At 34.0% G+C, this 109838-nt stretch overlaps 9 protein-coding genes across 12 annotated transcripts; 2 read left to right on the top strand and 7 right to left on the bottom strand.

The window, feature by feature from the left end:
• The first annotated feature begins 13278 nt into the window (after nt 1-13278).
• On the top strand, nt 13279-17881 carry LOC112707448 (uncharacterized). Its single transcript, XM_025759188.3, has 7 exons — nt 13279-13813; nt 14092-14319; nt 15085-15158; nt 15269-15428; nt 16183-16302; nt 16410-16518; nt 17467-17881. The coding sequence occupies exons 1-7, from the start codon at nt 13592-13594 to the stop codon at nt 17646-17648; spliced, it is 1095 nt and encodes a 364-aa protein (XP_025614973.1). The 5' UTR covers nt 13279-13591; the 3' UTR covers nt 17649-17881.
• A 14034-nt stretch (nt 17882-31915) lies between these two features.
• LOC112707445 (uncharacterized) lies at nt 31916-35030 on the top strand. Its single transcript, XM_025759187.3, has one exon. It carries the CDS (start codon nt 32485-32487, stop codon nt 34816-34818), a length of 2334 nt encoding a protein of 777 aa, XP_025614972.1. The 5' UTR covers nt 31916-32484; the 3' UTR covers nt 34819-35030.
• Nucleotides 35031-44452: 9422 nt separating this feature from the next.
• Nucleotides 44453-48070, bottom strand: LOC112707444 (uncharacterized). Of its 2 annotated transcripts, XM_025759186.3 has the most exons (4): nt 47561-48070; nt 45961-46182; nt 45093-45118; nt 44453-44988 (listed from the first exon to the last, which is right to left on the bottom strand). In XM_025759186.3, the coding sequence occupies exons 1-4, from the start codon at nt 47957-47959 to the stop codon at nt 44739-44741; spliced, it is 897 nt and encodes a 298-aa protein (XP_025614971.1). In that variant the 5' UTR covers nt 47960-48070; the 3' UTR covers nt 44453-44738. The 2 variants fall into 2 exon arrangements, with proteins under 2 accessions (XP_025614971.1, XP_072057405.1); XM_072201304.1 differs by lacking the exon at nt 45093-45118 and having other exon boundaries at nt 44453-45018.
• Nucleotides 48071-48718: 648 nt separating this feature from the next.
• On the bottom strand, nt 48719-50634 carry LOC112707443 (uncharacterized). Its single transcript, XM_025759185.3, has 2 exons — nt 49931-50634; nt 48719-49279 (listed from the first exon to the last, which is right to left on the bottom strand). Exons 1-2 carry the CDS (start codon nt 50510-50512, stop codon nt 48863-48865), a joined length of 999 nt encoding a protein of 332 aa, XP_025614970.1. The 5' UTR covers nt 50513-50634; the 3' UTR covers nt 48719-48862.
• An 8726-nt stretch (nt 50635-59360) lies between these two features.
• Nucleotides 59361-66852, bottom strand: LOC112707442 (uncharacterized). The gene is made up of 6 exons (XM_025759184.2): nt 64909-66852; nt 64296-64436; nt 62407-64162; nt 61885-62108; nt 60671-61524; nt 59361-60585 (listed from the first exon to the last, which is right to left on the bottom strand). Exons 1-6 carry the CDS (start codon nt 66394-66396, stop codon nt 59466-59468), a joined length of 5583 nt encoding a protein of 1860 aa, XP_025614969.1. The 5' UTR covers nt 66397-66852; the 3' UTR covers nt 59361-59465.
• A 2100-nt stretch (nt 66853-68952) lies between these two features.
• On the bottom strand, nt 68953-73193 carry LOC112707441 (E3 SUMO-protein ligase MMS21). Of its 2 annotated transcripts, none has more exons than XM_025759182.3 (7): nt 72441-73193; nt 72140-72211; nt 71932-72045; nt 71701-71814; nt 70956-71095; nt 69379-69455; nt 68953-69281 (listed from the first exon to the last, which is right to left on the bottom strand). In XM_025759182.3, the coding sequence occupies exons 1-7, from the start codon at nt 72516-72518 to the stop codon at nt 69151-69153; spliced, it is 726 nt and encodes a 241-aa protein (XP_025614967.1). In that variant the 5' UTR covers nt 72519-73193; the 3' UTR covers nt 68953-69150. The 2 variants fall into 2 exon arrangements, with proteins under 2 accessions (XP_025614967.1, XP_025614968.1); XM_025759183.3 differs by having other exon boundaries at nt 72140-72253; nt 72441-72982.
• Nucleotides 73194-80644: 7451 nt separating this feature from the next.
• On the bottom strand, nt 80645-83194 carry LOC112707440 (PRA1 family protein H). Its single transcript, XM_025759181.3, has 4 exons — nt 82573-83194; nt 81951-82087; nt 81225-81296; nt 80645-81124 (listed from the first exon to the last, which is right to left on the bottom strand). Exons 1-4 carry the CDS (start codon nt 83004-83006, stop codon nt 81051-81053), a joined length of 717 nt encoding a protein of 238 aa, XP_025614966.1. The 5' UTR covers nt 83007-83194; the 3' UTR covers nt 80645-81050.
• Nucleotides 83195-85563: 2369 nt separating this feature from the next.
• On the bottom strand, nt 85564-88647 carry LOC112707439 (uncharacterized). Of its 2 annotated transcripts, XM_025759179.3 has the most exons (4): nt 88495-88647; nt 88249-88321; nt 86058-87878; nt 85564-85863 (listed from the first exon to the last, which is right to left on the bottom strand). In XM_025759179.3, exons 2-4 carry the CDS (start codon nt 88309-88311, stop codon nt 85798-85800), a joined length of 1950 nt encoding a protein of 649 aa, XP_025614964.1. In that variant the 5' UTR covers nt 88312-88321; nt 88495-88647; the 3' UTR covers nt 85564-85797. The 2 variants fall into 2 exon arrangements, with proteins under 2 accessions (XP_025614964.1, XP_072057403.1); XM_072201302.1 differs by having other exon boundaries at nt 88249-88636.
• A 7982-nt stretch (nt 88648-96629) lies between these two features.
• LOC112707438 (protein yippee-like At5g53940) lies at nt 96630-102314 on the bottom strand. The gene is made up of 5 exons (XM_025759178.3): nt 100523-102314; nt 99704-99747; nt 97747-97855; nt 97201-97256; nt 96630-97100 (listed from the first exon to the last, which is right to left on the bottom strand). The coding sequence occupies exons 1-5, from the start codon at nt 100616-100618 to the stop codon at nt 97019-97021; spliced, it is 387 nt and encodes a 128-aa protein (XP_025614963.1). The 5' UTR covers nt 100619-102314; the 3' UTR covers nt 96630-97018.
• Nucleotides 102315-109838: the final 7524 nt, after the last annotated feature.

Below are 109838 nucleotides of genomic sequence, written 5' to 3'. Positions count from 1 at the left end.
TTCAACAGGAGTACCATTTGTCTTGATAATATCAAATGCCTCTCTTTTTTTCCGAGAATTTTTATTTTTGGAACCAATTAGTCTACCACGCTTTCTAGTATGTACTTGTTTCATTAGCCATTTGTCCAACTAGAACATCAGAATATTTTCAGCTGGTATGCAGGATTTGATTATTCTCTTTGTATCAGAAAATGCATTAGATAATTCATTTGCTATTCTTTGCAAATATAAAATCTCTTGAATTTTTAGTTCACATCGTTCTGATCGTGGGTCTAAATGCATTAACAATGATGCATTCTAATTAAGTTCTTTCTCGAATAGCTTATTCACTATAGCGGGAGAATTATATCCCATATAAATCTCCAATTTTTTAGAGATCCCATTTTGGTGAGAGAAGGTGAGATAATTGAAACATATATTGCACACACAAATATTCTCAAATGGTAAATATTTGGCTATCGGCCAAAAGCTAATTGCAGGAGAGAGAATTAATGGTAACTTGTTGGCCTCAAATGAATAAGTGTTGCAGCATGTAAAATTGTATACCCCCAAACAAAAATAGAGAGATTTGTTCTCATGAGAAAGGGTCTAGTAGTTAATTGGAGACATTTAATAAGTGATTCTACTAACCTATTTTGTGTGTGAACATGAGCTACTGGATGTTCAACACTTATTCTGTTAATCATACAATAAGCATCAAAAGCTTGGATAGTGAATTCACTAATATTATTAAGGCGAATTATTTTGATTGGATTTTCTGAAAAATGTGTTTTTAATCGAATAATTTGAGCAAGTAATCTCGCAACTGCCAGGTTATGAGAAGATAATAAGTACACGTGTTACCATCTCAATGATGCGTCTATTAGGACCATAAAGTATCTAAAGGATCCATATGGTGGATGAATTGGTCCATACATATCTCATTGAATTCTTTCTAAGAATTTAGAGGACTCAAATCTAATCTTTACTGGTGATGTCTTTACAATTAACTTTCTCTGAGAACATGCAACACAACAAAATTCACTAGATTGAAGAATTCTCTAACTCTTCAGTGAATGTCCATGGGAGTTTTTAATAATTCTCCATATCATAATTTTTTCAAGATGACCCAATCGATCATGCCAAATTATTAATTCATTTGAGTTAGTAAATTTCTGGTTTACAATGACATGTAATTCAAATGCACTGATTTTAGTATACTAAAGAAAATCTCATGTTTTAAGCTATTCAAAATGTGATGTTAATGGTTTGATGAACCAAGAGAGAGAAAGAGTGAAATTTGAGAGAGAGAAAAATTGGTTCTTCTCATTTTAAAAATTTCAAATGAATGAAAATAGAAAATTTTAAAAAATATTTTGTGGTTAACCTTATATACTCCTTATGTACTCCTACTATAATTAATTACCATCAATATTAAACTAATAAAAAAATAATCTAGGTAACACCTTTCCACAAGCTATAATTGTATAAATCTAACAATCCTCGTTTGGAAACATTAATAAGAAAAGGACTTGATGGCAGAGCTTTGGTAAGAATACCAACAAGTTGGTCTCTGAAACAAACTAGCATAAGATGAATGAGATCAGACAAATATTTTTCACGAACAATGTGGCAGTCCACTTCAATGTGTTTAGTTCTTTCGTGAAATATGGAATTATTGGCAATATGAATGGCTGACTGGTCACAGAATAGAGTGATAGACTTTTGAAGCAACAAACCAATAAAATCCATTAAAAAAATAACCAACTAGCTTCACAAGTGGCAACAGAGACCTATATTCAGTTTCTGCAGAGGACTTGGCAAGGGTGGTTTGCTTCTTACTCTTTCAGCTAAGGAGAGAGTTCCCACGTATGAAGCAATAACCGAAAATGGAGTTATGAATATTGGCACAGGTAGCCTAGTCAACAAATCTGGTGAGATGCAGATCAGAAGTAGAGAAAAATATTAGACCAATTACAGGTCTGCGTTTTAAATATTGAAGTATGCGTAAAGCAGCCTGTAGGTGAGAAGTGGTTGCACAGTCCAAAAACAGGCTCCAACGTCCTACAACATAAGAGATATCGGGTTTAGTGTTTGTGAAGTAAAGGAGTCGGCTAATGAGATGTCTGTAAGTAGTGTTGTCTGTTAAAATAATACCTACTTCTTTGAGAGTTTCTGACTATAATCAAATAGAGTAGAGAGAGGCTTACAATCTAGATAACCAAGATTCTTGAGAAGGTCTATGGGATACTTTTGCTGATAAATGTGAATTCTAGAGATAGACCGTGCTACTTCCATTCCCAAGAAGTACTTAAGATCACTAAGATCCTTTATTTTAAATTTGTCATCCAAAATTTGCTTGATAGAATTGATTTCACTGATGTCATCCCCGATTAAAACTAAGTCATCCACATATACTAGGATGACAATGAAGCTTTTGGATTGTTTCTTGATGAAGAGGGAATGATCATAAAAAAAAATGCTTACGACCAATATCAACAAGAGTCTGAGTGAGCTTAATGTTCCATTGTCTGCTTGCTTGCTTAAGTCCATATAGAGACTTTTGTAATTTACAAACCAACCTAGTTGTGACACAGCCAAATCAGGTGGTATCCTCGTATAAACTTTCTTGTCCAAATCTCTGTGAAGGAAGATAGCATTGACGTCCAGCCTGTTTCAAATGGAATTTCTTTGCCGCTGCTAATGCTAACATTACTCGTAAAGTAGTCATTTTGACAACTGGACTAAAAGTATCACCAAAATATACTCCTTGTACTTGAGTGAATCTTTTTGCAACTAGCCTGGCTTTGTGCCTTTCTATGGTGTCATCGGGGTTAAATTTACCCAAAAAACCCATTTGCAACCTACAGTCTTCTTGCCTTTTTGTATTTCAGTGAGACACCGAGTTCTATTCTGTTTGTATTGCCTTTCTCCAACATTCATGTGTAGCTTCTTCCTCATAAGTGTTAGGTTTTAGATTTGAGGTGATGGCTAGAGAAAGGAACTTATATTTTGGGATTAGTTTATCATATGACAAGTGTTGTGAGATAGAATATAAAGAGTTAGAGTTGGCAAAGTTGCTAGAGTGAGTTGCATGGGTTATCATACAATGGTAGTCCTTCAAATAAGCAGGCAATTTTTTTACTCTTTTAGATTATCTAGTTATGCAGTCATGTGTGATGTCATAGTTTTGTGATGCAGGTGCATTGTTCGTGTGTGGTGTGGTAATGAGTGCAATGGTGGGTGAGAAAATTGGTGAGTATATTGAGTTTGAGAAATGTTCATTTGAATCTGTAAGTGTGGTATGTATGGATGATTGCAAATGATGTGTGGATGATGTATCATTGAAAAAGATCAATGCATTGTGGAGTGTGAGTGAGTGTCGTATAAATGTTAGTGCTAGTGGAATGTGAAAATGGAAAATGAGTTTTGTAGAAGGCCAGGTTACATTTCTAGATATGAATTCGTTTGATTTTAAATCAATAAGTCAAAAATCCTTTGTTCCAAATTTAAAATCGAGAAAAGTTATTTTCCGGACTCTTGGGTCTAATTTGTTCTTGAATTTGTTAATGTGGCGGCATATACAAGAGAACCAAATACTCTTAGATATGGAGGGTTAGGTAAGTTACCATACAAAAGTTTATAAGGACTAACATTATCTAGTTTAATGTTGGGCAGCCTATTAATGAGGTGAATAGCGTAAGCAACTGCGTATTGTCGAAAACAATGTGAAATTCCTAATTGAAATAACAGTGCTTTAGCAACACTTAAAATGTGCTGGTATTTTTGCTCTATAGTCCCATTTTGCTATGGTGTTTTTACACAAGAAATTTGGTATAAAATGCCAGTTGATGCAAAAAAAAATTTAGAGTGAATTCTGGCCCATTATTAGTCCTTATAAGCTTAACTTGTTTTCAAATTCTACTTTAACAAAATTCACAAAATTAATAACCAATTGTGATGCCTTAGATTTGGTTTTCATAAAAAAAATTCAAGTAAATCTGCTCTTATCATCCACCATAGTAAAAAAATACCTATGTCTTTTATTGAAAGGGACAGAAATAGGACCCCAGATATCAAAATAATCTTCTATTTCAGTTGTACTAATATCAAAAGATAATTTTTTTGTTTTACAAAATGACATAAGTCACAAGGAATTTTTGAAATAATACAATCTACAAAAGGATAATATTTCTTCAGTAAAATCAGTTTATGCATAGGAATGTGTCCTAATTTAAGATGCCAAATATTTTTGTGCTCAGTGTAAAAGTGTTGCGGGATGAATAGTAGTCGTAGTTATCGCCAATAAAGTTTGATTTGTTGGAGGAGGGAAAAGTGAGAGAATTATAATTCTCTACTCATTGTATATAACCCTTCTCTACGCTTAGCAATGTCAATCATCTTCGATGTGGATCGATCTTGTATCTCACAACATTTATCATCGATTAACAGTTGACAATGTAAGTTTGAGATTAATTTTAACACAGAGATCAATTTAAAATCGAAAGAGAAAATGTACAAAATATTTTTGAAAAAAAGCTTTTAGAGAACGTGATTATGCCAATGATGGTGCTGACAGTTTTGGTCTCATTTGGCAATATCACATTGATTTGAGCAATATTTTGAAAGCTTGCAAAATTTTTTAAGTCAAAAGTCACATGATCTATTGCATTGGAGTCAATGACCCACAGTGAAAATTTTGGAGTGATAATGCTCATAATTCTTGCATTAAAATGTAATGCATTGGTTATACCTGGAGTGAAGGTCTGAATGAAATTAGTCAAAATTTGGTTTGCATTATGAGATTGTTGCTACATACTTTCTTCTTTGATCAACTCTAACAAGGCAAATCTTTGTTCTGGAGTAAACTCAGATCTTGATATTTCAGTGTTCTCTTGGAGACAATTGAGCTGGGATTGTTTGTCACTGAGTATATCATCATACTCCTCAGTGATCACGTGATCGATTGTGGTGTTATGTTGCTGCTGTTGCTAAAATGGAAGGAGTACCTATGCTTCTTATAGCACACATTTTTTGTATGACCTTGCTTGTTGCAATGAGAGCATGCTATTGTAGCTCCACGACCTCTATTACTTGGACTTTTTTTAGGATGGAGAAAATAAGGGTTTGATTGATCTTAAATCAAACTTGTTGCTCTTTGAAATTTGAGATTGAAGATTCGTTAGTTGATGGAAGAAATTGGCATTGCTCTGGTTGTCAAAACTAACACCCAAGGATCTATTTACCATGTCCATCATTTTGAGAAATCAATGAATCACAAAGTAATAAGGATTCATATTTTCTTCTTCCTTCCAACTCGTTGATCGAAACAACTATGTTCACCAAGAAAGAATATTGCGAAATAGCCTTTCATCAAACTCTATTGGATGAGTTTGAAGGAAAAGGTAAAAAAGTGGAAAAGAAAATGTCGAAAAAAATCAGGGAAAGAGAGAAAACGACGTCATTGGCAACTGTTGGCAATTCATAACTTTTTAATTCGATATACAACTTGTTGCTATCTACGCTCACCGCACCAATAAAAAAACTCATGTCTTAATCTATTCAAGCTCTGATGTTAGGAGAAAGAGTGAAAGTTGAGAGAGAAAAAAATTGGTTCTTCTCATTTTGAAAATTTTAAATTAATAAAAATAGAAAACTAAAAATTATTTTTTGGTTAACTTTATGTACTCCTACTATAGTTAATTACCATCAACATTAAACTAATAAAAAAATAATCTAGGTAACATGGACTATAACCCAGAAGAAAGTGAGGATAACTTTTTTAATATAACTTTTTCATTTGAATAATGACTTGTGATATCTAAGTACTCATGATTTTTTTCATTCATTGTTTCAATTTAATATCTATTTTGGAAAATATCTTTAAAACTCAACAAGTTTCTTAGAGATTTAATAGATAATAGTGCACTATTTATTATGAATTTTATTCTTTCGAAAAATAAAATTATAGCTCTTTCCAAACCTTCTATCACATTGCCTAAGCAAATAATGGTATTAACCATTGTTCTGAAAATCGAACCAGACCGGTCGGTTCGATCGGATTAACCGAGAACCGGTCATCTGTCCGGGTCGATTGATGTGAAAAATTGTCCTGCAAAAAATCGGTCAAACCGGCGATTAACCGGTAAACCGCATAAACCGTTCGGTTTTTTCTGGTTCAGTACTATTACGGTAAACCGCATAAACCGTTCGGTTTTTTCTGGTTCAGTACTATTAATATATATATATATATGTAAAAAAAATCAAACGTCCAGAATCAGAACCCCTCACCCACCCCTGCCCCTTTCTCTTTCTCTCTCTCTGGGCAAACCCTAACGACGGTAGGAACCCAGCCCCATCCCATCGTCGAGCTCTTCTCTTCCGATAGAAGGTGTTGTCACCGCCGGCAGAGACAGATTTGGGTGCCATCGTCGCTCGTGGAAGGTCTACTCGCTTCTCGATCCTCTTCTCCTCGACGTCGAGTGCTTGCTCGGAACTGTTGGCGGCGGCGCTGCGAAGGGCTTCTCCGTTGTCGTCTCTACTCGAGTTGTTGGTGCCCATCTCTCTCTTCGAGTCATCTCTCTTCGAGTTCTCTCTATCCGAGGCTACGAGCTCTTTCTGTCTCTCTCTCTCTCTCTCTGCGATGTCTTTCTCTGATCGGTTGTGGAGTATTCGCCGCGCCGTCACCTTCCTCCCTCGCCGCCGATAAGCACTACTGCCTCAATTTATTTTGTTAATTTTATTTATTCTGATTTTTGAGTTGTTGGCTGTTGATTTTTCAGATTCTGCGTTGTTGATGAACATTGTTAATGCTAGAATTTTTTTCGATTCTGAGTTGTTTATGTTGGTTTTTCTGATTGAGTTGTTAATTTTGGTTGCTGATTTTGTCTGATTCTGAATTATTGATGGTGGTACAGTAAACTTGTTTTTCATCACTTCTCATCTTTCAGTAGCACAAATGTATTTCTTTCAGTAGCATAAATAATTGTTGTTTTTCATTGCTGTCTTCTGTATTTAATTTCTGTTGATTGCTGCTCTCTTTTGCTTTTTAGCTTTTAATTTTGTTAATTAAATGAATTAATCAAGTTTTTTTTTCTTTTTTGTAAGTTTTAAATTATGTTTTTGTTCTATTGTTAATTTGTTAATGTAATTCGATTTCGTAATCTGTTTGTTTGTTCAAATTATGATTATGTTTGTTCAAAATTTAAATTATGATTATGTTTGCAAATTCAATGGTTAGTGCTTATTAGTGATTTATTTCAATTGTTTGTTATTTTTTATTATTAGGTTATAGATTGAAATTTTAAATTTTAAATTTTATTAGGTTAAATTTTATTAAAATTTAAATATTTAAAATTATATATTAAATTTTTAATAATTTTATTTAATATTTAATTAAACCGGTTGAACTTCGGTTGAATTCCGGTCGAACCATTAAACCTGTGAACCAGTCGTCTCACCGGTTTATTGACCGGTCCGATTTTCGCAACCTTGGTATTAACACATTCTTCTTTTGGTATAAGATGAATAAAATATATATTACTTTTAATAATGGTAAGTAAACTTGCACTATCTGCAAGACAAATATCTTTATTATATGTCATTGCTATTTTTTTCAAAGACAAATAATAATAATAATAATAATAATAATAATAATAATAATAATAATAATAATAATAATAAGATCACAAAATAAATAAAGGTGTATGCACAGTAAAATTGTATTCTTGAATGGAACTGTTTGTTTAAGTAACACTATACAAAAGAATAGTATCATATACTAAAAATATTATTATTATTATTATTACTATTATTATTTTATAATTTGTGACATATTTAATGATTTTTTAAAATTTTTTAAACATAAATATTAATATTTTATTAAACATTATTTATATACATCATACTTGAAACTCAAATGCCTAAGAAAAAACTTAACAAGTTTTTTATATTATTTTATGACATAAGTACTTAACGAATTCAAATATTAAACTTTTTTATCATTGATGAAATGACCAATATTTTCTTCAACATTCTTAAAGAAATCATATACTTCATAATTTGTGGTATAATTTTGAGCAACATCCTTTAAAACAAAATTTGTCTCCTCTCATTTGTCATCTTTCTTTAAAGATTCTTGATAAAGATCAATTAAGTGTCTTGAGGTACGACAGGTACGTGACCAATGACATTTTTCACCGCAACGGAAACATTTATTCTCTATTGATTTATTTTACTCATTATTTTTTTCTTTATCCAAATTCTAGTGAGATCATTTCTTGTGAAAATAATTTTTCTTCCTCCCATCATTTTTCTTCTTACCAAAGTCTTATCATTTACCTCTTATGGGGTTATAATTTGCCGCATTTACTTCAGGAAATAGGCCGGCGCCAACTGTACGCCCATCATGATTTATTAAAAGTAATTCATTATTTCGTTTAGTAACAAGAGCACAAAAAATTATATCTGAATATTTTTTAAATTCTTTTTTTCAATACTGCAGCTGCCTGTTGCAAGAGCACTTTCGAGGCATAGAAAGTTAAGAAAGTTTTTTCTAACATGTCATTATCATATCTTTTTTCCACATAATTTCGTTCGTGAGATAATTCGGAACATGGTTGAATTGTATTCATTTATGAATTTAAAATTCTGTAGACACAAATGCATCCATTTATATCAAGTTTGAGGAAGTATCACTGACATTTGATGATTATACCTTTCTTCAAGATTCTTCCAAAGATCTGTAAAATCTTTTAATGTGAGATACTCATTTTTCAGACTTTCATCAAGATGACGACGAAGGAAGATCATGACTTTAACTTTATCTTTTGGAAAATTTTTATTATCATATTTAATGATATCTCCAAAATCTGTTGAATCAAAATGGATTTTAACATCTAATATTCATGATAAGTAGTTATCTCCAAATATATTATGACCATTAAGTTCAAGATGAAAGAGTTTTGATATATGTAAATTTATTACATGTGTCTTCCTAAATTTTTATCAAAGCATCGTGCTGATAACGTATATCCCCTACAAATATTCATTGGATCATTTAGATATCTTTAGTCCTTTAGAAACTTTTATATAGATATCACGATCTAGTGATCCGTATAAATAGGTTGTTACCACATCCATTAGATGTATATGTAGTTTATGGTATACGGATAAACTGATCAAATAATACAATATTATTGCATCTACTACAGGAGAATATGTTTCTTCATAATCTATACCGGGCCTTTGTGAAAAACTTTGCACCACAAGTCGAGTTTTGTAGCGTACAACTTCATTCTTCTCATTTTGTTTTCTCACAAATACCAATTTGTATCCAACAGGTTTTACATCTTCTCGTGTACGGACTATAGGTCAAAAGACTTCATGTTTTACAAGTGAGTCTAACTCAACTTTCATAGCTTCTTCCCATTTTGGCCAATCATTTTTTTGTCGATATTCTTTGACTGTTCTTGGCTCAAGATCCTTACTTTCATGAATGATATTTAATGCCACATTATATGCAAATATTTCATTGATAATTGTCTTATTTCGGTTCTATTTTTTCCCTACAAAGACATAATTTATCTAGATCTCATAATTTTCACAATTTTTCGTATTTTCAGGTACCTGAACGTCTTCTGGCGTCAAAACTATATCAAAGTTTTGAACAACTGTAGGTGTATTTACTATGTCTTTTTCTTTTTCAATTGGAATAGTATATACCTCTTTTCTTTTTCGAGAATTTTTGTCTTTAGAACCGACAGGCCTACCACGCTTCTGACGTAAATTTGTTTTTAGTGGCCATTTGTTTGACTGGAGATCAATTCGAATTGGAGCATTTTCAGCTGGTATATAGGATTTAGTTATCCTTTTCATATCAGAAAATGTATCAGGCAATTCATTTATTATTATTTACAAATGTATAATCTTTTGAACTTCTAGTTCACATTGCCCTAATCGAGGATCTAAATGCATCAAGGATGATGCATTCCAATTAAGTTCCTTTTCATAAAGCTTATTCTCTCCCTCTAATTTTGAAAATTTTGATAATCAAAATGATAATCCGCAACTCGGACTTTAAATACATCTTCAGTTTGTATCTCAAGATACCTCACTATAGAGGGAGAATCATATCCAACATATATCGCTAATTTTTTTTTAGAATTCCATTTTGGTGCGAAAAAGGTGGTGCAATGGAAACATATATCGCATACCCGAATATTCTTAAATGGAAAATATTTGGCTGCTGGCCAAAAGCTAATTGCATAGGAGAAAACTGATGATAACTTGTTGGCCTCAAACGAATAAGTATTGCGGCATGTAAAATAGCATGCCCCTAAATCGAGGTTGGGAGATTTGTTCTCATAAGTAAGGGTCTAGAAATTAACTGTAGGCGTTTAATAAATGATTATACTAACCCATTTTGTGTGTGAACATTAGCTACTGGATGTTCAATGCTTACTCCATTAGCCAAACAATAAGCATAAATGGTTTCGAAAGTAAATTCACCAGCATTATCAAGATGAATTGCTTTGATTGGATTTTTTGGAAACTGTGCTTTTAATCGAATCATTTGAGCAAGTAATCTCGTAAATGCTATGTTGTAAGAAGATAATAAGCACCTATGTGACCATCTCGAAGATGTGTCTATTAGGACGTTAAAATATCTAAAAGATCCGCACTGTAGATGAATAGGTCCACATATATCACTTTGAATCTTTTTTAGGAATTTAGGGAACTCAAATTCAATCTTTACTGGTGATGACCTTAAAATTAGTTTTTCTTGAAAACATGCAACACAACATATTCACTAGATTTAAGAATCTTCTGGTTCTTTAGTGAATGTCCATGGGTGTTTTCAATAATTCTCTGCATCATGGTTATTCTTGGATGACCCAATTGATCATGCCTATTTATAAATTCATTTGGGCTAGTAAACTTCGAGTTTACAATGACATGTGATTTAATTGTACTAATTTAAGTATAATATAATTCAGATGAAAATGAGGGTAACTTTTCTAATATAACTTTTTATTTTTGAATCATGAGTTGTGATACATAAGTACTCATGATTTTTCTCGTCCATTGTTTCAATATGATATTCATTCCGGCGAATATCTTTAAAACTCAACAAGTTTCTCAGATACTTGGTAGACAATAATGCATTATTTATTATGAATTTTGTTCCTCCGAAAAATAAAATTATAGCTCTTTTGGAGTCTTTTATCACATTGTTTGAGCCAATAATAATATTAACATATTCTTTTTTTGGTACAAGATGAATAAAATATATATTACTTTTGAGAATGGTATGCGAACTTGCACTATCCGCAAGGCAAACATCTTCATTATATATCCTTGTCATTTTCTTCAAAGACAAATAATAATAAAAAAATGAGTAGTAGTACATACATAGTAAAATTATATTTCTGATTGAAATTATTTTTCTAAAAAATACTGTACATAAAAATAGTGTCATATACTAACATTTTTATCATTATTACTATTATTATTATTATTATTTTAAATCTTAACACATTTAATAATTTTAAAATTCTTAAACATAAACATTAATATTTTATTAAACATTATTTATATACATCATACTTGAAATTTAAATAGTAAATACATTGAAAATAAAACTTAACAAGAAACTTTTTACATTATTTATTTACATGATTACTTTAACAAACCCACATATTAAATTTTTCCATCATTGATCAAATGGCTAATATTTCCTTTAGGATCCTCAAAAAAATCAGATACTTCATAATGAATAGTGTAATTTTCAGCAACATCCTTTGAAAATGCTTGATAAAGAACGAATAGGTGCTTCATAATGAGTGGTGTAATTTTCAACAACATCCTTTGAAAATGCTTGATAAAGAACGAATAGGTGCCTTGGGGTACGACAGGTACGCGACCAATGGACCTTTCCGCCACGATAGAAAATATTTATCCTCTATTGATTTATTTTGCCCATTGTTTGTTTCTTTATCCCACTTCTGACGAGATCCTTTCTTGTGAACATAATTTTTCTTCCTTCCATAATTTTTCTTGTTACCAAAACCTTGCCATTTACCTCTTTTGGGGTAATGATTTACCGCATTTACTTCAGGAAATGGGACGGCACCAGTTGTGCGTACTTCATGATTTTTTAAAACCAACTCATTGTTGCGTTCAACAACAAGAAGACAAGAAATTAGCTCAAAATATTTTTTAATTTTTTTCTCGATACTGCTGCTGTAGCCTGTAGGAGCACATTCGAGATGTGGAAGGTCGATAAATTTTTCTCTAACATGTCGTTATCAATTATCTTTTCTCCACATAATTTCATTCTTGAGGTAATTTGGAACGTTGCTGAATTGTATTCATTTATGGATTTAAAATCATGTAGACGTAAGTGCGTCCACTCATATCAGGCTTGAGAAAGTATCACTGTCTTTTGATGATTATACCTTTTTTCAAGATTTTTTCACAGATCTGCGAGATCTTTTAGTGTGAGATATTCATTTTTCAATCCTTCGTCAAAATGACGACGAAAGAAGATCATTGTTTTGACTTTATTCCTTTGGGATGCATTATTTTCAGCCTTAATGGTATTTCCAAGATCCATTAAATCAAGATAAATTTCATCATCTAGTATCCATGATAAGTAGTTGTTTTCAGATATATCAAGAGCATTAAATTCAAAATGAAAGAGTTTCGACATAATAAAAATTTATTACCTGAGTCTTCTTAATTTGATCGTGCTCATAACGTGTTGTGAAATAAATAAATAATAAAAAAAATAAATATAAAATAAAAAATATTAATAAAAAATTCTATTATTAATATTTACTATAATTAATATCTCAATATAAAAGAAATAATTTGTATATATATATTACTAATATATAATATATATAGTAACGTATACATAAAAAAAAAGAAAAATATTTTATATATAAACAATATAAAGAGAATGAAAATGATTATTGATGGTGTGTCATATCTTTTACACTACAGGACAAGGGTGAATGGCAGCGATTTATTTGCCGAATTGCGGCAGTTTATACTCGTGCAAATTTTTATTTTAAATTTTAGAAAAACAGTACCGTCTATATTAAAATTTTACACCATTCAAATAAACTTAATTAGAGGAATGGTTTGGTCATCATCTACATTATAACAAAATTGAGCCTTTTCAAACTTTATAAAAATAAAAAATTTAGCCATCTATATTAAAAAAAAAATCACGTATCATTAAAATTAAATGGGCATCCATATTAACACTAGATATTTTTCAATATTTAATGCATATGTAATAACATGACTATGAAGGATCAGGAGATGAATAACGATTCATCATTAACCGTTTAAACAGCAACAGCTACGTCAGCAAACCAAATCCACCACCCAACCTCCCTCTCTCTCTCTCTCTCTCTCTCTCTCTCTCTGCTTCTGTGTGATGCTGTGCGGAGCCTAACACGGACACGTTCCCCTCTTCTCTCTCATGCACATGCACACACCACACACACCAAATTTCAATTTCAATTCACTCGTTGTAATTCTTCTACAATCCCTAATTTCCCCAAACCCCTCCATAAACCCCACCAATTGAATCAACAAAATGAGGATCCCGACAAGAATTGCAATCACTCTCACACACTCTGCTAGCGCTGCTTCCAATCATAATCGCAGCTGCTACTCCACTTGCCGCGCCGTTCTTGTTCCCTCATTCGGCGGTCCCGAGGTTCTGCAACTGCACCCCAACGTCCAAGTCCCTCCCTTGAAGCCCAACGAAGTTCTCGTTCGCTCTCGCGCCGTTTCCATCAACCCCTTGGACACTCGCGTCAGTTATACTCACTCACTCACTCTCTCTCTCTCTCTATTTCTTAGAGTAGATGCCAATTTCAGATTCCTTTATTCCTCCATTTCTTCAATCATTCGTTTCTAAATTTGGATTTTACTCCATTCTTGTCTTGTATAGTTGCATCTCTAATTTGTGGAGATTCGATTCTTGCATTGACCCTGTTCCGGATTCATTGACTTTAATTTTCCAGCTCGTTTCTTTCTATTGAACAATGTGGATGTTTTGGAAAATGCTGAATCGAGTTTGTTTTGGCTCAGATGCGTTCTGGCTATGGGCGTTCCCTTTTTGAGCCGCTCTTGCCTATCATCTTGGGCCGCGACGTCAGCGGCGAGGTTGCAGCCGTTGGAGCTTCGGTGAGGTCGGTGAGCATCGGACAGGAGGTTTTTGGGGCTTTGCATCCAACTGCTGTGAGGGGTACTTATACTGATTATGCTATTCTACCTGAAGATGAGATTACTCCAAAGCCTAGTTCACTTTCGCATGTGGTAAGTGTCTTTAGCAGGGAATGTTGATTTTAAATGCAAGTTGTGATTTCATGTGCCATTGACAAAAATCAGAAATTGGTCTTGTTGAATGTGATATTTGGAGCTCTCTTGTTTCTGTTTTGGTCCCAAGCTTTATTTGGAAATTTTATTGTTCTTCCTTTTTCCATCAGCTATGTGTGGCCTATTGATTTGATGGATCTTGGGCCTAAATTAATTTGAAACACAATATTTGGTGAAGGGAATTTGATAGTAGAAGTGTGTTTGGAAAGACCGAGTGTAAATAATTTGGTCGCTTATTTAAAGAATGAATATTTGATGTGTAAGTGGCCAAATATGTTTTACTATAGAGCTGTCTATTAGTCAATTTGTACAATGGTTCGGCAACAGTGATTGGCTTATATTATGATCAAGACTTAATCATAACTGAATTTTGAATATGAAAATGGCAGTACATTGAAAAACATAATTATTTTAAGATCTGCAGCTAGAAGAAAACATTTGAAAATGTGCTGGCCTGTCCTATAGATTATGAAACATTTGCATGCTTTATAGGCTCAATTCACATCAAATTTAGTTTCTTTAGGACTTCTTGTAGACTATGTTAATCAGGAAACATATCCAACTTCTTTATCTGTCATGTTGATCTATTCAAAATGTGAGCCACATATCATCCAAAATGTTCTTATTTCTTGGAAACCCTTTTGTCCTTCCTAATCGAGAGATATAAAAATTGAAAGCATGTTTGCTGATATTTTTATCTTATAGGAAGCAAGTGCAATACCTTTTGCTGCACTAACGGCTTGGCGTGCTCTAAAAAGTACTGCCAGAATAACTGAAGGGTATGATTTCAATTGGATGAATTTAAGTTTTCATCTTATACCCTCTAAATTCATCTTGCTGAGACCTCTTTTTGTTTTACTTACTAATATCCTTTAGTTTACCTCAACAGACAAAGGATATTAGTAGTGGGAGGTGGAGGAGCAGTAGGTTTTGCTGCAATTCAGATTGCAGTAGCTACTGGTTGTCATGTTGCAACCACTTGTGGAGGTCAAAGCATTGAGCGACTATTAGCAGCTGGTGCTGAGCAGGCTGTTGACTATATTACTGAGGTGGTTATGAATCTTTTTTGGATCATATTACTTGCCATGTTCAGATATTTCAATTATGACAGAAAATGTTACTGAAATTCTTTGTTCTGATTTCTGGAAGCAAATTTCATGAATTGGAAAGTAAATTAAACTTGCCATACTGATTTACAGGAAAAATAAGGCAACAGTAAGAAAGGTAAAAACAATTGATATTGAGAGGCGATGCCTATCAAATGTGGCAAAAGAGTGATTATATTGTGTGTATGCACTGTGAATATCAACTATTTATTCTTATAATGTGAAATTATGATCAGTGGGAAAGTGAGGACATGAGAGAGATGGTGGTTCATCATTGAAATCAGCTAATTTATTTTAGTGCGATTGTTTAACTGCACTTTTAATGTAGCAACAATTATTTCTAATCCCTTATCCTGATGTAATACATCAAGTAAATGGAACAAAATCCTGAATCCTATAAGTATTTTAATACTGTTAGTCCATAAGGGAAACTCGCTGGATGAGTAAAACTTAGTAAGACGTGATTAACATAAACCCCAAACCCAAATACAACCCATACATACATGTAAAATAGGTGGACTATGTTATATAAGTAGCAGGTTAGTAAAGCTAATAACTATATAATATGATCATCCAGCAAGTTATGAAAATACAATCAACCCCAAATCAGATAATTTGATCTTTGAATGTATGCTTTCTTGATGCCAAACATCTTGTTTAAGACCTGGTTTGTCTTGAATCTCATCTTGAGTGACAGGATGTGGAAGTAGCTATAAAGGGGAAGTTCGATGCTGTTTTGGACACGATTGGTGTGCCAGAGACAGAAAGGATGGGCATTAATTTTCTGAAGCAAGGTGGGCACTACATGACACTTCAGGTAGGTGATTAAAGTTAATGATAAATGGTCACTCAAGAATAATCTTCTAGATTTTTTCCCTTTGAAAGCAATAGCTGTGCTTCAACCTTTCTTTTCTTTCCTTGAAGGGTGAGGCAGCATCTTTGGCTGATCGGTTTGGACTGGCAGTTGGGCTTCCTGCAGCTAAAGTTGCCGAGTTACAAAAACAGATTCGATACCGATACTCTCATGGAATAGGTAAAAAAATGCCCCTGGTGCATTTCGTTCTTTTGCTTTAACATCATGTATGCCACTTTTTTGCTATGCAATTTCTGTTTTCCCTTTAACAGTGTTAGATTGTCCTGAGAAATAGAGGAAAAGTGGAATCATGTATGTTGCTAAGTGTTCTTAGGTCAAGGTGGCTTGAGAACTAACATTAACAGATAATCGAGGGGAAATTTGAGCAGGGATGGGGGCCCATTATACTTGCCTCACCATTGGATAACTCACAAGTAGTGTTAAATAGGGGCCCATTATACTTGCCTCACCATTGGATAACTCACAAGTAGGGTTAAATGTGAGTGCTGCCCGAGCTTAGATTGTTGGAACTAAATTTAGTTTTATGGCTTGCTTTACAAACAATCCTTAAGGCTCAATCTCAACTGATTAAAAGTTTAAGAGCTTCTCTACTTAGACATAAATTGAGCCTCTTGTCTATAAGGAAACAATCTATTTGAAAATATAATTTACATATCAATACTATAACCGTACACTATCTTACTAAAGTTACATAATAACGAAAGAATATTAGAGTTTAGTACAATTATAGAAACCGACACACACTTGTTGAAAAATGGCTCAAGAGCTACTAACTCAAATATGATCAAGCTTAAACATGGCTGATTTTTCATTTAATAAATGAGCTTTACCCAAGAATCACTCTTTCGGAGGAGGTGCTCTCCCTACTATGGTGTCTGGTTTATCTAATTCTGGCAGTACATTTGGACTTCCCAGCTCTGCCGTTAATAGTTTAGTATTCATGCCGATATCCACTGATATGATATAATTAACTCTATTGATTCCGCTGGATGTTCGTAGTTAAGGTTAGGGTTTATTTCGATACTGTTTTTTAACCAATATTTACAAATGCTGTGAAGTATGAAGTTTATGTTTAATATGTAATTCCCCCCTTTTTTTATGGTGCAGATTACTCATGGACATACATGAGGGCTGACATAGAAGGTCTAATTGAGATTCGAAAGCTATGTGAAGCTGGAAAGTTGAAGATACCTGTTGATAAAACATATCCCATAACACAAGTAAGGGAGGCTCATGAGGCAAAAGACAAGAAGTTGATTCCAGGTAAAGTGGTGCTGGAACTTGATTAACATTCTCAACCTATCGGGAGTTTACTTAAACCAGATTTTTTCCTTCAATAGATTGTTCAACATAATTGAGAATTGGATAGTGCTCTCTCTCCCCCACCCCCACCCCCACCCCCACCCCCGCGTAAATCTCTTTTTTTCTTTGTTTCCCCTGTATGTAAGGGGAACCTTTTTATTTATTTGTAAATTTTGATTCATAATATCCAATAATAAAAATCTGTAAATTGGCTTGAGAATTTTGTGTGATGCTGAGGTTTACAACTGTTCACTTTTTTAGTTATGTTCACTAGTGAAAAGTGCTGGCATGATATAACAGCACTAGAAGTTTGATGTGTCAATTGCACTCCCCCGTCAGTACCAAATCCATGTTCTTTTGAATTGTGACATTGAAAGAGAACATTGCTCAATTATTAGCAGAAAAATTGCAAATTGTATCAAGATTTGGTGCTGGAGGGTAGAGAATTACGCATCTTTTGTTATCAACATTGTTAGGCAGCATTTGTCCTTTCGCTTTATTTTACCTTCTATGAACAAGCTATGTTCCCTTCTTTCTTGATCAAGTGTGGCACTCGTGTGGTCGTGATCCATATACGTTAACAAAGAAGTGTCTAGATTAAAGGTTGTAATGCCATTATTCGAAATGCAAATGTTCAATAATATATAGTCTTGTGGGGGCATAATCTAACATGGGTTGTATAGTGTGACACACTTTGACAAGGCACAGCGATGGTCACCAAAACCAGCTGGGAGAGAATGGACTACAATGGCATACGTAGTTACGTACGTAGAATGCAAATTAGGTTGTCCCTTTTTATTCGCTTATTATTATTATACTACACACTAATCAGCTTAATAATTATTGACGTCCTTTTTAAGCTATAAAGAAAGGTACCTCAAAAAAACTCACTGGCCCACCCTTTTGGTGTTGGCTTTATCCCAAAACAGGGCTCATGCAGAGAAGCCCAAGAAATTAGATACAAACTTATCCCAAATTGTTATGTAGCATTGTCTAGTGGTTATGATGTATACCTTACAACAAGTGCATCTAGGTTCGAGACTTGTTAGTAGATGAAACCTTAAGTATTGTGTACGAATGTGTTTTGTGGGTGAGTTTGTAATACTTAGAAGGTGAATGTTATGGTGCTTAAAAGATGTTGTCTATTTACTAAAAAAGTTAAAAAATAATATTTAATTTGAAAGATATAATAATAAATAATTTTTAAAAAATCAAAATTTACTACAAAAAATAAATTAGACAAAATTTAGGCACCAATTCATAGATACCATAGAATTGGCCTACTTAGAATTGGGACTTTCCAATCCATTTGAATAAAAATAATTGTTCGGTAGCATTAAGACAATCTGCTTTTCCTTCATTTGATTGATGTACGTGGCTTCCATAATGCCCTTTTAAGTTGCTGTTTTGTCTAGTTGTGGTGTTAATATTTGGTCAAACGCCTTCTTTTTAAGTAACTTTGACCCACTTAATTGTTTTCGTTATCATTCAACTTTGGAGTTAGGATCATAAAGTGTGTGTGCAACTCTCTTTATATGAGTGATCTTTTTTGTAGCAGGAGTGCAGGACGGCAGGACCACACTACTAGTACTACCCTCTAACCCATCCATATTAAATGCTTCCTTTTGTTGCATGTGGTGCGAATTGAAATGGTTAAGGAAGAGTAATTAGGTATCCTTTAAATTACTCTTTTATTCTGCTTTTTTTATTATGTTAATTAAAAAAATAAAACAAACATATCGAAATAAATTTATTGTTATTTTTTAAATTTAAATATAAATCTATAAAAATAAATTAATTAGAATTAACATTCAAAATTTTAAATTTAAATTTTATAAATCCTAACAAATCTCAAATAAAATATTAAATATTTCAAATCAGATTTTCACTAATGAAACTTTCCCTCCATAAAGATTTAAAGCTGCGGCGCTTCCTCCTCTTCGTCTTCTCCCTCCTCATCTGTTGTTGCTTTCATCTTCTCCTGCACTACGCACCTCTTTTGCGACGATCTCCTTCTTTGGCGACGCGCACCTCTCCTACGCCGCATACACCCTCACGCCTCCCTGTCCCTGGTCTCCTCTCTCGTGCTGTGCACAACCGCCTCCTCCTCCCACGTCTCTTCCGTCGATGCGCGCCTCCTCCTGTCTCCTCCCTAAGTCGCACTCCTTCTCTGTCGCTGGTATTTTTGCTTGTACAATTCTAAAAAATTTTGGTTGAGTTCATTCATGAAGATATGTTATTCCTTTTTTCGTTTAATAAAAGGTTCTATTTTTTATTTACGCATTATATTGGAAGTTTTTGTGTGTTTTTTTTAATGTGTCTGTGATTATAATTTTATTTTGCACTCATATATTTGATTTAGAAGTTGAAATGTTAACGTAATTTAGATGTGTCAATATCTAATTTTGAATGTTTATGTTGTTCATTATATTTCCCAAGTCTATATATAAGTTTTTTTATATGAATTTTAGATGTGTTGATAAAATATTTAAAGTGTATTCTTATAATTTTAAATGTGTATTTGAGTCTAGTTTTTCTATGTCTAATATATAATTTAGAGAACTACAATACCAGTAATTTAAATGTGTCAGTACATAATTTTGGATGTGTTATGTTGTTTATTTAATTTTAGATGTGTTATTGATATGAAATTTGAATATTTTGATTTTAAAAAAATAATTAAAGTAAATTTAATTTATTTTAAAAATTTCACTGATTTTTTAAAAATTAGGACACGAAAAATTGTTACAAATTTTATGATTTAGTTTAAAAAAATTAATATATTACAAGTAGTTATAAATTTTATGGTGACAAATATAATAATAAATTAAATAAAAATAAAAGTGATTCTTTAAAAATAAAAAATATAATTAATTAAAAAATTAAAATAATAAAATATTAAATGTAAAGAACAATATTTAAAAGATGAGTAGTATTTTTTTAATTTAACAATTCTATTAATTATTTATAATTATAATTTGGGCCTATAATGGCTTAATATAGATGCATTACATTTATTTGAGTGGTGAGTGATGACATAAATAAACTAGGTATGCAATTATAGATACCGCAGCTGATTTCTTGCAAAGGCAATCCTGTTTTTATGTCACGCGCCACATGTGCGGGGATTTCTATCATATGCGTGGGGAGCACAGTACTATGCAAAAGGGATCCATTAAGCATTGTTAGAATCTACTTCCACTCTCCTTTTGGTGCGCGTGCATGCCTTTCTTCTCACTCATGCCGTTACTACTAAAATTTCTTTTCTCTCTCCATCTTCTATTTCTTGTCCTTCTCAATGCCGTTATCAGTTATACACCCTCTTTTTCTCCTTTCCTCTTTGAATGTTAGGTCCATATCATAGAGTAATACTAGGGTCAGCAATATTTGTAATTGGTAGTCATTAATTAGTCATCAATGATAATTTGATGATGTGAGATTTGTGTGAAATTTCATCCAATATCTTACCTTTCTCTACTGGTTACATGCTGGCCAAAATATAATAAAATTGCTGATTCTCTAGACTTTTCCATATCATATAACATAAAAAAGAAGTCATTCCAATTAAAATATCGACGTATGTGTTTAATAAACTTACGAGTAAACAACTTTTTTGGCACAGCTTATGAAACGATTTTGATGAAAGAAAGATGATGGTATAAAGCACTATGATGATGATTATTGTGATTGGGATTTGGAAGAAATGGAAGAGGGTTCCATAAGTGCGGTCACGTGCCATGCATATTCCTTCGGTCCTTCCTCATTGTTTTGTTCGCCACCTTCGGCCTTCCTATGATGATAATCGATCCTATATCTTATCCTATGCCCGTATCACGTGCATCACATCTTCTCAAACTAACCTCTCATTTTCCACTTTATTTCCTAACGGCCATTCTATTATTTTTTTTTTTGGCAAGTGAAATTTATTTAAAGAGTAAATTATCAAAATACTATCTAAAAATTTACATCACTAATAAAACGAATTCTAAAAGACATTAATGGTAAATAAATTCTTGAGAGATATAAAATACGAAAAAAAATAAAAATTAAATATATATTATAAAAAACGATGTTAAAGATTAAATTTTAAAGTAAATTTTTACAATCATTATTAGAAAAATAAGATATTTTTATTGTTAAAATTTGTTAATTTTTGTCAATTGAGTTTCTTAAAAAATTATTGTGAATAATCATGTTTTTTTTTTAAAAAAAATAAAAAAAATTAGAGAGTAAATTTTGTTTCGATTTTTTTTTGCATCTTCTAAATATTTATTCAAATATTGCCACAAAAATTTAGATCTAATGGATAAGTCATTTGTTAAATATAAAAATTTTTTGTTACTTACAAAAAATATAATATTTATTAGTTCTTTTTGTTATATTTTCAAATTATTCAAAAACTGTTTTGTAGATAATATTTTTTATAGACCTTTTAGTCAACGGATGAATCTTTCGGGTACCAAATTAGTAATTAACCCTTATTTAAATTAGTATACCATATAACAAAAGATAATTTTCATGGAATATCTAAAAATTAATTTAGTTATGGTTAAATTTATTGCCTTATTTTTTTAATATAAAAAAATGTGAAATTTTTTTTTTTAAATGGGTTAATCAAGTGTAATTGCAGGTGTACGGAGGTGGCAAATATATAGGCCCAACACGCAGGTGGCAGTTGGATGTGAAGTCTGAGAAAGAGGCTAAGTATCATTGACAAGAGGAGCAGGGTGATATCCCAGCCAACTACAACGATTTGCCACATTCACCCCACTCCTACCATCACCTCCACCACCACTGGGGTCACACTTACAGGCAATTCGAGACGATTAAGATACTTTACCACCTGGCTGAGTGGATTTAAACACATATGCCAACTCCAAACCTATGCACCTCCCTAATGACATAAAATATACTGGTAGACATTTATAACAGATATAATCATGATAAATAAGAAATTATTCCCCGATTAAACTTGAACTCACCAATAACCGAGATTTTGTCAGAGAGCAACACAGAGACTCCAAGGACATACAGCTGCAAATTGCCGACAATGTACATAATACTTTAATCGGTCCGACTCTACGACTCAAGTACTCAGCACTTCTGCGAATGCTGTAATTCTTCACTCCTTGCATTATTACCTCTCTGCTTTTGAATTTGTGGACAACCATAAACTCCATACCATCGTCTAGGTTATAATCGTCTCCGCCCATGTTGAAAAATAGAATTTTTCTATGTATCGCATCCAGATCTAATGTATGATAGTGACTGGATATAGCTAATAAGGCCGGAATTGATGTGGGGCAGGAAGAAGATACCTAACTGATGCGTCGACCGGCGTCTCTGGTATAAACTCCTCCTCATCATCATCTTCAGAAGAACAACTATCATTGCTATCATCAACATACTTCTCATCGGACTCCTCACCATCCACGTCCATGTTTTCCACAGGACTAGCACAGTGTAGCGATGCTGGGGGCAAGAGGTCGATCATCCTGCATAAAATTCGAGTGACCAGATCCACCACTGCTGACATCACTAGCCTCCGCAGAAAGTTCCACTACTTGTTCCGCCATGATTCTACCATGGATGTCAAACGTGAGGCGCACATGCTCGTCGCCGTGGAATCAAAACAGCCGAAACCGGAAAACTCCATTTTTCATTGGTGCTAGCAACTTATACCCAACCCTTTCGACCTCTTTTCTACCACTAGCACAAACCCTCCTCAATATCAGACTCTTTAGCTCGGACAAAGAACTTACTCGCCAAGTGTGTAACAGAATGGGATTATCACACTTAAATATCATCCTAGTGTCACTATTTCTCATATGACATTTGAGATACACACTTACAATCACATATCCAATACTACTAGATATTTTTGCTTTACTTTTGGGAAAAAAATAGAAGAAAAGAAGTGAAATATTTGTGTTGAATACAAATGGTTACAGAAAAGGCCCAAATCTTGCTATATATAGGTGTTCTTCAGGCTCGCCTGTCTCCTGCATGCAGAGAAGGCTACCAAGCATTTTGTGTGTTGCTCAACATACAACCTGTGTGTTAAAAAAATTGGTCTCCAACATTGAAAAGGTTGACACCTACTGCCTGAAACACACAATTTGCATGTTGTGCAGAATTAGCCGCGCATCCTACTTCTGGTTTTGCTATTTGGATCACGTTAACTGCATATTGGCGAGACACGCATGCTAATTTTGTAGAATTGTAAATTCATAATCCTGCATAATTTTTCATGAAATATATATAAAATATATAAAATACACAAATGTCTTTTTCATATTTAAAATAATTTTTGAAATTTATTAGCATTTTAAATTTTTATAAATATAACTGATATTTTATTTATTTCTCAGGTATATAAAACTAATTTTACTAATTTATGAATAAATTTTTTAATATTGTATATTTTTATAAATAAAAAAGATAATTTACTCTAAATATACTGCTTAATTTGATGTGAAGTATAATCTTTTTGAAAAGCCTATTAGAAATTATAAATGTGAAAAATGTTATGATAGACTGTATTTTCAAAACCTTGTATATATAATGCTTTTATAAACGCGAATGCTAATGCATTCTCTTCACATAAGTCACTTTACGAACTTAAGAATATGAATTGTCACAGACTCACAGCATTCTTCAACATAGGTTGAAACTTGGATATATAAAATAAGAGGTAATATTCGTCACGAAAAAAAATAATAAAAGGTAATTATTATATTTGAAAGGTGGTGCTTAAATTAAAAAAAATTAATATTTAATTTTAAAAATATAAAAATAAATTATTTTTAAAAATTTAAAATTTGTTATAAAATTAAACTAAGCACAAAATATATATTAATTCATACACACCATAAAATTCTTCAAAAAAATATAATTGAGTTAATACTTTATTTGGTTTTAAAAATTTAAAGTCAGATTTGATTTAACTTTTAAAATTTTAATGGACTTAAATTAGACCTCAAAATTTATATTGTAATTCACATTAACCCTTAAGTTAATCTCCATTAACGGCGTATTGATTTGGTACATTAACTTGTTATGATTTAGATTTCTCACCTAAAAGTTTGATTATTGTTCCAAGAGCCACAAAATTTTTAAATTAAACCTGTTATTATAATTTTCATGAAGATATTGAAGAGCCAATTAAATTTTTAAGAGATCTAATAGATCTTAGCCATATGAAATTTAGGCGAATAGTCCAAATATTAACAAATTAACGTGTATAATCAACACATTATTTACAAAAATTAGTTCAAGACTAACGGAAGTTACTATTATAAATTTTGAAAGGCGAATTAAATAATTTATAATTTTAAGAGTCGATTTAAGTTTGGCTTCAAATTTCAAGGTCGAATTCAGTATCAATTATAAATTTATGACAAAAATATTACATTAATGTTATTCTTTTCTTATAATAATATTTTAATTTAGCTGGAAAATAAGAGAATTCAATAATTTCATTCAACTGAGAGCCGAGAGATAAAAAGCTAAGGAAAAATACACAACAATAATGGCGTGTTCTGAGTTGTGACCGTGAAAACTGAAAACCGAGGAGTCAGCAATGAAAGAGCAGAAAAAGCCACATGTTACAGACACAAACACTGATACAAAGTACAATACATTGTGTTGAGAATTTAATTTCACAAACACAATGCAATTCAAGCCTGCACTTCAAACCTTTCACACCACACGCATGGAAATGGATGTGAAATGCGAATCCCGTTCTTTTCTAAAAAAAGAAAAGAAAGTGTTATGAAGAAATTAAATATGAATATAATATAAGATAGATTAAACTTTATGATCTGGCCACGTTCTTGGATATACTTGTATTTTACAGCGTGGTAACCATTTGATTTGAGAAAAATATAACCACCACTACAAGATCACTACATGGAATCAAATATATGAATGTATGGGGATTTTGTGTTGGTGTTATTCCAACCATTTCCACATGAGATCACTTGCAAGCAGCATTATATTATGGGTTTGTTTCTATAGACTAGGAGTATTTGGACTTCTACTACTACTACTATTATTATTATTATTATTAATAGAATGCATTTGACGTGCATGTTATAGAAATAGGAAACACTAACATTAACAAATAAAATTATAAAATGCCAACTCAGTTAAGATATTTTTATATAAAATAATTGATATTTGTTAAATAATTTCACATATTTAATTATATTAGAGTAAATAGTTATTTTGGTTCTTTGAAAGATTTAGATTTTATCAAAATAATTCCTAAAAAATAGTAATAATAAAATGACTCCTAAAAATATATTCTATTTAACAAAATAATTCTAAAGTTGAGTCAATGAAATTACAAAATATATTCTCACATTCTCTTTTTCATCTCTCCGGTCATTTCATCGGCATCACACCATTTCCCCCCACCATTCCTGGCCTTCACCTAGTGCGACCATCCCACTTTGTCAGCGCTACCCCTCCCCACCCAAATACTAATCTTCAATCTTCTATGATCGACATTTACAAAAAATGGCTTACCTAAAATATTTGGATTTGTGCATGTACATGTATGCTTATTAAACAAAAACAAAAATATATGCAAAATACCAACATTTCTTTAAACTGAAATTTTAGTGTATTATTTTTTTATTTTAAGCCACTTGAATACTGATTAAAAGTATTTAGAATTTAACAATTACAAATAATGATTTATGCCTAGATAATACTACCAATACCATAAAACACTTCCGGTGCTACTTGTTTAACAAAGTTTTTATGTAGTTTTCATTACTTTGTAGGGGTTTTGTTGATAAAAAGAGTTTTCCAATTATAAAGCATCTTCCTCAACCCAAAAGTTGTGATAAAATATTTTAGAAATTTCATCCATGTTTAATTAAATAGAATATTTTTCATAAATAATTATAGAAATGTGGGCAAAAAGCACAATTAAATCAAATGAAAGACCAAATTATATAATTCTACCAAATTGGAAAATGTTATCTCAATCTCCCAAAAGCATATTCTTATGTAATTCGATTAGGCAAATCAACACTAATTCGAATTAGACCAATTCGAATCATTCATGCTTGTAGTGTTGGGATAATTCAAATCAGCATGATTCGAATTATGCATGCAAGGAGGGTCCTAGTAATTCGAATGAGTCTGTTTTGATTTACATATATATAATTCGAAATTGACTGCTTCAAATTATCAAGCCCCGATGTATATAAATATGGTGTGAACGTGAATTCCTCCCATTAGAGTAAAACCAATGGCTAGTGAGGAGAGTTTTTTAATGTTGGTGGACTATAGAAGGTAGATTAAGAAAAAAACACGTTCTGGTATTAAGTTCACTGATAAGAATCCCCTCAATATTTTTTTTGAAACCTACAACGAGCTTCGTTGATTTCCTTAATTCTATAATACAGAAACTGGGGTTGCAACGGGTTGAGAAGTTATTCTATCGCATTCCGATTTCAGTTCTGTGAGATGATGTGAAATACGATTCGTTTGTCGTAGGGAGTAACGAGAATTTGGAGATTCTGTTCCATTGTCGTCGGCAGTTTTTCGAGGTCAGGACACCTGAGTTGTTGGCAAAGCTTAAAGATGTGGTCTCTAACTAAGGTGATTCGAACCAGAATACCCAAACTCCAGCAATGGCAGCCTATTCTAGTTCGATACCTGTTGGTGCATCTTCATCCGTGCCTGTGATTGTACCTCAGGAAACGGTGGTTGCTTCCCCGTCCTTCGCAGTTGATCTCAACCGCAGTGGTGACGGAGAAGTTGGTATTATTGATAGGGCGCCGGTTTCATTACAGCATGGGGCACCGGATGGTATAGATGATGCATTGCCGGATGATGATGACGCTGATGATGTGGAGTCGAACATTATTGCCGATGATAGCGGGGATGACATAGCAGCGAGTAATCCAACTAGGGCTGGCAGAGTGTCCAACTCAGGGACTCAGCAGTACCTCCCCCCTCACACTTTTCATATTTGGACTTGGATGCCATAAGACAGGAGGGGATTCCTGGCGAACCTATTGGATTTGGTGCCAGAGATACTCAGGGTACCGAAAGTCTATCAGAGTTTCAGGTTGGTCAGCAGTTTCAGGATAAAGAGAAGGTCGTGTTAAGCGTGAAAACATATAGCATCCGACGTGGGGTACAGTACAAAGTGGTGGAGTCTGATTATTGCAAGTACCTTAGGAAGTGTACGGAATTCGGTAACGGGTACACATGGTTGATTACGATCGGTCTCCGCCAGCGTAGAGGTATTTGGGAGGTAAAATGGTATAATGGACCTCATACTTGTCTGGCCACGTCGATCTCAAGCGATCATAGGAGTCTTGATTATCATGTGATATCGGCCTTCATACTGCCAATGGTTAGAGTTGATGCACCCGTCTGTATCAAGGTACTGCTGAATGCGACAAAGGCACATTTCGGGTTTAGGCCAACTTATAGGAGGATTTAGTTGGCTAAGCAGAAGGCCGTGGTACAGATTTATGGAGATTGGGATGAGTCATACAATGAGTTGTCACGATGGGTCTTAGGTGTGCAGATGACGATGCCTGATAGTGTTGCAATGTTGAGGACGAGTCATGCGCGAGTGGGTGAGCAGGTGGACGACTCACAAGCCTATTTTCATCAGATTTTTTGGACATTCTCACCGTGTATTGAGGCATTCCGGCATTGCAAGCTGTTGGTAAGTGTAGACGGAACCCACCTGTATGGCAAATACGGGGGTACGTTGCTAGTTGCAATTGCACAAGAAGGAAACTCCAACATCCTGCCTATTACATTTGCACTCGTGGAGAGTGAGAATGCTAAGTCCTGGTCATTTTTTCTATCCCACCTCTTCCAGCATGTGACTCCGCAGCCGGGTATTCTGGTGATATCAGATCTGCACAACGGTATCAAGGCAGCACTTGAGGCTCCCGACGGAAGTTGGCTACCACCTACTGCATACGGTGCATTCTGTATTCGACATGTAGCCGCAAATTTTGCCTTAACTTTTAAGGGCAAGGATGCACGGAGGCTTCTGGTTAATGTGGCGTATGCAAAGACTGATGTTGAATTTGATTACTGGTTTGATATTCTACAAACCAAAGACCCTACCATGTGTGACTGGGCTAACAGGATTGAGTATGCGATGTAGACTCAGTATCGGGATGAGGGTAGGAGAATCGAACATATGATGACAAATATCTCTGAGTGTGTGAATTCCATACTGAAGGGAGTCAGGAACCTTTCAGTTTGTTCACTTGTGAAGTTCACGTACGGGAGGTTGGCCGAACTATTTATTCGCAAGGGGAGAGGCTATAGAGGCTAATTTGAAGACGTTGAGGTGTTTCACAGTGACTTTGTATGACAGAGATAATTCTGAGTTCACTGTCGGTGAAACCACGCCTACTGGGTCCTTCTCACTTGGTAGTTACAGAGTGTCACTCATGGCTCAGACATGTGATTGCGGATATTTTCAGGCACTTCACCGGTTGTCCCAATGAAGGTGCCAAAACTGCAAGCTATATGGAACCAATGATCACCACCTCTGTCATCCTTTGACGTCAAGAAGTCGATGTCTAGTGTGGCTCGGGGTCGAGGCTGTACTCCACCAAACTGCGGTAGCACCCAATCTATTTGGTGCTACTCTATGATAGCAAAATATATCAATGCTGTCACGGACCTCCATAACGCCGTATGCCAATGCTCCAATATCTTCGGATGCACAACCTGAACTACGTCATGAGAGTTATACGGCATCCAAATGAACTGTGAATAGAAATAGTTACGAAACGTCATCATTGATAATACCGAATTGCTAATCTAAGAGAGATTTTAATTAAAACGATTGGTCGAAATACTCATATCCCCTGCCTAAAAGAGATCTATCCTAAGCCTCCAACTCACAACTCGAGGTCCTTTCTCGCTCGCTGTAGGGTTGTGACCTGACCACCTGCAGCCCACACCCAATTTATCACTAAATGAAACTAACACCAAATAATAGAATAGAAAAATTGTGAATAGGATAAAATAATAGCATATAATGAACCTAACACCTAATAGTTGTGACAAATAAAGCATTCGAATATAATAGTACCTCGAGGCCAAATGCCATCCGAACGTATCATATCCAGCGGGTCTGAATCCAGGAAACTGCCAGCAGATCCATTACTGAAGCAGCTGTAACGGTCCGGCTAACTTCACCACTTTGCTGTTCGCCACTCGACACCTGTACCAGTATAACCATGAGAGAGCAGCTGATCTCCAGCTATACCCACCCATGTTCTCAAGCCTGGCTACGTACGACAGCCACCTAATGTGAATGCGAGTACCGGACTTATCACCAAATAGCTGAGTCCCAAACAACATCATGATATAGGCCTGGGCATACCTCCTAATAGTGGGCTCATCAGCTCTATCAGAAAGCTCTCTGAATGTCTCCTGAAACCAGCTGCAGTTCACTGCGAACTTCTGGATGCAGTTCGTAGGAGTCAATACACCCAGCAACTCCTCGAACTACGCCCAAGCTGGGCGACCACCCTCGATGTACGTTTGGAAATCTATCAGGCAACCACTAACATAATGTCCATCGATCGACAGCCCTAACTGGTATGCCATGTCCTACAGTGTAATCGTGTACTTCCCCGAACGTCATATGAAACATGTGCGTCTCCGGACGCCATCGCTCCACGAATGCATTAACCAGGGGTTCATCCAACCTAAACTAGCTCTCGTTCAGCCTCGTAAGATGGTATAAACCGGCCAGCTGCAAATACGGAACGATCCTCTCGTCCAGGCACATACCCTGCTGCCGTCGCATGCTCGTGATACATTAGTGGGGCTGCATAAAGAACGTATCAGATTGTCTCTCATCTCGAAACATATTTATACAACATCATTCACTAATGCATATCTTAATCCAAATAATACAACTTGTACCAAATAATGTTACGCGTTAAGATGGAAAATAATATCATATATACATCAAACTAGGCCTAATAAAAAATATTTTCTTAAACATATTTTCTTAAAAATAATATAATATTAACATAAAAAATTTACTTCAATGATTACTATTTATGTTAACAAGAAAAAAATCTTACTCTAAATAAGTTTCATCCTCCGTTATCCTTATTACTCATAATTTTCTATTTATTTGCAATCACTATCCAAATTAGAGATTAATCCGTCGAACATCTACAAACTAATAAACCACTAATATAACCACTCTATCTAACTTAACAACGGTAAATAATGACTACCATTATAACAAACAAAAAGCAAAAATATAAAAACAACACATTAAATTCTATTTTAAAAGGAAAAGTGCGCACTAACCTCTTCATTGATGATACCAACTATATGGATGACTCAATCCAAACGATAAAGTCGGTTCGGGTTATTTCTCGTCAGCAGAATATGATGTTGAACACTTTGTTGGAGTCGTAAGGAAAAAATTTTCTCTGGAATTTGGTGAGGTAGGGGTTGGGGATTGTAGTTCGAATGAGCTCGATTCGAACTCTATTTATAGAGAAAGACTTTGTAATTTGAATGAGGGCAATTCGAATTAGCATGGCTGCCTAAACCTTGAGTCATTCGAAACAGGCTATTTCGAATTACTATGTGCAACAAACCGTGGACTAATTCAAATTAGTGTGGCATATGTGTGTAGTTTGAATTGGGGTGATTCGAATTACCCTAAAATTCTATAAATGCATTATTCAAATTGGTTCAATTTGATTTATGTTGATCGCTTGTAATTCGAATTACTCTTGAATTGTGTATTACACAAAATTGTTTTTTTAGTAGATTCTTGTAACATTTTTCTTTTTAGTAGAATTGTATAATATATGCCTCCATTTGGTTTATAGATGTGATTTGTCCTAGAAATATTCTAATTAAAATATCTGGCCATACCATTTTTTCTGCTGAAAATTTTCTTTTTGTACACTTCAGATTGAGGGGAGACGATACCAAAATTTCCTTTATCCATGCCTAAAAAGAATATGCTTGTTTTTCCGATATTTCTTACTCAACCTTTTCTCACCCGCCCTCATGTATTTCCTTTTTTTCTCCTTTTCTTTTTAAACCACATCACTTTCTGTCGTTACCAAAGTCCAAAGTTGTTTATCTGCCAGAAGTCTCGTGCAAGCAGATAATTTTAACTTTCCCTTTTTCTTCCTGCTCAACACTTGATGAACTTTGAAATTTTCACCATCAGCTATCATTCAACACTCTCCATTGACTTGATTTAATCATAATATGATTCATCAGGATTATGTTGTGTGCATTTTGCATACATTGTGTGACATTCTATCAACCTGCATGTAATCAAGTCTAAATTACGTTTACATATAATTATAAATGTGAATCCAGTAAGGCAGTAATCATCATCTTAGCCAAGAGTTTTCACCCCAACAAAAGAAGGGGCATTATTGGCATAGTGGAACTGGACCCCACAAGCACCGTTTTGCCAAAAGACAAAACACCATTTCGTCACCCTCCGGCATTAAACCCTTTTCTCTTCTCTCATTAACACACCACGTAACATAACCCTTCAATCTCTCTGCAATATCTTCACAACACCACAAAATAAAGCACAAAACTCCTTCATTTATCAAACCCCATTATTCACTTCACTCTCATTGTCCTTATTTTACCACTCCCTCAAAAAAAAAAAAAAAATCTTGTTCTGTCATTCCATGGCCATATCCTACCACTAAAGTGTCTTCATCCAAATTCCACAACCCCCCCCCCCCCCCCCCCCCCCCGCCCCCAAAACAAAAAAGAATTGAAATATAAAAGAAGAAAATAAGAGAGACAATGGAGACAGAAAGACCCCATAGAAGTAATAGCAATAGTAGCAGCAGCACAAGCGAGCTCTTTGTATGCTTCACTTCAAGGCTATCTTCTTCATCAATGAAGCTCTCTTCCAAGTCACTCCTCAGCCCAAGCAGAACCAGCAGAGACCCTCCTCCTCAGATTTCTCTGTCTTCTTCCCTCAGCAGAAGGCTCAGAAGCAATGGAAGCATCAAAGGAGGTGGCCAAGCTTCTCCAATGTTCCCAGCAACAGCAGCTGTGGGAGGGAAGAGAAGAGGGTGTGGGTTTGAGAACCCTGAACCTTCTTCACCTAAAGTCACTTGCATTGGACAAGTGAGAGTGAAGACAAAGAAGCAAGGGAAGAAGATGAGGGTCACAAGGTCAAAGTCAAAGAGAAGAACTACAACAACAAGTGAAGCTAGCTTCAGAAGAACATCAACAGAAGGTGGAGGACAAATAACAAACTCTTCAGATCTCACGAGGCAGAATAGTTCTTCTTCTGCTACTTACTTGAAGCAGCAGCATAGGAATAACCAGAAATGGGTTCATCTTCCATTGACCATCTGTGAGGCTCTTAGGGAGTTCAATTGCTTCTTCCCATGTAGGTCTTCTTGCATTAGAGACAAAGGGGACAAAGGGAATCATCATCATGACCATCATCATCATCATCATGGTGGAAGAGAGGGTTCATCATGTGGTGCTGCTTTTGCAAGGTGGCTGCATTTGGCTTTGCAAGAAGGGAAGGAGAGGGAGATTGAGGTGATGATGGGTGAGGAGGAGAATGAGGTTGAATATTATGATCATGATGATGATGGTGGTGGTGGTGATTTCGGTGGGAGGAGCCATAGGAGGCACGTGTTTGAGGACATTGACATTGATGTTGTGGAAGGGAAGAAGGAAGAGAAAGAAGAAGAGGAAGAAGAAGAGAAAGGAAGGGTTAGCATTTGTATTCCACCGAAGAACGCTTTATTGCTTATGAGGTGCAGATCTGATCCTGTTAAGATGGCAGCTTTGGCCAACAGGTTCTGGGATTCACCTGTTCACAAAGACCAACATCAACATCAAGATGATGAGGAGGAAGAAGAAGAAGCAGAAGAGGAGGAGAATAATGTTGATGATGATGTAGATAAGCAAGAACGAGAACATGAACAAGAAGATGAAATGGAGGAAGGTGAGGAAGTGCTAATGAAAACTGAAGAAGAAAGGATTAGCATTTCTGAAAGAGATACAGAAGCTGGTTTTGTGAACATTGAAGAACACACCCGAGCATCATCACTCATGGAGCAGCCAAAAGAAGAAGAAGAAGAAGAAGAAGAAGAAGAAGAAGTAGCGGTACAGGAAAGTTGCGAAATTGAAAGCAGAACAAACGCAGAATTCAGTGAAGAAGCTCGTGAAAGCAATAATCAGCACACCGAAGAAGAAGGAGAAGAAACAGAAACAGAGCAAATTGAAGTTGAAAACGAAGAAGAAGAAAATCACAATCAAGATGGAAACTTTTCATGCGTTTCAACCCTAGAACCCCATCCAGATCCCGATAAACCGGAAGAAACTAGTCTTCAAGAGGAAAAGAAACAAGAAAACGACGAAAGCTCAGAACTTTATTCCATTGCAGAAACCCTAACAGCTCCACAACAAAACGACGAAGCAGAACCAAAAACGACAACAATGCCTGAACCATTAACAGATGAAGAAGCTTCAACAGAAGAGGAGCAACAACAGAACGTGGCCGCAGAAACACCGCCGCCGCAGATGCCGGAAGTAACACCTCCGGCGAACGAAGCATCTGAGCCGAACAACGGACTCGGGTCAGAGGAGCGAAAAATCGGGTCAAACGGCGAGGAGAAAGAAGCAGAATTAGAAAGAGAAAAGGAAGAAACGTTACCGGAATGCTTGCTTCTGATGATGTGCGAGCCGAAGCTTTCAATGGAGGTATCGAAGGAGACGTGGGTTTGCAGCACCGATTTCATACGCTGGCGACCGGAGAGACCTGCCGGAAAAAATTCCGGCGCCGGACGGAAGGTCCACGCGGCGGTGGAAGGCAGAAATAGCGTCGATAAGAAAGCAACCGCTGCGGCTCCGCTGCCGCCAGTACAGCCGGGAAGGTCGTCGTGCTCGTTCCCGGCAGCGCCTGGATTGTCGATGGCGGCGATGATTGAACAGAAGTTGGCAGCAGGACCGAAATCCAACGCTGGCTACGAGCCATTTGTGCTCACGCGCTGCAAGTCGGAGCCGATGAGGACGACGGCAAAGCTCGCAGCCGATGCGTGCTTCTGGAAGAAGCCTCACGCACCGCCGCCAACACTCGGAGTTGGAGCACCCGCCGGGATTGGATTTTGATATACTTTTTCCCTTCAATTTTCTATCTCTTCTAAATTTTACTTGTTAGTTAACAGAATAATTAATTGTTGTGTACTAATGTCATGTGTAGATTAAGAATTAAGATTGTGTTAAAAGCTTTGGTTAGCCGTTGATAAGTTAGTTATTTCACTGTTTGGAATTGAATCCTTGTATAAATTCTATTCTATTTTTGGGATTTTAAGTTTGGAAAATTCTAACTAATTTAATAACTATATGCCAAATATGGAGAGAGATATTCCATGTAAATTACGTTCCTAATTGTGTTTTAGTTGGTACATATTATCAGCTGCCAAATATATGGGTTTGAAGAGTAAGGTAAGGGGGCATTTGGTTCTTTGTCTGTTGATTCCCACAGGTTGGGTTAGAATCTTTTTATGGTGGTCAAAATCTCATCCGTCTTATCTTAAATTGGCTGTTGTGTGCTCTCATTCAGAATCTGTTGTCATTATCAGAGTTTCTTAAATGTCGCATTGTATTATTTACAACTCATGTTAGTGTTGGAATTTACCGTCTCTTTTGTTAAATAAATGAACTTGTTAAAGAAGAGTTGTGCATAGGAATTTCTTTATTATTATTCTTTTTGGTTTTCTCAGCTTATTCATACCAACCAAGCGTTGTTGACAAGTAATGCACCTAATCCAACTAGTTTAGAAAACAGTGAATAGCTTTCTTTCAAAGATTAGACATAGGACTGGCAACACTACTCAAATTCGCGGGTATCCACTCGTCTCTATCCGTTCGGGGCGGGTAATTATTCGCACCCGCACCGGGACGAGTGCTTGGACGGGACGGGGTCGGATTTAGGTTAAACCCGTCCCTACCCGCCCCGGTATATATAATAGATATATAAATATATATATTTTTAATATATAATATATGTAATATATAAAATAATTAGTAAAATGATTAATAATATTGGATCATATTTAAATTTTTACTTTAATTTATGTTATGAATGTAAATAATGGTTATATAATTTTTAAAATTTTATTTTATTTTTTGGATTTAATAATTATTGGGGCAGGTAGGGGCAGAGCGGGGCGGTTAGGGTTTAACATTTTACTACCTGCGGGTAGAAATGGGGCGGGTTCGATGCGGGTTTTTGTTGAGTGGGGCGGGGTCGGGTAGAGCAAAAATCTGTCCCTACTCGCCCCGTTGCCACCCCTAATTAGACATCATTTAATGTTTGTTTGGATGACATTAAATTAATAACAAAATATTATTTCAATAAGAAAGATTTTTTTTAATTGTGTTTGATAAATTTTTAATAATAAAAATAAAAATATTAAAAAAATAAAAAATATATTTTTTTAAAATTATACTAATTATTTTTTTAAGAAATATTTTTTAATATAATAAATAAACAAAAATATTTTATATTATTATACTTAAATATAATTAATAAATAAAAAAATTTATATAAAATATTTAAACATAAAATTATTTTATTTTTCTATAAAATCTTTAAAAAAAACTAAAAAAATACTTTTTTTTTTAAATTTTACTCAAACAAGCCCCTTATATATTATGGTGTCTCTTTGATTGAAGTAAGTATCGTTCTTGTCCCAACCGTTTTGGGGAGTAAGTCTCAAAGTTGTCCCTTTGAATTGTCTTATTTAAGTCCCTAACGTTTTAAAATTGACACAATATTGTCCTGTCGTTAGGAATCTGTTAACGAAATTGACGGCAGGACAAAATTGAGATGATTTTGAAACGCTAGGGATTTAAATAGGATGAAAACGTTGGGGACAAAAAGATACATAGAAATAAATTTTAATTTTATCCTTCACCAATATCAATCTTTTACGATACGTAATTATTCAATTATTTTTTAATCACATTTAAGTAAATTATACTTAATCACATTATTTTGATTATAAATAAATTTATTTTTTTTATAATTTTACTCTTAAATATTTTTATTCATCATGAAATATTTGTAAAATGACTTGAATCACATTACTTTATTGTATATGTATCATTTTTTTCCATAAATTTATGTACTAGTAATTCTACAGACATTTTATGATGAGTAAATATTTTTAAGAGTAAAATTAATAAAAAAATAAATTTATTTAGAATAAAATTAATGTAATTAAGTGTAATTTACTTAGATGTGATTAAAAAATAATTGAATAACTATATACCGTAAAAAATTGATATTATTGAAAGATATTAAAATTTATTTCTATATATTATTTTTGTCCCCAACGTATCCTATTTAAATTTTTAACGTTTCAAAATCGTCTCAATTTTGTCCCGCCATCAAACATTAGGAACAACTTTGACACTTACCACACAAACGTTCGAAACAAAATGAATATTTTACTCTTTTATTTTTTGTTGTCAACATATCCCCTTCCTTATGAAAAGTGTGACACGTGATTTGTTTAATAGTTGATACCTTTAATTTTAGTATATAGTGTCAATATATAATAATATTCAACTCTTCTTCAGTTTCCATTGCAGGGTCTTTTTTTTTCCACATTATTTTGCCATGGATTTGCAGAATTTCCAAGCGTTAACTCAACTCTCAATAACAGACACTGAGGCATAATCAATTCCCAAGGTGGCAAAACTGTGGTATGATTATATCTAAGCCAAACCTTTTTCTCCATCTCACCATCGTTCACCTCTTTCTTTGCAATAGGCACAAGACAAAGCTAAGCACAATAAAGAAAACCACCATACATAATTGAATCAAATCATGCTTATTATTTTATTTAAGCAGTTGGACTCTCAGCCTTTTTAGGCAGCTTCTCCTTGACCTCACTATGTTCAATGTTTAGGAAATGATTTTCTTGTATTAACCTTCTTTCTTTTTTTTTTTCCCTTCTTCTTCACTCTCTTTCACTTCAATTTTTTATGAATTAAGATAGAAAAGTAGTTACAAAAAATCATTTTTTAATTTTGACAGAGAGATAATAATATTTTACAACATTTTTAAAATATGATGTGTTTGATCGGAATGTAAAAGACACAAATTGAACTAACAGATTTGTCATTTAAAATACAAAGTTTATTCTAAATTTTTATATATCTGAATTTTTAAAATTTTTATAATACAAAAATTTAACTCTCAAATTTATATAACTGAATTTTTTTAAAAATCTTAATCTCAAATTTTGTGTATCTCACATAAATCCAACCTTTCGATTTGTTTAATAACAATTTTAAAAAAATTTAACTCTATATTAAAAAATACCAACTCTTTTAATAACTATGCCTTACACATCAACACCTTCCATATAAAAACAATTAGCCACAGAAAACATGTTTGGATATTCTATAATTTAAGAAAAGATAAATTCTAAGAGCTAATGCAACCGAAAAAAACTATTTTTTAAAGAAGAGTGAATAAAAAAAATAAACACATCATATATAATATGAAATTTTTTATTTTAATTAGTTAAATATAATATTTATAAAAATATATAATCTTGTAGTATATTTATCTATAGAACAATGCTAGAGGCCAGCAACTTTGGTATTTGTAATAATCAATTGGCCATCAATAGTGTTTTTAATGGTGTGAGATTACATTCAATGGTGAGAAATCGCTCACTTTTCTTTTGATGGTTAAGTGCTGGTCAGAAAACAAAAATTGCTGACCCTCTAGTAGACTTTTCCTTATCTATATACACAACAACTCATATCTCGAATCCAGTGCCTAAATATTAATTAATGGCACATCTCAAATATATTACATCCGATATATAATACATAAAGTTAAAAAACGGAAAATCAGGTTCTGTGTACTCAAAATATGCTCATAAATAAAATTTGGGCACAGTACTCAGGATATATATATATATATATATATATATATATATAGATTATGGTAACTGTTCTGAACCCGATCTTCGGGTTTCTCATCGGAGCAGTCTTCCAACTCGATTATCCAGGTCAAGGCCTTTCTTACGGTCCAAATCGACCCGATAATCCCAAACTCTTAACCATCATTTAAAATCAAATATCCTTCTTATCTTAATCAATAAGATAAGATAATGACCGCAAACTATATCAAGAAAGCCAAAGTCTCCCACAGGTACGTCACATATTTCTAATCATCACTTATACCTCTCAAATTCATTCTAACTTGAGTGTTGGAGTGTCTTTGCAGGTACTACTCCTGGGCTCCAAGAAGATCCGATCCCGTCACCACCCAAGGCCGACAAGTCCCTGATCCATCTCACAAACCGTACCAACAACCCCAGTACATTAGCGTCGTCTGTGGGAACTTGCCAAAGCCTCAATGACATGATGGAAGCATTCGAGGAGCAGTCCTCAGGACATCATCGCGAATCGAACCCACCCGATAGAACGTCGAACCCACGGAACGATATCCCCCCACCAACCCACAGGAAGGTAACTAGCACCGTATACCGCTAGCCAACCCCTGACAGGAGAGAACCAAAAGAGGACGGTCGCCACCTCGATAAGGCCCGAGCATTTGACGGCCTAGGAGAGAAAGCAATCCAGATAATTCAAAAGCTCTACTAGAGAGTACAAACCTTTGAGGGTTGGGTCGCGACCAAAGAGCAATACCAGGCTAAACACGCAAGTCAGGCGACCTCCAAGAACCGATCATGGTAAGAAACCAAAAAACGAAAGATCGCCCGACCGACATCATGAAAAATACCGGAATCACAATGTCTCCCTGGAACCAGAGCGCCGTCACGACGATGAAGACAGAAGACACTATCGAGTTTCTAAACGAACAAGGAGCGAGCACGTGATAATGGGAGCCACCCAGTTCACTGAGAGGATCCTAAAGGCTAAGTTACCTAAGAGTTTTGACAAACCAACTGATATGAAATATGACAGCACCAAAGACTCCCAGGAACACCTAACAGCCTTCGAGGCCAGGATGAACCTGGAAGGAGCTGCCGACGCAGTTCGGTGCAGGGCTTTTCCGGTGACCCTGGCCAGACCAGCGATCAAGTGATTTAACGCTCTCCCAAATGGTTCGTTCGCCAGCTTTGAAGACATCTCTAGGAAGTTCATGGAACAGTTCACCACTAGGATTGCAAAAGCAAAATACCCAATTAGCTTGCTCAGAATCATGTAGCGGCAAGGTAAGCCCACGCGAAAGTACCTCGATAGGTTCAATGATGAGTGTCTAACGGTAGACGAGCTCATGGATTCCATGGCCAGCCTCTGTCTAACCAATGGGCTTATGAATGAAAACTTCTATAAGCACCTCATGACCAAAACAGGTCTGGACCATGCATGAAATCCAGCGCGTCGCCAAGGAATATATAAATGACGAAGAGGTAAGTCAAGTCGTGGCAGCCAATAAATGACAGCACGGAACCGCGCGGTAACTCTCCGCCCAAAGACACCTTAAAAAAGCACTTCAAATCCACTACTCCTAGCCAACCACCCAGGGTGGGAAAGTTCATGAACTACATCCCCCTGCCAGCCCCAATCACGGAGATCTACCACCAAATAGTAGAGCATGGTATTCTCCTGTAGGCACGACAATTGAAGGAACGAACAGACGATAACAAGAGCTTATACTGTGACGATCATAGAGGATACAGACACAAGACTCAAAACTGTTTCGATCTTAAGGAAGCTATCGAAAAAGTCATTCGAGACGGCAAACTCCCCGAGTTCATCAAAATTATTCGAGAACCCAGGAAACCTGAAAGGGAAAGATCACTAGAGCGGGAAGGACGCAATCCTAGAATGGTGCAACAAGCGCACCAAAAAATCCCGGAGACCGATCCAACCATAATAGTAAACGTGATCACAGGATAAGACACGCCAAAAAATCCAAGTTGGCACTAAAGAAAGATCTCAGGGTGCTAGTCGTGAAAAATGAAACACCAACCTCTTCCCTCCCAGCAGCAATCACGTTCTTCTCCGACAACTGCTAACACGGTACCTCAACGGAGGACGCCCCTTTTGTCATCTCGGAAAGAGTCAGAACAGACTGGTAAAACGTATACTAGTAGACACCAAGGCCAACTCTAACATCCTTTTCAAAGGTGTCTTTGACAAGTTAGGCCTTCGAAATGAAAATCTACAAAGTCACTGACAAACCCCATTTGTAGGGTTTATCTTGTATTGATTTTTGGGGATTTTATCACCTTTCACCCACATTTATTCAATGAAATAGCATGGTTTTGTATATTCTCCTTTAATTGTGCTTAAGAGTGAAAACATGCTTTTTAGGTCTTAAAATAGCCAAATGTAATTTACCTTGATTCCATTAGATGCCTTGATATGTTTGTTAAGTGATTTCAGATTTAGGAGGCAAAGATTGGATCAAGGGAATGAAGAAAAAGCATGTAAAGTTGGAGAACTCATGAAGAAATGAAAGAACCGGAAAGCTGTCAAGCCGACCTCTTCGCACTTAAACGAACATAACTTGAGCTACAGAGGTCCAAATGATGCGGTTCCAGTTGGGTTGGAAAGCTAACATCCGGGGCTTCGAAATGATATAAATTTTGCCATATGTTGCTTCGCGTTCAGGGGCGCGTACGCGCACTTTGCGCGCACGCGCCGATTCTGTCCGTGGCCCACTTTAATGAAATCGTCCCCAGCGGTTTTAGGAGCCTTATGGACCCAATCCAACTCATTTCTGATGCTATTTAAGTCAAGTATTGAAGGGGAATCAACAGACTTTAGGTACTTTTGATCATTAGCTTAGTTTTAGGAGTTAGAGTTAGTTTTAGAGAGAGAAGCTCTCACTTCTCTCTAGGATTAGGAATTAGGGTTAGATTAGGATCTCATAGTTCTAGGTTTAATTCAAGTCTCCTTCTACTTCTACCTTCAAGTGGTGATTGCTACACTTTGGTTCTTCTTTCTATCTCTATCCTCTTGTTGTAATTTCTCTTATTTTGTCTCTAGGTTTTGTAATTGAGATATTCTTGTTCTTTTGTTTCCTTTTAATAATGCAATTTGAGATAATTCATGTGATTGTGATGTTGTTGATTGTTGTTTTGTTAATTCTTTGTAATTGTTGGTTGTTGATTCCTTTTATTCTTACAAATAAAAATGCTTTCTTTCATTACCCTCCAAGTGTTTGATGAAATGCTTGAGAGGATGTTAGAGTAGGATTTTATGTTCTTGGCTTGAGAAGGTAACTTAGGATTTCTTGAGTCACTAGTGTCCAATTGATTGCTAGTTGATAGCCATTAACTCTAGCCTTCATTAATCCAATTAGTGGAAAGCTAGGACTTATGGACTAGGATTGATATAACTCACTTGACTTTCCTTTGTTAATTGATTTAAGGATGACTAAGTGGGATTAATCCTTGCAACTACCATACTTGTGGCTAGTGATAATGATGAAGACCCTTGACAACCAAATCTTGCCAAGACCATTTTGTTAATAAAGTTTTCTTACCATCTACTATTCATTTTTCTCATCTAAAACCCCAAAATAAATAAATCCATAACCAATAACAAGAACACTACCTTGCAAGTCCTTTGAGAGACGACCCGAGGTCCAATACTTCGGTTTATAAATTCTAGGGGTTTGTACTAGTGACAAACAACTTTTTGTATGAAAGGATTATTGTTTGGTTTAGAAACTATACTTTACAACGAGATTTCATTTGTGAAATTCTAAACCGTCAAAAATCCAATCGTCAGTCACCACAACATAACCGGATTCGGAGACAACTTCCTCAAACCAAACGACTCCATCGTGCTATTGGTGACCATTGGAACCGGGGGCAGAGGAAAACCATACTCTCTGAGTTCATAATGCTAAAGGACTCCATGGCCTACAACATGATCCTTGGAAGAAAAACAATTAATGATCTATCTTTTATTATATTTATCAAGTTCCTAATCATGAAGTTTCAAGCCGACAACGACACTATAGGAACGATACGCGAGGACTAGAAAATCACGGTAGAATGCGATAACACAAGCGTGGCCCTCCGAAAGAGATCCTGAGATATTTATTTTAAATTAATTTGGCAGTGCTCATAAATAACTATACGAGTATAATAATATAAATACATTTATTTATTGCATTAAATTAAATCGTTAATTTAAATTAAAATCAAACCAATTTAATATTTCCCAAAATATTATATCGACGCATAAGGAGATTTTGCACATATTTTGAATAATTTTAAATTATTAATTTTTTAGTTAAAAAATTTAAATCGTTACTTTTTCTTTTCAAATAGAATATCTAATTAATCATATAAGTACAATAATATGAATACATAATATTATAATTAAATTATTACCATAATACATATATCCCAGGTACTGTTCCCAAAATTTATTTATGAGTATATCTCTTTTTAACATAATATACCGTTGTCTCAAAAAATTAGTTACAATTTTTATTCTTTATCCATTTTCACTCTTCATAAAAAAATTTTAAATTTTAGGTAACGAATATTTTTTTTCTAATTTTCAGTCAACACCCAATTCTTTCTTTTTTCTTTACACTAAAAGTGTTGATTCCAAAGATCTTCTTAAGATATAATTAGTTTTTGAAGTGGCAAGTACATGCATGTGTCTTACCATATATATACCATGTAATTTGTTCACAACGTGCAAGAACTTAGCACATGTTTTAATTATCTCCTTGAGGAGATTTTAATGAAGAGAGATTTTACTTCTTGATGAAGCAGATTTCATACTGCTTTAATATTATTATGAGAAAGAAAGAAAATTGTGCAAGTACTGATAAGGAATCTTGACTTAAAAGGACGAACATATGAAAACACCATGAAAATGGAAACTGGTAAAGATAAAAATGTTTTTTAGATGGTAACTTTTTGAGATGATTGGAAATGGTATAAGGACTAAGGGGAAAAGACATTCTGGTACCCACAAAATTGACAGGTAGCACATGGATTGCAGAACCAATGATGAAAGAAAAACTTACATAATAAGCCAATCAAGCAAAACCATTGCCCCCATTTGCAGTTAGATATTTATTCCTTGTGAATATCGAAATTCACCTTAGAATTCTTGAGAAGTGCTATATCGACCTCAAATGCTGTTTTTTGTTACTAGGTCACATAAAGAGAGAGAAAGATTGATGTATCTACCCTACCTAATCAAGCTTCAAATATCATTTCTTTAGGTTTTCACGACACAATAATCACTTGCTATGTGTTTGCATTTTTGTTGGGGTTACTAGTCTAAAATATACACATCACTCTTAAGAATTCAAAATATGACATTTAGGCAACTCAAACAAATATCACTTGTGATAGGCCTCATGCTTATGTATGTGTGTGTATATATAAGAAAATGCATTAACACTCACCATCATTTTTCTATATATATTTCATCAAATATAGAATCCTCCCAAAACATGCAAGATATTTTTGTTCTATGCAATAATTCTACGGCTCATTGGCCTTGTAAAATTGCTTTAGAATATGTTATACCATGTAGATGGGCCAGCACCATGGATTTTATGTTGAAATGAGAAGCAGGTTAAGTGGGGATTTTGGCCGAGTTCCTTTGCAATAGCCTAAACTTAAAAAACGATCTATAAAATTTCGTTGAATTTTAAGGTTTGATTATATTACATTGCTCATAATTTATCCTCAAAGGATTATTACTTTTACAAAATTTTTAACCACAAAAATATCTAGTATTTAGTATTTACTCCATTTAATGTTTTTAAAAGTTTTCAGAGTGGTCTTATATCATATAGAAAGTGTAACACTAAACAAAACTGTATAGGAATCATGTGCCCAACATCACCATTGATGCTGCTTATCTTAATAAGGAATGATATTATTACTCTCCACTTCCTATCAAACAAAACTGATATATTTGACATTCAGTAAGAAGAATAATGAGGGGTAAATAAGTGCATCAAAATTCACTGACCATCTACAATACTCACAAAGGTGCAAGCCCATTCCTGCAATTCAACTTCACTATACTTCAGTTCTCAATCACTGACCATCATTTGAACTTTGTTCTCCCTTGCTACTGCTGCTCAATTCAGTGTTATTTGTGGGACTCTCAACCGACGAATTCGATAAACTTGACTGATCAGTGCTTTTCCTTTTGCTTTCGGTTTCCTTTTCGGTTGATCCTCCCATTAGAGAGTCTATGCCAAGCTTGCCAGAATAAAGGAATAAACCAACCGAATTGATGCCGAAAACAAATGTCGCAAGGTAGGTCAAGCCATTCAATATTGTCCTGTGAAGTTTTTATGATGATTGTCAGATTCTTCATCAAATGAAGAGAAAATTCATCGGGAAATGAACAGCAAGAATCCAGCAGAGGCAAGTCATGGAAATTACCTTATGGTTATTGTAATCTGGCGAACCTGAAAAGCAAACCATCACTGTCAGATTATCTTGAGCAGGCAGGAAAAAGGAACGACTGTCAATGATTAAGGACTTAAATGGTTCTGTTGTCATCTTGTCTCCGCTATTAATTTAGTAACATGGTTTTTCTATGAATTCCATCATTGTCAAAAAAATGCAATTCGATGAAAGATATTTGAACATCCGAAGCAAGAGTTTACACTACATACTGACACTATCTTCTTTGTCACAATAATGCAAAACTGTTGCCTGTTACTGTAGCTAAAGTAATTTCATACCAATAATTACAGGCCATAGCAGCAAAAATTTTGCCTGAGCTCTAAAATGCACTAGTCAATTCACGCACATAGATGGGTACATATTAGATTCATTTAACCACCATATGATGAGCATAACAGAACGTGCACTTGTGAAAGCTAATATTTCTATTTCGTGCAAGTATTAACCGTTTTTCCAAGCTGGATTTGAGTAATTGCTAGTGAGGTTCTAAAAACCAAGACATAATTGAACATTCTGATTATCACAATTAATTGAATTGAATATTCAATATGCTTACCAACGATACAGAATAGCATGAACTAATACAAATCAACAATACAGAGTCTTGTAATACCAATTGTGTTCTTGATTTTGTGAAAGAATCACAAAACCGGATAAATTTGAATATTTCAGCCCTATAGGATACAAGACCAATCAATGACTGTCAAGAAAAGAAACAACAGCCCAATTCCACTTTGTTTGACTCTAATTTTCCTATTCAATTCATTGAAGAAAATAGTCCAATCTAACATTCTTTGCAACCAAATAGATAAGAAGATAAGAAGACATGAGATGAGAGTACCGAGTAATTATCCGAAATTGTTTGGCGGTTAAGAGCTGCCTCCACCGTAGTGGCAAACTTATAAAGAATGAGAGCAATAATTCCGGCTGATATTCCCCCAAGAAATGCCTGAACAGGTGAAGGTGGACCCTTAGCATCTTCAATTGAAGATGACCCCATAGCCTTCAAGGTATCTAATGCTTCTTCCTTTATTGACTTCTTTTCTCCTGAAGACCTAAATTGCTAAAACGACAATACCTCCAATTTCAATGATGACAGGGACTAAAATCAAAGTAGCACATATCAATCAGAGGAGAATTAGCGTACAGGATACTTAATAATAATATGGACAAGTGTCCAATCAATGTAGTTAGAGCAATGCTACATGGCCAGCAAATATTATATTTTTTGCCCGTACTTAGCCAGTAATAATTTGCACCCATATTTACAGACGTTTTGTACACAAGTAGCATATAATTTGCACCTATATTTACCAGAGTTTTGTACACATGAATCAATACAGTTTGCACTCACGTTTTTCAGAATTTGTTACACATGAATTAGTAAAATTTATTTGTTAAAGATAATTTGGTGTTTGTGCTGGCCAAATTATCGCCAAAACTACTAAAAGTTGCTCGCCCCCAAGAGTTTCTTATGTAGTTATTGGCCCATTCCATTAATTTTGTATCACTAGCAAAAACCTTCCAATTAATTCTACGAAATTCATATGGACAAAATCTAGTAAAACCAAGCTTATTGGATGATAATGTACACACAAAGATGCAATTCTTGTCTCACGTGCCATTTCCCACATACCAGAAATCACAAAATAGTTGTAATTGTTACCACATTATAAACATCCTCAGTTCAGAGGTACCAAATCTAATCAATCATGACCATAGTTACATGAATTTAACAATTAGGTGGCATACCAATTCGTGTGTACCAATTCACTGTACCGGAACGCGAGAAATATACTTTTCACGTAGAGGAATTCTAGAAGGCTATCAGAATTTATTGTTTTTTACCTTTAGATAGCCATCAATGTTTAAAAGTATAGGATAAAGTATGTTGTTGGATTACTAGACTAAAAAAATCGAGTTGATGGCTAAGTGATGACCAAAAACAGTAGATTCTGATGGCTCCTAGCATTTCTCTTGTAGATAAAATATTTTACATGTAGCCTAATGCGTACCGTGTGCCCATTCCTGTACCAGATTGCATTGCATTGCGTTCCGTTCCGTGTAACTATGATCATGACATAATAAAAGGCAACAGGCAAATGAAGCACCGGCATATATGGTGCGCAAGTATCTTTATCCTTATGTATAGCATACTCAACTCAAATAACCCCCAAAAGAAAAAAGGCTTCCAATTGATTGGATAATTTATGAACATTACCCTAAACAAAAACTGAGCTTCAAGAGTATCTGCGGCAGAACATGAATTATAACGAGCATATACAATGAAACAACCCAGAAGCACAGAACATGAATACCATATACAACATTTACAGAGATAGACATAGTCAACAACCCATATATAACATGCAGAGACATAATTGTTACAAGAAAGAGGGATATGATGCCAAAAAGAAGAGGAACTTTGAGAGAGAAGATACCAATTCCTTGGCACGTTTGGCCCTGCGGCGGAGGGCGCGGAAGAGGAAGATAGAGACGGCGCCGGTGAGGAGAACGCTGGAGGCAACTTGGATGGGAGAAGGATCGTCGGTGGTGGCGAAAATGGACTGAGTAGAGGAGAAGGGGAGCTCAATAGGGCCTTGGTCCGCCGGTGCGGTGGTGAGTTCTGCGGCAAGGTGGGTGAGCCATGACCACGATGAAGCTGGTGGAGGAAGTGCTGCCGGAGAATGGATGCGCATGGAAGAAGAAGAAGAAGAAGAAGAAGAAGAGGAGAAGAAGAAGAGAGAGGGGTTGTGGTTGTTATGGTGAGAGAAGAGTGAGAGTGGGTTTGAGAGGAGAAGGTGTTGGTGTTGATGGTGGCAATGCTGAAACTGCAACATCACTGCAATGCTCAAACTCACTTCTCACTCCTCAATCCACATTCCACTTTCATTCATCGCAAAATATCTTCTGCGTTTTTCCATTATCCACAAAAATACTCATCTTTTCCATCAATTTCGTATAACAAGTCAAATCTTTAATAACTGCTGATTTTCCTTTTTTTTTTTCCATGAATACTTTTATTAATGATATTTTTAATAAATGATTTTTTCAACTACATAATCCTTTTCCTCTTTTCTCTTTTTTTTTTTTTTTACAGGTTAATGTATATTTTTCTCCTAACATTCACAAATTTTTTAAATATCTCTTACTTTTAATTTTATTCAATTATATTTTTAAAGTTTTTAATTTGTGTCAAAATTATTGTTGGATATTTTTAATTTTGTCTCTAACATTTTTTACTGAATTTACGTCTAGGGATAATTTTGAGATAAACCAAAAACACTAATGACAAGATTAAACGAAATTAAATGTTAAAAATTAAAAAAAATATAGGTATTAGAGACAAAAATCATACTTTACTTTTTTTTTTATAAGTATAGTAAAAAATAATTTTGTATTCTGATGCTAATATTTTATTTTTAGTGATGTAAAATACTAAATTTTTCACTCAGTGGAATAAGACTTTGTTATTATTGTTGTTGTGATGTAAAATACTAAATTGTCCAACAAGTAACTTGATTAGAGTGTCTAAACAACAAGGCTAACTTTTATGAATGATGTGTTCTTTTCCCAGAGTGTGCCTAGGATCAAATAACTACTGCAAAATCAATACCAAGAATCATTTTATTTGTTTGCTTTCAGACAATTTTACATAGAATGATCAATCTAAGTGTCATAATGTTCAACACTTTTTTGAGTATAACATAATAATCATCTTGGCCATTTTTATTTGTTTTCTCTCAGCATTCTTGGTGCACATTTGATGCAACAGCTTTAGCCCAAAACTTGATATGCTTTTTCATGTCAGCTGCAGATTTCTTTGAATCACAGTTTGGAATTGGAGGAGGACTCTTCACCAACCATGCTTCTGATAGATAAGGCCCTCTTGCTTTCTTATCTTCTTCTGTTTCATCTCTGTTCTTATCTTGCAAGCCAGGGATTATGCTAACCAAACTTGGACTTAATCTCTCTTCCTCAAATGAGAATCCCAAATCCTTGAACCCTTGAACTTCCTCTAGCTCAAGATCACTTAAGCTTCTCCTCATCATTCTTCTCTGATTTAGGTACTTAGGCCTCATTTCCTTGATTCCTTCTCCTTTGTTGATGCTGTCACCTTCAATGTTCTTAGATGCTTTATATCTTGGAATGCTACAACTCTGTCATAACATAAAACCAGAAGATAAATAACATAGTATAAGGAGTTTCCTTCTAGAAAAAGAAAAAACAATTATATGCAAAATAGTTATGGATTTTGGTTCAATATGAATTTGGAAATGTGTATGTGTTTTAAACTAAGGTTCAAAAGGACTAATGAATTTTGCTGAGGAGTCTATTATTGCAAAAGCAACTTGTATTTGTATATACCTCTTTTCCTTTCTAATGTAGTAGACTTTCACATTATTTTTGGCCTTAATAAAGCATGTTTCTAAAAAGTGTGAATTTGGAACATTATAAACTAACTTTGGCAAGGGACTAGTAATTTTTGCTACAAAAGTATAATTGCAGCTGCAACTTGAATATGCAACTTGTCCTTATTCTTATTGTGTGACTTTACATTATGCCAAGCCAAAAGATTTTTGGCTCTAGAGTCTAGAGGATCTTTGGAAATATTTTAAGAAAATATTTTTTTTAAACTGTTCATAATTTTTTGGTATGACAGAAACTAATAGACTTAGATCATAAATGAACAAAATAAATGAGTCTCTGACAGGCATTAGTACATTGAAAATTTAATGTGTCTGAATAGTGAATACATATTTATGAGAGGGAGGGAGTAGATCTTAATAAGAATCAAATGATTACATTACCTTAGGTGTTGATGTTTGCTTGTCTGATCTTCCAATTCTTGGATCATTTTCTTGAAACTTTTCATTACTCCCCATTGATAGTGGCAAAGATGGTGTTCTAACAAGCTTGTTTTTCCTTCTATTACCTTCATTTCTATGATTTCCCTTCATCATCAATTTGTTTCCTCCTTGTTTATCATCATCATTATCACCCTCTTCTTTAACTTTGAATTGTGGCATGGATGGTGCTCTTTGAATCTTCTTAGTATTAGAAGAAGAAGAACCATTTCTTGGTGGTTTATTATTGCCTCTTGTTGATGATGATGATGATGATGATGATGATGATGATGATGATGATGATGATGAGTTGCTTAAAATATCATTGTCCTTCACCAAGAAATCTGTGTTGATTAGAGCAGTTGAAGAAGAAGAAGAAGAAGAAGGGTAAGGATCAGAGTAGCTCCTTGGCATCATCATCATTGGCCTTATGTTCAACAAATTCTCAAAGAACCAACACTCTTCAAGAAGATCCATGGCTTCCACTTTTTCATCTCTGCAGAAAGAAGATTCACTAGAGTTGTTATTATCAACTACTGTCTCCATTTGTTTTTTCTGTTCTTTCCAACTTTTCTGTCACCTTTTCATGTGTTTCTCAATTTATACCAAGGCTTATATATGTGTGTCTATTGTCTAAGTCGCAATTTTTTATGCTATTAAATTAAGCAGGTTGCATACTTAGGCAAAAAACTTAACTATAAAGAAAAGATATACATATATAAATATGCAAAAATAGTGTGTAATAAGATGATCAAACACGTTACAAGATTCAATGAATATTTGAATGTCAGACTAAAAATCGCACTAGAATTAAAAAATAATAAAATAGATATTGAGACAAAATACGATAATATAAAATATTTAAAAATTATTTTTCTAGTGAAACATTTGCATCATCTGAGTTTTATTTCTAGATAAGCCATGTGAGATATGACAGCATGTGCATGGAAGATGTCCCTTATGTATTTTCTTAGCAATAATTAGCTCTCAGTCCAAAAGACAAGTGTGTTTTTTTAATATGAGAGAAAATGAAATGGTGAAAGGTGTTTTAAGCAAGTGGGGTCATGCGGCATTTAAGGTAGACAGACAACTAGGAATAATAATTGGTTTAGGGTAATTCCTTTAAGGGTATGGCTTTGTCATGCCAGCACATCCTCCATGTGATGCTAGTGTTCTGTTTCTGCATTCATCAGTTCACATAACAAAACAAATATTTGTTATTCATGGAGTCTGAAGCCGTAGTTACATATTAGTTAGCATTGTAGCATACTTTTTCGCTTATTATACAATACAATGGATGAGTAGGAATACTCTATTAGCTTCCTATCTCAATTGTTATTGGCTGTCTCCACAATAATATGTACAACTAATATATCTTTCTCCGAATAAATGATTTGATTTTCCATGTTTTTTTTTTGTTTGAGAATAGTTTTAGCAAATAAAAAGACACAGGCATTGTAATTAGTCACTTTTTTATTTTTAATATTGGAATGGTAATGATGTTTTTTTGAAATATAGATTGTTGGAGTGTTATTTTTAAATGTAGAACTGTTTAATTAAAAAAGTAAAAATTGAACAATTCGATTTGTTAGAAATATAGAAATTGGACCGTCTAATTTGTACAAATATAAAAATTAATCCGTCCAATTTGTGTACCTCCTATATCATTTTCATATCTAAATTTTTTAGCCGTAATTAATAGAGTTAGAACAGGTTTTAATTGAATTCAAATTCTTTAATTTTTATCGGTTTTAAACCGTCGTCGAACTGAATAAAATTAAAAATTTAAAGGTTTAATTAAAATTAAATTTCAATTAAATTAAATATAATAAAATAATATATTTATGTATAAAATTATATTTTAAAAAATATTTTTTTATGTTTTATTATTTTAAACCAATAATAAATAAAATATAGTATTAATTCAATGGGTTTATCGATTTTCTGACCAATTTTTTTTTAATTTTTGACTAATTTTTTAATAATTAATTTTTATCATTTACCGAATCGATTTAGCGGTCAATTTCAATTAATCCAGTTGATACCATCCATTCATTCAGTTCGATTCTTATAACTATAATTTTATACTCTATTAAACTATTTTAAATTTGTGTTTTACTTGTAAATAATACATCTCAAAATTTAAAACATAGACTCTATCTAAACCTAATCATTGACTAGCAGAAATGTATGCATAGCAAAATGAGTTAATATTTATATTAGCCTTTAAAGTTATATTTACGCCTTAATTTGATTTTTAAAGTTTTGGTTTATTCAATTCCATCTCTTATCTTATTTTTGTCATAGAACCATTAAACGCATATTGAGATGAACTGATGACTAATACACTCAACTTTTTAATAATTACTTGATACGATAATTGAAACTGATTTACTTCAATTTTCTCAAATTGAAACTTTTAAAATTATAATCCTAATTTTACTTATCAGTTTTAAAAGCTTCTTAGAGGACAAATTGAGATAAAAAATTTTAACTGTCACATCAAATAGTCATTTAGGCCGTCTAATGTTGCAGCCGTCAATTCATCTTAATACGTTGTAAACAGTTATGAGACAAAAATAGAGTCAAAGACTAACGTGAGTTACGTATGCTCAGTTGGGGGACTAAATTAAGTAAGTTAATATTTCAAAAACTAAATTAAAATACAAGTGTAATTTCAGAAACTGATTTGAATATTAATTCGCGGCGAAATTATCTATATAATAAGTTTGACGTTTAAATTTTGTTAGAATGGATTGGAGTAAATAATACTTTTCTGAACAATGTAAACAATAGGTTAAAAAAGAAAAGTTAATTTTAATTTTAAAAATCAAATTTTGAATTAATTAGGTTTAATCATAATATTGAATCTTTCTTTTATTTTTGCCTCAACCGCTCTCTCGCAATCCTGTGCTACCGCCGCTGCTGTATCACGACCCTGGTGTCCCCCAGCTGTTGTCTCGTTACTTGTTTCTTATCAACTAAGTCGGATGTTCATTTTACTATGTACGCAGATGGTTCTTTTCATTCTAAAGTGGATGTTTATTTAGGTATATCATTGGTATTTTTACTTGATCTGTTTTATTATGAATGCACATGCTTTACATGATGTTCATTTTACTATTTATGTGGATGGTTCTTTTCACTAAGATGTGGATGTTTATTTGGGTCATACCATTTAGGTTAACAAAGCAAAGTGACACACAATGAAAATGGCGAAGACACGACGCATCGGTGTGGAAGCAAAGACAGAGATACAGTGTTGGAGCAGCGGCAGAACAAGGCATCTGGCTTAGCAACGGTGCGACGTCACGGAGGGGAGAAGGCATGCAGCAACAGTGTTGCTTGCAGGGAGAACATGGGCGGTACGACGCATGGGAGAAAAATGTACAGCGGCTGCATCGAGAGCAGGGGGCGTGATGCAGGGCTGAAGAAGGAGCGACGATGTCGATTGCAGGGAGCACAGGAGCGGCACAATGCATGGAAGAAGAAGGTGCAATGGTGGTGCGGCGTGTTGCTTCTTCAGACGATGGCAGCAACAGTGAGGTGTGTTAGTGATAGCGCGACAAAGAAAGAGGAGAAAAGCGGCTGCGCTAAAAGAGAAGAGAAAGGTAGAAGGTGAGATGTTAGAATTGCTGTGAATAAATGAGGTGGAATGTTCTTTTGCTTTAATGGACCTCAAGTACAGCCATTGTTTACATTGTTTGCACTCCAATTATCTACCTAGCACAACTCATTATTTATTTAATAGGAGGGAACTAAGGTATCATTCGTAAAACAAGGATTCGACCCTATAATCAAATACATCTTTTTATATAGTAGTAGTCTTAAAGTTTAGGTAAATTCTATAATGTCTATAATTTGGTGGAGTAAATACTCATAATAGTCCCTGAGATTCACGCAATTACTCATAGTAATCCCTAAGATTTCGATTTTTCTATTGTAGTCCTCCAGATAGAGCTCCGAGCACTCAAACTAGTCCCTGGCCATATTTCAGATGATGACTCATCACCAGAGCGCTGACGTGGCCTAGGATTGCCACGTGGGACATGTCCAAAATGACGTCGTTTTGGGTTTGGCGCCCTTGGAAGCCAAAAACGACGCCGTATAGGTGTTACTTAATATGAAAAACAGTTTTCTCCACCAACACAAACACTTCGTCTCTTCTTCTTCCACCCTCTGAGTTCTTCTTCATCTCCCCAACAATGGCGTAGCCGTAGGGTTGTATGTGCTGGGTTAACAAAAATTTGAGAGAAGAAGTCATCTGATCAGAAGTTGTTGTTGCTCTTCCCTTCCCTTCCTTCACCACAAAGACGAGGTTCTGACGTTGTGATCGGACTCAAGGTAACTTTTTTTTTATTATTTTGCATTTTGAATACAGTGTTGGTTGATGATAGCATTGGTCAGTGTTGTTGAGACTCTGGAGTTTTGATGTCATTGTAGTGTCTAGGGTTTGAATCTTGGTTGGGGTTTGTGGGGTTGCTGTAATACCCGAATGAAACAGGGAAGAAACTGGGAGAAGTATGGAGGTTTGGAAAAAAATGTTTTCTTGTGGTGATTATTTTTCCTTTTTAATGCATGAGTAGGCTTTCAAATTCTCCCTATGTATTGTAAAAATTTTAAATTTCTTGCAGATGGAGGAGAAGTTGGACATCATGTTTCATCATGGGGGTGACTTCAAAAAAAATGCAGAAGGAATTATGATATATTCTCCGGATAATAAGGCCTGTTTAGGTGATCTAGACACTGATACTCTGGATGTGTTCTACATACAGAACTACCATAAGGAGCTTGGGTACAATGACATTAAACAGTGCTGGTGGCATGTTCCTGGAAAATGTTTGGAGAAGGGGTTGAGAAATGTAAACAGTGACAAAGAGATAAGAGAGATGGTGAATTGTGCTAGGACAAATGAGGGATTGATTGATATATATTTCGAGCATACAGTGTCAGTGCCGGAGGTGTTAGAGGGAGATAACACAGTTGTGTACTTGGATGATCATGGTGGAGAGGGATGTAATGCAGGTACAGATACTGATGTGAGTCCCCCAGTTACAGAGACTCATGCAATCATAGTTGCTCCTCCTATCCCTAAGGTTGTACCCAACACTTCTTGCAAATCCAGTCCCAAAAAAAAAACAGAACATCTCCACGGCAATCACAACCATCACACTCCAAAACTGCCAATCCTTCCAAGACAACCAAACCTGTGAAGAAGACCAACTCCCCAAAAGTCACCAAGCCCACCAAGCTCACGAAGCCCACCAAGCTCACCAAGCCCACCAAAATCAGCCAGCCCACGAAATCCAGTCAGAACACCAAATCAGATAGGAGCAAGAAGCAGAAACCGTCCAAGAGACCAAGTATTTCCAGGAGACCCTGTACACGGTCTGCTGCTAGAGGATTTACTAGCAAAGTGTTTAACAATGAAGTTCCCTTTGATTTATCTTCTAACTCCTCTGATAGTGAAGAGGATAGCATGTCCAAGCCAGGTCCGGATGAGGGTAGTTCCTCTAATTCTGAGGCTACAGGGAATGATCCTAAAACTGGGAGTAGGATTAGGAGAAACATGACACATGCTACGGCGGGTAAGAGAAATATTAGTCCACTAGGTAAAGGGAAAGAGAAGATATTACATGAAGACGATGGTTTGGTGGAGGAGGTGAGCGATGCTGAGGTTGACCTTGGGTTTGTGGGTTGTGTTCATGAAGGGGTAGAGTATGGACTAGACCCAGGTGTTGACTCTGATGGCACCAATTCTTGGCACTTGGAGGAGATGAAAACGCCTCCAAACTCAGAAGATGAGCTAGAGGAAGGAAATGAATCTGAAGAGGCAAGTCCGCTGTTTAGGGAAGGTGCAAGGTTTGGAGAGCTGCACCTTGAGGTAGGCATGAAGTTCGGAACTAAATGGGAATTTAGAGAAGCTGTGAGAGAATATACAATCCAAGAGGGAAGAAGCATAAAGATAGTGAAAAATGATAACATTAGGTGCAGGGCGGTGTGTAAGGTGAAATAGTGTCCATGGGTGGCTTATGCATCTAGAGACCATGAAAACACATGTTGGCAAATTAAGACATTCAATGATGACCACACTTGCCCAAGAGAGGACAAGAATAGGGCTGCCAACAGGAATTGGGTATGCAGCAAGCTTGTGAAGAAGGTAAGAAAAGAGATGCTGATGCTGCTACTGCTGCTGCAGCAGCAGCAGCCACTGCCGCTGCCGCCGAGGCAACTGAGAAGAAGAAAAATGATGAAGTTCATACTGTGCCTGAGAAGCCGGTTCAGCAGCCCCAAGACGTTTCTGGCCAAGCAGATTTGGGAAGCAATCCCCAGGAGATCGAATTAACTCAGCCTTCTGCTTCTGAGCAAGAGGATTCTGGAAAGGTAACTAAAATTTTACATATGAGTATGTTGTTATTTCCATGCATAAATAATAGTTAACGCCACTTATTTCTCCTATAGGATCCTGCACCGAAAAGACCTTCCAAGCTGTCACCACGAAGATGATCCTCTAATCAGCCAACCGCACGAACAGTGAATCCCTTGCAGGGTGCATCTTCAGCAACATCTTCAAAGTTTGCCAACTTGATGCAATTCATCCCAACGCCAGGATTTAGGCCCCCAAGAAAGAAGAATTGAATACTTTAGATATATGTACTTAGGAGTTTCTGTTTTGTGTTTTGTTATTAGTCTTTTCCATCGTATAATGACTAGATGGTGAACTGTGATGCAAAGGCCTTTTTGGTATGCCTTGGCCTTTCTTTTGATGAAACTACAGATAGCAGCAACATGGTTTCTAGGCTGCCTTTTACAGTCAACTTTTGTTGTTTCTTGATAGACAATGGAATTTATGTTAATATACTATGCTATGTGGTTTACCATTCAAGAAGCAGTTTCTTTATTTTTTTCATACACAATGGAATTTAAATTAACAACAATTTCACAGTTAATAACACTTTTCATTCCATCAAGAAGCAGATTTTTACAAATGTTGATAACAAGAAACCCAAAACCACCAATTCATTCATCATTTACAATACAGGATCACCAACAACACTGTCAATACACACACACCTAAAACTAACAACTGGGTCATCACTTTTTGCATCTGGACATCCTCCTCCAACCTTCGAAGCCTCCAATCAACGTTGATCTTCACTTCATCACCACACGATTCTGACTTTTCAACCTGTTCCTCATTCACAGAATCTGCCCACACAAAAAGCCCGCACCATCTCTTCCCACTTGTCTGCAACCAATAAAGGATCAAAGTTTAGAGAGGAACAACATAAGAATAGTCAGGGGAGGCATAACAACACAAGAACAGTCAGGGGAGGAGAATAACAGCAACACAAGTAATTACTCTAACCTACATTATAATTGGGGCAGCCATAGAACGGTTTATTCAGATTCGAATCTGTGCCAGACCATCTGAGAACTGGCCTACAGCCACAGCCGCACCATTCTGGCGGGACCGATCTTCTGCTCTTCGTTTGCGTTCTACTCCGGTTCCAGCTAGATGGGGAACGAACAGAGCTTCCACCTGCAGTGCTACCTCCACCCATCATCGACATGAGTAGCAGCCCCGGATGAGAGTGCATGAACAGGAACAAGTGTATAGAAGAGGAAGAAGAAGAGGTGAACAAGACGAAGAGGGGAGGTGCATGAGAATTTGGGGATTTAGGGTTAATTATACTATGAGGGACCAATCTGGGTAAAAATTGGAACTTAGCCAGCTCAGCTAGCCGTTGGCAGCAGTCCAGCGTGGCAATCCTAGGCCACGTCAGCGCTCCGGTGATGAGTCATCACCTGAAATATGGCCAGGGACTAGTTTGAGTGCTCGGAGCTCTATCTGGAGGACTACAATAGGGAAATCAAAATCTTAGGGATTACTATGAGTAATTGCGTGAATCTTAGGGACTACTATGGGTATTTACTCATAATTTGGTGTCTAACTTTTGCTTAACTTATTTTTTTGGTAATTTTTGAATATTTAATAATTATTTATTTTTATACTTTTAAAATTAAATATTAATTTTTAACTCTTTTTAATAAGTTAGGCAAAAACTTTTAGGCACCATAGCAATCACCTTAATTTTAAATCTCATTCAAATAGGTTGGAGCAGATTAATTACCCAGCGGGTAGGGTATAATTTCGCATCCCTATATTTATGAACTCTTTAAACAAATTCTCTTTACTCCTTTTCTTTTAATGGCTTCATCGTGACAGCTATGGATTCTGATGGCACCAAATATGCCATATCTTAGTAGGCATTGCAATCCAACAAGACCTTCATTCCTCTCTTCAGCCTGGAATTAGAAACCTAATGATATTTATGTTCATTAAAAATAAAATACAGTTAAGGTTTTATGGCTTTTGATTTGTTCCTTCATCACGACACCAAAGTCCTTAGCTGTCTAAATATTATTGTGTTAATAATATTAAGCCAAGAAAATGAAACTGATTTCGTTTGCTTTGGTGTATTAAATCAAATTTTATTCCAATATATATATATATATGGCGTGGCAAATGCTCATGAATTGGATTGGATGACTATAGTAATAATTTTGTCCAAAATCTTAAAGTGATTTGGAAGAAAGTGACTGGACTAACTTATTTTATGAATTATAGAAACCTTCTTAAACTTTAGTTGCAAAAGAAAGCATAAAATAATAGTTGTCACATGATAGCATTTATCATTTTGTAATGCCAATACATATAAGGCATAATGAAGTAATCTTATTTGGCAGTAATGAAACTGTAGTTAATGCTCCAACTCCCCAAAATTCTGCCGTTGTTTTGTGTTGACCCAAACAAAGAGAGTAATGTAATGTCTTAATTTAGATGGAGCAATTACAAATTAACTATAACAAGACGATGAAGGGTATTTTAGATGAATAAATAAAAACATTTATTAATAAAGAATGGCAAATTGGAAATATTCAAAAGAATAAAGTCAGCAATAACAACTCCGTATAATTTGTAATTAAACTATAAGATGCAAGGGCTCAGGTATAATCTAGAACCAGGTTCATGCTTATGATACTTCATTTATATGTCAAAAATTCTATCATTTTCCTTCGAGATAAACCTCCCTTCCCTGCCTCTAAATTTTATTTGAAAAAAGAAAAACCTTTTTTTATTTTATTTTTTTTTCTTTTACATTGGAAAGAGTATGTTATGAACAGATCAGCTGATCAGGTAATTAAAAGATATAGCATGGAAAAGTGTTAGTAAATTTTAGCATCAATATAAAAAATGGTAATAAAAAATGGCAATATAGTAATCAATACATGCATCATAAACTAAATCTCAGTTACTAGTGTCCTATGTATATGTCAAGGAGAAAATCAAATGGTTAGCCAGCTTCTGCAGTTCTGCATGGGGACTCCATGGTCAAAATTGTATTTTCAATCTCAGAAAAAGGGGAAAATCCATACAAAATTTCCGCATCAGTGCCAAAATATTGCTAAGAAATCCAAGCTATCATACAACAGCTTAATCAAAAGGGCTCTTGGTCATTACTATCAACTCTCTAAGAGAACAAAGGCACAGAGTTTCAAATTTACAATGAAGAGAAACATCTTTGTCTGGGTTCATAGGAACCAGCACACCATCTCTGAATATAAATTTTAAATCAAGCTTCAGTGATTCATTCACTACCTCATCTTTGGTTGCAGTTGCCTCCTGGCTTGTTGAGTGAGTAACACACTCAGCTGCCACAAAGTCCTTGTCTTGGTTTTTGGAGTCACATGTTCTCAAGTTCAAAGTTATTCCATGCCTTTCTCTTTTGAAGGTTTTGTTAGAAAAATCATTAAGGTCTTCAATGTGACATTTTCTAATTGCTGAAATAAGATCCACGGATAATGATGAAACAGCATCATGGACATCTTCTACTGTTCTATGGTTAACGCTTAACTCACTGGTGAGAAGCTTGCGTATTGCAAGATATAAGCTGTGAAGACATCTAGGGCAACATTGATACATGCAAACGACCGCAGGTTCAGCATGCTCATGGCCTTTACTTGAAGAGATATCAATACCTGTAGCATTCTCATGTTTGCGAGAGTAAACATCAGTTACACCAGTCTCTTCTGTGGACAAGGTCGGGGGCTGATTAGAGATGGTACTTACAGTACCTCCATTAAGACCTTCTTGTTCTAAGGCAGTGTGAAGTCCATTCTCTGAAAGGACAGCAGAGTGAGTGGATGTGGATTTACCTAATTCTTCTGACATCCTGACATCTCCTTCAGCCACCTCACGGGATAGCAATCCATTCTCCTGATTTGGGGATGGATCAACAGGTTGGTTTGCAGCAGCAGAGTCATCAGAGTGATTGTTTAAAGAATCATTTGGTAGACATTCTTTAGCGCTTGTATTTGTATGTCTACCATCGTGATCAAGTTTATCTGTATTATCATTTTTCTTATTCATGGCAGGAAATCCAGTTGTTTCAGCATGAATTTCCTTACAACTTCTCCCTGGGTTCTCCGAATCATCACCGTTCATATGAACATCCTTAGTTTCAGCTTGGTGATCTACACACGAGAGATGACTGTTTAACCCATCACTTGACGACATGACTTTCGATATAGGCTCCAAGGAATCCTTATCCATACTAAAATGAAACGAATTTCAGTCAAGATTGATGCCATCTAGGAGAATATATATATATAGCGAAAAGATAAAAAATATAGTGATACCTGTGCAATGCATAAGCCCAATTGTTTACTATATCTTCCAAATAAGCCACTTGCGATAAAATGCGAAGATATTGATATCTGTCTTTCCCAGCTTGAATTTTTGCATTGATATTCTCAATTAGGATCTCAAGAACTTTCCTCACATCAAGAGAAACTTCCCTGGCTGATTTATAAACACCCCTGTAAGCCAATAAACCAACGGCAATCAAGCCTCTAACTAAACCAGATCTTTCTTTGCTTTTAACACCACCAGAGCTACCAGGAACCATTGACTTGTCTAGTGAATTATTGGGACGAATTACACAGGAATTAAAAGGCCAGCCCCCCCTCCATGGTCCACTTACATCAGCACAAGGACCTTCTTTGAGTTTTGATGTGACCCAACAAAGTTCAGCAAAATGTGGGAATAGAAGAATTTGATAACCAAATGTGGATATTGCTAGTGACAAGGTTGACTTTTCCTTCAGAGACCTACCATCGGGGGGTGGTGGTGGCGGTGGAGGCGCTGATGTGGATTTAGGAACTTGGGTTTCACTCTTCTCTTCATCAACTGATCCATTATCTTTACTCTGGCATACCTTCTCTTCACAAGCTTCAACAGAAACCTTTCGGACACCCAGATGAACATGAGAGCTCTGATGAATCAATTGAATCTGCTGCTCAACTAAATTTCTCAGTAGCTCTTCTACAGACAGAGTGATCAACGTCTCATTATCAAAATTACTATCAAGATGCAGTGAGAGTCGAGGGATTGTTTGCTGCAAAGGAGTTGATTGGCTGTCTTTAGATTGATAACTCTTGAAGAATTCCCTTATCTTACTTGGAAGTTCTGTATAAGAAACTTCTGAAGTAGCCTGTTGCAAATGAGAAACAAAAGATAAGGGACCTGAACTCAATATATAAAATGTATCGACTTGTACTTATGTATCATGATCAATCACCTATTATTGTGGAAAACAAGGATGAGGGAGCGATAAAAAATTTTGATCAAGGAAGCAATTTTGATGTATAAACAACTGTTTCTTAAAGATTTGCAACTAAAAGCATCACACATGAATTATTAGTTGCATAGATATACATTTTTTTATGAGAACTAAAACAACCAAAAGTTAAAATATAAAATACATATTTAAAATAAAACAAGGAGCACAAATCTTAGGAATAATTGTACAAAGGCTTTAATACATTGCAGACAAAGATAAAGCGAAACATACCAGAATCATCAAGGACGTCGATACACCAATGGACTCCACCTGCTCAATAAATGACATCCAGGCATGTGAAGCCTTCTTGTTGGCCTCGCCTTCAGTAATCTCTGCAGAGCTTTTCTCTGTATTCAACTCACTTTCCTTCTCATAGATTTGGACATGTTTGTTTACAGCCCACAAATCAATTCTTGGCATGAATAATATGCAAGATTGAAGACTAGCACATTTCACTGCCACATAGAAACATAATTATCAGATCCAAGAGTAGCTGCAAGTATACAGCTGGCATCAATATATTCATATAAAGCAAAAATTCAGTCCTTCTTCCACACTTAGCATCTATAAATGGCTGCAAAAAGAAAAAAATGCATTTCATTGCAAGCTGAAGTCTTAACCCTAACACACACAAAAACAAAATAATAATAATAATCAAATTGATAGCTTATTAAAAGATATCCAGAGTTTTGTTAATTAGCATACTTAGCAGTGCTTCCAAAAGGACAATAACCAGCATTAAGAGAGACATACATAATATTTGTGCAATGCCTTGCACTACATCTCCATGCCCTTCTTGTGAAGCGGTTGCCATATCAATCTTCTGTATTTCAGTACTCCCCACAAAGCAGTAAAGAAAGCAGGAAGCAAGATGTCTCTGGCCAGATCGGGGATTTCCAGAAATCAATATTCGAAATCCTGATTTATTAGTAAATGCAAATGACTTGTCTAGAAACAAGCCACTACGCATGCCCAAATGATTCTTTATGGAGGGATCAGACTTCATAGTGCTATCATCTGTGTCATCTGCAGTATCAGGAGAACCACCAAAGCCATCATTTGCAGATAAAATGCCCAAACACATGAGCTTGCTCTTTATCTCAGAAGCAATATTTGTTTCTTGCAGTAAGTCATCAATGTGCAACCACCAGTGATCAATAGGCATTTTCCTTTTGTCTAGAGCAGAAACCACTTCATTCTTAATCATTGTTACAGCTTTAGATAAAGGAGGTGGCAACCATAGATTTTCATCAAGAGATACAAGAAGTGTGCACAATGGCCCCAATAAACAAGGTATGAGGTGGATAGGAAGAGGGGAGCATACAACATCATTAGTGGCATTTCCTGCTTCTCTCCGGGAGCATGGTAGTGGGGAATGCAAAAATGCCTCTAACCAATCCCTCTCCTCCACTGCAAAGGATGGTAGACTAAGGTTCTTCCAACCAGAATGCTTTTCTTCAGCTAAGGACAAAACTTTTTGCAACGGGAAATTCCTCTTCAAGGCATTGATAGCCGCTTGAGTACAGAGAGCCTGAAGATCTGCACCAGCATAGCCAGGAGTCTTTTTTGCAATCCACTCAAGCAAGGACCCAGTAATTGGTTTAGGCCACCTCTGAGTGTGAAGTGACAGAATGGAAGCTCGGTCCTCAGTTGATGGCAGTGGGAAATAAATTTCCCGATCAAATCTTCCAGGTCGCCTAAGTGCTGGGTCAACGGCATCAGGACGGTTTGTTGCACCTATGACTACAACTGAACCCCTGGATTTTAAACCATCCATAAGAGCAAGCAAAGTTGATACAACAGAACTATGTGTCTGATCTTGCTGCCTAGTGCGGGTAGGTGCTAGTCCATCTATCTCATCAAAGAATATTATAGAAGGTTGACATCTCTCAGCAACCTGAAATAATAGTCTTAGTTGGCGCTCAGCATCGCCCACGTATTTCCCCAAGCAATCTGCACCTTTGCGGGCAAAATATGCAATCCGTCTATCGCCACGGGCACATGCACCTATCAATGCCCGGACCACTAAGGTTTTCCCTGTTCCAGGATACCCATGCAAAAGAACACCTCTGGGAGGTGTAAGCCCTAAATTATCAAAGAGCTCAGGATATAGTAGAGGCAAAATAACAACTTCCTTCATACACTGGATGACATCTTTAAGTCCAGCAACAGATTCCCATCCCTGAAAGGATGGTTCACATGCAGAGTCTGAACCACCGATGTACACTGGTGCTATTCTCAATAAATCACGATGAAGTCTCTTGTTCTCACGTTTCAAAAACTCCTCATCCTCTCCACAATTTTCAAGCCATCTCTCTTCTGCAGCAATATCCTTTCTCCAAGCATCATTTGAATGCTTCCTCATATCCCACTTCAGTTTCCTAGCTTTCAACTTCTTTATCCGGGCTAAATATTTATTACCATGTGGTTGGAAAAGATGCCGATGATCTGTGCAGGCAATAAGAAATTTACGGTGATCAAAGATGCAACCACTTGCTCTTGCACAAGGCTGTGAAACACAGATAGGATGTTAGTTCAGATTAAGGTTGGCATGAAAGAATGATTTCCTTTTTTGTGAATTCAAAATTAAAGGGGTTCAGAATATATGCAAATGTCACTCTAAGAGAGAACACATAACCAACCAAGTGATAAGTTTTTGGACAACGATCAACACGACAACCTGAGGTTGCCCCTCGCCTCCCACAACGTGTGCACTTCAATGCTCTTCCTCTGTAAAGTGCAGCCCTGACATTCTTCAAGCATCCCAACCCAGCAAAATAAACCTGGAATAGATTGTCATAATGAATGTTTATTTTAACTTCAACTTGAACATTTAAGTTGACTAAGCTACAAATGGAGAAATTGGTTGATTATAGATTAAAAGCATTATTCTTCGAGCTGGCAAAGTGTGTTGATTACTACAGTCAACATTATTGATAAAAGGGACATAGTGCACAAAGGATTATATCTCACATTCTCGTGTTACTTATGTTCCCAAAGATAAAAGGGAATCTGTTTATAATGTAACTAGGTGAACTTCAGAAACCATTTATGATCAGCATGTGGCCTCATAAAAATTGCTTGGGCATATTTAGTGAGATGTCTTAAAACAAAATAACCACTTTTTTTTCTTCTTTTGTTTCTTTGAAAAGTTCAATTGCATAATTCTCAGTTTTCAGAGTAATCGCAAGCACACATATCCAGAATTTCATGATGCAAAACCATGTTACAAAAGGTACGAGATTAAAATCACACCTCTGGACTCCATACAGCACATTGCTGATGAACCCATATTCGAGCAATGCCGAAGTTATCATTAATAGGACCCAAGAGATGACCAAGCCAGCCAGGTTCATCACTGAAACCATCCCAGATATCAAAGTTAGGCTCTTCTGAAGCCGAAGAACCGCTATATGCTTCATTCTCACTCTCACCATTGTCCTGAAGCAACCTTTTTGGAGGCTTACCATCAGTGCCTCCCCCGCACAATCCACACCGTCGACCCTCTTTGATCCGTTGGGAGCCATTTGAAGCTTGTTTCAGCTTATCCTTTGTCACATAGTTTGCATCTTTCAAAGTGTTTTCACCAATCTCAGCCTCCTTGTCAGCTGATCCTTCATTTTCTACTTGCTTTGTTGAACTCCCAGCAATTTCAGCTCCTTCACTTGCATTATTGCCTTCCTTCTCACATGCTAACTGATCGTCCTGTTTATTTGCATGTTCCCATCGATCATCCTGTTCATCTGCATGTTCCAAAGGAGACTGTTCACTACCGTCACTACATTCCTCCGTTTGCAAATTGCTTGACATGTTTCTCTCCCCATTCCCTATAATAGGAGGGCCATTCACATCCAATATAATTACAAGGTTCCCGCCAGACACATCAGTTACTGGAACCGTATCATTACCCTCCTCTTTGTTCACTGTAAGCTCCACTTCTTGACTGTTGCTCTCATCTAAATTACCATGACACTCATTCTCTCTATGCCCTTCATAAGACTCCTTCTCTGTCTGCTTTGCTACAAAAGATTCATTCTCTTGAAGCCCTTCCTCATGAGATTCATTCTCTCTAAGCGTTTCCTTGTGAGATTCATTCTCTCTCAGCCCCTCTTCATGAGATTCGTTCTCCTTAGGCCCTACTTCATGAGACTCATTCACTTTAAGCTCTTCTTCATGCTTTGTAGCTTTGATCCTCGCTGGTCTCTTCGACTTAACAATCCTTGGCACTCCACCTTCCAATTCCTTCTTCTTATCAACCTTCAATTCATCATCACCCCTACTTACAACCACATCCTCAAAAAGCTTCCTCTTCCGACGGGGCAATTCCTTCTCATCATTGACCTCAAAACCTGCACCCCTAGCCCTAGACCGCAACCTCGATCTCCAAGCCGAAGGACTCCCCTCAATGCTGCTGCCGGGACTCTGCTGCTCCAAATTCTTCTTGCCACTCTCTATGCGCCCTGCAGGCACTCCAACCTTCCCTAACTTCCGCCGTTTCTTGGGAGGAGCAGGAGAGGCATCCAGCAGAACCGGGGCACGCCGAACACGGGAGCTTCGGCGAACCGCTGAATCCGCAGCATCAGTAATCAAAGCATCATCACACCCATTGGAATCACCATGGTTCCGATTGTACTCCTTCTCACATATCGCGTCTAACCTCTTGTGCTTCTTCCGAAGCCACGGACTAGATTTACCAACATTCTTATGCTTAGATGAAGAACCAGATTTAGAAGACAATCGCATTTCGCATCACAATAAACCCAAAACAAAACTAAACAATCACATACACATTGAAACCCCAAAAAATAAGAGGCGCAGACTTCTTTTTCTCTCGGTGTTTTCCTTCCAATCGTGTGCCAACATGTGACACTATTTAGATTAAATAACAATCGCACCCACCAAACTGGGAAATCAGCTTGGAATGCAAAGGAATTTTAAGGAAAACAAAAACCCTAGAAATTGAATCGAATAACGGCTTCCAATGGGGTTCCGGTTTGATTGAAAAGAAAGGCTTCCCTTTTTTTATGTGGAGATAGGGTTTCTGGGCTTTGGGGGAGTTTCTGAAGCTTTCTTCTTCGTTTTCTCAGTGCTGTTTTCTGAGGTTTTTCTTCAGTGTTGCAGAGAAACTAGGGCGTGAGTGTATGAAAAATTCTCAGTGTTTTTGTTTCTGAAATTTCTGTGCTTTAGAACACGGGCGTTGTGAAGCGTGAAAATCACGTGAGGCTTTTCAGCCGTTCGTTTGCAAGATAGATTGAGAGTGTAACACACGCGCTTGAATAGGTAATTTGGAAAGGTATCTTGGGGGCTTATTTTTGCAATTTTTTTCTTTTAATTTCTTTTTATCCAACACATTGTTGCCGCCAAAATTGTGTTTGCATGACACTAAATATGAAGCAAAGTGGGAGGGTATTTATGTTTTGGGAGGGCAACGGCTCCTTCAAAAAATTCTATTTATAAAATATATGTATTTTGATACATTTTGTGCTTTGTGGGGCTACATGTGCTCTAGTGACTGCTTTTTATTTTATTTTTTTTCTTTATGTCTATTTTTCTAAAATTTTCACATCTTATACAGGTTATGCACTTATGTTCTAGCTCATTAAGGTTATTGTTATATATTCCTCTCACCAATACCCTTTTTCTTACTAAATAGATTCATCAAAAATACTTCTAGGGCGACTTATGATGCAATCCATTGTTCAAGGCTTCCTTTGCACATGGTAGTGCAAAATGCAAGCAATGCTTAACTACTTGCATTTAAAAACATTCTCTATTTCAATTACTAAGAACTTGTGAATGTTACATCATAGTCATAGATAATCAAAACCATAGCATATGATATCAATAGAATTATAGGCATTTTCTTACAAGAGGAAATCATGTTTGAGCATTGAGAGTTATATAAAGAGTATTAGAGTAGTATAATTATTTTAATTTTTAACAATGGTTACTTCATACCAAGAGTTAAATTGTGAGGCCATGGATGATGAGAAAGAAATATATATATCTTTAACTAATCATATGTTGGCTTATGCTGAAGAAGTTAACTATTAAGAGTATAATATGTTTATGTTCGGTTTTAGTACTTATTTTACTTAATGTTAGGTGATATTACATATGAAATTTCTTTATTTGTGGTACATAATTACCTATTTACCTTAACCTCCACATATATATATATATATATATATATATATATATATTGAGTTTCTGGCGTTGGCCAATATGCATGAAATAAGTACAAAAATAAGTTAAAATAATCGTTGTCACTAAGTTTGAAGTAATTCAATTTCAACATCTTCCAAGTGTCTTGACTTTCTAAGTGAGCTATTTTCTTTACATAATCCATGGACAAATAATGGTTGATTAAATGATGGATGGCTAAGATTATTATTAAATTTGCAGTTTTGGGGGGTCATAGAAAATTTGGTAACTAGAAGTATAATATAGTAATTTTGATGCACTATCAATTAAAAATAATATTATAATCATTTGAATTATAGTCCACTCATATCGGGTTGGAAGAAGTATCATTATATTTTGATGATTACACTTTTTTTCAAGGTTTTTTCACAGATTTTAGTGTGAAATATTCATTTTTCAATCCTTGGTCAAAATGACGACGAAAGAAGATTATGGCTTTGGCTTTATCCTTTTGGCATGCATTATGTTCAACCTTAATGGTATCTCTAAAATCCATTGAATCAAGATGAATTTCATCATCTAATATAGTATCCATAATAAGTAATTGTTCCAGATATATCAAAAACATTAAATTCAAGATGAAAGAACTTTAACATAATAAAAAATTATTACATGAGTCTTCCTAAATTTTGATCAGAGTCTCATGTTAATAACATATTATAAAATAAATAAATAAATAAGAAAGAGAAAATAAATATAAAATAAAAAAATGTAAATAAATAACTCTAATATTAATATTCACCGCAATTAATATCTCAATAATTAATATCTCAATATAATAGAAATGATTCATATATATATTACTAATATATGCAGTAATGTATATATAAAAGAGAGTCTCAAAAAGTCAAACCCTGTTGCATTAATGTAGAGAGTATCTTAAAACACTAAACACCGTTTACAGTTAACATTGAACCATCCAAAATTACCTTGATTGGACATTCATATTGCAACAAATTATACCACTAGAAGCATTTAACGTATAACTGTATGTGTTATTTAGAATTAATTTTGGAACCTACTCTTTGATTCTGAAGCTTCCAAATGAACTAACAGAAAAAGCGTAATGGAAGCAAAATGATAACACACAAAAGATTTCAGGCATAGCATGCAAAACTTGCTGAACCATTGAGCATGAGATAAATTATGTAATACAAAACCATCATATAAACTTCACTGATGTTAACTGTTAAGTGTTCCAAGTTTGCATGGGATATAATCAGTACATCATGCAGTTTTTCAAGACTGAAAGTTTATACACAAAATCCTACTCTTGCTTTACTCAATCAATCATCAATCGTCTTCATTAAGGAGAGTAAAGTCTTCCACTTCAGTTTCTTTGTTCATTTTGCGCAATTCCTCAATCTCAATCAGTAACAAGGCATCCTGCACCACCCTATCTGCACGCAATTTCTTCGGGCAACCTAACACACACAAAGATGAAAGATCTAGTTAAAGAGCAACGCAACAATGCAGAAGGAATGTGAAGAATGTGAAGCTTATCAGACGTCAATGATCCACCTGATATTGGACATCGATTGGATGACTTTATATATTGCATTATTATTCTCTTTTCATAAATATGCTTGCATTCCACACTGCAACAATGAAATAGAAATGAGTAACATGCATAATAACGAAACCTATTAACAAGCTCTTCTACATGCTAGAAAGCATGCATTTCACCGTTATTTGAAATTTTCTCCCACATTTTAATTCACATGCCAAACTCACCCTTATTGGTGTAATCACAGATTTTTAGTAATCTTTTATCCCATCTTGATATGAAAGCAAAACTCATCCTAAAGAGTGAACACTAAACACGATTACTTTTTAGTGCAAACATTCAAAACTTTAGTTTATCTTTTCTTCGAGTCACTTTCCAATTGTTTGTTGTATCTAGATGTTGTATCTTTGGCTTACCTCGGTGCTTACTCAAAGTGCATCCAAAATATAGTTAATCAGCTATCTCAGGAATTTAGTAACACTAAATTCACCATCAAATACAACGAGAAAACCTTGGCCTGCTAAATTCTGAATTTACTATGATATGTTCTCCAAAATCCAGGAGCTGTGATGAACTTCCTAAGTATAAGAGATTTGGCATCCACCTTTGTGGATAACTGAAAGCACAGACTAAATAGAAACTATGGGGGAAAACGAAAGGTGCATCTATCAACTTAAAATGTGAATGGCCAAGGTCACCACTCTACCCGACCTATTGACCTAGCTAGTAAAATCAGGTGTCAGTATAAAAAGTTGCACAGTTGCTGATATAGGGGAAGACTGTATTTTACTAAAATATGAATGAGTATTAAGGGACAAATTGTTGTTCTTACAAAAATCACTAAAGATTGTAACTGCAGGTCTACAGCTCATCAACAACGCTTTTCCCTTATGCCCCGGATATCATGGTTTGAAATCCTATAAGCAGGATTTCTCTGAGCAGGATAAGGCAGAACATTTCTACCACAATTTTACCAAGCAAATGGGAGCACAAGTGAGAAAAAAACAGGCCAATGGATACGGGAACATATATAGGCATGTCTTTCTCATTTGGAGTTTCATATAAAGGTTTCAGCCTTTGACTGAAAGCCAGCCCAATCTAAAATAGGAGAGGTGAAGGATAATAAAACAAATGGGCAGGCTGTATCCATGTCCTAGATAATTCAGCAGGGTAGAATCTAAGCCAATCCCACACTCCACCAGAAACTGCCTTAACATGCTCAATATCCGTTAATGACCATTTTGACGAGCATTTTTTTTTTTTTCATTTGAAACAACGGTTTCAACCAAATACAGATCACACAGTTCCAACTAAGAATTAGTGAACGTTGCACTTGTCTTGTTTCAAAACAATTTTCTAACTCAATACACTGCCAATTTTTACATTTACTCATCTGTCTAGCAAGTGAGAAAACTAAACATGCATTGATTGCAAATTGACCAAATTTACATATATGTCATGAAATAAACATTGAGGAGGAATAATCAATCACAGTTTATTCAATTAAAATATGTAACTTCAAATACTAACAGAAAAAGATAAAAAAATTGGAAACCAACGCGGCATTATATCAAAGGGGTATATGTGGTACCTGCGAACTGGTTCTTCAAGCTCAGTAACAGGTTTTCCAGTCAATGGGCAAGTAATATTCAAAATACTGGATTGGGTACTTGTCATTACAATGTCCTCCTGCTCTTCTCCTGGCATTGGCTGCCCTTCATGATGAACTTTCTGAAGACAAAAGATAAATAGCAAGCACATTAGATTATTAGGAAGCAAGAAGAAAAACTCAAATAAGTGTAGGTATGTCATAGTAAAATGCTATAGCATTTATTAAATAAAAAAAAATTCTAACAAAAAATACCATGGAAACAGAATATTACAAAGCATAATGCAGGTTAGAATGTGCATAAGTATGAGATTATATAATCAAAAGAATGTTGACACTAATATTTATCCAATGGCGGGAAGGTATCCTTCTATTCACAGGTGTCAAACTCTTGTAAGACAAGGATGAGAGCTCATATCATTGCAGGAAACTGTTCTTACCAGACAGACACAAGTCACCTATCCACCTTGGCCAGAACTTAAAATCATTAAACAGTTAAGAAAACACATAAAATGAGTGGTAGGGTTCCCCAAATCTTCGAACTTAATTACCATTACTCATCCTATGAATAAAATATCTTGAGAGAAATAATAGTTAACTATTTCCAAACTAAGAAAATAGGGAGGTGCACTGACCTCTGATATAAAGACAAACATTTCCATCTATCGTAAACCAAAACATGCCGCCAGAGGCGATCTTCAAAAGTTACAAGTCAGAAGACACATACCCATACAGCTTCCTTAAATTGGCGAACCAAAGGATTACTATTAGGATCTGAAGTAGTAGACTGGCCCTTCAATTTTGACACTTCATCCTCAAGTAACTTACGAAAATTATTCACCTGGATTTTTAAGCAAGTTAGAATTCAGAGACAATGGTAGGGTTATATGATAGTAACAGATAATAGCTCATACTTAGTACCCAAAAAAAGGTTCTAAGCATGGAATCCAGAACTCACAACTTCTTCTTTTGGCTGGTATCTGTTTGCAATAGCTTGAACTGCTGATGAAAGATGCACACTATCCTCAGAGAGATCAGCTAACTCCAAAACAGCATCTTCCAACTCCTTCACCTGAAGTGAATGGTTACTATTTTGCACTTACCATATTATCAAAATTTCACACTCCAATATATATATATATAAGAAAGTGAATGAATTGAAATACCTTATCAGATTCGTTGTGTTTCTCGAATTCAACTGCAATCTCCTTCATTATAGTCACAGTCTTTCGTATATGCTAAAACAAACCCAGTAGAAAGGAAGCAAGTAAATAACTAATCTGCAGATATATATCATAAAATGAGCTAACGAAGTACAAAAATTCCAATAGCAAGTTGCAACCTTATTCCTTTTGAGGAAGCAAGGAAGAAAGCAGGGCACGAAATAAAAAAGCGTGCCCTAGAAAACAATCAGAAAATAAATTGAAGCGAGACAAGGGAAGGGAAAGAGGGGGGTTTGAAAATTACAGCAATGAGAGTCTGATCATCAGAACAGAACTGGGTCGCCACGATCCTCATTTGCTCGCCGTGCGAGGATGAAGCCATCAGAAGATTCTAGAAGGTTCTTCAGAAGTGGGAACCCTCTTTCGAGTGTGTGAATTGTGAAAGAAAGGAAGGAAACTTTTGGAGGGAAATTTTTGGAGTGAGATGCGGCGGCTATGAAGATAGGGGCTCAGAGGATGGTAGTGACGGTGAAGGCTGGGTGGTTGAAGAGAGAAAAGGAGAAGGTTGAGAGAGAAGAGGATGTGCGGGTGTGAGTTTCAGAGTGAGTGAGAGAGAAGGTTGATGGTAGAGCCGGCAATGGTGGTGGCTGATGGTGGTGAAAATGGATAATGATGGAGAGAAGAGAATGGTGGTTAGCGATGATTGAGTGAGTGAGATTGAGAGAGGATGTGAGAAAGAGAGAACTTCGCCGGAGGATTGATGAGAAGGTTGAGGGAATGAGAGCTGTGCGGAGTGGAGGTTGTGCTTTTGTGAACAAGACAAGAAAGTTTGAATTCCTAGGGTTTGCTCCTAAACGTGACCCACGCACGTAGAAGAAGCTCCTTACAAAAAATGGTAGTTGTACACGAGTCTCGGTTACTATTTTTATCCACGGTAAATACAGGAAAATATTATATACATACACAATATTGCTGAAAATAACCAAAAACTTCTAAGTGCCAAAACAAAGAAGTTCTCTTTTTTCACAGCACCGTTCACTCTCCTCTTCTTAGCATTGTTCGTCTCCTCTCCTCATTACGGTTTTATCTTCTTTTTTTAGTGCGTTTCACTCTGTTCTTTTCTTCTTCTAATCAAAAGTGAATCTCTATTAATGAATTATCAATGCATGTTAATATTAATTGTAGTTCTTTTCAATTTTAAGGTTTTGATTCTATTTTTATTGGTCAGAATTAAAAAATATATTAAAATAAAATATAAAATTCAAATTCAGAATTTAATGGAATCCAAAAATTCGAATGAAAAAGTTTGAGCTTTATATTGTTCATATGTTATTAGTTTATGATTTCTGATTTGATTTTAGGATATGTGATTTGTAACGACCCAACTCTCAATATATCATGGTCATACAAAAAGCCGACTGTCACTAACTTGCTTTCCTTAACTTTATCTACTATTTAATATATGAGCCTGCTGCCTTGTTAGAGCATTATCGTTTTTGATCCATCCGTTGGCTATAATTCGGCTCAAAACTATAAATCGGAATATAATTAAAACTAAATAAACACGTGATATTTCAGGAGTACGTGGAGAGTACGTACTTTGATTTCCTAACAGACTTATCCTATTAAATCAAACAACTACGTGCCAACCCAAATGGGCACAGAAATCTCTCCGCAAATCTCTCTGAAAAAGAGCACTAAAGAGCAGTTATCACCCACTCAATAACAGCTCCACAATATCAGACTCACTAAGTAATTCTATAAATACATCCACTCCCAATCTTAGGTACACAACACTATTCATTCTGAGTCATTTGATATTCATCTTATACTCTTACTAACTTGAGCGTTGGAGTCTCTTTGCAGGTCCCAACCTCCTCCGGTGTTCCTTGACGGCTGAAGTATAGCTCGGCATCTGTGCTCTTAGGACAGAAAACTCCATACACACGGAAGAAGGAGTTATACCTCGGCTCAGATTACTGGACAGGAACATATGGCGCCCACCGTGGGGCCGAGTTTACTTAACCCCATTACCGTTTTTTCTACCGAATTATTTATCCTATTTTACAGGTTATAATCAATAGCGGATCGGAAGCTAAAGCTGCGGTGATAAACACCCAAAGCTCGTCAGACGAGATACATACATTTTGTGGCAATATAAGTACAGGGAATATCTTTTTCTCAAATGTGTATTTAAGCTAAATTCATACGTTGAAACGAAGTTATGTGCTCTCTTTTTAAAATATTTACTTTTTTACTTTTAATTTTTTTTCTATTAATCTTCCTTGATCTATAGGCCATTCAGTACACGATACCAACCTATCTATTTTGTCCAATTATCCCTAATAACCGACCATAAAGATCGGACACTCAAGTTCAAGTACAACACACACGTGATACTTTGATGCAATCATTCAACTTCAAAATATCAATCCTAAAAATACCAATAAAAAAAAACAAACTCGATTAGCAATGATCGTTACTTTGATACATAGGTGATGAACTCATCTCTTTTATTTTTTTATTTTACAATAATTTATGCATGTTTACTTTCAACCCATTTTATTTATGTTACAAATCTTTATTATTCAGTCAATATTCAATAATTAATTGCTTTGGACAAGAAATTCGTCAATAAATTATTGTGGGTCGGAAAAATTCTCAAAGACAATTGATTATTCTCAAAGACAATTGATTACTACATTCTCGGATCATACAATCGACGAACTTTTCAGTTCGCGTCAATCAAATATTATATGCCATTCATGTGCCATCCATGAATTGTTTTTGAATAAATATCGACTAACTGGCTAAGTTTGGGGCTACCACTAATTGAATAGCTATAACTATCTCACCTTTTTTATTCATCTTTATTTATTTGTTTATCTATTTCATTATTTCATCTGTTACTACCAATTTTTTTTTCTCTTTTTTCAATCTAACAAGATGAGCTTGGGGGCTGCCATAATCACAATTCCGATTTATAGGTCGGAAGCTCAACCAGTTTAATTGAAAATTTTCACAGGTCAACTATAAATCGGAATATAATTAAAACTAAATAAACACGTGATATTTCAGGAGTACGTGGAGAGTACGTACTTTGATTTCCTAACAGACTTATCCTATTAAATCAAACAACTACGTGCCAACCCAAATGGGCACAGAAATCTCTCCGCAAATCTCTCTGAAGAAGAGCACTAAAGAGCAGTTATCACCCACTCAATAACAGCTCCACAATATCAGACTCACTAAGTAATTCTATAAATACATCCACTCCCAATCTTAGGTACACAACGCTATTCATTCTGAGTCATTTGATATTCATCTTATACTCTTACTAACTTGAGCGTTGGAGTCTCTTTGCAGGTCCCAACCTCCTCCGGTGTTCCTTGATGGCTGAAGTATAGCTCGGCATCTGTGCTCTTAGGACAGAAAACTCCATACACACGGAAGAAGGAGTTATATCTCGGTACTAGAAGGAGTTATACCTCGGCTCAGATTACTGGACAGGAACAATTTTTATGGGTAAATTTTTTTTGAAACGTTTAAAAAAGTAAAATACCAAGCATTCACGAACAGAAATATAAATAAACATAAGATAACTAAACTGATAATGTACATCATATATAATTCATGTAGTGTTATATAAAAATAACTGGTAAATATACACCCTCATTACTCTCTCTCTCTACATACATACATACATAATAAGATAGAAATACTTATGCTACATCTTGATAAGGCGTTTATGTAGTCTTTCACTTGTTACAAGATAGTAAACCAAATTGTTCGCATAAAGATCCTAAGTATTTCTTGTTCTATGCCTTTTTCGCGGGTTAGTTGCCTTTGAATTTTGTCATCTTGACAAATTTTTAAGGTCACTTTTTGAATAAGGGAGATTAACTGTCCGTAACTTAAGAAGTCATACGTAATGATCCCATCCAAAGTTAAGCTCCTAATTTTATCCCTTACTTTGTCTCCTAAGGGGATTGGGAGACCGGCTAAGAATTTTTCTTTTCAAAAAGGTTGTTGACTATCCTCCCTTGTATATACTCTTGTTAAGAAGGTATCTTTATACCATATAAAGTCAGATAAGAATTTACACTTAAGATTAGATAGAAGTTCCGCAGATCAATCCTTCCATGAGGACGGATACCAATGAAACAATTTGCTATGGTGAAGAATAAAGTGCTAACAACATCTGTAATGGTTTTCCCATTGTTATCAAGAATAGGTTCACCATCATAATGGCTGAAAGGATTGAGGTCCTTTGATCATCAATAAGATAATTATCTCACAATCCTTTAAGTTGTCTTGAAAATCCTAACACTTATGACGCTTGCTACTACATTTTTAGAACTTTCGTGGACTGTTTGATAGGTTGTACAAACCATTATCATATGTTGTAACATATGTATGATATTGTATTCGGTTTTTTTATCTATGTTTCATTCATAGACATTGTTGGCATTGAAGCTATTGAAACCTAACTCTCGATCTTCAAGAGCCAATTCAGGAGCTGTGGTCTAGAGATAATGTTGTGATGAAGGTTTAGTGAGGCCTTTCTATTTTGTAATGGAATTGGTTATGATAAGATTAGCTCTAGGTGATTCTAGACTTTCCTCAAAGTCATGTGACTCCTCATTGATGACGTTAAGGGATGCTTTTGTTGATTGTCTTGTGACTCTGTTGGATGATTCTGTTGTCTGAGGAATTTCTGGTATAATTATTTGGCTGATGAGGTGGTTGATTTTTATAAGAACTTGGGAGTCGCCTGAATTTAGTTTTAGTATGGAGGTTCGGAGGCTTTGTTTAGTTTTTTGGATAATCTTAAAAATTTTGAATAGGATTTTTTCTAAAGGTTTGGATGTAGAAGTTTCGTAAAGATAGATTGATAATTTTAGAACTTAATTTCTATCCTAAAGTTTGTAAGTATTTGTTTATATAGTTGGCTTGTTTTATAATGTTTTTTTTTATGTCTTTAGGCCCAACAGCTTCGTCGAGGTTTTTTGTTTTGAGAGGTGAAGCTATAAGTAGAATTTTTTTTGTGCCTATGATTTAAGGACAAATTGTCCAACTGGGGGAATTTCAGATTGAACTAAGTTCCATTCTTTCACTTTCCAAGTTGTTATGACATCTGCAGAAGCTATACTCATGTTTGTTTTGAAGGGATACTCAATGTTATTCTTGATAGTATATGCATGGAACCATTCAAAGAATGGAATATGCATTTTGACTTGTTGAAGAAAGTTATAATATTCTTCCCTAAAATGTGAAATTTGAGACGCCTTAAACGTTTGTAAGTGTCATTCCCTCTAAAGTTTTCATTCTTTAAAGTTAACATTCTTACGTAAGGATTTCTTATCTATAACAAATTTTTCAGTACGCAGCATCATGTAAAGAGGAATATGTGGACGATTGGATAGATTGTTGGTCTACATCCTCTTCTTTTTGGTAAATAGGTAGGTCTAGGAATACTAGAGTTTGTTTGTAATCCGGTTAGGTTGATTTCAGAGTTGATTGTTCTAATTTGTCGATTAGGAAGAGAGGAATGAGACCTTATAGAGAAAGATCTCCTTGCTTAGGCGAAGTCAGACCTATAAGTAGATGCTGCTTCAGACCTCGAAGAAAATGAATTTCTTCTGTCAAAGAAGATTTCAACTTTTCTAGTTTTCTCTTATTTAATTTCTTGTAATTGGGGGTGCCTGTATGGGTAGAGTAGGTGTGGCTCTGTCTATTGCCTAAGATTCAAGAAGATCAATTTCATCTCATTTGATAAGGCGAGATAGAGTGGCGTTTGTCTTTGTCATATCCGTGACAAACAAAGTTGTTTTACGGTCGGTTATTTTTAGAAGGACTCGAGAATTACAAATATTTATGACTTTGTACTAAATCTTATATATTAAAGCTGCATGAATGGATCCTTCATTCATGTCCAAGCCATGAAGTCAGATATTGAGAAAAAAAGTGAGCTTAAGATATTTCTATCTAACAAACTCACAGTTTTGTTGAAAAAATAATTGAAATAGACCGGACCATGCCCTAGACTGATTTCAACTGGTCCTATAAGGGAATAATGGAAGTTATTATGCCTAATATCTCTTAGACACATGAGAATGGATGCATTTAAACCTTCTCTAATAAGTAGTTTAACTGCTACTTGAATACATCCTATATGAAGATATTTATTTTTTCGGATATATTCTTGGATAGATTGTTTGTTTAGAAGGTGCGTAGAATTTCTTACTAGACTCGTGCCTTAGAAGAATGTTGTTTTCAACAGTTTTGATAATGTAATCAGATTTGCTGTCACATTTGATTTCTTCAGGAACATATAGTTCATTATGGAAAATGTTTGGTATTTTCCAGTTGTCTATAGTTTGATTAATATCTTTGAAGCAAACTTCTTCTTCAAAGATATTATGTTTGAGAGAGAGTTCCTCAGTTTGAGACACTTTCTCAAAAAGGATGTTGGATCTTGTGTGAGAGTTTGAGGGATTGTTATAAATTTGTTCTTTGAAGCGTCTTGTAAGGGAGCGAATGAAAGACATTTTCTTTCTCGCAGTCCAGTTATAAGGGTTGGTAGCAAAATAAGCCTTCCACTTTTTTGCCTTTTTATACAAAGATGTCTAAAGGGTGCTCTCATAAAAAAAATTACTGATATCATTGTCCTCCTTTAGTTCAGTAGAAATATGCCTATTAACATTAAACTATCACTCATCCACTGAAACTGAATTTTAACTCTTTTTTTTTGAAACAGACTTTCTGGATCCATAGCTACCAGGAACTCTTAGTGTTTTTTTTTTTTTAATTATTTACAACAACATAATTTAGTTTGCCTTACTACCCTATCAACAGGTCTTACTGCTACTGCCTTGTAAATGATGAGAAGAAATAGCATGTACTTCCAGATATGAAAATTAGCTTCATCATATGTAAACAAAACAAGAAAACAGAATAAGGAAAAACAAGAAGAAGAAAGAGAAACAGAAACAGAGAGCAAGAAGAAGATATTACTGTGAAAGAAGAGGAAGAAGAGATCGAAGTAAAAGATGATGACAGAAAGAGCAAGAAGAAGATGAAGAATGAAAAGAGAGAGCAAGAAGAAGAGAGAGTGCCTGGAAATGACCATGAAGAAAAGCTAATGTTAGGATTTTTCACAAGATAATATAAGGGGTAATAGTGGAATAATGAAAAATAACCATGGACAAAAAGAAGAAACAATTTTATTAAAAATTCCGTGTCCACTATCTTATTTCCGTGTCCATCAGTGTCCTTCGTTTAGAAGTGGACACAAAAATAAAAAAAAAAGTGTCCCAGAGACACTGTGTCCAGTGTCTATATCTCTCTGTCCAAACACGTTTACATGTGTACTATCCATGTCTCTGTGTCATATTCACAGAAACAAACGCATTCATATAGACCTAAAAAGACACTAATTTTATATTGTATTTAATAAGACAGAATACACCATTTATTATTATACTAAAATTTTAATTTTACTCTTATTATTTTAGCATCACCATCATTGCTTCTACTTTTCTCATTTTTCTATCAGAATTATCTAAAACTACCACCACTTTTAAACCAAACCCAAAAATTACAAAACTCTTATTCAAACTAAAATTCAATATGTATAATAATAAAAATTAAATTCATAGAAATGTGGTCTTTGGAGTGATTTAGAAGCATTCATTTCTATTTTTATACAATTTAAATTAAATTAAGAGATATAAGATTAACAAAAACTTTAATTTTAACTCAAATAAAAAAATACACAAATTCAATCTTTTCAATAAAAGATAAAAATAAAAAAAATTCAAACTTAGAGACTACAAGTTAAGACGACAAGCAATGAGATGCAAAAAAGACAATAAGATAAGGAAAGGAGACTACAAAAATGTAGAAAGGACATCGGTGGTTGTTCTCCATCTACAAAAATTCTGAAGAACAAGGACATAGGCACATGTGTGAAAATCTTAAAGATCAAGAACAAAGGCACATGAGGGAGGGTGAGACAGAAGAAACACTCTTTGAAGAAGACGAATTGCCGGTTGAGGACAGTACCGTCGAAGCTCCAAACCAACGGCAGGTAGAAGGCTAAAATTATAAAAAAAAATAGTGTCTTAGGTTAAAAATTTGTATCTCACCATTTTAAAAAAAATACAAAAGACGAAACAAACACTATACATATACTTCTGTATACTCCCATGTCTATGTTTTGATAGACATATATACCAAAAACAAACAAAATATAACTTTTCAATCCCGTTGAAGCTCCACCATGAATACTACATACTCTCCTCCACCGAAGGCCACATGCCCCCAATCCTCACCATTCCACCATTTTAAATTATATCTAAACAGTTGAAGAAAGCGGAATATCCCGTACCACACAACCACAACGCCATACGTGAACATCTAATATTTTAAGACTCGTCTTATGTAAATATATAAATCTCACACCTCATTTAAAGGTAGAAAAATGTGCATAACAAGAGAGTAAAATGAATACAAATAAAATATATAAATGATCTCATCTTATCAGTATGCCAAAGTTCTTGTATACATCAAAATTTCCAAATTTTCAAATTTCTTTTAAGTTTATTTGTCTAGCACTTAAAAACTAAAAATATACAAAATTAAATAATAAGAAAGTAGGAAAATTGGATTCCTGACTCATGAAAGGCGCCAACCTGCTGATTATAAGGAGACCCTGAGCCCCTGAGCCCCATATCCTTGGGACTTGGGAGGAAAAGGCCTACTATCCAAAACCTAAGACACTAACTGTCCCCCTAATTCTGCACTTGCATAATCCTTCTATAATCAGAGCCAAAGCCCCTTGCAATTGAATCATCGGAGTAAAATGTGCTTGATGAAGGCGGGTGCTTCGCTGTTTTCTCTGATTGATCAATCACCTACCCCTGCCGACGGGCGGCAATTGCTTTGCGGGGGTCAACTTCCTAAATGCAGCATGCAGAATCATGCCTACAGAGTTTTTGAACCTTCTTTCAGTAATCTTGTAGATATAGGAGACAAGATAAAAGAAATGAGGTAGCAAAAGGACTATGAACTCAGAAACACTCACTTGCATAGCTGACACTTAAGGCACAAAAGAGGGCCACTTGGACATTGGAATAAATTAGAATAACTGCTGTTACTGCAGAACATAAGATCCAAACCTGAGTTAGATAAATTGTTCTAACATATTCACAAACAATGTACTACAGACACCAGTTACCTCAGCATACACATACATATGAATATATGAAAGATTAAATGCCCATTTAGTTAGCATCTAAAGATCTTTTTTAAAAAAAAAATAAATTCCATGTAACTCTCTCAACAAACAAAAGAAACTAATATCTCTCCCTTTTAATGGTAAGGGACTACTCCAAGGTTTCCAAGTCCCAATAGACTAATTTGTTCCCCCAAATTTTCATCGGGGACCAAAAGATAATGTATGCAGAAACTAAGGGATGTCATATGAGATCAGTAGAAAGTTATTTCTATGCAAGAGAATGCCACAAAAGTTATTTCATATGCTACACAGGGAATAGTTTGAGATTTTCATGTTGTGTTTGTTCTCTGTATACCCCGCTGATTCTGCCAAACCCATTCCCTTGGCTGTGGTTTTGCTGGATACTAACTTCTGTTTACATATTAACCTCTAATTCAAGCCAAGCCAAGCCAAGCAGCACATACCTATCTTTGAATGTTACAGTTACATTCCCAATAAAACTCATAGAATTCATAAGAAAAATATTTGTTTTTCACCCATTATCTAGTTAAGCCAGTAGAAATTACAGCTCACCGCATTGGGCTAGGCGAAGCAAACACTGCCGAGTTATAGGATATTGATCCAATTGCCATTTGTCATTGAAATACTTGAAGAAATCCCAAATTGCCAAACATGATATCAGCCCAACAAGAGCAATTGGCATCTGATACCTGCAAACCATAAAAGAAACACACATTCAAATCAAACAACAGCAGCAAAAAGCAATACAACAACTCAACAAGAGGCAGATTAAGACACCACAGGAAAGAAAAAGCACCAAACTGCTAAAACCACACTATGAGAAACAGAAGATAGCAACCAACCATGAAGCATCCACCTTAATACAAGAAATACCCCAATTCTAACTTCATTAAAAATATCAATAACATGCTGCACAAAATTTACAAAATTAGAAGTATACACCTGAACTAAAAATCCAAATTTGGCCACTTTAAACACATTAACCACAAGCACCTAAAAAATAATAACAATAACAAAAAACTACTAAAATTGTGCAACTCAGAGCATCATCACACATTCATATGCACAATCTGCATAGATAAGCATAAAGAAACAGAATTTTCCCCCAAAAAACCACACCCACCCAACTCAATCTTAACCACAAAACAGCAAAGATCAAAAGAATCCCACTCACAAGGCGCAAGCGAAGAAGAGGATGAACAAATAAGCATAGTTACGAGCATAGCGCTTAACGTTCTCGTGAACCCTCAATCGCGCCTGGGCGGACGAAGAAGGGAAGGAGTAGGACCCGGAGAAGCCAACGAAGGCGCGAGACCACGACGGAGTGTCGCCGGCGAAGTCTTCGGCGGCGAGCTTGGCGAGGGGGTTGAGTGTGAGGAGAGAGAAGAGAATGGCGAGGCGGGAGAAGAGGGAGACGAAGAATCCAGAAGCAGGGGTGGCGGCGGAGGTGGAGGGGTCACCAGTGAAGGAGGAAGAGGAGGAAGAGGAGGTGGTGGTGGTAGCGGAGGTGTTGTGGTCGAGGACTTCGAGGTAGCCGGAGTCCCGAAGCCAGGATTCGAAGGCGGGTTCGGGAACGCTTAGGGCTAAGGGATTGGATGCGAACACCATCGCCCTTCCCCGAAACGACGTCACTCGCGGTTGGTTGTTGTCGTTTTTCTGTTTTTCAGCTAAGCGCTCTCTGTTTCTTTAATGCACCTTGAAGTCTTTGCCTTCGACTTCCTAGTTCCTCCAGATAAATAAAAGAGTCCGTCCTTGTCCATTTTTTTTGAAGGATGAAGCGATTTTTGTTAAAAAACAAAAATACTTCGATCATCAATATTTTTATTTTAGATAATATGATTTTTTTGTTAAAAAAATTATTTAAATAATAATAAAAATTAATTTTGTAAAAATTTTATTTGTATTTTGTAAAGATTTTAAACCTTTAAAAAAATATTTTTAATAATATATTCGATTATTACCATTATTACCACTACCTTCTTGATCCTCATTATTATTTCTCCTGTTTCTATTATTTTCATTATTTTATCATCATTATTATTTTCACTATCGTCATTATCACCAATATCAATATTTTAACATTAAATTTTTTTTCCATTTCTTATTTGATGTTATTTTTTTAAAAGGTACTTGTACTACAATTACTTTTTTTTGCGACATCATTTTCATCGATAGTTTTACTTCACTTAACCACCATTGGTGAAGGAACTTTTCAAAAACAAACTTATTAATAGTTTGTGGAGGTTTAAAACCCCCCACAAAATACAAATAAAACCCCTCACAAAACTAATTTTTATTATTATTTAACAAATTTTTTAACAGAACGATCGTATTGTCCTAAAATAAAAAAGTTGAGAATCGAAGTGTGCTTTTTTTGGACAGGAATCGTTTTGTCCTTCGTGAAAATGAATAAGGACCGGATTGGGTGTTTACTCTAAATAAAAGGAAAAAGGACAAATCGAGCTCTGACTTTTTGATCTACGGACATTTAAGTTTTTGAGAATTTAAAAATATATTTAAGTCATTCACCTCTTTATATATCGATTCTCGAGTCTAATTCGTTCAATTTTAAAAACTATCTTACGTGTGTATCCATATTAATCAGGTCAGGACTGGGAGTCACGTTTGATTTTTCCGTTGACTCTGACAGACCCAAGTGAACATAAGAGATCAATATGTCGATTTTGAAAAAGTCAGGACTTAAATGTATTTTCAAATTCTCGAAGATTTAAATGTTTGCAGATCAAAAGATCAAGAACCTATTTGTCCTTTTTTCTAAATAAAAAATAGAATAAATGACATAAATTCAAACTTTTTGTTTTAGATACAAATAATTTTTTTAAATTAAAAATATAAAATATTCTATTTTTTAAAGTGTGAAATATTTAAATTTTTTAAAAATTTAATTTATTTTTATATATTTTGGACAAATAAATTTAAGTATTTTGTATTTTAAGAAATAAAAAATATTTTTATATTTTTAATTAATAAAAAATTTATAAATTTTTGAATTAAAAAATTAGAAATTTATTTATTTTTTATTTTAATATTTTTTTTATTAATTTAAAAGTCACGACAAACGACTTGACCGTTGGAGAGTTGTGAAAATTTTTGGAAAGGATAAAAAACCTTCTAAATCTAAATTTTACAATCAATTATCGTTTAATATTCAAATTAATCCCTAAAAAATAGAACATTTTTAAAATTATCTTTAAAAAATTTTCAATCAGTTAATCTTTTAAAGATTATAAATTAATTATATTTGTCTTTTATTAACTCCATTAATAATTTTTGTCATCAATTGATGATAAAAAATATTAATTGATAACATAGATAATACTTGACATATTTAATTGGACGTTAATTAGATATATTCATCAAAATCTATTAATTTATTCCTTTTTTCCAATTATATAATCTATATTTTCAACATAATTTAATGACAAAATTGATAGATTTTTATAAGCATCTATGGTTAGCATCCAATTAAACATGACAGGTCTCATATATGTTGTCAGTTAATGTTCTACGTCATTAATGTTATTGAAAATATAAGTAATTTGTAATCTTTGAATGACTAATTTAATTGAAAAAATCTTTTAAAAACGAATTTAAAAAAGTCTTATCTTTCAAGAATTAATTTGACTATTATTCCATCAATTATCCTATAAAAAAATTCGTATTTAATGCTCACAATTTTTTACTATCCTACTAAAAGAATTTTAGTTATATTCTATTATGTCAGATTTAATTATTATAGTGATTGATTATTTAAGTAAAAAAACATATAAATTAATATGTATAAATATATATAACTGACATTAGGTATTAAGGCTCAACTTAACCATTTTTGGCATTGCCCTTTCTTCTCTTCTATCAAAAAATGCCCATGGTCTAGAGATATTTTGATTGAACTCATTCATTCATTCAAATTCAGATTTTTTTTTGTTTGGACAGAGGAGTTGAATTTAATATTTCAAATTCAGTTCTATGCTCAGTGGAATTCAAGTTACTCCAGCAGTATGGACTAGTAGAAGTTGTAGCTGTAAAGCAAGAAATTAGGGTGGAACTCTGAAGAAACTGCAATCTGCAAAGCAGATTAACAGTTCCTTAATATCTAGAAAACATTTTAGAATCTACTAAAAAGACAGCAACTCCAAAGGTATTCATGGTGCAATGGATGCATTCCATTAATAAAACAGTAGCAAACTACATTATGGTCACCTAAGACATCAACTAGAACGAAATACAGCTAATACAGTTTGACCAAGTTCTAGAGTTCATACATGGTCTATCCATGAGTTTCTTGGCTTTTCCGCAAGTGTTACTCTTTTTATATACCGAAGTAGATGAACAAATCGACTCGAAGCCACTTGTCACCACAAGAATGGATGTGTCATCATCGCTTGAGTTGCCTTCTAGCCAATGCAGGAGTTTTCTTGGGGATATAAACTTGGTAGCTAACCTGGACAATCACAAACGATTAGATTAGAAATATAAAAAAGGACAGAATTGTTACATGCATAACTCGATGTATCATAATATGAATTGTATCTAGAGATACATTGAATTGTTAATTGTTAAGATATCCAATTTTCCAAAGTGACATACTTTGAAAAATTCAGAATCTCAGAAATGAAGAAATGATTGTACACTCACCTGTACCATTTCGCCACCTTTCATCAAACTCATTGTTTTCCGCTCAAACTGCGAATCATGGTTGGATTCATCTTGCAATTTTCCGGAGTTATTCACTACTGATGAGTTTTCATCGCCAGATTTATTCTTAGTGGAGTTGCTCACCTCATCGACATCTTTGCTACTGTTATTAACATTCTGAATTGCAGCTTGAGTGGTCCTGGCTGCATTTTCTGCACCACCTTCAGCCACTGGAAGCTTCACATTAGGAGGTGCAAGTGAGGCAGATGTTTGCTTGAATGCTAACTGCGAGTGCTCCTCGATTTCATCTTGTCCATTATTAGAAGGCTTAGAAACAGCAGAAGATAATCCTTCATTGTTATCAACATTATCAATGTTACTATGACTTGCAATGTGAGAAGCCTCGGAAGTATCCCCACCATTACTTCCCTCTGCGACCAATGACTTTTCCATAGAAAGTCTAGACACAGGTTTTTGCTTCAGAGATAAGCATCTTTGAAGTGATTCATGGGTAGACTCTGGTGTGGTCGACTCTGGGTTTTTTGTCCTGTAATCAATAGATTCTATGATTGTTTCAGTGGGTTTATATGCATCACTAACCTTTTCTTGCGCACAGGTCAAGTGATTCTTGGCAGAACCAGATATATCTTTGTCCATGTTTAACAAATCACTGTTTCTTCGATGAGCGTTTAAACCTCTCCTCTCAATAGGAGAACTAGTTTCTTCTACAAAGATTTTATTATCGAAATTTGTCCCTAAAGCCTCGTTATTAACATTAGACTTACCTTGAATTCCACCATGGTTACAAGATTGCTTTACCTGGCTAATAATTTTATTTTTCTGATAGGAAATTTTTGCAGAAGACTGGATCCCACCTCGGAACTTCTTTAAGTTTTCCAACGCCTTCTGTCTTAGAATTGACTCCAAGTCATCACCATTCAGATTACCCTCAAAAGCCTCACTCGTCTTCTTCAGATATTCACTTGTCCCGGCACTATCAACATTCTTGTCTCCTATCTCACCCTCAACACTCAATTTCTCATCCGTTGTGGGAACTGTGTGATGATCCACCTCTCTTTTTGCGCCCCCTTCATTACTGCCGTTACTTCTACAAGGGTAATCATAATCATCTAAAATCTCCTCCTTATTATCATTTCTAGAAAATTCCCTAGGTTCTTCTGCCTCTTTTACAACAGTAATAACTGATCGGAGCCTCCTCGAATTGCTCTCACCTACATAATTCTCTTCAAAAAAGTTCTCTTTGGTCCTTTCATAACTACTTTCACTAGATCGACTAAATGATGAACTACTTCTGGGCCTATATCTACTACTCTTTTCACTCCCAATTCTCTCTTTCTCCAATCTCCGTTTCTCATTCTCTTTTCTAAGTGATCTTCCCCTGTGACTCTCATATTGATCATCATCACCGGCAGAAGTCCCACCCTGAAATGAAGAGCAGGTGCTCCGTGACCCACTGCTTCTTGAACTAACACTTACCTCTTTCCTAATCTTTTTCTTGTAAAGCTTCTCCTTCACCTCAGGCTCACTTTTTCTCTTCAACTTTTTCCTCTTCCTAGCATAGTGAGAGTCCTCACTGCTGTCACTGCTGTATGAACGTCTCCTAGCCCTCTTCCGACTTTTCACATCTTTTCTTGAGCGAGACCGATCCCTTTTTCTTCTGTAATTATCTTCAGAGCTAGAGGACACTGATGTGTGCAAACTTTTTGAATCATCATAGTCAGAGCTAGAAGAAGAAACATCACGGCGGCGAACCTTCTTGGATTTATATTTCCGACTCTTACTTTTACTTCTTGGCTTGGTCTAAAACATCAAATTAGGTAGATATTCATGATGAATTTGCATTACTGAGAACAAAAACAGGGATACCCACACTCAATTTTGATTGGAAAACCCAACAACCAATCAAATTTGTCCTCGTGCTCATACAACAACAACAACAACATAAAAATGCTACATTGAAAAACCAAAACGAAAACCTAATCCCAGAAAGAAAAGGATTTTCCTATCAGGCTGATGTATATGATAAAACAACCACTAGATTTTTGAGTTCGCAAAACACAGGGCAATATCAGAAATTCAGTTTCTTTTTCCTAAAATTTTGTAATTCGAAGCATAAAATCAAATACCCTAAGATACAAAATAATAATTGAATTTAAATGAGAGTACCAACCTTAGACTTGGAGGAGTGCTTGGAACGTTTCTTCTTGAGTGAAGCGGAGGATTTCTTCCCCATTTCAAGCGACCTGCAAAATCACGATTTAAAAAACAAGAGGGGAAAAAACGAGAGAGAAAAAAGGAGAAGCTGTTAATAGGCAAAAGAGGAATTGATGGAACAAATAATTGAATGGAGAAAGCAAAAGGGTAAAAGAAAGTTTGATGCTTTTTGCGGATGTGTGAAACCAATTGGCACTATTACCCTTTTTCCTCTGAAATCCTTTTCGCTGCTCAAACCTATTTATACCATTAAAGCCACTCCTTTGTTCGAGATCAACTAACTCTCCGCCACAGACTGGGAACTGGGAAGTGTGAACAAGTAATTCATTTTTCGAGTTAATAGTCAAATGAATTCTTGAAAAATAAAATATTTTTTAAATTTATTCTAAAAATTATTTTAATTAAATTAATTTTTTAAAATTATAAATTAATTATATTTGTCTTATAATTTTTTTTAAATATTGATATTGTAAAAAGTTAATTGATAATTTATATAATATTTGATATGTCTAACTAGATATTGATTAAATATGTTTATGAAAATTTATTAATTTAGTTATTTTTTTGAATTACAAAATTTCTATTTCTAATATGATTTAGTGACTAAATTGATAGATTTTCGTAAACATACTTAGTCAACGTTATGTATCATGTATGTTATCAGTTAACATTTTACATCATTAATCTGTTGACGAAAATTATGAGTAGCGTAACTAAAGACAAATATGATTAATTCGTAATTTTTAAAAGATCAATTTGATTAAAAAAATCTTTCAGAAACGAATTTAAATAATGTCTTATTTTTTAAGAACTAATTTGGCTATTAATCCTTCATTTTTTTCTTTCTTTTTTTTTATTTTAAGCTTTTACAAAAGCAAAATATGAAGCAAAATAAATGAATAACTGTATAAGAGGGCACCGGATTTCATGGTCCCAAAACGTTTCGAACATTAAATGGTCCTATAACAAAATATGTTTTTTAAATTTTTTTAATAACGGTTAAATAGTCTTTATTTAATTTTAATTATAAATTATTCTTTTATATATTATTTAATTATAAAATCTATTTTTTTATAAATTATTTTATTATTTATCTATCATATTTATTGATAATAAAAAATAATAACGAATTAGATCTTCCATTAATCCTAATAAATATTTTGGCAATCCTAATTAATTAGAATTTTATGCTTGATTCGTTACATCCGTATAGGTCTGTGAAATCGTGTTTGTTAGATAATCAATCGATTGAATACACAAAACAATCAATTAAATTTCTGATTTTCTCAAAATTCAATCAATTGGAATCTATACACAATCGATTGAATTTTAAAAGACATGTGAATTTTTTCTTATTCAATGGATTGTTCATGTTACCCAATAAATTAAAGTCTTCAAAGTAATATAAAGGTCTCAATCTTATGCAACCCCTTACCATCTCATTCCCATCTGCGAATTATTGACGACTATAAAATTGAATATTCAAGCCTCAAAAAAAGAACTATCTTTCTTTTAATAAGCCTAACCTCAAATCAGGTCTTTGTCATTACGCATGCATAGCCTCCAGTATGAGAATCAAGGCATTCTACTAGGGCAGTGCACACATGTGAAAACATTTTGGAGCTAACTAGTTTAAAGTAGGCTTTGTTAAGTGAATCATCTGCATACTCAAGGTCATGATTATCCAAGATTTGAATAATGCTGGAAAGACTAGCAAGATGTTGCAGATGGATTCTCAGGTAGTCACTCTTTATGTCTTCCAAAAACAAGCGAATACCTGTTACAGGCCTACTGATGATTGAATATCTAACAAACATAATATCACTAATCTATCAGGATGTAAAGGATCAAGGATAAAATTCTAATTGATTAGAATTGCTAAAATATTTATTACGATTAATGGAAGATCTAATTCGTTATTATTTTTATTTTTTATTTTAATAAATATGATAGATAAATGATAAAATAATAATTTATAAAATAAAAAAATTATAATTAAATAATATATAAATAATTAATTTGTAATTAAAATTAAATAAAGATTATTTAGCTGTTATTAAAACACTTAAAAAATATATTTTATTATGGGACCATTTAATAGTCCAAATATTATAAAATCATCGAATCTAATGCCGTATAAGAGTATTAGACACCTCGAGTGATTTGAGTTTTTTATTTTTCATTGAATTACTGATGTTCAAATTTTGTCATTTATTTTCTCTATTTAGCATTTACTATTGAGACATTATTATTGAATGGGCTTCTTTTTATTTAAATAAAATAAATTAATTATTTACTCAAATAAATTGAAATACAGAATTTTACCATTTTAAATATTTAGTTATATTTTTGCTGACCAAAAAAAATGAAAGCATACACTACAAAAATTGCGAGATAGCATTTTCGCATTTCCTGACAGCTTTGCCTTTATAACTAGCAAAATCATAGAGAAATTTTCTCCAATTTTAAGAGACCATAATAGAGAAAATGAAAAATATTTTTGAACCTGGTGCCTGTGAAAATGGAAGCATTAACGTTCAAAAACTTCTTTATAAATACCAAAGTAGCATAGCAAATTTTTCACAACCACATACCTCTATTTATCATTCTGTTCATCTCTATCTCTCATTCTTTACCTTTTTCTCTTAAAGTTAACACAAAAAACTTCTTTATAAATACCAAAGTAGCATAGCAAATTTTTCACAACCACATACCTCTATTTATCATTCTGTTCATCTCTATCTCTCATTCTTTACCTTTTTCTCTTAAAGTTAACACAAAATGGCAACTCAATGCGTTAATATTGTTGTTTATCCAAATGCAACAATTAGACACAACAATGATAATACATCTTTTGAATGCAATGATCGAGTTACAATGCAAACATGGGAGTTACATTCATTGATTGAGTTAGAAAGTTTGACTCTGGTGAACATGAATTTACTGGGGAGGAAACACATAAGGAAAATAGAATTTCGATTTTTATTTGTCGATGAAAATTGAAAGTCAAAGAGTGTGTTATGACTTAAAGATGATGAACATATTCGTGCTATGTTCGAATTGCATGAGAAGATTATGGTACAACAAGTGATGAAGCTTTACATTAAAATCAGGGACATAATTTAAAGTTCTTCGTCTTCATGTTTATGCATGGCGAGTTCTATGTCGGGACCGAGCCACAGCCGAGGGAAGCATCATTTGTACCCCCTAGTGCTGAGTTTTTAGAAGACTCAGAGACGTTCAAGGATTATTGGATAAAAATTGGTTCGGAGAACTACAGTAATGATGAGATGGAGTTCATTCCAAAAACACAAGATTTTGGATTTACGCAATCACAGTTCAACTTGCTGTCATCACCTCCTCCTCCCCTCGTTCGCAAGTTCCAAGCTATTATTCTACATTGGACCTTGATGCTATTAAGTTTGATTCATTGTCTTTTGGTCTCGAGACCCCTGATAACTACAACATAGATAGGAGTGTGGAGTTGCGACTCGAGCACAGATTCTATAACAGAAAATATGTACACCTAGCCATAAAAAAATTACAACATTCGGAGAAGCGTTGAGTATCGAATATTGAGTTTGATCAAATGAAGTACCACTGTCGTTGCAAGCATTATGCAGCTAGTTGTAGATAGAGCATTCGAGTTGCTTATCATCAGAACCTTAGATAATAGGAGAATCGCAAGTGCGAGACACATCATACATGTTTAGCAACAACTTATGTCCCAAGATCATGCACAACTAGATTGCAACCTGATAAGGGTACTTCAGGAAGCTCTGGAGGAAAGTTACAAGTTCAAGGCATAAAAAAAAAGGTTTGAATGGCAAAACAAAAAGCAATTGCTCATATTTATGGAGATTGAGAAGAGTCATACCACCAACTTCTGAGTTGTTGAATGTGATAAATCGCTTTTTGGCCAGTATGGTGCATGATCTCCAACTTGTCCATATTATCGAGTTGATCTTCGAAACTTTGACTCTATGCAGTTCGATAAAGTATTATAGACATTTTTCCCTTGCATAGAAGCATTCAAATATTGTAAGCCTCTTATATCTATTGATGAAAAGACTCATCTTAATGAAAAATATGGAGGGGTTCTATTAATGACCATTGCACAATATGAGAACTCAAACATCCTTCTAACTGAATTTGCACTGATTAAGTCAGAGACAACAGAATCTTGGTCTTTCTTTTTAAAGAATTTGCGTCATCATGTTACCCCACAACAAGACATCCTTAATATCCAATAGGGATGGAGCAATTTGCACAGCAATTAAGGCAGGGAAAATGGGTGGACACCTCCTTCTACATACCATGTCTACTATATTTGTCATATGGCTACGAACTTCATGTCTAAGTTCAAGTTAAAGAAGAGAAGCAAGACTTGGTCAATGTTACATATTCTCCAACCGATGAAGGTTATTAATACTACTTGAGAGCTCTTAGAAACAAAAGGCAAGAAATGGTTACTTGGATAAAGCCCTTCAAAAATGAAATGTGGCTGCAACACTGTGATTCGAGCAAATGGTATGGGCACATGACAACTAACATATTTAAATTCGTCAGTGTTGTTTTGAGAGGGACATATAACCTAACTGTTACGGCAATTATCCGATCCACGTATATATGGTTACAAGAACATGTACCAACACTACATCCTATCGAGACAAAAACCTACTTAATTGACAGTCGCATATCCGTTGTCGGGATACCAATCCCCTAAGACTCACTCTCAAATTGTGCTCTCCAAGCACCATACCAGTCAACATGCTTGGTTGGCCACCACTTGTCATCACGTCTGACATTCACATGCAATAGACCGTCGATATTTACTAGTGGCTCTAGAATGTGCTGCTGTCCTTCAAACTGATGCAACACTTAGTCAGTATGGTAAAATTCTATGTACTGGAAGTAGACAATAGGCACCACAGTCATTCAACTCAACCTCTCACTGTCACTCCTAATCCATAGCGGTGAAAGAACTTGCAATTGCAGGAAATCGTAAGTTGTCCATTGAAACTGTAATGATAAGTGTATAATTGAAAAGACAATAAAGTATAAAAGAGCAATAAATAGCGAATTAAAAATAAATAATAAATTATATACCTTGTCAAAAGAGACAAAGTCCAACTGCTTCCTCCATTGTTGCAATCTCTATCCCATCAATCTAAGGAAACAAAAATGATACAAAACATGATTTAAATAAAAAATATGATAAATACCAAAGAACTTAAAATCATTTTCATATCTCATAGTTAGCGAAAATGACAACGTGTCTTGGTTTGGGAGACACTAGTTTAAAAATCTGTTATATCAGGATAGAAGAAGAGGGATATAACCTGCTAAGTCACCCACCTCATAATTGATAGTCATACCCAAAGAATGGTAAATCTATACAAGCATCGCCAATCCCATGGATATGACTGACACCTCTCCAAATCAAGGAGTAACGGGATCCATTTGATATGCACCACACACTACACTTGTCAATCATCAACAGATTACCATTCAACTTAAGGATATAACACCGTGCATACTGTTTAAGAACGTCAAGCGGTGCATCTATTGGCATATTCTTAGGCTGAGTTTTCAGCCATGTCATTCTAATGCTGTACAACATTTAATATGCTTCACTCTTCTAAACTTGTCACAATGGAGGCATGGTTCTAAGTGCATTCGCAACCAACTCCCATGGATCATTGTCATACCATCTCTAAAAATTTTATATGCACTCTCCAACGTCCAATTGGCTCTCTATTTATGTGTAAACGGAGATGATATGCAACATTTTGAATGGTAATTGTACACTCTCCATAGCATGTGAAAAGTATGCATCTCAGGACGTCACCTCTCCATAAAAATAAATAATAAGTTATCAAAAGTGAAGTCTCTAATATGTACAACATCTAAAAAAATCTATCCCATCCAAAAAAAGGAGTATGTTTGGTGGTCCTTCAACTAAATCTTTATTCCTCCTAAAAAATAGGGCTCTACGGCTCTCTGTTGAAAATTAAATAAATTATGTATTCCTAAACAAATAAATCTCATAATTTAATGAAAACAATAATCTAAAAAATTTAATAATAATATACTATATACACACTCCTAATAAAATTAATAAGTCTAATTCTAAGCAAATAAATGAAAAAATCTAAGAGTGTATTTGTTTGAGGTGAAAATGGGAGAAAAAGAAAAAGAGAAAAGAAATTGAAAGGAAAATAGTTATTTTTTCTTGTTTGGTTGAAAAGAAAAATAGGAGAGGAAGAAAAATGGATGGAAAAATATTGGTGGGACTCACTAATTTTTTTCCTCTCCAACAATAGAAAAAAATGAAGAGAAAATTAATTCTCTTTCTCTACTTTCAATATTATCCCTTTACTTTTTTTAATATATTTTATAATATAAGGATAAAATTGTATTTTTATAATATTTCTTTCCTTTTTATTTTTCTTTCATCCAAACACATCTAAGAAAAATAAAAATCCACTCAATTTCTTTCATTTCCTTTCTATTTCCTTCTTCTTTATTTCCTTCTTTCCAACTAAACATAGTCTAAATAAATATAGATTAACTATTAATTTATTTTTCTATCCGCTAATCTAAATAAATAAATTTCAAATTTTAATCTCTATTATCTTAACAACTAAACATTACTACTAACTAGTTTATATTTCTACTAATTTAAACAAAAATAAATAGCAAAAATTTAATTTTTATAACTAGAAAAATTAAAAAATTATGCAATATTGACTTGCTCGTTTAGATGGCTCACAAATGTGTCCGTCTTCATTCAGTCTCAATTAATGTCACTACTGTGCGGCATTTTCTTCCACTTCTCTTCTCTTCTCTTCACTTCACCACTCAAAATGTCTCTCTCACTCAAAGTAAAACTTCACAAATAAAAGTATCTGAAAACACTAGCAAGGGGTGCGCTATTTATAGGCTCAACTCCACCGTTTTTGCTGGCAACGAAAACGCAATTGGGAAAAAAATTTATACTTGGTTTTCGCTATCAGTGCAATTGGAAAATATTTTCTTACTTGTTTTCGCTGGTAGCAACAGCAAAATTGGAAAAAGAAATTTGCACTATTCTCGCTATCAACACCTACGCAATCTTCGTAGTTTATGTTTTCGCTTTTTTTTTTACCAGTGAAAACATAACTAAATGTTTAAAACAGTAAAATTTTGTATGTCGATTTGTTTGAGTAAATAATTAATTTATTTTAATTAAATAAAAAAAAGCCTTATCGAACGTGATGACTAAATTTTCATTAGTTCAAACCAAATTTGCAATAAAAAAATCTGATTAAACTGGTACAACCCTACAAAATTTCTTATATAAAAAAATACCAAAAATTTCATATCTAAGGTAAATTTAAGTGTACTAGTTTTATAGCATTTCTCTTTACAAAGAATATATCATATAAGGTAAAAACTCATATATAACTATTTTTATATGAAGTTGATAAATGAAAATAAAATGATTTTATATTAAGACAACTGCATGCAAATTTTCATCGTTATATAACCTACATAAGTCATGTGAGATATATTTTACTTTCAATTACAAAATAACATTTGTTGGAATTAGGTACTCAATAATTTGCCTCCTAAGCATCAAACTCAAATGCCTTAGTGGAAGCGAAGCAGATGTTACTCGTTGCTGATGTTAAAAAGAAAACATCACATTGTTGTTGGAACTTGGAAGTAGTTAACAACTAGTAAATGCAAAATCAATCAATTGTAGTGTTCAATGTACTCAGTAACCACATGACTAAATCACAAGCGATCTTAGTATCTTACCATTAAGGCATTAACCCAAAAGCAAGTAAACAGAAGTTTGCTAGGTAAATAGCACATTTGATGATCTGTTTTGAGCCTTTTAAACCATAATTTCTAAACCAAAAATGGAACTTAGTATAAGCAATGCAAGCTCGGTTAGTATAGAAATTAGAAAATATTGGATGCAAGTTCGGTTAGTCTAGAAAATGTTGGGTTAGCCATCTAAGTTTGTTGACCTGAAAATGTGAGATCTGATATAGTAAAATTTTTATTTTTCATAAATAATTTATTAAAATTAGCTTTTCTAGAAGCTACTTTTCAAAAATCATAACTATATATAACAAATCAAAATAAAATTAACTTTAAATAAACAAAGTCATAAACTACAAAATTGTTTGGTAAAATTACTTTAAATATTTAAAAGACATGACTTTAATAAAATATAAAAATAAATATAAATATCTATTAATATATAATGTTATATCAGATTTAAAAAAAAAAATCTAACTTCAAAATAAAATCTTCATAAATACTTTTAAAAATACCCTTACCTTTTCAAAACTAAAAACACAAGATCATAATTCTTTTGATTTACTCATTTACCAAACAAAAACATCTCTAAAAAACCGATAATGCTTCGTGCATTATGGTAATCTGTCAGAGTATATTTGAATCATGATGGACATGTGTCTCCTTCATGTCTTCTAGAGAAAAATCTGAAACAACTTTTTCATATTTTTCCTTTCACACATTATACACACTATTCAGAACCCTTTCATCATACGCCACATTGCTACTTCTAGGAGGAGAAGGAGGAAAAAAGAGCATAACGAACTTTCTTGATTATAAATATTTTCATGGTTCACCATTTTTATTTTCATGTACAGAAAACAGTGCACTGTTCTTTCCCCGGGTCCAACAGGTACAGAAGATTTAGGATGCTAATCTTCACCATCGCTCATGCTGGCACGGGTGTCAATGTAGAATTCAGTGGAGAAATCAATCTCATCAACAATCCTCCCTCTGTTTTGTTGACACAGAATATGCAGAGTCAGCATAAACACTACGAAGGAGAAAGTGCAATTGCCTTAACCAAGATAGGTGACGACATAATCATCGATACCTTTCAAGAACAAACTTTCCCTCTTTATACTTTTGGCTCTTCTCATGCGCCGATTCCTGAGACATTAAATTTTCAAAGGTCAAGAGCTGTGTTTGGATAGAGTCAGAGTTTCGGATTTAAAAGCATACACCTTAATTATCTTGACATCTAGTTAATTTAGCAGTTAATAAATATGAATTTATGCTAATTAGCATGAAATATTGGCAAATCATTCATGGGGATTCATATGTACGACTAAATAAATCCATGAGTAAACAATCAATCATGTCCTTACCAAAACCACAAAGGACCGGGTCATTCCTCACAATGGAAAAAGGGTGACCGCACTTTAATATGTTATCTTTTTTAATTGTGCGAAACAAACTTGTCTAGTGAGGAATGAATTTTTCAATTTCAAATTCTTAAGAACTGTTGGACAAGATTGGTAGTTTACTCTAAATACTTCTAGATCACTCATCCAGCAAATATGTTCAGCAAGAATTAGCTAGGTATGCAATACTATGTCTAGATACATGAAATTGAGTCAAGATTAGAGAGGAGGATTACATATTTCCAACCAATTATTTGACCACAGCAACAGCAAAAAATATCAGCCACGGTATGCAGTCCTGAAAGCATCATCCTTTCCTCTAGTACACCCATTGTGAAGTTCACACTGGATCACAGACATAAAAAGTTAAGTATATTATATGAGAGTTGGAATATTAAGATATAGTGATGTTTTAGTCCACTACCGATAGAACCAAACACTTTCCTATATTTAATTACAGTATCTGCAAAAGATGAGTGTGTTCACAAATGTGATCTCAAAACATTACCATCTATTGAATAAGAGGGTTAGATGACAAGGTGCACAAACTGATCGACATTATGAGTTTTAAAATGCAAGTCAATATCAAATGTATCTCATGTTATGCGTTTTTTGGTACACTCAATGTTATGAGTTTTGATGCACAAAAAATCATTTGCTTCATTTAGGCATGCTCCTTGTAGTGAGAGTTTGAATAAATGCATATCGATTCCAAACACCAAAGAGAAACAACAAAGTTCATGGGGGAGAAGTTAATATAGGAAAAAGTTCATGGGAGGAAAATCTTCAACTAAAACCAAGTGCAACAACATTTTTAGTAATTTTGTCATACAACTAAAAGTGTGTATTTGTTCACTGAACATGCTAAATACATCATATAATCTAGGGAAGCAAGAAAGTTTGAAATCACATTTAAAACAAAAGGAATGTTAGTGTCAGTGATCACATTAATGCAAAAGCATACCTGTTTTGAACAGCAGACATATATAAGTTACTGGCTTCACTTCACTATGTACATCACTGGCTTATTTAGTAAAGACATGAATTAAAAAAAAATTGTAATAATATTTAAGGAGATCAAATATTTAGGGCCGGTATTGGATGCAGATTAGTATCGCACTGCACCATGTTTGCTATATTTCTTTTGTAGATTTGAAAGTTCAAATCAGTTCATAGGTCACTTTGGAGAATCCAATGTATACTTCAAACTCATTCCAATAACAAAAGATTATGCCAGTTCTGGATTTTCGTCATTGTAAACTCATGAATCCAAATCTTTAGGCTGTCAAGAAAAATCTAAGATTAATGGCTGTCAAGAAAAATCTAAGATTAATTTCCAAAAAGAAAAAAACTAGTATGCATATATTTTCATCAGGAAAGGTTGACATTTATTAGGACCAGTGTTAAAAGGACGGAAATGCCGAACCACTATTTTGATTGTGCTTGCTAAATAAGATGGAGATCAAAACTGTATTAGGATTAAAGAAAATCAACGAAATAGGAAAATATTTAAGATAAAGATTAACTTAAAGCATGGTAATTCCTTAGTCATCCTGCTCCTTAATAGCAAGAATAAAGATGTTTATGCAACAAAAGCTTGTGGAATGCATGAAAATAAATACATACATTTTCCGAACAACACAAAAGGATTGAGCCTTTCAAAACACGAAAATTTTTCCCCATGGATCCATTGTTTCTGACACTTGCACTGCACATGTTTCTACTTTCTAATCCATCTGAGAAGTCTTGGACAGCTATAAGCATTTTCTGCTATGTAAATGTATGTTACTAATTATTGTCTCCTCTGAAATTTACAGCAGTTTCCAATCCATATATGTCAGCATTTTAAATTAAAGTAATAAGTTCAAAAGCTTTGATTTTCAACTCCCTCAAGATGCAAATGCAGTTAGTGTTTCCAAAGAAAAATAGAAAGGGAGAAAAAGACAAGAAGAAAAGCTATAAACTCATAATGCAATTCTAGTATAAATTTGACTTTTACAGAACATGATTGCCCTATTACCTGGATTCTTGGGGAGTATCAAATTATGCTAAATGCAATTTTCAGCGAGCAATATATATAGATATAATAAGAACCAGCATGTTATATTACCATACAAATATACACGACTATCATAACTTGTAAACCATTAGGGTAATCACTAGGGTATAGAAAAATAACTAAAGTATACTCACGCATTGTTGAAGAGATATGCTTTTCCCCTCCGGCAATGAAATGCCTGAAAGAATGAACGGTAACGGAAGATTAAGACCAGAAGAAATTTACCAATCCAGAATAGCAGCTGGTTAACTTTGAGTATGTGAATTATATAAACAAGAAAATATTAAAAGTAACCCCGAAAATTCATACAGCAAAGAGTGAAAACGACATATATTAAGTTCAGAGCGAAGCTTTGTCACATCAACCTTTTGTGCATTTTCCTCTGTTATATATATAGTTTGACACATCATGAAAAGTGAAAGAAAGATAATTAATTGCAAAACTCATCATGAGCATTGATTAAGCACCACTAGAAAAATCAACATGAACCTATGCATTATGACTTTTCCAATGGAGAATTTGATCCTGACTTGTTCATGAATTCAACTGAACAGTAACAAAGCATTGAAGTCAAGGAAATCAAAGACTCACTGATGTGCATGACGCATCCAATAATTGGGAACTTAGGGTTACACCTCAGTAAGGATATATACAAAATACACCCTAGAAAAATAAAAATCAAATTGCTTGAAACACATAATAGTTCTTAATCCTCAAATACCCCATTTTGAAAATAAAATAATGAATTTTCCATATTACAACATATGAGAAAATATATCAAATTAGGAAAAATCCAATGCTCAAAATCAAGGCAGGTACAGAAAAAGTAGCTCAAACAGAAAATTTTACAGAACAATATCAATTCTATTAGCTAAAAACATTGAGAGAGAGAAATTGAAATAATAATTATTAAAGAATGATATGGTAGGGTAAGGTAGGGTAGAGTAGGGTACCCGAGAGATGAGATCATCAGCAAGGGCCAAGTGAGTTTTGCAGAACTTGCATCTATAAGATCTTCCCTCAAGCTCCACCACAAACACTCTTCCCATCGTCGTTTGAGATCTTTATTTTTGTTGAAGGAGGAGGTTCTGAGAAGCTCTTCTTTGTTGTAACCACCACCCAAAGGGTAGACGAAAAGTCAATTGTGCTGTGTACGAACAGAAGAGCTTGGAAGTGAAGACTCCTCAGAGGATAAACGGCAATGGCAGTGGTATGAACGCGACACGTGCAACTCTGGAATGTGAGTGGGGGCAACTCTGTAATTTGAACTTTTGTTTATTGCTACCACGTGACATCACGTGATTACCCCTTATCCAAAACAGTCTGGAAAAATAGTAAGCATAAGTTAATTAATTTTATTTTTTGAAAATTTTAATATTTTAATTTAATTCTAATGATATTAACGTAAGCTAAGTTACTTGTTTAAGATTGCGGATTTAAGTTTTTTTATTTTTGGTAAAAAAATAAAAAATTAATTAAAAATTAATTTAAATTATATTAACATATTAAACTGCTAAAGTTGATCGAAAACAAAAAGATAAAGTTTAGAAATATAGTAATTTATAAAGAAACGATTAAAGTTGAAACCATTTTTTTTTATCATTTTTTGGTAACTATGTCCTGCCAAATATAATGATTAATTAATTATTAATTTATAGTCTGTTGGGTTTTGGTTAAATTCTAAAAAGATACATGGGACAAATGAATTTTGAGCGTAGTTAAAGTAATGTTATAGAGAATGATTTGTTATAGTTGGACAATAAATTATTATATATAAAAGATAAAATTTAAATTTTTTATATTTAAATTTTTGAATAAAATAAAAAAATTATTTTTACAAAAAAATTATTTAAAATTATATCCCAAAATTTAACTTTTTTTTGGATGGAGGCAAATTCATGTATCCCACTGAATTTTATAAAATTCATAAGTTCATGCTGTCCTCAACAAATTTTTTTAGATCAGAATAATTTTTTGTGAAAATAATTTTTTTATTTTATTCTAAAAAATTTCAATAATAAATTGATTACATCACCAATTTAAATTAGTTTTCCATTAGAATTCTAAGATTTGTACAAGTTTATTTTATTTAAATTATTGTGGACCTTTTTTTTTGGGTCGGAAAATTATTGTGGACTTGTTTTGTATAAGTTTATTTTATTGCAAATTGGACCTATTAACATAATGATTGGACAACGGCCAAAAACTTTTACGCTTTGGACTTTCAACGTGGTTTGACAAACATTAATCCATACCGAAAAATTTGGTGAGTTCATTTGGGTATATATTTGTTTGAATTGGCGTTTATTAAATTGGAATTTAAATAAATATAATTTTATAGAATTAAGTTTGAATAGAAGTAAGTATGTGTTAATATAATTTATATTTAATAAAAAATTAACTTTGATAGAATGAATATTATTTAAATAATGTTAGTTAAAATTATTTTTTGATAGATAATTATTAAAAGGAATATAATTTTAAATTATAATAATATCTTTTTAAGCATGTTTATTTTTTTTATTTTTTTAGTATATTTTTTATATAGTATTTTTTTAGTGTTTTTAATATTTTTTTTAGTACGTTATAATTTTTTGATATTTTTTTACTATTATTATTATATATGATTAATTTTTTATTTAATTTGCTTTACCTAATAAGATCAATAAATCATATTATAAAAATATAGCAATATTAAACAAAGGTCAGTTTTATGGTGTCTATGAATTTTTGTCTAAATGTTACCTAACTTACTTTTTGTAGTAAGTTTTAATTTTTTAAAAATTATTTATTTTTATATTTTTTAAATAAAATAATAACTTTTAACCCTTTTTATAAGCACCATAGCAATCACCTTAAACAAAATACATAAGATTCATAGTTATAAAAGTGAACAATGTCAAACAAAAAATAGCAAATAACAAAAAAGAGAGCTTATATAAAGAGAAACAATAAAAAATTTTATAAATAAAATAATAACATGTATGAAGAGTAGGATTGGTAAAAAATAAAAAATAAGATTAATGGTTGAGTACTAATTTGTGAACATAAAAGCTAAAAAAATTTTATTTCTCTAAAGTTAAGTTTGAGTACAAAATCACATTTGCATTCACAAGAAAAAAAAATAGCTAAAAAAATACTTTTTATAATTTAAACGTGGAACAAAACACACCCATAGTAAGGCTTGTTTGGTAAGAGATATTGAGACTGAGATTGGAAGACTAAAACTTAATATTGTGTTTGATGGTCAAAGACTGAAATTTTGTTTCCAAAATTTCAATCTCTTTTGTCCCCACTTTTTTGGAGGTACTTGTTACGTGGGTAACTTGAAATAGGTAGATTTGGGCTTGAAGGATTGGCCCAATCAACGGAAGGTGGTCACTAACTTGTTTTAAGTTCGGGAGCCGCCGTCCGAGTTACGTGTTTGAAGGAATGGGAGTGGTACCTGCAAAGACACTCCGATGCCTAAGTTAGCAAGGGAGTAAGCAGGTTTAGAAAGTATTGAAACTTAGTATTACCTGAGCATGTTAGTGTATTTATAGTGATGATCCAATAACCACCGTTAGAGTAGTTCCACTTCTGAAGGTGGATAACCGCCCTTTTATCTTAGGGTGGTTGGGATATTACTTCTGGAAATAGGCTGAGAGTTTTTAGGGGCAATTACCTAGTGTTATCTGTCAGCTCATATCTAGTCCGACCTCTTTGGGGAGGAACCCGACCTCTTTAGGCGAGGTCGGGTGGGTGGTGAAAGCCAATCCTTGGATTGGGCATTTTTAGTTTATTTGGACCTGAGTCATAATGTTGGGTTAGGGTACGAACAGTTCTAAATGACTAAAATTTTGGAAACGGAAATGAAAATTTAACAAATAATTTTTTCAAATACCCTTATCCCAAATTAATAAGGTGAATGCTATGGTGCCTACAAGGTGGTGCCTATTTACTAAAAAGGGTTAAAAGTTATTATTTTATTTAAAAGATATAAAAATAAATAATTTTTAAAAAATCAAAACTTACTACAAAAAGTAAGTTAGGCAACATTTAGACAAAAACTCATAGACATCATAAAATTGGCCAATTAATAATTCTAAGTTTATCCTCGTTCAATTCTTCAACCACCATCTTTGTTCTATCATCGCCGTCAGGACTACCACCTCTCACGTTCCAACTCCACTACCACCATATTTTTACCATCATTCTTCCTTGCAATCCATCACCGTTAAGACACCAACAATAATAATATCAAGAACAATATCAAAATTAGAGGCACGACTCAAATAGAGGCGGGACGATTACAAAAACCACGCGAAACTGAAATGAGAGAGAGAAAGAGAGCAAGGCATGGTGGACCCAAATACAGTGGCACGGTGCGAATAGAAAGTGCGAGCGAAAACAGAAGGACAGGAAAAGAAGAAAGAAGAAAATATCAGGACAATAGAAAGACGATAATTGGCTATTTTAATAGAGTCTAAATTGTACTGTCAGTGACGAATTGAACAAAAATTACACAAGGGAAGAGAAAAAGCAAATTTGAACAAAGGAAAAAGAAAAAAAATTTATTAGACTCATTATTAAGAAAGGAGTTAAACTTTTATAATTAAAATATTTTAATAATTTTAAATATTTCAGTCTTTATTATTAAGTTAAACCAAATAAAAAATATAATTTAATTCTATATATTTTATATTAAATATAATATATAATAATATGAATACATAATTTATTTTAATCTCTATTTTTCCGTTCTTATTTCTGTTTCAGTTTCAAAACCATTCAAATAGTGTGACATAATATTGTCGTGCAATACAAAATTCTTAAAAATTATAATAGATGTTCGTTAGTTAGGACTGCAAACTTAATTTTGAGCTTAATTGTTTATCAACGTTTTTTGTAAAAGGCCATTTATCATAACTACAAATATATTCTGAGCCTTCATTTTTTATTAATGAGGCTAATAAAGAAAACGTGAGGTGTCACGGAATGAAAAATTTCTCATCCTTGATCAAAGATTAAGACACCTATAAACAGTTACCAACCCAACAAATTTTAGAAACGGGATAAAAATATTTATACTAAAATAAATATTATTAAGCATGGTTAATTATATTAAAAATATCATAAAAATATAAAAATTAAAAAGATGTAATGAATATTTTTATTTTTAAAATATTATTTATTATATATTATTTATTATACATAATTCATAAAAAAATATTTTTTATTTTTAAAATTTGAACTTAAAACATATAAATTAAATTATAAATAACTTATCATTCTAACTAATTTATTTTTATATATATTTAATAATAAAAAGAGTGAATAAGCTAGCACGTTAGCGCTTATTAATATACTAGTATTTATAATTTGAAACTAGAATTATGTATAAATACAAAAAAAAACTAAACTTGTATATAAAAAGTATGTTTATACAAAATAATAGAAACTTAATTTGTAAATATTTTTATTCCTTTCTTGTTAAAATAATTAAATTTTTTATATATTTTTTAATTTAATTTTAATACACTACCAGATTAAAGATTTTATGCATCTATTTAATTATGTATTATAATTAAAAAAATAATATTTTTATATTTATTACGTAAATAATTATCTAAACAAATAAATGTAACTAAATGATTATATAAAAAAATATACATATTTTAATATATCAAAATTAACTTCTATGCTTTTAAACAATTGCTCTACTATTCATTATAATTTTTAAATATTAATTACCACCTATTGAACTAAAAAAATTATTTGTTATAATATTTATGACATAAAATATTTTTTAATTTAAAATAGTTGTTACAAGTAAGATTATTTAAGAGATAAAATTAAAAAGTATTATATAATTTTAAAATAAAAAATATTAATTAACAGATAGATACTATTTTTTTATTTTAACTAACTTTTGAAGACAAAAAAGATATTAATAATATTATTTATATTTAGAAAATTGAGATTTAATTTGGTAATTAACTAGTTAATTAATTTTAAAAATTATATTAATACTGTTTATTTATTGAATTAACTTATTTACTTATTTTTAATTTTTATATTAAATTAAATTTAATCAAAAATATTTTTAATATAAATCTAAAAACAAAATTTTGTAAATTTTTATAAGAATAAAAAAATATAATTAATTGGGGACAAATATAATATATATATAATTTCGTGGGGCAAGTGCCCCTTCTCAGGCACTTAGGTCCGTTCCTGAGATAGAGTGAAAGATTCTACCATCTGACCGATACTAAATCTATAAAAGTACTTTAATTATAATTATATGTTTATTTTTCTTAAGTAACATAGGAAAATAACAACACTAATCTAAAAGTAGATTGTTCTAGCGATATGTCACATTACATTCAGGTGGTTGATGTCACCATCATCTATATCTACATCTACGTGTGCTATAATGTCCAAATACTTCAATAATATCAACAAAAATGTCTAGAGGAAGAAGAAAGGAAGTAAAAAATGGTTTAAAAGTGACAACAATCACACTGTAAATGACTTGCTTATATAGAAGAAGTAGACATTACTTGAAATAAACTTGTGCATATATCGTTTACACAATAAACGAGATAAACTCCTTTCATAACACATGTGCAAACGTAATACGTTTGCCATAAACGTGTCTTATCTCCTATACAACATAAACAAAATAAGTAAAATAACGTAAATTGATAAATAGGCTACAAATTATCTTTTTTATAAATAAAATATTTGATTTATTTATTTAAAAAAATCGGTGATTGATGTTACTATTAATGAAAAAACAACCATTTATACCCATGAACTTTAAGAAGGCTAACAAAAATACACATTTAAGAAGAAAACTAACGTTGTATCCATCAAAGATGAATTCCGTACGACAAAAGTACCCAAATCCTAAATTTATGTTGACTTTTTAATAAAATTTCAGAATTACCCCCATCATTATCTTCAACATCAACTCCACCACCATCTCTTTCCCAAATCTCAAACTTTCACATTCCTCCATTACCACCACCTTAACCACCTTCTCTTTTCTCTACTACTCCACTGCCGTCACCATGACGGCATTTTCCTCTTCATCTGTTTCATCTTCATGAACCCATCTCTAAGAAATTTGATCGCCGACACAACCTCTCTAACTGGATCCCTCTCCCCCCTCTCTCTCCCCCTCTTTCGCAAACCCCTCGTGATCTTCATTATAGTGAACGCCACCTCCATCGCCGTCGTAGTTATCGGAGTTGTTCTCTGACTTAACAAGTATCCTAACATAGATATGAATGAAGATTTTAGAGAGGAATTGAACAATGAATGCACTCAATTCATTCAATTTGGGTAGAGATAAAAACAAATGAATTATAATCTAACAAGTAACAACCAATCAAAATGAAATTTCAAGTCTAATAGTCAATATTCACTTGCACAATCTAGCAGCAAAACTCCAAGAGTGAAATATAAATGCCTAAAAAATTACAAAGACTTATGTTAAATGGTTGGAAATTGCAGCTCCTTGTTAATAGTTACAGGAGATTTGCTCAACTTCGTTAATTAACTTATCCAACATTTTTTTTATTTCTTTCCATGAATATTCTGTTTACATTTTACAATGATACTAAAATCGTATAACAAATTTATAATTTGTACTGTTGTAAACATAGGACCTTTCTCCATAAAGTCTATGAGTTTGAAGTTGACCTAGGAGGAATTGAATTGCACCACAAGAAAGTCTTGGGACATTGCGCACGGATCTCAATTCAGTATCGCTTCCAGAGCTTCTCTATCTTGTGGCGGCACTGGACAGGGGTCTTGGCCAGAAAGACATTATGGCATCTATATGCGACGGCGTTGTTGGAACTTGAATCCGATGGCTCTGAACTCTAAACTTGCCATTGTGTCGAGATAGAGGTGATTTGTGCAAGGGCTTGAGGTGGTGCTGGAGCCACCATGGGATTTGGGTGGGTGCCGTCGGAGGTGGTAGCGTTGTGTGGGAACGGGCGAATTGTCTAGAGGCCTTGTCATTATCTTCGTCATCGTCAACGTGAAAAGATGGCAGCAGTGGTGGTTAGTAGAATAGTAGAGAATAAAAAATGTGGTTAAAGTATGTTTGAAATTTAGGAAAGAAGAGAAGATGGGGTTAAAGATTTTAATAAAAAATCAACAAAAGGTGCATAAAGTGGGTAATTTGAGAATTTTATTAAAAAATAAAAAAATGTATAATTTTAATATTTTTGTCATACGAAACTCATTTTTAATAGATATAATATTAATTTTTTTATAAATATTTTTGTCAATATTTTTTAAATTTATGGGTACAAATGATTATTTTTCCTCTATTAATTTTTGGAGTGATCATGGTGGTTGATTTTAATTCAGGTGTATGCGGTGAGGATGAGGCACGTGGGTCCTAAGAGCAACAAATCTGACGCCCCAACACTGTTTTAGTGATTCTCCATTTTCACAATAATGCCGCCAAAATCCAAACAAACATCTTACTCTCAGTCACTTTCCAATTTCCATATAAAAACATTATTATCTATCTAAATAATATTCAAAATTTTTGAATTAAATCAGTTATTGTCATATAAATTTTGTGATTTTTATCTTATTATTTGTAATTTTTTATTTGGTTTAGAAAATTTAAAACATATTGTACCTTAATTTAATGATGGGGTATGCACAAGTTGGATTTAAAACTAATTCATATGCTTTTTTGGCAGTTTTTTTTTTTCATGGAAATAAAGTAGGAAGTATTTAAACCATAAACTGGTAAGGGTAGTGGCCATGGTGGATTGCATTGTCTCTCAAGTCTCAACACTGTTCTTTCTCCAACCACTTTATCGGCTTTTGTTTTATTTTATAGTTTCTTATAGTATTATTTGGTGTGGGGTTATAATTAATATTAATTGTCGCTTGTCGATCTATTAAAAATTAGCATGTAGATTCGAATCTCAGACATAAACGTTAGTGTGTAATTAAGATTACTTCTTTCATGCTCTCGGCGGCGTTGGTATGCCGGCTACATAATATGTTATAATAAATTAATAATTGGAATATTTTATTTTATGTAACTATTTTTTTTTCTCTCTCTCTCTCAGAGCGCTTGGCACATGATAACTATTTTAATCTCTCACACGGACACGGTAACTACTTCAATCATTTACTCAATTTGATTTCTTTTGTAATAATGGTCTGATTTTTTCCATCTAAACCATAAAAAATAAAAAAATAATATTATTATTGACATCCAACCCGTCTACAAAAATAAAATACAAATGTCCATAATTTTTTATATATATTAACTCAAATGACATTGTTTCTCTATATTCATTTAGAAGTTATAGATTCGAGTCTTATTCTTATCTTTGGTAATATATATATATATATATATATATATATATATATATATATATATATATATATATATATATTATCGAACTGTTAAACAAACTAATTTAAGTTAATTTATAGGTTAATTTATTAATCTATTTAAATAATTATTAAAACTAAATTTTATTTTATATATATAACAATTTATTTATCGACAAAAAGTTTTTAAATAAAACTTGATAGATTTATTCTTAATTTATTAAGATGGAGTGATTGTGGGAACAAAAAAAAGGGTAAGAAAAGCAAAAGATGAAAAGATGCTTCTCATGGTGTGTGCTCTAATTAATTAAATTGATATATTTTTCATTCACACTTGAATTATTGATTTGATTAGATTAGAATATACCCTTTTACAATCTTTTGACAATTTCAGCTACTCGGATTTTGTTGATGACCAAGTCGCCCAATTAAAAATGGCCAACAGTGATTCTATCGCTTTCTATTTTGGTAGTATATGCAACATGCAAGCTTGCTTTATCCTCTAGGTAGGATTTCTTTTCTTTTCTAGTTTTCTTCTTTTCGGACCAATGAACGAATATTGCCCATAACACTATCATATTGAATTTGCTTTGGAATAATCTATTTCAATAATTAATTTGGCATAACGTACTATGGTTCTTGTAACTTCTATACTTAGGTGCTGTGGAGCACTTTAATATTATATTAAAAATCAAATTAGGTGTATAATTAATTATTAATATAAACTATATATTAAAATATAAATTATACAATAAAAATAAATTAAAACAATATATAATACATAATAATTAATTTTAATATACACATACTATTTTTATTATATTAATTATATCCATATTCAAATACAAATATGTGAATAAACAATTTATAAGAACGTATAAAAATATTAAAAATCAATATTTTTAA

The sequence above is a fragment of the Arachis hypogaea genome, chromosome 8, assembly GCF_003086295.3.
Source record: "Arachis hypogaea cultivar Tifrunner chromosome 8, arahy.Tifrunner.gnm2.J5K5, whole genome shotgun sequence".
NCBI lineage: Eukaryota > Viridiplantae > Streptophyta > Magnoliopsida > Fabales > Fabaceae > Arachis > Arachis hypogaea.
Note: the sequence above shows the minus strand (reverse complement) of the source record. Positions and strands in the feature narration are given on the sequence as shown.

Bases quoted from the DNA above. Each gene is read 5' to 3' on its own strand.
- LOC112707444 (XM_025759186.3), bottom strand. From the start codon at position 47,959: ATGTTGCAGTTTCAGCATTGCCACCATCAACACCAACACCTTCTCCTC. The intron at 46,183-47,560 runs GTATCTTCTCTC...TTGTCGTTTTAG, and splicing joins CCAAACGTGCCAAGGAATTG to CAATTTAGGTCTTCAGGAGA. The intron at 44,989-45,092 runs GTAATTTCCATG...AAAACTTCACAG, and splicing joins CAGATTACAATAACCATAAG to GACAATATTGAATGGCTTGA.
- LOC112707441 (XM_025759182.3), bottom strand. From the start codon at position 72,518: ATGGCTTCATCCTCGCACGGCGAGCAAATGAGGATCGTGGCGACCCAG. The intron at 71,096-71,700 runs GTATGTGTCTTC...TTTTGTCTTCAG, and splicing joins AATTTAAGGAAGCTGTATGG to AAAGTTCATCATGAAGGGCA. The intron at 69,456-70,955 runs GTACCACATATA...TCATTGTTGCAG, and splicing joins CTTGAAGAACCAGTTCGCAG to TGTGGAATGCAAGCATATTT.
- LOC112707448 (XM_025759188.3), top strand. From the start codon at position 13,592: ATGAGGATCCCGACAAGAATTGCAATCACTCTCACACACTCTGCTAGC. The intron at 13,814-14,091 runs GTCAGTTATACT...GTTTTGGCTCAG, and splicing joins TCAACCCCTTGGACACTCGC to ATGCGTTCTGGCTATGGGCG. The intron at 14,320-15,084 runs GTAAGTGTCTTT...TTTATCTTATAG, and splicing joins CTAGTTCACTTTCGCATGTG to GAAGCAAGTGCAATACCTTT.
- LOC112707439 (XM_025759179.3), bottom strand. From the start codon at position 88,311: ATGGGGAAGAAATCCTCCGCTTCACTCAAGAAGAAACGTTCCAAGCAC. The intron at 87,879-88,248 runs GTTGGTACTCTC...TTGATGTTTTAG, and splicing joins AGCACTCCTCCAAGTCTAAG to ACCAAGCCAAGAAGTAAAAG. The intron at 85,864-86,057 runs GTGAGTGTACAA...GTGATTGTCCAG, and splicing joins AAGGTGGCGAAATGGTACAG to GTTAGCTACCAAGTTTATAT.
- LOC112707445 (XM_025759187.3), top strand. From the start codon at position 32,485: ATGGAGACAGAAAGACCCCATAGAAGTAATAGCAATAGTAGCAGCAGC.
- LOC112707442 (XM_025759184.2), bottom strand. From the start codon at position 66,396: ATGCGATTGTCTTCTAAATCTGGTTCTTCATCTAAGCATAAGAATGTT. The intron at 64,163-64,295 runs GTTGGTTATGTG...TGTGTTTCACAG, and splicing joins GTCCAAAAACTTATCACTTG to CCTTGTGCAAGAGCAAGTGG. The intron at 60,586-60,670 runs GTATCACTATAT...GTTTCATTTTAG, and splicing joins TGGGCTTATGCATTGCACAG to TATGGATAAGGATTCCTTGG.
- LOC112707443 (XM_025759185.3), bottom strand. From the start codon at position 50,512: ATGGAGACAGTAGTTGATAATAACAACTCTAGTGAATCTTCTTTCTGC. The intron at 49,280-49,930 runs GTAATGTAATCA...ATGTTATGACAG, and splicing joins AGCAAACATCAACACCTAAG to AGTTGTAGCATTCCAAGATA.
- LOC112707438 (XM_025759178.3), bottom strand. From the start codon at position 100,618: ATGGGAAGAGTGTTTGTGGTGGAGCTTGAGGGAAGATCTTATAGATGC. The intron at 97,856-99,703 runs GTGAGTATACTT...TCTGTGATCCAG, and splicing joins GCATATCTCTTCAACAATGC to TGTGAACTTCACAATGGGTG. The intron at 97,257-97,746 runs GTAATCCTCCTC...TTAATGTCTCAG, and splicing joins AAATAATTGGTTGGAAATAT to GAATCGGCGCATGAGAAGAG.
- LOC112707440 (XM_025759181.3), bottom strand. From the start codon at position 83,006: ATGGTGTTCGCATCCAATCCCTTAGCCCTAAGCGTTCCCGAACCCGCC. The intron at 82,088-82,572 runs GTGAGTGGGATT...TATGGTTTGCAG, and splicing joins CTCTTCTTCGCTTGCGCCTT to GTATCAGATGCCAATTGCTC. The intron at 81,125-81,224 runs GTGAGTGTTTCT...AAAACTCTGTAG, and splicing joins CTTAAGTGTCAGCTATGCAA to GCATGATTCTGCATGCTGCA.